The sequence below is a fragment of the Oppia nitens genome, unplaced genomic scaffold, assembly GCF_028296485.1.
Source record: "Oppia nitens isolate AA-2021 unplaced genomic scaffold, nextdenovo-longstitch-racon4-pilon3 scaffold13_pilon_pilon_pilon, whole genome shotgun sequence".
NCBI lineage: Eukaryota > Metazoa > Arthropoda > Arachnida > Sarcoptiformes > Oppiidae > Oppia > Oppia nitens.
In genome coordinates this window covers 1,945,499-2,052,229 of record NW_026533192.1, presented here as the reverse complement: position 1 = coordinate 2,052,229, position 106,731 = coordinate 1,945,499, and the positions used below count along the sequence as shown (strand labels likewise).

Genomic DNA, 106,731 nt, shown 5'->3' with positions numbered 1-106,731 from the left:
TGGCTGGCGATACAAACAGTGCATGCGTTCAGTCGGTTATACAGTATATACAGTACTTATATCTAATATAATATAAATACAGTGAGTCTTCATTGGTTGTGAAGATAACTCATGGATCGACATCTATATGACATTTGCTAAATCAATGAAATGGTTTTTTATGCTAAATCCTAGTTTATTATTAGGCAAATGTAAGATTTAAGGTAATCAGTGGTATCAACACTGCTTCAGGGCTTACAGTATATTCACATCAAATATACAGCAAAATCAAACAATTAATTTATACAAAAAATGTTGCTTTAGTTTAGTCCACCTGTTTCTAAAACATTGATACGACAAGCCCTTCAAATATATTTTATCAAATTATTATAAATTTACTTATATTATATTTCAATAATTATATTATTTTCTTAGTTACTATTTATTTTTTACAAATAATTTTGTAAACTAAATTATAAATTGCAAATATACGGCTATTATTAATATAATACTAATGTAAAACATCAATTATGACTATCATTTTAGAAATGTACATTACATTGATAAAAGAGATCTGTTATTTAAAGTCAAACATTTATTAGATTTTAAATTGCATAAAATATAAAGATTGAAAACGATATTCAAAATATTTGCCAAAATTATCACTCTTACTTGAGAGAGAGAGAGAGAGAGAGAGAGAGAGAGAGAGAGAGAGAGAGAGAGAGAGAGAGAGAGAGAGAGAGAGAGAGAGACTGTCCCTACTGGTGTATGACTAGTATGTGGGCTCTCAATGGCACAGATGGTCAATAGGTAACTACTGGTTGTGATACTCGTAGTATATTATTGTATACTATATTTTAAGATATTTATGTATAATTTACAGATAAACACAAAAAAAGTTAGACCAATATTGATGAGCACTGATTTTATCATTTTGACTAATAAGCAGAACTACTGCTGCTATAAATCTAAACCATTATAACCTATGGCTTATAACTTAACATAAACTTTTATAACTTATTGCACTTTATTTACAGAAATTTTATTTATTGATAATTTATAAGTATTAAAAAGTAATAGATTATAATTATTTAATATACTGTATTTAAGTAACTAAATATTTAAATATAATTATAAACTGTATTTTTACTATGTTATTATGATTAGTTTACTTATAATTTAAATGGTTTTTAAATGAAAAAAAATTATAATTTGAAAAGTAATCACATTTTTATGGGATACAAGTAGAGTCTACCGTTTCTCAGCATTGGATGGTCATCACTGAACAATAATTGTTATAAATATATATAAATATAATAATTATCAATTTTGTAAATTAATTCAATTTATTGTTTGTTAAACAGTAAAATATTAATTAAATATAAAAGCAAATTATAAGCAATTAATAACATGTAATTAAATTAAAAGCTAATTAAAAATAGTTAAATGTTTTAAAAAACTTATATAAAATATAATACAAATAGCGTATTTAAATATATTTTAAAATTGACTTAAAATATATAGATATAATATATTAACGTTATAAATCTATATTATAATATATAAAATATAAATATTTTTCATAGACAAAAGATAAACGAGGATATTAAAATTAATATTATTTTCATTTTAAAGTTTAATTGATTTATTGATGTTTTTGTTACTTATTTTTATTTTTTTTAATTAATATACAAATTGATAATAAATTCTTTAGTAAATTAATATCTTTAGATTAATAAATTTAATTTATTTAATTAGAAATATATATATTTATTAATTTATATTCGTCCTTCAATATCATGACCAGACTTTCAATATTTTATAATTCCTCTCTCTCTCTCTCTCTCTCTCTCTCTCTCTCTCTCTTTCTCTCTCTCTCTCATTTACACACATACACACGCATACATAACTTACATACTTTAAGATTATTATTATAATATAATTTTAAATAATATATATATATATATATATATATATATATATATATATATATACATTAAAATGCTTTATATCTAAGTTAAATAATAAGACCTGAAATCTTTTAATTATAAACTTGTTTGTAGGCATATATTGTGCTTAAAAAAATGTACTGTATATGTAAATATAGTATATTTATTAAGCTAACAATACAATGGCAACACCGAGTCTTAATTGGCATCATTTTTCATTGTGTTTGACAACAATAACAAAAATTTCTTTAATTTTTTAGCTTAAATGAAAATGAGTGAAAACAAACTAATGAATTCCCGTAAGGATTTATATACAAAAATATATTGTAATGAATAAACTAAAAATGAGTGTAAAGTTTTGATGGTTGGCTATTGTGGTTGAATTGTTTAAGTTAGACATAGTTTTCAGTGATATTCTGCGAAACGGCATTTCTTAGAGTAGTAACGATTTGTTGCTTAAAAATAATGTTTATCTTCATTGGTACTGACGGTACAGTTAAATATATTGCTGGCAAACAAAAGCAATTTTCTTATTACTTCACAAAATAGTTATATTCATATAATGAATGCACGTTTCACTTGTTATTTGATGGGACGGACCGATATGTGTATGTGTCGGATAGTTGATTGAGCTCATCCATACACATGATATTTATCGGTTTACATATAGTATGTATAGTTAGTAGGCCTTAAAATTGATAGTTAAAATTAGTATTTAACGTTGATTTGTTTAGAGTATGATTAAAGTATAACATGAGTTGAATGAGAAAAATTACTCCTCAAAGAGTGTACTGTATTTTAAAGGTACAGTAGGTTTTTTTTGGGTACCACCCATAACGTCAAATAGAGTAATGCCTGGTTGTCTACCACACCAGTGCCGGACCCAATGTGAGCCACCCGTGAATTAGTGCAACTCAGGAGGTCTTCAGAAAATTTGTGAAAAATAGATCACAAAATAAATTGTTTATACAATTTATTTTCTTTCATATATTTTGTCCTCCCAGTGCCGACACATACATGAGCTTATAACACAAGTGACCACTGGTCGCATCAATTGTCGTGTTTATCGTCATTTTCTATAAGTAATTGTTGACTATTGTAAGGTTTTAAAACAAAATTATAAAAATTTATATGTCTGGACCAAAACTATTTTGATAAAATAAGTAAAATTTTTATTTTCTATTTTTTTGCTGTCAAATAAAAATTATAAATGAAAAATAATTTTGAGTTTATTATGCTTCTAAAAAATATAGTCTGTAACTGACTGTTTTTCCTTTAAAAATACATATAATATACAGTTATTGTAAAATATAAGGTATTCATATCAAATAAATATAGTTTTAAAATATTATTAACTAAAAAAAAATATATTGATGTTTCCGCACTATACTTTGTTAACTATAAAGTAAAGTGAAGTTACAATATATTTTTTGACTAATTATCTGTTTATAAGGTATACAAACCACAGTCAATACATAACAGTATATACAAAGTCAGTATATTATATCTATATTATAAAAAAAGTCTATTCTTTATTTTATACTCTCACACATGTTTTGGTGAAAATATGATAAGCACTATACTATGCTATTAAATATGAATTTATTATATTTTGCTTTTAATTTTTTAGGGCAAAGTTTATGTCATGTTATTTAAACACGAAAGTCGGTCCAAACAATACTATGGACTCGAGGTATGTGTTTGAGTGAAACAAACTAGAAATTATAGTGCAGTCAATACATATTAGTTTTCAGTAGTTTTTTTAATAAAGCTTAGCAGTGGGTGAGCCGTCATATCTTGCCTGTCTGTATACCAGTGCCTTCGAGACTTTAGGATGGCTTATATAGCAATGATCTACGACTATCTAAATGATGGTCAGGTCAACAAATAGCCATAAGAGACGTTAAAGTTAGTGATTAACGTGATTATGATATATAACGTTATACCCAAAGTTTGCCATCAATTTTATAGAGACTGTATTATACTATTTATATAAAAACTGTGGATAAGACTTAAAAGAAACGGTATCTTAGAAATAGGACTGTACTGAGCAATGATACTGTAGTTAGTATCGGTTATGACCATCAAAATCAACATAAACATCAACAGCTATATAAACTGATAGAAAGAGCAAACCATTAATTTGCAGCTCAGATAACATATAAAAAGCTTCAAAGAATTAGATATCAATGTTAGAAATATTAACGGAAAGGGATAGAGAAGAGGGATAGTTAAACCAAAGCAACTAAATTAATACAACTTCTTAGATATATATATATAATATAAATAAGACAATCAAATAAAACTATTTATTATATGACTTGTAGTTTAATAAACAGACATACAAATAGACAAACAATAATCTGATAAAATATAAGTTTATGTAGTAATTAGACAATCAAAAACAAAACCAATTACATTATATTTTTGTGGCAATCTATGTATGCACTGCACGAACATTATATGTGTCTATATGTGTGCACCCAATGTGTTGGATGTGTTGGATGTGTCCGTCATTAATGAGTTGACTATCTCTAGAGTCTCGCAACCATTTCTTACATATGGATCGACTCTATTAGTGAGAGTCAATCAGATAAGCCATTGTGTGTCTCAATCAAGTAAATAGCAATTTATCCAAAATAACCAACTCTTGTGTTGTTATGTTTATCATTGCGATTAACAACAAAAACATATTATGACAAAACAAACCATCAAAACATAAATTTTATTTCAACTTTTTTCCTTCTCATGACATGAAAACAAACTTTTGTTTATTCAAGATTTTCTCTCTCTCTCTCTCTCTCTCTCTCTCTCTCTCTCTCGTAAATCATGTGGTTATAAATAAATTTAAAAAGAGACAAGTATTGGTCAGTTTGTAATTTTATATACACAGTGAATGTAAAAAATCAATATCTTTTTTAAGTGTTGACCACAACATGTGATGGGTCTATGATTGGCTTGTTTTAACACATTTTTCAAAATAAGACCTAAAGTTAAACCATATAACCAAAAACATCTCAAAAATATACTAAAGTTTGTATAAGTTTGTACTGTACTTGAAATGTTAAATACTTTGCTAGTATTGAGATTGAGATTCAATCAGTGTTTTGCCTTTAATGGCACTTAATGTCTGCAAATATTTAAGTATAACTGTCAAACAATGTAATCAATAAATTACTTTATCTTAACAACAAAAATATTAACACGTTTTTAATGTTGCAATATATACGGTAATAGTGTAACTGTTTATATATTATATGTATTGTTATATTTGCAACAAATCACAACAGGAATTACACTAACAATGTATATAACTTTCACAATATTATAGCAAAAATATAATCAGTTTTAAGTATTAATGCATTGCTTTTGCATTTATTTGTGAATTAATGCAATGATTACTTATAGTAGCACTTAATAATGCACTTATCTTCAAACAACCATTTGATTGATAACAGTCCTTATGGCAAAACAATTATCTATTGGGACTAAATTGTATTTATAAAATAAGTTTGACATAAAGTGATAAAATATATTTAAAGTTATTATACAGGTATAACTTGTTGTATGATTTAATTTATATGTTACTAATTAATTTTTTTTATAAATACCGGTATGATATATATATATATAATAATTAGGATGTTTTAACAGTCTTGTAATCAACATATACAATGTTAAATAAATCAATTATATCAATTGTTTTATATCATTTACCATAATATTCACATTTTAAATTAAACTAATTTTGTATATATTGTGTAAATTAAAGCATTAATATTGTACATAAATACTGTATACATATGTAAAAATGTACTCTATACAAAAATAAAATTAAAATAATATTAAAATATATTGTTTATTTGATTATTTATATGATAATAAAATTACACTATTGTATTTAATTTAAATAATACATTTTATTTTAATCAATATTATAATCTAAATTAAAACTATAAAGTACAGTAATTGTTATTATTTAGTTAATTAATGTATATTTATATATATAGTTCATTATATTGTATTTTAGTTTTATAATTAAAATGTTAGTTTAAATTTTGTGATAACGTTAAATTAAATGTAAAATTTACTAAAAATAAAAGTTTTTAATATAAATAAAAGACTATATATTTTTTATTTCTATTTATATTATAATATAAAACGTGTTAATATTTTTTTGTGGTTAATATATTTATATACAATATATATAACATAAGTTTGTTTTCTTTCAACTTTTAAAATGAGACTTTTGATTATGTGTTCATCTAATGAAAATAAATCGTTGACTCATTTTTTCTGATACTTTAAGAAACCTAGAATAATAAAATTGTTAAAAATTACTTTTTTTTATATAAAAAATGTTGCAAATAATAAAAGTTTTGTCTTAATGAAAATATAGCTTATTTTATAATATATTGTGTAACGAAGGTTTAATGTATATTAAAATAAAATAAAATAACACATTTGAGAAAAGAGAAAAATTAATAATAGTAAAAATCAATACAATAATAAGTATTTTTTATTTTATGATTTAGTGTGTAATAGTAGTACTACTCATACATTTATCTTAGATTTTAAGTATACTGTAGTGTGATTTATAAAAAATGTATTTATTCACTGTTGTAAAGCCAATAACATGAGACAACATGAAATGGTATATACTTTAATGTTTATACAGAATAATCTATGGTATATATTATATGTATAATAGTTTTTATTTAAAATATTATTTAAGAGCTTTATGGGATATGATATATTGACTTAATTTAAATTAATGAGAAAATATAGTAAATGGCATCATTTTCATTGGATATATACAGTACTTATTTTTATAACAAAAATACTTTAATATTATAGATAGTTTAAGAAATATAACTTTGTGTATATCATACAATATGAGCACCCGTAGTCTTAACACACACACATATATATATATATATATATATTTGCTATATATTTATAAAACTGTTATATCTATTTATTAGCGCTCCGGTAAATGTGGACAACTGCACAAAATCATGATTTACTGCCTTTTTTGTTTTGCAAAGACATCCCATTGAGTGTGAGGAGAGAGAGAGAGAGAGAGAGAGAGAGAGAGAGAGTATTAAATAAGGGAATTATTATTATTACTATTCAGTAATAGTATGAATGTGTTGTTTAAGACTATTTTTGGTATAAATATACTGTACTGTAAATGTAGTAATGCATATCTGAATAAATAAGAGAACAAAATAAAATAGAAAATACAAAAAAATCAGAAATAGACAATAATAAAAACTAAATGAGAGAAAACTTATCATAAATGTATCGGTTATCTCTCTCTCTCTCTCTCTCTCTCTCTCTCTCTCTCTCTCTCTCTCTCTATCGTCTCTGTCTCATAAATATAGTATTATATATATATATCACACAAAATGTGATAATAATATTGGAGAGAGATTTGAAAACGTCGGTAAAGTGCCGGAAGCCAAACGATCCGAAAGTCTTTTTTATTTATTTTACCGATCCATCTCTTAGATCCCTTTACTGGCATAACTGTCCCCCAAAGGCCATACTAGTACTACAAAACACAACACAACACACAAAAAATATTGTAAGAAAAATAAGAAAATAGCTTTTGTTTATATAATGGATGTGCTGTTTCTCCACTGGGCTTATGCTTTGTTAGCATCAAATCAGTTGCTTTTTGCAATGTATAGCCAACATAACCATTGGTCCGGATATATAAATCTAACTACTTGTCCCCAAAATTCCTATATTTTTTGTGTGCAATTACTGAATGTATAACTAAATTATAAATACTACTGAAATATATTTTATAATTTCAATACCAAAAGGTTTGAAGCCATACGTGTCCTTCTTTTTGACATTCATTTCACTTTTTTCTATCCATTCCCATACAAATACATAAATATATTGCAAACTTTAAAATAAAGCAATTAACGTCAGTTAAAAAAAAGTTATAAACATATCTCAGGTTAGTTTTATGGCCTAACCCTCCCTTTTCATGATATATATATAAACTAAAATTGAAAAGTATTACTTAAGATATAATTTCTCAAAGTTTATGTTTTATTTTTTTTATTAATTTTTAAATAACAAAATTAATTTTATATTTATTTATATAATATAGCATTTAGAATTTTTTTGTCATTTATTTTGGCTTACAAACAAATAAATTTTTGAATGTTTTAATAATGAAAAAATAGCATAGTTTATACATTAAAGAACATTTAAACAAAAAAGATATTTAATGTTTTTTAAAACAATTTTTCATTTTAGCTAAAATTCATGTCAGTTTGTTTGCTTGAAAAATAAGCTGCAATTATAATCATTAAGTTAAACGTTTATTTGTTGAAAACATAATTTGTTTGATAATTGGCTGCATTTTAACATTGAAAATATAGTTAACTTTTAAAAATCATATGAGTAACAAATAATTATTTTATTTTTTCTGAAAAATTTGTCCATACATTATAATATATTTTAATGTATGAATGATACATATTTTAATGGTTTATCATATATTTCCTGTTCATTTGTGAAATACAGAAATAGAGAGAGAAAAAGATAAAGATTTTTCAAAAAATAAAATATATTATTATATTGTTGTTATCACAATTACATTTAGATAAGTGACTCCACTATAAATTAGTTTTTATAATATATAGATTATAAATATCTGATAAAATCATTTCAAATGATACAATTGTCTCGTTTCCAATTGCTTATCATTTTTGAAAAACTTATACATTATCTCTATATAAATTAAAGTAATTTGTTATTTTTAAATAATATTTTAAAATTAATCAAATAAACTTATAATATATTAATATGACATTTGTTATTACAAATAGAAACTCAATTTTATTAAAAATTCAAAGATTATTTTTAAAAAATAATATAATTTAACAATTAATTATGATAAATACAAATAATAGTTAATTTATTATATGTATTATATATTTAATTATTTTTAAATTTATATTTAAACAAAATGTTTGCGAAAAAACCTTGCTAAAAAATAACACATAAGTTAGCATTAAAAATATTTATATGTTATTAAAAGTATTTAATGCTTAAGTTATGTTTATTTTGTGAACTAAGAAATTAAAGTTCATTAGAAATGACATTTAAATTAAGTTTTTAACTTAATATTAAATTATATCAATTATAAGTTTATAACTATTTTTTAAATTTGTTATATAAATAATTCTATGAAACCAATTAACAAAAAAAGTCTGTAATTATAATAATATAATACATAAATATTAAATAAATATTATAACAGTATTGAACACATCAGTGAGTAGTAGATAAAGGTGCTGATTGACCTTTGGACCCTTGACCTTTACATGTACATGGTACTGCGCATAAATGACGTCCATTAATTCAATGGGTCTCACACATAAAACGTTGCAATATTTTTTGCCCCCTATCGCGGGTACTCACATAAATTACGACCCAAAAATTTTCGCCCCCTATTTCGGGTACTTACATAAAAAACGTAAAATTTTTCGCCCCCCTTTTAAAATATCTAACGTACCACGTGACCATTTCGATAACCACGTGGTATAACCATCGCGCGATAATTGAATTAAATTTAATTAAATACAACTAAATTAAATTTAATTTAGTTGTATTTAATTTCGTTGAATTTAATTTTGTTGATTTTAATTTAGTTGTATTTAATTTCGTTGAATTTAATTTTGTTGATTTTAATTTAGTTGTATTTAATTTTGTTGAATTTAATTTTATTTAAATTCAGTTTATTAAATTTCAAATAATTTAATAAATAATTTAATATACAATTAGGATTTCATATAAATAAATAATGTAAACATTGGTTTATTTACATTTATACAATGGTTTGTTTACATGTAACCATTGGTTTGTTTACATGTAAACATTGGTTTGTTTACATCTATTCAATGGTTTGTTTACATCTAAACACTTGATTGTTTACATCTATTCAATGGTTTGTTTACATCTAAACACTTGTTTGTTTACATGCAAAAAATAAATAAATTTTACATTTTTTAAAAACTAATAAATTAAATAATCTAAATAAAATGTATAAAATAAATCATTCAATTCAGATAATGATTTAACACCAGTAAAATTAACTTTACCCGTACGGGAGATGTTTGCTTTTTTCTTGTCACCGTAGTTAATGATCAATAATGGAAACCTCTGAGGTTGATAATAGGCCCGAATACCAATAAATGATCCATAGTCCGCCAGATTTATTGATCGGTTAAGTGCAAAAGTAGCCACCATATTAGTTACCGTAACATTGTTTAGTTGGACATCAAAACCGAGCTTTTGAATCATACGCGCAAATCTTCTTATGGCTATTCTACCGTTATCAACTGAATTAGTCCCAATACATATTAATTTTCCCGATTGATATAACATAATTGTTGCCTTTGGTTTTCTTAAGCGCACAATTAAGCGAACAAATTTTTTATTATCATACACACAATTATTCAAACAATTTGTAATTTTTCGTAAATTCAATACTTTATTAAAATTAAACAAATTAGCAGTCATAGATACATTAGTAATTTGTAAATCATTATTTGTTAACATTTTTATTCATAAGAATATTAAGACTACTGCTAAGAGGTAAACTTGTTGGACGTTTGATGGGCATAGGGTGAATACCACATACGTCATTCCCAGTGTTTTCTGTAGACGCAATACCTGTGCTGGTTGAAACCGGAATTTCAGGCCAAGACCACACTTCATCGAAATAGCTTTTAGTTTTAATTCCAGGTGGCGTTGGAAGAAGCGATCGTGTATTTTGCTGATGATTGACAAATTTTGATGTTTTATCCGCGATGTCGTCAATTTGTTTAAGAATATTGTCTTTTTCGTTAAACAGTAGTTCCAGCTCTTTATATCGCAAATTCACCAAATTATTTTTGCTGTAGTTGCGGTGAAAAATTGATACACTATTGTTGTGATTGTCTGTAACAAATTGAAGTGAGCCAAAGGACACATTGACGGTACCAACTTTTTTCTCTTTAAACACAATTTCTCGTATAAGATTAAAAAAGTCGTCGGATTGAATTACCAGCAGATCATCAAACATTTTACCATCTTTTAGGTCGGTTATGATAATATAAAAAAGTGTTGAATTCAAATGTAAAACACATTTTACTGATACTACTCTTTTGAAATTATTAGTAGTACTAAGAGTTAGAAAAAAACCAGAAACTTCTGTGTGAGACATTTTCAATGGTAAAATAAAAGTTAACTACTGTATTTATATACAAAGTAAATAAATGTTGATGTAATTAAAACTTATTTTTATTGGTTATAAATACAATGATATATGCATTTATTATGTTAACTCAATAGTGATTGGTTCTGATTCCAAGTCCATTGACTCTTCAGGTACTATTTCCTGAATAGGTGTAATCGTTGACTCAATAGCTACAAATTTATTCCATATCCAAGGTTTTAATTTAATTATGTGTTTAATATCCATTCTAGTTAGTATCATTGCAGCTATTTTCAGTTGTTTTTGATAAAGTATTGTCAGTTTTAAATATGGGTCTCTAGTGATGTATAGCTCATTATTTTTCTCATTACGATAACCACTATTTCGTTGTTTTAGTTTTCCCACGAGCCATAAATATTGATCTAATTTTAGACAAACACTCAATAATGGTCTATAACTAGGGCTATGCTGAGTTATTTTAATTAATTGTATTACACTATTTTTATTTTTAACAGCAACTAATTTAATGACTTTAGCGTAGCCATCACAACCGGGAATTATTTTAGTGCTCATTATAGTACTATTATACTTGATGAGAGATATACTACATCAACATTAATTAGTCTTATATAGTAGTTAAAAATAAATAACAGTATATAAGTAGCATTATATATAAGACTGTAAAAGTAAAAGTCAAAAGCAATACAAATAACAATCAAAATGTCTACAAGTATTGTTGATACGCCTAAAAGAGTTTTTAACTATGAGCACGTTTACACTCATATTATTACAAATAAAAAATCTAATTTCAAAAAAGTTATTCGATTGAGTAAATCAGAAGACCAAATGCGTGTGGATATACGACTGGCTTTTGCTAATGAAGATGAGAAATTACAATATACGAAACGCGGTGTTAACTTAAATGTGGACGAGTTTCGTCATCTAATTGAAGATATTAAAGCAAAAGGGATTGATGGCAATATTGAAGACATTGGAGATATTGATAGGACTATTAAGTTCAAGAAAGATGATAAAGGTTTTTACAACATTATTGTTGTAAAATGCCTCTTAACATATGCTAGTGTTAGTTTGACGTCATATGAGATCAAAAATATAATTATACTTAATGATGAAATATTTAAAATGTATACTAATAATTAAATAAAGAGATTTAAATTTCATCAATGTTTATTTTATTGAGTTTCACTGTCATAAAAGCAAATGTGTTTTTCAAGTAAGTGTTTAGTTGCTTTAAAATGACTAAAGTGTATGGTCGCGATAGTTTTGATCGTTATGGTGACGACTTGTGTGGACTAATAATAAAACACTTACCTGCAAAAAGTAAAGTTACTTTACTTACTGTTAGTAAACAATGGCAACGAATGATATTTACAAATCAACAAACACTCAGAATTGCTGAGTTTGATGATGAATGGGATGTAGACCACAATAGTATAAGTCTTTGGTCAGATGGTTATCGAGAATCATTACAAAAAGTATCACAAGATTTTAAGCAAATCAAACTATTGGAATTTGATGTGTTTTATCGATTTAATGAGACGTTTTTTAATTCGTTTCGTCATTTGAAGCAAATTAATATTTATACGGCCGTTCAATGCTTAGCAATAGAGAATGTTCGGGGGATACTTCGTCAAAACTTTCCAGAACGGATAAAAGCTATACGTTATATGAACACAATTAATTTCAAGAATATGAATCAGTTTATTGAGTTTATTAATAAATTCGGTTCTAAAGCCATTGAATTACACGTAGGTGGATCAGTTGATAGAAATACTGTATGTAACCATTTGGCGACTCTACCTCAACTAAAAGTTCTCAGTGTGGATCAAAAGTTATGTCAAGGAAATTGGAAGTCAATTATAAATAATCAAAATATCACTAATTTAAGATTGAATTTTGTCGACTTTTACAACGCCATAGAACTGTACAATGTTATGCCTACTACACCAAATAAAATTCAGTTTACATTAAATTCATCACACAATATTGAGATGTATGACGATTATAAGATGGTTCGGTACTCATTGAAAATGCTTTTCATAAAAGGACACTTCTTGTCACCGTTTGATTTTGTCAACTCAGGATTCAAATGTCTTTATGTTAGAAAATTTAAATTATTTATTGCTCACAGAATGCTAGAGCCGTTTTGTATAAATATATTTAAGACAAAAATGATGGATATTTGTGAAACCGTTATACTCAACACAAGTATAAACATATATTTAAATGTTGACAAATATCTAAAGCCGCTAATAATGAAACCAAATATAACCACATACGTTTTAATGGAATACGGGTTTAATCAACGATTATTTGATTTATTGGTACTTAAAGCTGAGACTTACCCCGACAAAACAATTACTGTATCAATGTTTGGACCTCCATTGAATAAATACTGTAAAAATAATTTAATTATATATACTTATACTAAATTAATTAAAGACAATATTGTAATTACATAAATAAATTTATTGAATAAAAAAATTAATGTGATTGATAATAATTATTTAGCCATTTCCATAATAAATTGCATTTATTTGAAGCGCAGCGCAGGAGTTTTCGATCGGGAACAATTCTATTGTGAAAATGACACGGGAGACCACCATAAAATTGTTTAAGTTTTGAATAGTTGGGACATTTGTATTCATTGAGATTAATATACGGTATTTTCCATAAGTCCAATATAATTGCCAATTGTTGGTTTTTTATGGCCAAATATGGTTTATCGTGTGATTTAATTTTATGATACATCATATATATCACTTGATTAGGTTCGAGAGATGAGTTGTGAGTGATATCGGTGTTGTGGGCTCTCAATGAAAAGCCAAACAGATTGTTAGCCAAATATAAATTAGTTATACGGTCTTTAAGGTCCATATCAACAAAGCGAAGGTCTGTGTCACACAGTTCACACTGTTTAAGTGTATGTGATAACACACATACTTCCCGCGGATAAAACACGCCATCAACAGTGAAACCCTGTGCATCCATAACACCGCATATTTGATTAATTTTTTCCATTACTTACTAAAAAATTATGTCTTTCCGTACGAAAATTACTAAAGTTTAAGTAGTTTAGCAATTTTAGCAACTCTTCCAAGTCTTTTATATCATTTAATTGCTTGCCTTCTTCTATAAAGTATTTTTTAATTTCCTTTGAAAAATATGTTGACGGTTCAACCAAATATGGCGCGTGTAGATTTGCGTCACTCAAAACTATCAATAGTTTTTCGTCATATAGTTTCTCCATTTGTTTATAAACCACTCTATACTGACGTATATCTTTATACAAATGTGATAAGCTACAGCTGCCATCTGTATAACATATCTGCCAACTTATCATTAATATCACTACTGAAAGTAAATATTTTACAAAAGTTATCAAAGTTCGCGCCATTGAAATAATTTGATAGAAAAAATACACAATATTTTCCACATGTAGTTGAGTATACACTTTGAAAATTAATAGTGTTATAGAACCAACCACTACTACTGTTGTCTTTTATAAAGTTTATGATTTCTTTGTGTAGTGGGGGTAAGCCAAATGAATCAAAATAAACTACACTGTTATTATATTTATATATTGCAACCCAATGTTCTCCTGGTTGATTAGCTTTATCTGTATTTACAATTAATCCACTGTTATTAGGTATAGTATTAGGTAATTCATCTCTAGGATAGGTGCCATAATACTTGATACAGCTACGAAAATATTTATTTATTTCTAATGTATTCATGAAAAGTCTTTAACAGCAAATCGGTTTTTCTGTATTTCAATTAAACTATCGTATTCACAATATATTAAAGCAGTTATTTGTTCGGCTAAAGGGTAATTAAATTTTAATTCAATTCTAAGTCCACCTCTTTGTAATGGAGATACATAACCACTTTTTGCAACGCCATCTGATAGGTCAGGTATGAAATTAAATGCAAATATTGAAAAACCTTCGGCAAATTCATCTTTTGTAATGTCACAAGTAGTATGGCTCAGCTGATTACTAACTTCAAATAAACTAAAGTATTCTCTAATATATTTATCATTTTGAAAGTCAGGTGTATACGGTTTATGCGGGTACTGTTGACCATTTAAATAACAAGCAATATGCCGTAAACTATAGTGTTTAAAATAAAATGGATTAAGTGTTTGAGAGCCGTTATAAGCATCATTACTAACAAATGATATATACAGCTTCTAGGTAGAACACCACTCTCAACATTATTCAAACAATAATCAATACTATCCTTTGGTATAGTACATGTTTTTACTTCACGGCGGGTAATAAAATATAGTGCAGGTTTATCTTCTTCAAGCATTTTATTATGTGCTAGTACTACTTGTGAATGAACAATTGACCGATGAATATAAAGTCTAGTATCTATAATGTTAACTTTTGGAACAATAGATTTATCATACATTAAGTAGAAATCGGGAGAGTTTGGATGTATTTTTATATTAATAGTTACACCACCTATTAGTGATTTTAATTGTTGAGATAAATCCAAATGTAATTTTCCATACAATTCAATATGACGGCTAACTGCTAGTTTTTTACCTTTTGGTGATAACCGTTTTTGTCGCTCTAAGTTATTGAGTTTTTATTCTATTTTCTGTTAAAAATAATGCTTTGTTTACATTATTATTATTTTGTAGTAAATCTTGTTGTTTAGGGAGAGTTATAGTAAAACTTGTATACAGTGTTTTTATACATCATTTTATTGGTTTTATATTCAAAAGTGAAATTAGTGTTATCAATGTTGTATAAAAAATAGAGGCTTTGAAAATATTATTTATATCACTCATTATCACCAAAATAGCCAAAAATATAGCCCATATTTAAAATCTAACAACGCTTATGATGCGCTTATCAATGACTTAACATGAATTTAGTTTAATGTTAAATATTGAAGAAAAAAATATATAAAATGATATTAAGCTTTACTAAAGAATTGTTAATGTATTAGACGTTTGTTACTAATATCACTAGTTTTTTAAACTTAAAACTCTTATATAAAGTATAATATATTACATTAAATTTAAAACTAAACATTTAAATGAAAACATTAAAATTTTGTCATATATTTTCTAAAGTCTATATTTTTATTCATTATATTTAATATTATTATTGATTAAAATCTACTTTAAATACTCTCTAATGTTTATTTAGATACTTTACTATAATTGTATAATTATATAATTCAATAAAAATTAAAATAATATTTTAATGTGAAAAAGGTAAATTAATAATATAATATATTGTATTATTTCTAAATCTAATTTAGTAAGTTGTAAATTTAAAATGAATTTTATTTGTAAAATTTAATACAAATTAAAAGTTTGTTTTATAAAATCTATAATTGTTTTTTAAAATTTCAACTTTAAATTTGGTTAAATCATTAATAAAGAAAATATAAGTATCAAAATCAAAATGACATCTTTTATGAATATAGACAAAATAGTGCTTAAAATATAAAAAATTGTAATTTTGAAATTTTTACTTTTTATTAGTATAGAGCATTAAAATGTAAGATTTTCTAAACTAGCATTATATCATTTAATGAACATGGTCAAAATGACCAAAATTTTAATTTTTGTTATAATAAAATGATTAATTTTAAATATGTATGTTTAGCATAATATAAGTTATATCAAATAATATTTATCAGAAATGAATATTTTGTTAATAATATTGAAATGTTGAGAAAACTCTAGCAATTAGGATATTTTATTATTTATATTATTATTTATACTATTATAATGACAGTAATTGATGTCATTAAAATTTGTTTATGGCAATGCTATCTAACATTCTCAACTGGTTTTAATACTGTAACTAATAAAGTTTTTAAGTTTTATTACTACAGTATTTATATTATAAAATATTTAATACATATTAAAAATAATATAAATGCAAAATTAAATATATGGTAAAGTTTTTTTTTAATATATATTTTTAATTACGCTTTATATATATTTCTTTATTTTAATTAATTAAATATACTGCATTTGTAATAATTTAAATAATATAAAAATAATAAATTTTTGTTTATAGAAAACATAATAATTTTGATAATCGGCTTATTATAGTTTTAAAAATTATTAATAAATATGCTATAAGTTATTTAAAGGTAAAGTTTTATATATTTAATTTTTAATATACGGTAAATTTCATATAATGTTTTAAAACTATAATACCATTTAAATAATGAGACTATTATTTCAATTAATATTGTAAAAAATATTTATATAAAAATTGAATTATAATATATAGAGATGTGAACTATGTTTTCAAATATTACGGTTCATTTATTTGTCTGTTTTTTCAATCAAAAAATTTTAATCCGTAAAATAAGTATTTTTGATAATATGCAGTATGAAAACCGGTTTATTGTATAATATTTAGTATAAATTATTGTAAAAACACACTGTATGTGGAATTACTTAATTTAAGTTTAGGAAAAAATTAAAATTTAGTTTTTCAAATTTTTATGGTTTAATTTTTATTAGCATTGTATTATAAAGTTAGAATATAAGCACATGAAACAAACAAAAAAATGATAGTATATAAAATTATTTATATATTTATTTTTAATTACTGTTTATTTTTTTAAAATTGAGAGACAGATAAATTGATTAAGTGTGAGATAAGCGGCAAATAATTGCTTTAAATTAGAAAATAAATGATAAATAATTTACAAATCAATGGAAAACCAGTATATAATGAATCTAAAGTTATAATTAATTGTATATTAGAAAATATTTTTTTAAGATATCTTATAAATGTTGGTAAATATTAACTATTAAAACCAAATAATGTTAAGAAATAAAAACTGATGTCTTATCATAACATTGAAGGACTGACCCAAAGATGAGTCAATGTTTGCTTTTAGAAGATAAACAAAAAACAAACGGATTGTATATCTATAGGACTTATGATATGCTCTTCTTATTGATGATCACTAAAACATCATTACATTTATTATACCGTACAGTAGTATAGAGTATATTATAATAATAAAAAAAAAACAAATAAAACAGATTTATAATATAAAATCATTTAAATTACATATAAAAATGTCATTCACAATACACACATATTTATACACATTTAATGTGCCATTATTTTTATCTTATGTCTTATTTTTTTATAAGTTATTTATGTAAATGACAAAAATATTTTTAATAATTAAGATGAATGATTTAGATTATATTTTATATAAAAATAGAATTCAATCTATTAAACATAAAAATTAATAATTTATTAAAAAAACAAAATAAAATAATTAATTTTAATATTGATCTATAAGTTGTCTTAATCTCTATTTATCAATCATTTATTCACTAAATTACTTCAAAATCTAATTTTATTATATTTTAAAAAATGAATTGTTAATTGTATGCAAAAACATTTTAACATTATTTATAGAAAGTTTATTACTTATATAATAATAAAACATGGTTTAGAATATATACTATAAGATTAAAATTAAACATAAATTTACACATCGTATATACGTATAATAAATATTATATTTTATTATAATAATATATATTATAATAATATTTATTTAATAATAAAATAAACTTTTGAATGTTGAGATTACATAGCATTAAGTCGTGCAAACAAAAATAGCTAATGAATTGATTTTCAGACTTCAGTACTACAAAAATTAAGTGATTAACACATTCATTACTTTTCATGTAATATATATATAAATATTTATTATAAATCATAACAGTTTTTAATATAATAAAAATCAATAAAAAAATTCAAAAGTCACGAATTATTGTTATTATGTTTAATACGGTAATTGAAATTATTTCTATCAACTCTACATATATTAAATTCATTCAAATTGTGAACATAATTATAATCCATTTTCTCAAACCGTTTATTTTATGTGTTGTGTTTTATTTATAATTTAGTATATATTTAATAATTATAGAAAAAATGTAAATAAATTTTAATTAACAACATATGATTTCTTTAAGAAACTTATAGAAGTTATTATATATTTTTATATGCAATCGACAGAAAAATTAATAAATATTGTATTACTATTATTTATTAATATTTATAAATAAATAAATCTGATTTAATTATAAGTAATTTAAAGTTAGTTAATATGTGATAAACAATACTTTAGCAGTTGTAAGTTAAAACTTTATTATTATTATTGACATTTAAATATTATGCAATATTGTAAATCATTATTTCGATATTATACTAATTAATATTTTACTGGTTTTTAATATAAATGTGCTTAAAAACTAAGTTTTTAAAATTAAATGAAAAACATTTGGACATAACAACTATACATAACACTTTTAAAAATTGTTTTTTAAAAATTGTTTTTTAAAAATTGTGATAAAATAAATAAATAAAATTTATGAATGAGCGAATAAATAAATAAAAATAAGAAAGAAAGAGAGAGAGAGAGAGAGAGAGAAAGAGAGAGAGAGAGAGAGAGAGAGAGAGAGARAGAGAGAGAGAGAGAAAGAAAGAAAGAAAGAAAGAGAGAGAGAGAGAGAGAGAAAGAGAGAGAGAGAGAGAGATTATATATTTAAATTTATAATTTAAAATAAAAAACTATTGTACATATTTCATGTCTAATAAATCTTTATTAATACTATTCAAAATTATTTTTCATTTTTAATTCAATGACTTGTGAATTGAAAACGTTTCTTAATAAACACGACTACATGAGGACCAGCAGCTGTACCGCACATGTAGTTAACAAATATATAAATCAGTTTTTATGACAAGTTGTCAATGGGTTAATGTCTTCAAGAATTTTATATAATCGAAGATTTTCCAAAATTTAACTTAAAAGTGATTTTTTTAATGATATCTACAATTAAATTACAAAAATGTCTGAGTATTTCATTTTTTATTTGACAACTTAAACCACTCATTGACATTATTGCACTAAAAGTTATTGCTATATTTTTAATCATGATTTTAAAATATTTTTTAGTGATAAAAAATTTAAATTTTAGTAAGAATTTAGTTGATTTTGTTAGTGTTTAAATTATAATTTTTAACACTATTTACTAAACATTTCTTAGATAATATAGTAAATGGAGTTTTACTAATCAGTAAAAATTTTCATTAATAGATAAGTCAACTTCAAGTTAATTAATGGGCAAAAATGTTTTTAAATAACATTAAATATAATCATTTTAAATATATTTATTTTAAACTAATGTATAGTTTGTATATAATTTAATTGATTTTATTATCTACTTTATATAAGTTAGTAATGTATATTAATTTTTTATTAAACAAATAAATCTTAAGTATATTTATAAACAACATTTAGAATATTTTTAAGAAGAAAACAATGATTTTTATTGTTAAAACTCATAATAATTTAATTTTAGTGCTATAATACAATATACTGTATTAATATTATTAAAAAAAAATTAATTAATATTTTTCTTTCAGTTTCTTTAAGATTTAAATAATTTGTTTTTATTTTATTAGACTGATATGACTTTAATTTATACTAATGTATATAAAAAGAAAAAACATAAACATAAATCTTACAATAAATATATAAATATCAAATACATAACACATAAGAATTGTATGGTATAAAACAACTCCATATAAATATAATGTTATCAATATATAAATTTATACGGTATATAAAAACTTTATCAAATATATATATATACTGTATATAATTTTATTGAATATCTCTAGAGTGACTGTCAATATACCGCACACATAGCCATTATTATTGTGTACTGTTATTGCTATTACTGTTATGTCTGTGTAATAAAATTGTGTTTATTATTGGTTTGTAATTCATCATAAAAGTAATGATGAGAAAAGTGTTACTCAAAGCAATTTTCACTTATTGGACAATATCTTAGTTGTCTCCTAATGATTGTCGTAAAATCTATACACATAAAAAATAAACATATCTTTTCATCTATTTTATTGAAATTTGAAACCTATTATGAATGACTCTTCAAATAAATCGATGAAAAGGTAATATTTTATATTATAGATATTATATATATCGATACACTTTAAGACAAATATAAAAGTTATGAGACATATATATGTATATATAAATATTGATTATGACTTTCGTTTTTAATAAAATATTATAAACGAAAGTCATAATCAATAGACAAAAAGAGTACTGTATATAAAATTATATAATACATAGTTATGCATAGTCTGTATCTAATCTACTTTTTTCATCCCTTAAATGATAATCGATTTTAAAACACTTTTCTATGTATTATAAAAAATTATGCAAAGATTTTACGACTAAATTCTAAATCAAAATCAATATTATTTTATCTAATTTTTGTATTTTTTTAAAATATAATTTTGCAAAATATAATATATACTATTTTATATAAATATTTCATTGTTTATTTTATTTGCTAAACTATATATATATTAATTTTGCATCAAACTTACAAATAGATGTTTTTATTGTAAATTATATTAAATACATTTTATTACATAAATGACAATATATTGAATAAATATTTGTTTTCACTAATATTTATTTATAGTTTTTAAATATATTTTTATTTAAAATTCATACAATTGATTACAAAAAATTAATATACAAATACATCATAGTTTATCAATTTTACTATAATTTTGCTAATGATCTATTGTTATTATATTTTTAGTTTACAATAATATAAATTTATATATAAATATTAACACATATCTACAGTGACAGCAAACAAAATGGCAACGAGTTTGAAATTAATTTTAAGCTGTAATATATTATTTAAAAATATGAATTATATATCAAACAGTAATATATTTATCAAAAAACTGTTTTTTACATATATTGAGTATCATATAATGTCTGGTGTGTTGTTATCACCTTCAGTAGTGGGTGACCCTTCCACTACTTTTCCGCTCAACAATATTCATAATATATGATAATTTGAGATTTTAAAAAACTATATATTGTAAAAATTGTTAAATACATAATCAGTGATATGTATATTACTACAAAAGATAAAAAAAATATTTAAAAAATAATTTTTAATGCAAATAATATCGCTGGACATCAAGCCAGATCTGGTTAAAAAACAAGTTTACGTACTTAACGTTAAACATAGAGAACCCCTTTAATAAAACTACGCCATGAAATTTGTATGAAAGCTAATATAATAGATAAAAGTATGAAAAAGTGGTCACCAATGACGAGGCATGAATTTTCATGTAAAATATCTGCCGAATATAATGTATTTATTACCGAAAAAGATGATAACGTAATGATAACAATTGCTGTGGAAAACCGTCAAAACTAAGTGGAAGCGCTTTCCTCTATAAGACATACAGAATGCGCTATTTTTTATTTTTAAAAATTATTATCTTATATTTAAACATATGGGTGATCATATTAAACTCATTAGACATTTAAAATAAATTTAATTTAATTGTTATTTAAGATCAAACTCGTTACCATTTTGTTTGCTGTCACTGTATAAGTACTATAATATAAATATTGTCGGAAGGTTTACCCAATTTTAAATATAATTTATTTAATAACTAAAAATGATTAAAAAATTATAATATTTGGCAACCGTTTTATTGATCTTCGCCTAACAATTAGGTAAATGAGCAATGTCATTTTTGAAGACCTTATGTTTTTAATGTGGTAATCAAGGACAAATATATTGCCACTCGGTTGACATAACTTTAAATTTTTAATTATTAGTTTTACCAAAATTAGCTTTGGTACTCAATATTATTTGTCATTCAATTTTTAATAAAAATATTAAAAAATTGAAAACATCTAAACAATCATTTAGTCGATTACTTTATAATAGAATATTTTGTCATGGTGATTTATCATTGCAACATTTAAATAATCATTATAGTTAAAAAATTATGTTTAGTGAAATTTGAATGTCTTGCAAAAATGACAATAATTTGTAAATTACAGAAAAATTTTAATCAATTAATTATAAAATTTAAGGACAAATAATCGACTTTTTTAATTAAAAAATTTAATATTTATTATTATTAGTAATTGCAGTAATTTTGTATAGTTTAGTCGACAGTAATTATATTATATACTTATATTTTATGTTCATTTCATAATTGTATAATATTTAACTTATATTTATATATTTAATGTTATAATATCATATTTAGGTGTTTCACAAAACATTTAAACAAATTAATATATAATTATATAATATATTAAAAATAAAAAATATTGGTCTCTATTTATAAAAATGAATGCCATTGTGTTTTGAATAAAATATTTTTGGTGTTGTTATCCAAATATAAGACTCATATTAACTAAAATATTAATATAAAGTAATATCAAATAAATTTGAGGGGAGAGTGGCTTTCAGTTGCTTATGATTGGGAAGTACTGTACTTTATGTACTTTATAATACACAAAGAGAAATGTAAATAAATGACAACATTTTCATATAGACTATACAGAGACAGACACCGGAACCGTAGGGAAACGGTATGTCTCGGATCACAATCAATGGTTTGGCACATAATGTACAGTAAATTGTATACTTAGTATAAACTTTCCTCTATTGCAATCATTTTTAAGTTTATTTGATAAATAAATAATAAGCATTGAATTTTTAAAAATTAAGTTATATTTCTAGTATTACTAAAACATAATTATATAAGTATGGATTATAATTATAGTTATAAATATATATATATATATATATATTATAATAACACAATAATATCTTTGTATTCATAACCATATATGCCATATAAAAACATATAGACATTAAATTGTGATCTTGTATTGTATGATTGTTTGTTTATATAAAAATATTTTAGTTTTATATGAATTTATATGGAAACTTAAAAATTAATATAAGTATTAGTTTTTTTACTTTTTTAAAGATTTAATGCAAATAATTTAATTTTTACTTTAAAAGGAAGATAAAGTCAATTAAAGTTTCTTTATTTTTTTCAGTAAATAAATGCCTGAATACACATACATTACGAATGAGTAAATCAATGGATACAATGAAAGAGAAAAGTCATAAAAAGTTTGAATAGATTTTACTTTAATATCAACAAAAAGGAAATGATATAAAACACAAAAATTTTATATAAAATTTATATTTATAATATCTATTAATATATGCAAATCTAAACGTTTGGAATTTTTAGTATGCATTTGACTTGAAAAAAGTTTAACAAAAATACAATTTGAAAAAAATAAAAAATAGAAGGAAAAGCATTTACCAGAAAAATACTGTAAATAACATCTGATTTACATATTTGTTGTAAACCTTTTGAATGATTAGTAAAACATTTCAAATGCTGTTTCAACTATTCGTTTCAATAGTTAATGCAAAACATTATATTAACCGATGTTTGCCATCAAATAGTGTGAGTGTTTGTCAATAATATATACACACGAAATATATTGTCAGAAAAGGAGTATATTATTGTAGACAACTTTGAGAACCGAATATATATATAAGTTTTACTGAAAATCAATGCGTGAAAAAAGCAATTTGTTTTGCATTGAAATTGAAGAGAGAGAGAGAGAGAGAGAGAGAGAGAGAGAGAGAGAGAGAGAGAGAGAGAGATTTAGGTACCAAAACAATTGGCAGAGTTGTATGAATAGAGACCCCATAGGGATTGTAATGATGATATTGGATGTGAGATTACTATGCATACCAGTGCTACACAATGTGTAGTACACATACAAACAAATGTCTATAGATAAGCAAAAAATATTATATAATAAATGAGAGACACGTTTCCTCACATAACTATTATTTGCAACAAATTTTAAATAATTTTACAAAACTATTACATAAAACTAATTGTCTTTTAAGTTGAATATCAATTGCTTAAAGGTATGCCTCAAAGTTATGGCATCACATACTGAGAGATAGCCGCACATTGAGTTAATCCCGTGTTTAGGCGTGAAAATCGTAGTGAACCTTATATTACAAGTTTGACACTCTATGCCTTTACTTAAAGGCACACTATTTAGCCATTTATACCGCACAGGTAGGCAAGTGAAGCCCAGAAACATTTCTATTGAAATATTCATCACACTATAATTGCATTGTTATGGTATGACTAGTATTTGTGTAACACGTGCTGAGACTACGGTTTCCAATCGTTTTGAATAGAAATGGCATTTTTTGTGGCACCTCTTGTGTTACAAACTCTTCAAACTATATATGTCTTTGTATTTTATATCTTAAGTTTGCATTTCTTTTGCTGACAGATCTGCTGAACCATACATTCAACACAACATAACATATGCTGTCCTTTTTGTTGCCACGACTTAACGTTTTATTTTTTTTCTGAAACTAACTATAAATGTGTTTAAAAGCAATTCAAATAATTTTTGCTTTTTATGTACATTTGTGCTGATATGTAGCATAAATTTGAAGGAATGCTATCATCACTGTTATGGGTTAACCCCTAGTTTACACTTACAGAAAAAGAAAACAAAATACTTGTAAAATAAAATGAAAAAATATTTTTTCATAAAATATCAAAAAAATATCGAAAAAACAAACAAAATATATTGTCATAATGTGAACACATTTTGTTTTTTAATTGTGAGGTTTGTTCTCAAACACACCATTAATGTACAGACGATGAAAGTTAACTCAAAAATCAAATATTTAGTGAATATATTAGTTTAAAATTTATTTATTTTTTGTTGAGATTGATTTGCAAAATGCATCTCATTTTTGACATTTATTATCAGTGATTATTCAATAGTTTCTGTTATTGTAATTTCAATTACTTATATATTTTGATAGGAATTTCAAAAACCCTCACTTCAAGTATTATATATTGAATTTATGTAATAACTTTATATGAGAAATATATACAGTATATTATATTTAATATACTGTATATTAAACATCTATTAAGACATTACATGTGAGGTAAAGCATAGTAAATAAAGATAAGGATGTAATACTTTATTAAATAATGAATTTGATTTTATTGACAACTTATTTGATATGAAAAAAACTAATTTGAAGTTTGACACGAAATCTCTTAATTAGTTTTTACTTTAAATTCTTATTAAATTATTTGTTAATGAGATATACAGTCTTTAAATGTTGAATTCACATTCAGAGTCACATGAAATTAATATATATATATTATAATTATAATTTTTTAAGTTAAAAAACCTTATTTGACTTAAATCCTAATAGTCTAACAAAACTATTTTGTGATTATACAGTACAATACTACAGTATAGTAAAAATTTTCTAATGCATTATACTGTACTATAATACCAATACCATTAACTAAAAAAAGTGTTAAAAACCATTATGTTTTTATTATAATTTTATCACAAGTCTATTGTTTAGCAAACAAAATATTAATATCAAAATATTTGACACTTTTATAATGCAATGAATAAAAATATTAAGACAATAGTGTTGTCGACATCTGCTATATTATAAACCATAAAACGGATGACAAGGCAAAGCATAGGCCTCTGGGCGCTCACATATCATAAAGTCACTGATGATTTTACTCATTATATTTTCATTAAATATTATATATCAAAAAAACTTACTGTAATAATATAGTATCAACAAAAATTCCCATTTTATCGATGTCTCAAATCTTTTTTTATATAGAATTTATCATATAATATATGGTTATAAATAAAATCACATTAGATGTCGTTTTATCATTAATTATCATTAACTTTAAAATAATGATATTTTTTGGAGTCAAACAAACTAATTATTTGCTAACTTTTTGCTATGTCTTCATATTATATTACATATGTAACAAATACATTAATATATTAAATTTATAAATAAAAAATATTAAGAATTAAAAACATATAAATGTTGTCAATTGATACGATATATTGTAAGTACATTTTTTTGGTGTGTTTTTCATGAAACCTCAAATAAAAATCAATTTATTTATCATTTCATTTAAACTACTGTATTTATATTTGTATAAATGTACATATTTTAGATAATTATTTATAAAATATTTTTACGATACAATATTAACTTTTATAGACTAAAATATATTTCATTTTTTACATAACATCATACATGTCACACGAAATGTCATAAACTATAATATAAATATAAGATAGATATTAATAGAAGTTTTAAAATGTATTATTAATAAAATAGTTAAAATTATAATATAATAACTTCATTTATTTTATGCTAATAATGATATTATATTGTTAATTTAATTACTGTATACTGTATTGCACAATATTATTATGTCACACTAATATTAATAGTAATTTAAATAATATTATATATACAGTATATACTTCTAACTATAAGGTGTTTTCATACATCAACTCTATGAGTCTAACTTAATAAATTTTATTTTTATTTTTTGTAATTTTAATAAACTAAATAAAATGATTTGAAACTTAAACTTGTATCAAAATTTAAAAATATAATTTTGTTAATTGAAAAATTGAATTTAAACACTTTAAAAAATAACTTTTATATTTTACAAATTTTATTATTTAAGTAAAAATAAATTTTATATTTAAATTATATTATTTTTTACAAATTTTTCAGTAAAGTAATTAAATTACAACTAAAATTTAATGATAGATCAATATCTACAAGTTATAAAATGTATTTATCATTTAAATTAAATTTTGCCAGAAATACATATACTTTATTTTAAATATAATTTAATTTTTTACAAATACTTAACAAAAATTTTAATATATACTATATATATCAAAATAATTTTTCTGATTATAAAACTATCGATATATACTGTATATATTTATTAAAAACCAAAAAAAATAATTGTAAATAAGACTTTGACCTAAAATATGCTGTAATTTTTTTGTTACATTTGTTAGGAATGCAAAACAAAACAAAATATATATAAAGTCTAGTCTCAAGAGTCAATCAAAATCACTGTTAATGTCATATATTTTTTCTCATTGATGTGTTATCAGTCTGTCAGACACTGCAATCACTGATTTTTTTAGTGGAAAACACTCATCAATAATAAGTTTGCCTTTTATTCTGAATACTCTTTTTTATATTTTGGTACAAATGTATGAATAATATTCTATAATAAGTCAAATATTTTTTATAATACATTATATTCATTCAATCTTTTATTATTTTTGTAGTGTAATTCAAATGCAAAATCAATGAAATCAGTAATTCAAAAAACTAATGCATTACTAAAAACACTAAATAAAATATTATGCAATATTTTTTAATATATACAGTATATAATATATATATATACCTCATTTATTTAATGTTTATGTATAACATTAATAAAGTCTTAAATTAAGCAATAATACTATTTTTAAATGTTAATAATGTCTAATAAAAACTGATATCATATTCTGTAATACAGTAAATAAATCTAATAATAAATTGATGTAAACCATTAAAATAATATAGTATTTTTGTATTAAGATTAAAATCTCATTAAACAAACAAAATAAATTTTCTATATATTGTGTAATATTTTATATAACATTTGATTCAATATTTTTTGGATTTATATTATTTGGCTGATTTTATATACAATAAAACCATAAAAAATAGAAATAAATAAGTTATATATTTTTATAAACCCAAGAGAGTGCCATAAATCATAGATAATAATGACATTCAAATTTATATATTAAAGAAAGTGATATATAAGTCATATTCGCTAAAAATTGTATTACTATTGTATTAAAGTCATTGATATTTTATTTGTGAAAACTTATAGTTGAGTCAATAATGCAATTTTAATAGTTAAAATATTTTTTTATAAATATAAGTTTATAATGATTTTATTACAATATATATACAGTATATATTATAAGTGTTTATAAATAAATGAAATAATTGTATTAATGTTTGGTATTTTTCAATTTTATTATTAGAATATTAATAAATTAATATAAAAAAGACATTAATTAAATAATTATATATGAAAAATTATAATGTATTTAACAAGAATTTTTTAAAATTTTATAATAAATATATCCAATATTTATATTGTAATTTACGCAATTGATTATTTTTATTAAAAAGTTACTTTTATATTAATATTTAAAAATAAATAATCTTTTAGTTAGAAATATTTAATATAACTTATATATTTACTATGATTATATTGTAAGAAATTTATAAAAAAAATATAAATGTTAAGATAGTCAATTAACATTATAAATGTTGTGAATTACACTAGGGGTGGTTCACATATTACGTTTTCACTTGAGGGGAGGGGGATTGGCCAAAGCAAACTTTTGCGAAAAAGGAGGGGAGGGGTAGAGACTTTAAAAACGTTCGCATTTAGATATTTTATTTCTTAGTGGTGGGGAGTAAGCAGTTAGGGAAATGCAAACGTAATTTATTTAAATGACTACATGCGAACAATTGCGAACATAGGTCAGGGAGTGGGTCTAGATTTCTTAAAAAGTGCGAACGTAATATGTGAATCGCCCCTTATGTGATTACATTTTATATCTGTGTTTCGTTAATCCATCACAAATGATAAATATTTTAAATATAGTTAATAACTTGTTTTCATTCATTATTTTAACTAATTATTTGTTGGGAATAATTGAATATAATGTATGGCTTAATATTACTATTTAAATAATATATTCTTGAAAATAAAAAATACAAATATTACATATAAAGTATTTTTTATTATACTGTAATAGTATAGCGTATATATTTATTTATATATATCATATATTGTGTTCAGTATTTATGTGACAAATTTTATTTTAAGTCAAATGAATTTTATCTGAACGTCTTTTTCCTTATGAAATAAATTTTTAGATATCAATGAAATGAAAAACATTTTTAGTTTACCTAAAGCTAAGGTTAGATGTTTTTATTGATGTCATAAAAATAGGAAAAGAAATAGAGATAAAGAGAGAGAGAGAGAGAGAGAGAGAGAGAGAGAGAGAGAGAGAGAGAGATTTCACAGATCAACAGTGATTTCATAGAGAGACTACTTATTTCTAATAAATTGTCATTTCTTTGACCATAATTTATAGCAATTTTATGACACCTATTCATGAATATCTCTATCAATATAAATATCTATAGTTTGCCAAATAAACTAAATCCCTGAAAAAGTAAAGTCAACAATAAAATAGTTTTTTGGCAAACGATAGCCATCTAAATGCGAAACTAAGAAGTTTATGACTGAATATTTATATTATATTTATCAATCGTTTTGTAAACTAATGTGTTATGCTATGCACTACTGTATCAATTAAACTACTGTTTGTTTGAACAGATTTATTATGATATATTCAAACAATTTTATATATACTATATATTATAGTATATAGTATATAATACAACAATTGATTACTATATTATCTGCAAAAAATTTTATGCCGAGTGATGTAAAAATTTAATATAACTAAATTATTATATTCACAATATAACAATATTTTTTAAATAATATTAAAATACAGTATTTTAATATTTTTTAAATAATATTAAAATACAGTATTTTAATATTTTTCGGATTGTTATTTTTGTTTAATACATTTGTATTAAATAATGATTAATGTTAGGAAATTATATGTACAATAAATGTAAATTTTTATGACAATTACAAAAATGGGTTTATATCAAGTGTTTATTAAAATTAGTATAAAATCAATAAATAGGAAATTAGTAAATCTGTGTCATTAGATAACTTGTATTTGACTAATCATTAGCATTGCATCACTGCTTTTCATATCTAATAATTTTATTTTGAATATAATCAAAATTACATTGAAATTTCACATCACATATAATACAGTATTGACATTTTCATAAATTATATATATATATTCATATATTGTATTTATAAACATAGGATTTACGATTACAATAATTTGTTTGTTGCAAATACATTGCATAACACAAATTACTTGTAACTATTAATAGATTACTTGCAAATAAACTAGTTATTAGCATCAATTGAACTGAAAATCATTTAAATTTTAATAATTATTTTTTTATATAAACATAAATATAATTATAATTTTTATTTGTTAGAAATATGATACTACTATTATAGCTGTAAAAAATAAAGTTATCATTAAAAATGTTTTTTTATCAAATATATTATTAAATAAATATATAATTTATAATTAACATTAAATCAATTAAATGTAAAGATAATTTTATTTTATTTTATTATTTTTCTTAAAAGTCTTATAAATAAATATTCAATATAGTTAAATAAATATTGTATTATAAATAACTATATTGTATAACTAAAAATAATGAAATTAAAGTATTTATCATAAAATTATATAATGTTAAAATTGATTTATATAAATAAAAATAAAACAAAATGATATATCCTATTTAATATAATTGTTTCTATATGTTTTTATGTATCATAATTAACATTTATAACAAATTTTAATCCAAAAAAGTATAATATCTGCTAACATATACAATGCATTAATGTTTTAATATAAATTGATTGAATATTTCATTAGTATATACAGTAGAAGTAAAGTACTGTAATATATAATAATATCTCATCTAACGGTAATTACTTAATCATTTTTTATATCTAAACTGTACTAATAATAAATTAAAAATTATTTTATACTATATTAACAAAATTACTAAATATAAACAAAAATATAAATATTTTTATATTAATTGTTGGTATTAATTATATAAATAAATAAATACTATATTTAATCAAATCTATTATATTTTTATTTTTATTTAATAAAGATTATTTATTTAAAACATAAGATATCATAAAGTAAATAAAAATTATGTAATATAAATATTATTGCTTAAAATTGATGTTGGTCAATTAATCAGTTTATATTATAAGCATTTTAAATCTATTCTCAATGGATTAATTAACTATTTAGTGATATAATAAAAGTATCAGTAAAGTACTGCATAAGTAAAAATATATATTAAAAATTTCATTATTGTTAATTGGCTACCATATCATTTGACAAATATTACAATAAAAATATATACAAAATTACATTATTTGTAATAAATTGCATAAAATTATCAATAAATTAATATATTTATTAAAGAATTCATAATTTGATTAAATAAAAGCATAGCTTAGCATAAAATAATATTATTTGTGACATCTATTGGCAATGAGATACACAAAATCCTCAATTTATAACTATTAATAATTGAGAGTTAATTTAATAATAATAATATAGACTATTATAAAATAATATAATTTCATAAAATACTGTATTTTAAAATTAAACAATAATCTTTGATATCAAGTTAGAAATTTTTAGATAAATATTTAATAATATAATCATTAATAATCATAATTTCAAAGTTTAATGAAATCAATTTCTTGCAATGAGTTTTTAGTCTTCAATGTTTGATAAATGTATTTAATCTGATATCTACTTCTTTGGTCACTTGAAGTGATGATTATCTGAGATTTCAAAAGTCTTCTGCATATAAATAACAACCAATTAATGTTAGTTTTTGGACAAAATTGACTCCAATTTTTTCTAACAAAAAAATTATTATAATTAATATATAAAACTATAAAATGAAAATTATGATCATTTACTTAGTTAGAGTAACCATTGATTTATAAGTCCTGTCCTGAGCCGACAATTTAGTTGTTGGCGTGAATACCATAACATTTGTTAAGTCTTTACAATAAACTGTATTATCTATTGATAGACTGTTAGTAATTTTTATTCATATATTTATAAATTTAATAAAACCAATTGTAATCCTTGAAAAAGTTGTGTCAATTATAGTGGCTTTCAGTCCTCGACTCTCAACATAATAATGTTTGCAATTATGGATGAAATGAATTTTATCGCAATTAGTTTCACTAATTATTATATTTGAATCGTGAAGATCCCTGTGCTCAAAGTCAAACCTGGCCTCAGCCACAGCTAATCCTATGATGACTTGTCTTAAAACACTAAGCAATTGCTTTGCATTTATACTTTTATCCTATAAATTAAAAAATGTTTTAATATTTGTTACATTTATTTTTTTAAAAAAAATAGATGTATAACTTCTATGACTTTCCATAGAGACTGTCCTCCAAATGTCATTATGATTACAGCATATTCATGAGCTATTGATTTATTACAAGTATTTAAATTAATTAATTGTTTGCAATTATAAAAATTAATAGTTAATAACTAATTTTCATAATACATACGAAATGTATTCAAATTATGAAAATCGTTTTTGATTTGCATTAACTCAACGTTGGGATTATCGATACAAAAATATTGTGGTATTTGTCCGCAAACCAAATACTTTGATAAAACTCGAGGAAAACAATTGGTACTAAAGTCGACGGATGAAGAGTTTAAAGTCGATAGAGTTCTGTATATAATTCAACATATATTTAAAAATTAGTTATATATTTGAAATAAAAATATATCTAATTTTTATGATATTAATTACTGGCTTATCTGAAATTCATTAAAGATATCTTCAAATGTAGTTATAGATCCCGACTCTGAATTGTCGAGTTGTTGTATTAGTTGACCACTTAAGGCACGAATCACTTTTAAGACAACCATTTGATTATTACTTTTATCAAATGCCTTAAATATTTCAGAGTAAGAGCCGTAATCAAAACGTATGACATCACTAAATGAACTGTCAGTTTAAATTAAAGACAATTAATATTATATTATATATTAAATTATATATTTATATATTAATATTTTCAGATTTGTTGTTCAAACCTTTGTTTGAAAACTTCATCAAATGTCTGAATTGATTGTTGATTACAAAATTCAAGCAATAATTTACGATATTTATCCAATTGATTAGTTTTAATAAGTTTATTGATTACATTATACTTATTAATTAACTGTACTTTTTCAATATCTTCTGTTTGTTTCAAATTCTATATGCGATTAACATAACAATTATGTATTTAACAAAATTTCAATTTGTTTTATTTATACTTTACATTTTCATCTGTGTAATCATAATTGAGTAATTTATATAAATTTTGCAACCAACTAAACATTTTGATGAGTCTAATCAATTTATTTATACAGTAAATATAATTATAACCAATAAAGTAAAAAATTATTTAAAAAGTTTATTTGATTTAAATCTCGTGTAATTTATATTTATAAAAAACATTTTGTCGTCACAACTCATCAGATAGAGTACTCCAATCACTGTAATAATATTTACAGTAATTGTTAACAAATTATGCTTTTTTGTTATAATTTTATAAAATTAATTTAATATTAGCTATTATATAATTGTATACTTTACAAGTAAAATAAATTGTTTTTTAAATCTATTTTAATAAATAAATTTCAAAATTCTACAAATATAAAAAATGATAATATATTTTTGAATTTTAAAAAATCAATTATTTTTAAGTTTCTAAAAAAAATTTGATTTACTATAAACTATAAATGCATTCAAGTCATCATTTTATTAATTTTGTTCGTATTTTACAGAAAACAAAACAAAATAAATACTAATTTATGGATCAATAGTGAAAACAGACATTTGATATCTTTTGAGGCCTTTTGCTGTTTAAGTGGTCTTTGATCCCGATTTGGATGGAGTGGTGGCGCCAGTCTTTGATCCAGCCGTCGAAGTAGCGGTTGTCGAACCGGGAGGCGCAGGCGGTGCACCAGTTTTTGAACCGCTAGCTGCTGCACCGGTAGCTGAACCGGGAGTAGCTCCAGTTTTTGAACCACTAGCCGCTGCACCGGTAGCTGAACCAGGAGTGGCACCTGTCTTGGAACCCGATGCACTTCGTGGGAGAGCAGGTGAAGTCGCAGAACCTACGGGTGCCGCTTGTGAACCCACTTTTGAGCCAGTCTTAGAGCCAGCTGTGGCTGATCCCGGAGCTGCTTTAGAGCCGACAGCCGATCCGGCCTTTGAACCAGCACTGGAATTAGCCACTTGTGATCCGGTCGCAGATCCAGTTCCCGACGCGCCTTTGGTTGAGCTAGCATTGGGTTGCAATGCACTTCTCTGCGATTTCATCGATGATATGGTAGATCCGACATTCGAACCGCCCATTGAATTACCGGCTGATGACGATTGAGGCGATGTATTGCTGAACACTGAACCCGCACCGGTACCCGAAGTCGCCGACGCAGCCGACGCGGCCGACGTGGCCGACGGAGCGACCTTAGAGCCTGATTTCGACGGCGCCGCAGGCGGTCCTTCTTGAGGGGCAACCAATGGTTGTGCTGGTGGTTGCTCTCCCTGTTGAGAACCTGTCGGTTGCGCTGCAGCTTCTCCTTCGGCTGTCTGTCCCTCTTGAGGCTGTTCCTGAGGTGCTTCTTCTTGTCCTTTACCACAACAACCGCCCATAACTATTGATTATTGTTTTTAGTCTTAAATTAATCACAATATAACTGTTCACTCAATGGATGGACCAAACAATTATGGTTTGTTCTCAAATATTTAACAGTATTAACGGTTCAACTACTTAACGATTTTCACTATTGATTTATATATTTTCAAAATTTAAATTATGTCTTTAATTGATGTCAATTAATTTACTTCAACAATCAATTAATTAATTAAGTGTTTTAAATTAAACATTAAGTTGCAATCGCCAACAATACTTACTCTACATTATTGCAATTATTGCAAATATAACAGTATTTCAAAGCATGAATATTAATAGAAAGTTAAGTTTTATTAATAAAGATATTAAAATATTTGGTGAATATTTGAAAAATATTTGTTCAATTATTATTCAACCAAATAACCTAAGATAAGATCATTTTATTTTTACCCAATTTTGTAAAATTTATATCACTTATATAACACGATAAACTAAAAATACTATTATAAAAAATTAGAAATTATGAAAATAAAATATTTATATTAAAAAACATTATTATAAGTTATTAAAAGTATAATAATGTATAAATCAGTTTAAATATCTGAACTTCTATTTTAAACTAAAATATAGATTTGTTAAAAAAGTTAATATAAAATACTTAAATATTTTGAATATTGCTGTTCGAGACTAATTCAATATTTTACTAACGAATTATATTCAAAATTCAATTCAATTGAAAGTTTCTTATAAAATGACAAAACTAGTCTTAATACTAGTCTTAATACAATTGACAATTAATATGTCATTATTAGCACCTGTATGTTGTGGACTAATTACAACTTTTCAATCAAATGTGACAATAATAGGATTCAATAAAGAGAATATATTATCAGACAATTCATCGATTAAAATGACTATTAAATCACAAAATGTATTTTCTGAGCCATCAATTGATAAAATCAATAAAACATATATTAACTATTGTTATGTTAATTGTCGGACAAACATATCTCATGAATACAATTGTTATCAATGTTTTGACGCAAATAATAATCAATCAATTGATAGTTTTAATGCCTCGATATTCTGTTGCTTTCATTACAAACACATTGACTGCACATATAATTGTATCAATGATTTAGTCGATTGTGTCGATAATATCAACGTTAATAATAATAATAATAAAAGTTATAATTTTAATATATGCAATCAATTAGCAAATGAACAGAAACATGACGTTGAGAGTGTCAATCAATACAATTGTTCCCAATTTTATGATATTTGTCTTAAACAAAATATTTTAATAGATAAAAATCCTGAAATTTCAATAACTCAAAAGTCAACCGATAAAGTGTCGACATTAGCTTTGATTATAATAATATTGTCATCAATAGTTTGCTTATCATTTGGTTTAACTATATTTTTACGCATTTTAAATAACGAAAGAAATTATTTCATTCAATCGCAAAACATTGCAAAAGAAAACATTTGATATTTATTTATAAATTATTTTAATTCTTAGATTTTATTTTCTAAACCATTGTGCAAATGCCCAATAAATAACACAATAAACTTTTTAAATGTTATAAATAAAACATTATTTTAATAATTATTGTTTATTATTGTAATAAATAATAATTGAATTTAATCTTTTTATACACAATTGCAACAATATTTATAAACTATGGCTTAAATAGGATGGGATGGACCGGGTATTTGCCTATAGAAAAGTATGTAAGAGCCGGGTATGTCGTCCCAATGCATCTCAAATTTCTTATGTATTTCTTCGTCATCATATGTATACCACTGGTCATCAACTTTACAATAGCAAACATAATGACCTTTTAGACAGGTGTGTCCCTTATGGGTGATCAATGCAAAGATGCTATAATCGAGTCCATCGATTGTAATTTGGGTTTCAATTGTCACTAATCTCGAGATTTTTTTGCCGTCGTTCAAGAATCTCTTGAGTTGTATTACCAATATTTTTGGTGTCCGTCTAAAAGCCAACAGTTTTGTTGAACTACGTCTTGCAGCACATGTATCGCAAGTGGGCATCGAATCGCCAGTCAATTGTTCGTCTGTGAAATAATAGCGAAGACACTCAACAATAGTGATCTGATGGTCGACTTCTGGTATGGATATCGAGAGATCCCAAAATGTTTCGTAACAACAACTTTCATGTTTACAATAATCACACCTAACTGTTGACTTGAACTGTCCTACAAATAAGTCGACCAAATATGAGTTGTCCACATATTTGTTATAGTAATCCCAGGCCTTATTACTATTGATTTGTTTGTCTGTTTGTGTCTTAGGTTTTGCCTGAACTGTATTAATCTCGTCGTGTAATCCATTGATGAGATATCTAAGAAACTCCTGAGCGTCGTGTTGTTCCTTATCTTGAAATTCAGAATTAAATTCAGCAAAAGTTTGCCAAAAATTTGTTGGATCAACACTTGTCTCATCAGTCATACTGTCCAACTCATGGAACAATTTCTTGAAACTTAAATGTAACGGTTTATTACAATTTATTTGAGATATATGTTGTCTCAGCTCAGGTATGGCATGTAAAGCCTGAATCGAACTATTCATATAACAAGTATTTCCTAAATTATCCAATCCTTTGATAATTGCTTTTTTGTCTAATGTTTGGTAATTCATGTGTTTTGAATCCATATCTTTAGTCAATAAACAAAATTTATTAACTAATCTTTTATAACAACGGTTTAATTTGAATGAAAGACAATAAAATGTTTTAGTAATACAACTGAAAAATTTAGTTAAACAGACAAACATAATAATAATGTCGACAATTAAATATAGTTTTGCTAAAAAAATTATATATAATTTACATAAAAATATATTATTTGAATTATTTTTTACTTTAGGTCTTACATTGTTGTCTCGTTATAACTAATTTATATATTTTTTATGTTTATGCTTAGCTTAAAGTAGTTTAGGTCGTGCTGGACAACAATCTACATAAGCAACTAATACGGGATCTATAACTAAAAAACACCATTTAATTGATATTTTCATTGTTTGCTTCAAACAATTATATCTGTTGACTATAATAATTATTAATTCAAATTAATCTAATGACAGATAATTTATGAAATGCAATGACAAGTCGTACCATAAATCGTGTGAATTCAATGGCAGAGGAAGTGTTACAATCTTATAATAGATTAAAACAATTGAACGACAAATTGGCATTTAATGATCAATCAACTGATCTGAAGAGTTATTACAATGAAAAACTGATTAATCAAAGGGATGTTTGCCAAAGACGACTGCAATGGACTTTAGATGACTTGTTTGATGGCATACGAGTGCTTCATAATTATGGTATTACCGGTGATGAACACCATCTCATTATTGAAAGTCATTATTTGATGGCTAAAGAAGTAAATAAATACGTATTGAATTCATTATCGGAAAATAAATTACTGGAAATAAATGGATTAAATGCCAATTTAAACAATGAATGTCATAATAATTGCAATAAATTAGTGACAAAAAGTCAAACTATAAATGATTTATTAAGAGATAATATAAGAAAAATAGAGCAAAATTCAGAAAATATGCGACAAATTATACAAATTTCAAGAATAGTCTTCAATTTGGTTCTCAAAACATTTGGTTTAAAAGATATTATATTGTTTTCTAACTTTTTTGATTTTTAAATAAATAGTTCATTTCTATTAATTTAATAAACATTTATATTTATAAAATTTTAGTTAATTTATAAATTAAATTTATTTGTTATTGGAATAAGTTTTATCGTTATAACTATACGTAATTTAATTAAAAATATAATATATAAAATACAAAACATTATAATATTACTTATAGTTAATTAGTATCACACGAGACAAATATAAAAATTGAGATGAATTTAAAAATAATCATAAAATGAAATAAAAAAAAATGTAAAATAGTGTATAAAATATTGTCCCGAAAAATAACTTCTTGTGGCAAAAATCAAAAACCAAATACAATATAAAAAGATGATAAAAGAGTGTCGTATATGTCTGGAAAAAAGTCAAGAATCAGATTTGATAAGTCCTTGTAATTGCAAAGGAACTGTAGGTTCGGTTCACTTCAAGTGTTTGTCCCAATGGATTCATATTAACAAACAAAACAGTTGTAATGTTTGCAATCAGACATATCACAGCATTGTTATCATTGTCTCAAACTTATCAATATTTCACTTTATACTTAAAGCACCGGGAGTTCAACGGGAATTAATAACAGGTTCATTTTTATTAATTGTATCAATTATCACAATGATTGCCGTATTTGTGATAAGCAAATATGGACCGGTATTTAATGGGATACTATTGACTCAACTCTGGCAAAGAAATCATTACCGAGTGGTTCCGCGAACCATACAAAACATTATTAACACATATTTATTAACAATTGTGTTGTTTATTGTAATTGCATTGAATGTCTACATCTATGTATTGATGCCAATGACAGTCTTGTTTGTAACCATCAGTCACTGGTTAGACATTTGGCACAATTATATCGATTGGAAAGAAAAACACAAAACAATTATATGTGTCTCAAGAACTGCCATCAAATCATAATAAGCTTTTTATATCATTCAATAAAATTATTGTACAAATACTATGCTTTTCATTAATTATTAGTCCAATATTTACACTAAATTATTTTCAAAATACAGTATTTCGTGAATAATTTGATTTTGACATTAAATTGAAATATTTCATGTTATTTATCAGTCATATATTAGTGATTCACAACATATGAATTTGTTTCAATGTTTTGAAGTTATAATTTTTAAAAAATATTTAAAATTTATAACTATTCCTCGCTATTAATTTTGTCGATCATTATATTCATAAAGTTTGTCTTAAACATCACATCATTAATACATTTCTCTGAAAATTCTTTGCAGTTTTCTGAAGAATATTTATCTATTATATTATTATTATTATTATTATTAATGATTTTATAGCCAATTATTGACAAATGTCTTAATTTAGTTAATTTTTTAAGATATTTAATACCATTATCAGTGATTTCATTGTTGATAACTGATGGATAAATTGAATACTGATAATTAAATGTTTCAATTAATGGACACAGATTTGACAAATTTTCTAATGAATTATCACTTATTTGAACTTTAATTAGTGACAAATATCTTAAATTAGTCAGTGATCTAATAATATGAATAAAAATTAGATCAAAATTATTGTGTAAAAGTGGTGTCAAATTATGTATTGATAAATGTTGTAAATTCTTAAGCTTTGATATAACTGTTAAATCATTTGGTATAAACTCTTGTGGATAATAAAATGCATTAATAGATAATTGATTTAAGTGCTTGAATTTGTTGACAATTAATTTAATAATATCATATGATATGTAGGTCCCGATCTTTAAATGTAATAAATTAATAGCATTACTAGAGACCAATGATTTAATGCCTGTTTCTCTAATATAACGGCACTCAGAAATGTCTAAATTATTGATACTTTCATTAAGACATTTAAGACTTATTTCTCCCGTAATTCTATCGTTATTTGATATATTTAAAGTCTTAACATTAAGACAACCACTGAGAAGCACTTTCAATGACTTGTCATCAAAACTTTGATTAATTAGACAAATATCTGTCAACTGTTGGGTATATTTACCACTTGTAAGCACTTCAAGTTGCGATGTTGTCATACATATATCACATCTAAAGCTCATAAGTCGATGACATTTATTTAAAATAAGTTTTATTATATCGTCATTAATAATATGACAGTCATTACAATTAATTGATCTCAAATTAGTACATCTATCGATGTATTTATGCAAACATTGCAACATTTTATTGCCATCAATACCATCATAACAGTCATTAATTGTAATAATCAATTGTTGTGTCAATACCTGACAAATCAAGTGATGCCATGATTTGCAAACTAATTCACATTTAAGTTTGTCGTAAAGTGATAGTTGTTTCAAAATTTCTTTCAAACAATAATCGTTTAAATCGTTTATATTCATTGAATTTGTTAATAATTATCTTAAACTTGATAAATAAATATTTAATACAAATAAATTTTTAATAATTATACTTCATTGCTAATAACACATAAATTTAATCATTATTAACATTGTTATTTTTATTAACACTTTTTCATATATATATTTTCATATTTATGCTAATTATTATCTATTAAAATAAAAAACAGTAATATAATTAGTTATATTTCAATAAAATATAACGGTATTCCTGAAAAAGCGACATTAGTTATATAACTGAACAATTAGGTTATTTGCACTAATTTAACACAAATTTTTTAAATAAAATATGATTAAAAATGTATTAAATTTTCACATTAAATGAATCAGTTTAAAAATAGTTATAAATTGTACAACATTTATAATACAGTACTTTAAATATAATACAATAAAAACAATAATATAAAATAAACTTATAGTCATTTAGACAATTGATTTTAATAAATATATTTAATATATTATTAAATTTCAATCTTTTATAGTTGATTTTTATCATTTAATGTACAAATTGAATAAAAATAAACACAATCATCAAGTTATTTAATGTAATAACAAAACAGCACAATTTTGTTTTTACACTTAACTAAACAATTTATTACTGTATTTATGATAATAAAGTCTTAAATAATTGTCGGAACTATTATTATGATACGCTCTGAATATATATTGTATTTATATATTAAATATTTGTCAAAAATCAAGTTTTCCTTCAGATTCAGTGATATCTAATAATAAACAAATAGTTTGAGTATTAATGGGTCAATAAATTTACAACAAAATTAAATTATTAAAATTTTGTTATGAATGTTGAATATATAATACTATGAATAACACTTTTAAAAAATTATATGAATTTTACTTCATTTGATGTCTTTTTGTTATTTATGACATTGATTTCAAATTTACTTTTGAATAAACTTATTGTTAATATAAGTGACTAAACTTGAAAGTCATTACTGTTTAGTTGTTCAATGATTTTAATTAATATAAAACTTTTATTAGTTTATATATTTAGTATTTTATATTTGTTATTCATTATACAGTATACCATTATTATAAATTATAATGCATAAATTATTTTAGCTTTTTATTGAATCATTGTAATACAGTATTTTTTATAAAGAGATATATAATTTTATTATTGTGTTCAATATTTAAATATTTTATAAAGAAATTAAACGATATAATTAAAAAAATATTCAAATAATTTATATTATAATATTATATAATTTATAAATTTTTGTGTCACAGTAATTACTTTTACTTTAATTATAAAAATTTACAAGTAGTAAAATAAAATCAATAATTAAAATTAAATAAAGTTTATAATGGCATATAAATTTAGACAAAACTAAATCAAACAAATTTTTTAAATACAATTATTTATGCTAAAATCTAATCATTAATTTTGATATTCAATTCATTATCAAATATTAAAATAAAAATATCTTTAATAATTTATTAACAAAATTATATTACTAATAACTTACTAGTAGTAAGTAATTCATTATTAAATTGTAAAACTAAAATATTTCCTTCAAATTATTTTTTAAAAATTTGTTTTAAATTTTATAATATAAGTAATCAGATATAAAATCATTGGAAAACCACTTTTTCAATAAATATAACCAAATTAAATGAGTGATTCAAAAGTGATGTAAAAAATCAAAATATGACCTCAATTTGATTGCTTTAAGACTAATGTTAAATAATTGAATTTATTAACAATCATATGATAGTATTTATAAATAATAAGAAATATATAAAACTTATTAAACAAATTCAAATAAATGATTTATTCAATTTATTTTATTGTATATAATTTAAATATTGTATATTAAAATTTATCTTTTATCGTCTACTATATTATTTTATTAACCTAAATGGTCTAATACAGTACAATCAAAAATACATTATTTTATTGATATTTAATTATAGCAGTATATAAGTACTGTAGTTAGCATCCAACTTAATTAACATTTATTTTAAATATAATATTATTGTCATTTATAACTTATTTTTATAGTAAACAACTTTTTTAAAGGTTAAATATTTATTAGAAAAAATTATGAAAAGTTATTTAATATATTTAAACAAAAAAAACTGTTTTATTTGTTTTTCAATAAACTTATTATCATTTAATTTATTGTTTTTTATATCTTTATAAACGTTTGATTAAATTGAATATTAATTTAATAACAATTATTTGTCGTAATTGTTGTTACAATCAAATAGAGTTGAAAAGCATGTGTTTGTATGAGACATGTGTTGACTAATCATAAGACATATGATTATCGTTTGAATTATTTGACAAAAATTATAATCAAATTATTGTTATCATCAGTAAAGACATCGATGACTACAATGAATAACAAATTGGATCTTTCGTTGGATGAGATCATTGCCAGAGAGGGCATCACCGCTACAAAAGGCAATCACAAGAAAGGACTCAAAGAGATGACGACAAACAATAAATTTGATAAAATTGAGATCAATATTACCAACGATGACAACAATGTATTGAAACGTAAGAGTCATTTTGCAGATAATTTGATGGCCAAGAAAGCGGTGGCCAATGATAACAGATCGGCCAAAAACATTCACTTTAACAGTTCATGCGGTCAGATCTTCATTGAAAATCTCGAGTTCGGTGTCGTTGACGGAGACATTCATCAACTTTTTGATGCTTTCGGTTCACTCAAGAGAGCGGCTCTTAATTATGACCGAAATGGTCGGTCAGCCGGCACTGCATTTGTTGTGTTTGAACGCAAAGCCGATGCCATTACTGCTGTCAATAGTCTTAATAATGTGACACTCGATGGTCTGTTATTTGTAATATTAATTATAACGAAATTGATTTGATTTTATTGATATTAAATGATAGGTCGTGTCTTACGATTGACATTAGTTGATGGCAACAGTTCTTCATTTGATCACAAGTCAGGTCCGCGTCAATCAAACTTTAATGCGAGACTTAAATCACAATCAAATGGATCGACTGTTGGCACCAAAGCTGGTGATGTTTGGTCTAATATAGCTATGAATGAAACTGTTAAAAGTGGTCACAAAAAAGTGATTCCCACTACTGATGACTTGGACGCAGATCTCGCCGAATATTTGGCCCAAAGAAATGCTACCAAAGAGTGATATTATAGTATTATTTATCTAACATATAATTTGTCTGTTTTTTAAATCAATATTATTTTTATACTTAAATATCATTTATAAGTTGTTTTTTTTTGTTGACAAAAGAAATTGTTATTTTTCTTAATTCAAACGTATAATGTTTTAATCATTTGAATTATAATAATTACATTTTTGCATACATTATGTGTTAAATAATTACATTATATTTTTGCAATACATATACTAAATACTTTTGACATTACGTTACCATTAATTACAAATCATTACTGATGTTTAAAACATTTAATATTTTTACATTTACTCATTAATGAACAAATATTATATAAATATAATGTTAATTAATAATTTATAAATAAATATATTATATTAGAAATATTGATAAAATTATAACTTAATTTCAATGAAATTTATAAAAACGGATAACTGTTTTAATACAATAATTATTTAGACCTCTATTGTAGTGAAATGTCTGTAATATCTGACAGCAGTTTGTGGTAAATAGCGGTCAATAATGACTCAAAAGTTGATTAGTTATTGATTAGACATTTGTGTTATTAATTGAAACAAACGATTGATTGATATATTAATGACAAACACAATGATATCTGAAGACGTATTAAATGATATATTGTTTCATTTGAATGATATGAACAACAATTACTTAAACCAAATCAATAACAACTTTCTGTCGATCCGTAAGTTTTGTTGCACTTCAGGTGTCGTCCAAAACTTGATGTCTATTTGCGAGACCTTTCAAGTGGACAATGATGTCAAATACATTGCCATTGAAATGATGGACAAACTGATCGTCAATCTAGTGATCGACACAAAGAAAGTTTTTTTTGAGACAACACATGCATTGGCTGATCATCCAAATGCTCAACAGTTAGACTGGAACTCCATTGAAGACAAACTCAAGAAACAGATGCATTTGCGAGCCGTCACGTGTGTAGCCATTGCTGTCAAAGGATATAATGGAAGCAAACAAATGATAACAACAACTAAATTACGACAATTTCTTCACAAATGTGGTTACAATTATTCGCTGCAAAACATTAATCGATCGGAACTACGAGTCCTACGACTACTTGACTTTAAACTGATCCACAATTCGCTGTACACTTATGTTCAAACACTTCTGGATGTACTGAACCACAATATCGTTAACTTTAGCCAACATTTGTCAACATTTCATGAGATTGTCAAACATTTTGTTGATTTATATTACATAACCCGTAATATAATTACAAGAAATGCTTACAAAATTATAGGTAAAAGATTAACATTAGATATGTCTCAAAATAATGAAGAGTTAGAGATCGAGAAGATCTTTGCTAACAAAATGCTGATCGCGTCGGCAATTATAGCATCGGTTCCAATCGTTACCGATGTATCACTCTATGAACAAGTGGTCATTGAATTGGCCGACATTTGCCGTATTGACGCCAATCTTATTCTCGATACAAGTCAAGCAATTCTTGTGGTTATTAGTGAAGTCTAATATTATAATTGATTCATAATTATGTATTTATTTCAATATTGAGTTAAATTTTAATTACAATATTAAAAATATAAACATTAATTAACATATTATTTGTAAATATCATATTTTATAATTGAAATTTTATTTATAATATATTTATTATAATAATGATTCAAATTGACTTTTTGTATTAATAATGATTATTCAAATGTTTTGTAATTATTTGAGATCTATTTAAAAGTTGAGAGCTAATGATATTCACAAAAAAAATTTTTTTTAATATATTAATATATCATATAATTATTTTTATGATATGATATATTTAAAGAGTATTATTAATGTATTGATTATGTAAAGTATGATTAAGAATAATAATTAAACGATTAAACAAAGAAATTAATTTCTTTTTGATTTGTCATTTAAATTCTTCAAATTATTCAATTGACTCTTGAGATGCAAAATCTCTGTTACAGTCAACTGTGAATTGAAGTCTGGATGAGGTTTTTTCATCAGATCTGTTATCAACTTTCTGTAAGTCTCGTCGGTGACAATGCTTTTGTTTTCCATCTGTTTGGCCGAAGATTTCAATTGTTTTGTTGAATCCTTGGTATTCTTCATGTTCTGTTGGGCCAACATTTTAGCCACTCTATCATATCTTCGTCTTTCATGATCTTCACTCTTTGGTTTGACATTTATGTTCACCGCTGGACTTAATTGTCTCTTTAGTCTAGTGATAGTCTTAACGGATGTTTTCAACTCTTTAGCCGATTCAGACATTTTCGACAATTTTTCCATTGAATACAGTATATGACTGAATATATCAAACAATATATCAATTTTTAAAGTTTGATTTTATCAATTACAATATCCAATGATATTTTGCACTATTAAACAACAAAATAAATAAAAAGATATTGTGTATAAATTATATAATATTGAAAACATTAAAATGATTTTATACCACAAAAAAAACTTATTTTGAATATTATTTAAATATATAGTACATATAATTAATATAAAAGAGATTTAGAGTTACTAATTGTTTGTTACTAATATAACATGTGATTGATTGCACTTTAGTTCAATTTTTTAGGCAATCAAATGATTGCATTAACAATAAAATAGATTTCAATAGAAATTTAAAAACTTGTGATATTTGAAAACTATTGATAGATATTTAAAAAATTACTAATAATACAGAACTTATTTATACAATAATTATGTGTTTTAATTCTGTGCTAATTGAAAATTTAATTTTTTTTAATAATTATATTTAACATCTCTTGACTGTTATTAGAAGTTAATTATAATATTAAATTTATTTTATTTTAAACTTCTGTCATCTAAGTAAAGTATCTGTTAAATATGAATAATTGACATTTCATATATTTAAAACTAAATTTAGTAATTTAAATCTTTTATTATTATAATTATATTAAACGCTAATATAATAAAAAAAATAATTGCAAATTTGTTATATTTATAATACTCTAATAAAACCGATATGAAATAATTATAAAAACACTTTATATGCTTTAAGTTTTACAGTCTTTTTTATTGTTAATTTTTATATTTTATAATTTTTATAATATTCTAATTTATCTGATTTTAAGTTATAATATTTTATAAATACTGTAATATAAAATTATCTTTTAACTATTGAAAAATTTATTAGATATAATAAAAAATAAGATTGGCCATTTATTTCTAGGGTCTCTGGAATCCAGTATAAGTTAGGTGTGCTAACCTACACCTCCCTGAGCTTTCACATACCTAAGCATTCACACACCTGTCTGATCTCAGAAGTTTAATATATTCGACTTGAAAATCAAAAGTCGAAATTTTCATATTACATAACTTATAAATATATAATTATATTTAGAGTTTTACTGACAATTAAAACTATTTTGTTTTTAAAAAAAATAAAATATGATATCAGATATCAGTAAACTTAAAAATTGCCACAAAAAAGATCATAAATAACAATTTATTAAAGATTACGATTAAGATAATTACTTTAATTATACTATAGGCTCGTTATTAATTAGTCTTATGACAAACTAATGTGTTATTTGATTACAGCCATAAAGATAAATATTACGTTAATTTAATTGTTATATAAGTTCAATTAAGTATATATAATATCTATAATTATTTTCTACAATTATGATTAACAAAATGCATTAAATGTAGAAAAATCATTGTGTATTTATATAATTAATTAGTTTCAATATTTAAAAAATATTTTAATAAAATGTACCAATTTATTAGAATAATAATATAATGTATAAATATTTTTATATATTTGCAATTAATTGATTGTTATTTTTTATTTCCTATTATTTATATAAAAATATTTATACATTATTTTCTAATTGCTTTATTAAAAATGATTTGTAAATATTTGATTATTTATTCATAATTTTTATGAGTAATCATAAAAATCTTTCCAAAATGCTATAAAAGTCAATAAAATTTTTTTATCTAAAATGAAATGACTGACGTTTATGTCTATAAACCAAAACTATATTTACTGCACAATTAATTTTACAAATTTAACGACTCTATTGTCAAAAATTAAATAAATAATAAAGATTAACTTACATATCGTTATAAATAAGAAACACACATTATACAGTATATGTTAAATATCACTATTATCATCTTATATTATAATTTTTAAAATAATAATTTGTTTTAGTTATATATTTAATTATTGTATATCTAATATTTAGTTTAAACCTTTTAGAGTTAGTTATTAATTTATGAAGTTATATAATATTTGTTAAATTGTTTAAAATAATCACAAACTGTATGATTCAGACATAATGTGAATGTTTATTATATTTATACAAAATCAATTAAAATACAGTAAATGGTTTAAAGTACTATTAATATCAAATTACATTCATAGTATAAATTAATATACTTTACATTTAGCCTCAATTTCAATCTGTTTATGCAATAAATACTTATAATGTAAACAAATTTCTATAGTATCGTTAAAATATATACCGGTATATAAATAGTCTAATTGCATATAAATATTTAAAAAGATACAATACTAATGACAGATTAAAATTGAATTGATAAAACTAATAAACTAGTACATTTATATATAAATTTATGTATAATGTCCTGTTTGTAAGATAATTAATCAAAATATCAATTTTATTTAGGTTTAATAGATTATATTAAATATCCATTTTTATAATATTTAAATTTTCGTTGCTTCTATACATTAAAAATTATTAATATATTTATTAAAATAAAGATTTACATTATTATAGTTTAAAATTTAATCTATGAAATTAATTTTAATTTAACAAATTATAACTATTTAAATAACAAATGCAGTTAATTAGTTATTTTTAGCAATTTACTGCTAAAGTAATAATTTGTATACACATTTATTTTATATTAAAAAAATAAATTATAATAATCAAACTTCAGTATACATTATTATATTTTTATTTTATAAATTTAATTAATAAAAATGCAATTATTCACAAATAATATGAAATATTATAATAAGTCAATTATTTTTAAGGCCAATCTGTAGTAAAGGTAGCAAAAAATGTATGAATGAATTTTATAATGAATGAAACATCAATACAATTCGTAAATGTGTATATATTTAACAGTTCCGTTAGATCTAACCTAATGGTGATGATCTACTTTAATCCGGTACAAACCAATTTATTTTAACAATAAATGGCAATAAATTAAGTGCTAATTATTAATTAGAAACGTAAAAATTGTTGTTTGTTTTCAAGGAAATGATATTCACTACGAGACTTACGTTTTTTTGTGAAGATTTTCTTGTGTATTATATTTTGTTATTTTGCTGATAACATTAAATTCAATTCATTCATAAAATATAATGAAAAAATCAAACTCATTGTTATCTGAAATTGAAAAGTAGTTCACTATATTGTAGTTGAGAAATACATATATCGTAAATAATAGTAAATGATTTGCGATAATAAATGAATTGTAAAACAATTAAAAAAACTATAAATTGAATGAAAAACATCCGATTCTTTATAGTTATTCTTTGAAAAGAGTCACTGAAAAGTTGTTAATTAAAAAATAACTAAAATATATAAAAATTTGTGTTGAAATTAGTTATTTAAACAAAATTTTCAAATTAGTTTACTTATACGTGGTATGCATACCGATTGGTCCTATTGGGGAGTGATAGATGACCATGGAGAGTTTGACACACAAATTGCTTACCACTGCGCTTATCTATTTTCTCTTCCTGCAGCTGGTATAGCATATTAACAATTAAGACAATTGTCTATTATTACAATTAATTAATAACTATAATCTTATAGGCGATCCGATTCGGTATCTTCGGGCCAACGATTCTCGATTTGGGTCATCACTTGAATGTCACTCAATCACAAATGTCTTTAGTTTTCTCTATGACCAGCGCTGGTGTCTGTGTCGGTGCCATAACAAGTATGTCTTGATCTTTATTTTATATTAAGTATTATATTTTTAGTTATATTTACTCATTAAACATATAATTATTGGGAATTGCTATTAAATTGAATGTCATTATAATGACAGTACAGTACAAGTATATTATAGTATATATATTATAGCGTATTAAAGGTAAAAGCATCACAAATTCATTTTTAATATTAATATAATTTATATATTATTCAATCTAACAATATATGTCAACTTAAGAATTAATCGATATAACAATATTTGACATTTCAATTAAATGTTTGCTAAGTTTTATTTTGCTTATAATCAAAATGTTAATTATTATTAAATAATTTACTTATATATGCATCAAAAAATATTAAAAGGTGTATAATATAAAACTGTATATATTTGCTGATAATTTGGTATAATTTTCTATAGGCCGCACTCATTGGTCTATTAAATAATATGAAAAAACTATAGAATATGATTGTAAGTAAAAGTTTAGGTTTTAAAGCTATATAAAGAAAAGTCATAACAAAAATCATATAATAAGAGAGACTTATAAGTGGGACGTTATGTCGGCGGCGGTCAACGGGTCCAGTGCTTAACAACTGAGTGTCGCCGAAGTCCAGTCAAACAAACAAACAAGAATTCAATGAAAAATATTATGGGGTATACATAAGGGAAGTGTGCATTTAGATCATACATATACTCTCATATTTATCATTAATTTCATTTACAAGATTAGCGCTACTTTTCACTCATATGTCATTACATTATAATATTTTTAGGGATAATACATGATATAATAAATTTATGATATAATAAAAATGAATTATATTTAATTTATTTAAACAATTGTCAATAAACAGGTGGATTTGTATTCAAATGGATACCTAAGCAACTGGCGATGGCTACCATTCTTGTGGTGCTTGGAATTATCGTATCATTTGTCACGTCTATCAAAGATTATTACCTCTTTATAGTCCTTCACTTCATTATTGGTGTCACATCCGGTGCTGCTATTAATGGTTGTGAAGCCTGGGTTTTAGAGATATGGACCGATGCCTGTGCACCATATATGCAAGCGCTTCAATTCTTTAGAGGACTGGGCTATATATTGGGTCCAATTATTGCCGAACCATTTCTAGCTCCAGAAGCCAACAATATACTAACAACTCCAACATCAATGACTGATGAAGCAATCATTTTGAGTTCAAATAATTCAGAAAAATTTTCATTTAAAGATAAAACTGTAGAAAATGAAGAAAATAAGTCATATATTTACATACCTTATATGATTAACGGCTTAATGTTGGTATTTGCATCTGTTTTGATAATATTTCAATACTTATATACCTTAAGACAGAGAAGGTCTACTAATATAGCAATGGCTTCATCTCAAGACAATATTATCTCAAAAAGCAAGAGTTTTGACGACAAGTTGTCACGAATTGAGAGCATTGAAAAATATGAAGAGAATAGTCATAATGAATCCAATGAATCCAAAAGACATGAACCAAAGTCATACAAATATACAATAATAATATTGTGTTCCTTATTCTACCTGTTCTTCTTCGAAGAAGTAGTGGTCACTTATTTGGCCTCTTTCTCGGCCAACATTGACCTCCACTTAACCAAATCTGCCGGTGCTTTCCTTACCTCAATATTCAACTTATCTAATGTTATCGGCAAAGCTGTTAGCATTGTATTGGCACTAAAGCTCAGACACTTTACAATGTTATACATGAATTTGACAGTAATTGTCATTTCACTCATAGTTTTGGCAATTTTTTCCAACACATCTCTCACTATGTTTTGGTTTGGTGTTTGCCTTTTAGGTGATTATATATAAATTATAAATTATAAATATAATTTAAAATTAAAATAAATTATAATTTAAACATATTTTTTAAATAAATGATAGGTATTGGCTTATCCAGTATCATAGCATCACTCTATGCTCTGATGGAAAACGCTATAACTATGAATTCAATGGTATTATCTTATTATTTGTAATATTGATTAATATAAAATAATTATAATTAAATGAAATGTGGACAGGTATGTGGTATACTGAATATGTCCGGGACATTGGGCAGTGTGTTTGTTCCGCTGGCAATTGCCAACTATATCCAGTCCTATCCGTTATCATTGATTTTTGCATCACTTTTATGTGCCGTTTGTTGTGTAATAATAATGATTGTCATTAATTTGGTTATTGTCTTTCATAAGAGACAACTTAAACAAAGTCAAACCAATTTGGTTATTGAAGACCAATCTGTTGTCCAAAAGTTTTAATTTAATTGCAATTTTATTTTAATATTTATTTTAATTATTAATTTTATAAATGCTGTATTATCTTATTTTATCGCAAATAATTAGTCAATATTTAATTAGTATTTTTATAATCTAATAGCTATTTAATAAATTCATTTTTATTGTCATTTTAATATTTATTACAACTTAAACTATCAATATTATATTTTAAAAAATTTTAACATTATTAAATTATATAAAGATATATATAATTTACTTGATTAATTCAATTGTTTAACATTTATATTGTTATTTATTTTATACATTTTTAAAAATCGCGCCATAGTTTTAAGTTTATTCACAAATATTGTGATATTTTGTAATAATAATTAATGTTTGATTTTTTAAAAAAATAAATTATAAAAATATTCATTTATATTATTAAATAAATCATTATTTATTATAATTAAAAAAATATTATTTTAGTAATACTATAAAAATATATTTTAGTAAATTAATAATAAAAATTATTAACATCTTTTTATTAAAAATTAATAAATAAAGTAATTTAATATAACTAGTCATACGTATAGCATCCATGAAATTTTTGGTTTAGTTTTCACTTATAGTAGCATATATTGATGGCCTCATGAAGTATGTAATTCTTGTATAATTTCATCCAATGAAGTATCGAATCATTTGAATTGATATTTTCAATGAACTAATGGCTGTATTTTGAGCGCCAATTGAGAGACTAATAGAGTGAGTGATTCAATGATTACTACAAACAATACAATACTATCACTGATTTAAGTCATTAATAAAATATATCTCATCTGCGGTCACATCGATGGCTAAGACAAAGACAAATAAACGAAAGCGAGAAGTAATGGATAATAATAAAGAAGAAGATAACAAACCAGAAAGTAAGTAAACATTTGGTTAAATATTTTAAACCAATCCATCGGTGATATCTATTTGTGGTTATATTTAGGACCGAAGTGTATATTCTGTGGTTATGTCACAAAAAACAAATACTTTTTGGGCAAACTTATGACCAGAGGAGACATATCGGCCCACTATTACTGTATCTTATTTAGTCCAGGACTTCAACAAAATGGTCGAATCGATGAGGGTTTCAAAGGATTTCTCGAAGAAGACATACAGAAAGAGGTCCGCAGAGGTCGACAACTATTTTGTACTTATTGTCACAAAAGAGGTGCTGTTATCGGCTGTTATCGAAACGATTGTCGAGTCGTCTTTCACTTGCCGTGCGGTCTGATTCACGACTCTTACCATTCATTTCACGATCCGAAGAAAAATTTTCCCTCTTATTGTATAAAACATCGATCCATTCAACGAACAGATCCTAAAAAGGAATCTACAGATGATTTGTGTGCCAATTGTCGCGAACAAGTAGTTTGTAAGCCGACACCGAAAACTTTATGGACGCCCTGTTGTGGACATTGGTTGCACAGAGAGTGTGTTATTAAACAGGCCTACCATCAGGGAAAACATCACTTCAAATGTCCCAATTGTAACAATAGGGATGAGTTTATCATTGAAATGAAAGACTTTGGTATACATGTGCCTTCACGTGACGCGAGTTGGGAGGACGGCAACAATTTTGCCGATCTTTATGATCGTAGCCACAAGTGCTCAGCAGAGATGTGTTTCTCGAAGAAAGGCAGAGAATATAATGGTGACAATCATTGGGAACTGTTTGCATGTGACGGATGCGGTAGTCAAGCTATTCACGGAAAATGTGGAAATTTAAAGTCAGATGAGTGGTTATGTGCCGTATGTTTGCCAATATTTCATAAGGACAACGATACTAATGCTTCAAAGAAATTGAGAGTTCAAAATGATAATTAATTATTGTCTATAAGTTAATACTCAAAATAATTAACATTTTATTAATTGTTTCAATCAATTTGCTTTTTGTCTTACATTTAAATCTATATTTTAAGTCTATTTTTGATAAATATTTATTTCCATACATTTTAAATGTGATTATTAATAATATTCCGGTTATTAATTGACAAACTATTTGTATATAATTTATTATTACCGGTAAATTAATATTTAAGATTTTTAGTATTCCTAATTCTCAAACAACTATTGATTATTATATCAGTTTTTATTGCAAACTTTAATTTAATTACTCGTTTAAATTATTCCCTATAATAGTTTGATTAACGTATACTAAAAGTAAAATTCTGCATTTAAAATATTAATAGGATATTATTAGATAATACGAGTAAAATGTATTTATTATTTAGTAAATACAAATATATTAACTATACAATAGTATAATATGAATACTTTAGATATGATATCCGGGAAAATGAGTAAAATTTTAAAGTTTACTATTAATCACTTTGTCTTCCTTTGAAAAGTTTTTTATATATAAATATAAATATTTGTTTGTCAATCGTGTCATTTCATTGTTTCATATTATATGTATTTAAAAGTTTTAATAATTTTGCAAATATACCAAAAATCTCGGTGAAAATGCACTCCCAATCTAACAAAAAGTTATCATTAATTAAATGTTTGTTTATTTTATTTAATGGTATTTGGTTTTTGCTGGGATTAGCACTGGTAGTGATGGGAACTATACTTAAAGTTAATTATAAATTAATTATTGGCGACGGTATGGAAATGGTTATAAAGGAGTTACCAAACTCTATGGTAATAATATTTATGTCAGTGGGCGCTGTCATTGTTATGGTCTTCATGATAGCCAACTGTGCCGCTATTGTTAATGACTACCGATTGTTATATTTTTTTGGTGTTATTAATGTACTCTTAATATTAGTCCAACTGATTGCCATCACATTAGCCGCCCGTTTCTCAAATGAATTGGCAGATATCGGTGACAAACGTATCACATATGCTATAAAACACTACAAAGTTATGGACACATATCAAGAGGTTAACCAAATGTCAGACATCGATCACTTACAATATGTATTAAGATGTTGTGGGTCTCATAAACCTGAGGACTGGCAGCTTAATGAACGCTTCAATCAAACTCCAATCAAATATCCTTTTTCCTGTTGTCACGACTTAAAGCCTACGCTATCGGACTGTAATTCCCGTAGAGTTAGCCAAACACCGGGATGTGTTGAGGCCATCACTAATAGATATAGTTATCGAGTATTAAGTTTAATAGTAATATCCATACTCTCTATAATTATACAAATCATACTCATTGTAATTGCTTATAGATTAGGAAAAGGTTTCTATAATTACGAAACTATTTAACAAATCTATTATTAAAAATATCATTTTATCAGATTATTGAATATTACTCATTGTATTTATATTTTGTAACTATTTATTTGTTTTTGCCTAATCATTATAAACATAATTATTTTATAAAATGTTATAATACAATAAATTGATGAGATAATTGTCAAGCAATTATCAATCAAAAATTAAATAAATAAATTAAAAATATTGTATAATGATTTGTTATGTAATATATATTTATTTAATAAATTGATATAATTAAGCCATTGTTTAATACAAATAATGGCTAATAAAAACAAACGAATTTATTTATCGGCCACAGATATGACAGCCGAGGATCAGATTTCAATGAAATATATGGATTACGATGAAGACCATCAACTTAAACATAATACTACTGAAAATAATTACAATAACGAAGAAAATAGTGAGAAGAATAACGAAGTCAATGGTTCAGTTGGGACTGTATTATCGGAACAGTTGTCTTCAATTAATATGAATGATATAAAAAAAGACTTCAGTTATTATCATATGATTCGCCGTATATTATATCCATTTGCATTGACGGGTGCGCCAATATTTTATTGTCTTAAAGATCCCGATAAGACAATCAAATTTTTGAGCCGATATGGACTTACAAATGTATGTCATTTACTGTATTATAATAAATACTAAATTATTGTAATGAAACCTAAATTAGTTTTTTTTATCATTAAAAAGATCTATTCATTTTGTATGGTATTTTTTGTTCACTCAATTTGTATCTACTGTCTGGTGAGGGTTGGCTTTCATATCTTTCAATTGGGAACTATTAACGATCAGCTTTGGGATGAGATTCTTGCATTTATCTATAGTTTGTCAGGTGTTTTGGCATTGGATCTCATTTGGATATACAGAATAACACTAAGAAAACTGATTAATTCATTGGATAAGACACCAGAATTGGATCAAACAATTCTTCTGAATTACAAATATTTTAAACTCAAATATCGCATAAAATTAATAATTTTGACGATATTTGTCTTATTGCTGATGTTATTGTCTTTCACATACATTGCTATAGTCATAGTAGTGGCCATTAATACTCATTCATCAACCGTATGGACGGACAAAGTATTTACATTTATGGCTATATATTCATTATATGTGGTATTGTTTGTGATGGTCTTGTATGTAGCCCTGTGTTGGATAATGAAGTTTAAGTTTCAACACTTGAACTTCTATATCGAAACATTGATTAAGAGAAAATGTAAACCAGAATTAAGTCATTTAGAAATCATCAAAATATGGTAAATCTGATATTATTATTATTATCATTAACTTTATTATATTTATTAAAAATAATAACTTAATGATAATATGTTTGAACAGGTATAGAGACAATATGAGTGATGTGAGCAAAATTGATGAGATTTTTAATATATTTATTTTCGGCTATTTTGTGCTCTTATTCTTTGGTATTGTCGTCGAAATAGAGGAAGTGTTGAGACATTTTAAAGAAGATAATCTTAAGAATGGATTGTTTGCCTGTGCTTTCGTGGCTATTATGATGTTCTCATTGTTTTATACAATCAAACAAACAGCTGATGTCAATGAAAACTCGATGAATACTAAGAATCTTCTCTATAAATATGTGTTATCCACTAAACCTGAAGATAGAACTGCTATATATTATGAAGAAGTAATACTTATAATCAATTAATACTAATAATTAATATTATTTAAACTAATAGTATATAAATTTATATATTTTATATATATTGTATAGTTTCAACTAATGGTGCCGGGACTATTATCAAAATATGCCAACTTTTCATTGTTAGGTTTAATATATTTGGATTACGATTTTATGGCCAAAGCTGTTGTATTTCTATATACTTACGCCATATTATTTAAACAATTTGCATCGGAAACAACTAATGCAAAAATATCTAATTTAACTAATTTCTAAAATTAAATAATAAATTTTACAAAATTCACAATAATATAATATGACAATAAATTTATTAGTTATACAATAATTTAAAAATAATAAAATTTTTATTTATGAGAATTAAAAGATATGTAGTATTTATTTTAGTCTTTAGATAGCTCTGTAAAGAATTATTAATAGCTTAGAAACATAACTTTATTTTTTAAAACTTATAATTATTATAAAACATGGTATTATGGATTAACATTCAAATATTTTTTTTAATTATACAATTAATAAATATATAGTATACTTACTGTAATCTAAATTAAAATTTGTCTAATATTTTAATTATATAACTAAATTGATTATAGAAAAATTACATAATAAATTATGTTCATTGTTAATTAAAAAATATTTACAAATTAAAATAATTTATATATTGTAAAAATTTTTAGTTTTTGATAAATAATCTACTATAATAATTCTAAAATAAGTATTGTTTATTATAAATAATTTAAATTATTAAAGTTTAGTAAATATATTAATAAATGGGGGCAAAAGTGAATATGATTTTGTTTTTTTAGTGTTATTTTTGTTAATATTAACAATTTTTCCGTCACGATATACGAGCCCCCCGTCGGGCACTTTTATTTTATTACATTTATCACCTCCCCATTCAAACCCTTGACACGCCAGGTCCAGTACCTCACTTGCATAACCTTAATTGTATTTACAATTTATTATTTGTTGCATAAATTTTTAAGTAAAGCAATTTTTGATACCTTTAATCATTTTAATGCCAATATATTCTACAGCTTTTGGGTCATCCGTACACTTGTTTTTAATGGGTTGTATTGAGCAGTGTTGGTATCGGCCAAAAGCACAACAAGCCATTGGTATCCTATCATCAGCTGGTGCTTTGGCGATGGCATTCAATCCCAATACTAACTGATCCATACAGTCGTGCAAATCAGAGATTGTCGTCGCAATACAATTCTTATGCGATAAATAATCTGATGAAATGAATGAAAAATATAAATACAATTAATATATATTTTTACAAAAAAATGTCACAAATTATATCATTGAATACCTTTAACACCCTCTGGTTTACATCTACTGTGAATCACTTGTGAGGCGCCTGTATTTGAGATTTTATACAATTAAAATATTTATTTAAAAAACTCAAATGATAAGACCTTGGAGTAAAATTCCTATGATTTGTCGGGGAAAGGGAGCCAAACATTTTCGGGCGTAGTTTTTAACACACGTTTCGGCTTCAAATTCTTCTCTAGATTTTATAATTATAACAATTATTTTTGTGAAAACAATGTCATCCAAAAAATCAGTTAACTCACTGACAGTGCGGAACCATTTCGGCCTCATTTACGGGTAAATATACGGACCGTTTGCCGAACACAAAGACTGTGGCACCGCATCTGTCCATTACTTTTATATCACATTTTGTCTTATTTTTTGGCGCACAAACACTTAAATTAACTATAAGTTTATAAATATATTTAAAAATATTTAACTAATTTAATTTAACTCTAAATAAACAATTGATTAAATTGATTAATTGTTAATTTTCTTACCTAAAGTTATTAAAAATATATTTATTAAAATAATTTTTTGATACATTATTGAGAAAAGTGTTTAACAAAAATAAAATGTTAAAAACTTTTAATAAACTTTATATGACTGCTATTATTAACAAATAAAAAACAATTTATCGATTGGTGTCTCTCCTGTAAGTGTGAGAGTCTATCATCCAAACGATGACAAGTGTTGGTAATAAAAGAGAAGACAGGTTTGCAGGTCTTATAACATTCAAAGTACAGTATGCTATGAATAATGCAATATTTGGGACATTTCCCTATCTATCGGTGCGATTGCTTCTCAATCTCTTTGCTCTCACTCGACGGTCATTCGCCTGACTGTTCCCTTAAAGAACAGCACTGTATTGACCCAAATATGATCTTTAAAATTAATATATTATTATTTATTATTTTAAATTACAATTTCTTAGATCTCATTACCGCTTTGTTAGTTAAAAATTTATAAATTTCACTATATTTTGTAAATTTTTGTAAAAAATATTAACTTTTAACTATTACTATAACTTGATTTTGTTTGTTTGTTTGTTTAATGTTTAACTTCATTTTAAAATACAATTATAAAAAAGAAAAACATGTCATATCTGAATGCATTTTCATTATTAAAAGTTTAGTTAATTGTTTTTAATATTTACTTCAAAGGTTTGATCGACACATAACATATTATATTTTTAAAATAAATATATTACACAGTAATATAAATTAAATTTAAGTAAAAAATATATTTATAAATTAAAATGTTACAAATAATTATATAATATGTAAATAGTAATTATGTTTTTGTAATTAATTAATTTTCTAATCTTAACTTTGTTATGCAAAATTAAAAATTACATATATTTAAAATTTTAATTAAAAAATTATTAATGTTGTTAACTATTTTTATTGATATATCTACATTTATATATATTTATATAAAATAGTTTAACAATCTTTTCCAACTATTAAATATAAAAACACTATTATTTTAAATATTAAATGATGTGATTTTCATGGTCATGCAAAAAATAATCTTTATATTTTACAAATATATACAAATGCATTTAAAAATATATATTGAAATCTTAATAAAAATAGATAAAATTATAATAGAGGTCACCTAAGTTAGTGATACAAAATAATTTATTTTCATACTATCTATACAGTGTATAGTATACACCCTTAGGCTTGACTTTGAAAAAATAGAAATTTTATTGTCAATTATTATATTATATAATATTGGATTTACTAATTTAAAATGATTTTTGTACAATATAAACACAAAAAATCAATTTTAACATATATCCAAAAATATCTAAAAGTAATTATTTGATATTTTATTATATAGTTGTTAGATAATCTGTAAACAATTGATTTAGTCATTAATAATCACCAAATACTAAACTAATATTTGGTTTATTAAGTTTTAGTAAACAATTATATAACATTGTTACAAAATTATTTTATAAAATCTATTTTTATTTCGTAATATTATTTATTGAGATATAAGTTTAATTAAAAATTTATAATTAAAATACTAATCATTTAATTAATCATTTGACTAGACTTTGTAAAAGTTTTGGTAATTTCATTAAATTTTTGTCTTTTTGTATTCTTTGCGATGCTTTCATCATTTTATGGTTGAAACTCTCATTAGTCAGTGTTGTCTCAATTGCATCCAGAAGTTGTTGTTCAGTACAGTTGTATGGATCCATTTGTATGGCAAACCCTTTTTCCTCAACTCTCTGTGCGTTATCGAACTGATCAAAGAATAAGGGCATCACTAGAAAAGGTTTACCGAAATAGAAAGTCTCGGTCAGAGTATTATTGCCGCCGTGAGTGATGACCATATCAACAGTGGCTAACACTTTGATTTGTGGCAAATACTTTTGGCCCCACATATTGTCGGCTAACTCGTACTGATCGCCATTTTGTCCCATCGACACAATAAACTGATGCCGCGATTTGGCCAAAATAGAGATCAATCGCTTCATTAGTTGAACGTCTCCGCTACCCATTGAACCCATTGACAAATATATCAATTTTCCCGATTTGTTTTCTAACTTTTCCGGTATTTCAAACACTTCCTCATTACCCGATCTTTTAAAGTAATCAAATCGATGAAAATTTTCAGCCAATGGTCTAATATCTGTATAATCAAGTTCTTCAGGAAATATATAAATGTTAAGATATGGTGAAGGAGTTATCAGTTTGTATTGTTGTAGACTTGGTATGCCTTTTGATGTAATCCATTGGTTGTATTGATTCCATTCATCACTAATGGATTCATTTATTTCTTTCTTTAATTTATTCCATTCATTTGGATCACCATTTGTTGGCAATCCTATTGAATATATTAAACAATAAATATATTATTAGTATTATTATTATAGTTATGTATATTCATTAATACTCATGTATTACCCAAAGCTGTCGGCGGAAGTTTATGATCATCGATGGCGTATTGAAAGGACAATGGATTGCAAGTCATTACCAAAACCCACGGTATGTCCGAACACATAAGTGATGGGATAAGACTTATTTGATCGGCAATAATAACATCGGGTTTAATACGAGTGACGATGTCCTCTAAAAATGGTTCATTTTCTTGAACTTCTTGAAACAGATGAGAAACTATATCTTTGTTAACACACTTGAGTTTCTCCAGACGTGACTTATTGCCAAACAATGATTGAAAGTCTTCAACATTTTGTTTAGCGGATCCCTCGCCGTCATTGTTCACATTTGTTCCAATAATTTCTTCTTCAAAATTATGAATTGCAAGTTTGCCTTTCCATTCACTTCTTACAGCAAATACAATCCGATGTCCGAAATGTTGTAATACTTGAGCGATACCTATGGAGGCATTTACTGGTCCGACCAAATTGATCGGTGCAAACAAAACTGTCAGGTTTTTACTCATTTTTATAATTTAATACCAATAATACAAATTTATAAGTTTATAATAATTAAAAATATAATTGTTTTTTTAATATTAGTAACAATTTATTTATATTTAAAAAAATATTAATTGACAATTAATTTGATATTTATAATAATTGAAAAACAAAACTTAAGTTCAGTTTTTTAATTTTATAAATATTGGATATAAGAATTTTAATAAATTAAGTGTTTGTAAATCAAATAAATAAAGATATTTATATAATTTTATCAATAAATTACTGAAATTATAGATATCTGTCAAAATTAAAAATTAATTACTTATCAATAATTTATTTATTTGATAAGTTTTTATGTCCATAAATACTTGTATTTAATAAATTGATTATTTTTACATTTTAAACATCAAATAATTTTTTGTATATTTTTATGTTTGAAGTATATAAAACAATAAATTTAAATTTTTGTTATTATACCAATAACATAATGCTATTTAATTTAATATTAATTACTGTATATAAATCTTCTGTAAATACAGTGTAAAACACAAACAACTTACAAATTGAATGCATTTATTAGTCATAATATTAAAGATACCGTATATTAATGTAGAATATATTAAGTATAAATTATTAAAAAATATAAATTATAAATTTAAGTTACAGATAAAGTAGTGTTAACAAAAATTTTTTTAATAACTTACTAGTGATTAACATGAATTATAATAAATTGAAAGTATTAATTAATTAATAATTTAAAACCATTAAATTATTTTATACAATTAATGAATATATAAATGTATTGTAAAATTTCATAAAATATATAAATTATTAAATATGTGAACCAAATTTTATTTATTTATTGTAGGTTATATACAGTAAAATAATATAATTAAAATATAATAAAATAAAATCAGGTGATTTATGTTAAATTATAAATTAAATTTTTTAATTAGATATAAATGAAATAGATTACAAATAAAATTTTTATTTTAGTTACAATTTTACTGTTTTATAAATAACAAATATTTTACTAGAATTTCTAAAATTTATATTTAAAATTGTTTAATTAGATTGTTATCTTTTTTATTATACCAAATAAATAATTTATAGTATTATCTAACAATATTGTAGTTTACTATCGATATTACATTATTTATTACAGTATTTTATAACATTTGTGTCGATAAATATCAGTGACATTAAACACTTTTATTTAAGTGATCCTTCAGTTATATAACAATTGTATGAAAACATACGTAGTTTTGCAGACAAACGCACTTTTATTGTTTAATTCTTATATAAAAAGGTTATATAAAAAACTTTAGTATAAATAGTTAATAAATAGTATAAGTATTTTCGAGAAAAGTTGTTTTCATTAAATTTTGTAAAACAAACTTATAATATACCGGTATATAAATATCAACATATTATCAATAAAAACAAATATATCAATAATTTGAAGATTTTATATCAATTTCATATATGGCTTAATTCAATAATCATGTGTTTCTCAATGATTACAATAAATTTATAAAAAAAAGTTATAATTATAAGAATAAAAAGATAAATTAATGCCAATAAACAATTAAATAGGTTTTCCCGCTTACAGTCAACTACAGTATCATTTGATTGATAGAAAGGTAAGTCACTATATCGACACTCAATTATTTTAATCTCATATACTCTATGTTTAATGTACTATATATTTAATATAAAAACAGGTATATCATCACACAGTTACTCAAACTCGTATTGAACTTTTGACTACATGTCCATTGGATATATAATAAACAATTTAATTGCAATGAATTTTATGAATATTTGTTTGACATTTGTATTGTTGACTTCGATGTTATTGTCAGCGGAAGCACTTCCAAGACATATAAGCATAAGAAATAGCATTTCTGACAATAGCTTCACTGATGTTGTATTACAACATAGGAGTCAAGCGATTAGGGATTACTTGGAAAGGATGGATAAGGAGAGTGCTATTGCTGGCAGACCCCGGTATATAACAATATAATTAATTCATATTTTATCAATATAAATTTCATAATTTTTATTTTTAATTTATAGATTTGGTAGAAGCATATATACAAAAAAATTACATAATATATGATACTTATATATATATATTTGAGATCAACAAAACGTGATTTATCTTAAATGTTGTTTTTTGATCATTTAAATAATATTTAAGTTGACTTCTATTGACTTCAACCTACACCTGAAGGCCATCCCTTTCAATATACTATCAATGGTTGTGTAATAAGCAAACTCTGGTCTTTTGTTGGTTAAACTGTTGACAATTCGTTGTGTTTATTGTTATTATTATTATTTATTTATTTTAATTTAATTGCAACATAATTATAAGCAAATGCATACTCAAACCAAACAAATTTTGTTTGATTTGTAAAAAAATAATATGAATATGAAACAAAAGATAACCAAAATTGTCAATTATTGTCACTAAACACTCAATCAATGATATTATGATGTATTAATTTTCTCACATTTTATCTTATTATTAGTAATAATTTTAATGAAAGAAAAGCCCTAAAATCCCTTTCATTTAAATTCTGCATTTCATTTAAAATCTTATCTTTAGTGATATGACATAATATGTTTAAGTTTAATGTATTTTATTAAAAATATTTTTATATAATGAATAGTATTGCATTGTTATAACATTTACAGGATATAAATTGTAATTTATTACTTTATAATTTTATATAATAAAAAACAAAACATGTATAAAAAATTACTTGATAATAAATGTTTGTAAATAAAGCAATACACTGTACTAATTTTGATAATAAAATATTTATAGTAATTATTTAATTATATTAATTATTTATTTATTCTGTTATTTAAAATGTTTTAACCAAAATTGCATCTTAAAAATCAATTAAAGATAAATTACAATTAATAATTATTATTAGAGAAAAAATGAAAAAACATATTCTGTTTTTTTAATAAATTACAGCAATAGCTATAAAATTATTTAGAATTTTTCATTTTTAAATTCAGTAATATATTATAATATATTATATTTAAATCATTTAAAACTAAAGTAAAAACATGTTGATAATTTTATATATCATTATATATATATATCATAATATTTAAAGTAATTACAGTTTTTTATTAAGTAATTATATTTAATTATTTTGTAAACGTTTGCAATAAACGTGAGTCATTAAAAATTAATAGACAATTACAATACAGTAAATCAATACAATAATCACTTAATGTAATGTACAGTATATCATATTATATAATTTTTTTAATACCTAAAATTTCTCTCTCTCTCTCTCTCTCTCTCTCTCTCTCTCTCTCTCTCTCTCTCTCTCTCTCTACAAACAATACAATTATCTAATTTCTAATTTAAACAACCTTTTGTTAAAAAAATTAACTTTTAGATGTCTTTAATTAAAGAAATTATTAATAAATATCATTTTATCTAAATTATTATTTATCCAATGTTAACCATAAAGATTTACTCATTATTAGTATATTTTGATATCTATTTTTCACAAATTATTTTATAACTAAAAATTAACTTAATGCACCAATATCTATGTACTTATAAATTAATTAAGATTAATTCAATAAATACTCGAAAGTTATTTATAAATATATAAAATTAATTATAATTTATATATGAAAAATATTATTAGCAGTAATATAATAGTAAACAATTATAATTTTTAAAAATCGATAATTAAAAAATATTTTAAATATATTTTAAAACATAATAATCAATATTTTATAATTATCTATTTAAAAATAACTAATAGTAACTCAATAATAATACTATTTTAAAATGTCTTATTTTTGTTGGTTAAACTGTGGTTAGGATAGTGTGAAACTCATAAAAGCTTTTAAATTACTAAAGAAAGTATTTTGTGATTTATTTCACATAACATAGACATACAAGTGCTGACTGATAGGTAGGCGCACACAAACAGTTAAAAGAAAGGCTGACTTTTGTGGGTCAATACGTTATATAGATATTGTTAAATATTAACTTTAAATATTAAATGAATGAATTTTTGTTATTATTATTATATAAATAATATTACTCTTATTTTATACAACTATTGATTTTACTAAAGTTGATTTTTACAAACTATATTAAGAGTCTTTAAAATTTTCAATGAAATATTATTTATTTTTTTTAAATAAGTAAAAAATACTAAATCTATATTTTCAAAAAAATCAATTATAAGTGTTTTGTTTATTAATATTTTCATCATTTATTTCGAAACATTTGTCCTAATAATAATCAATAAAAGTTTTTAAAATGCTATGAAATCTCAATAATTTATAAATTAATAATATATTTTTATCATCACTTAATAATATCATAATTGTAAAATTTATATTTATTTTTGTTTAACGATTTATAAAAAAATGTTTATAAATGTCAATACACTAAGTTCAGTGTTTAATATGATAAATTTGTTATTGTTAGTGATATTAATAATTATATGTCAATTATGTCAAACATTTCCATCGGGAGCTCCGGTAGATGTTTGTGATTCACTAACCCCTCGACATGTGGGCACTCGGGCTTTAAACTCAAACGAATCGCCTTATTATTTGGTACAGTCGTCCAACAATTATGGGGACAACAATATTGACGGTCGAGTTAAAGGCATTAAAGGTTACTATTTTTGAAATACTCTGAACTTATTATAAACTCAATTAATTTATAACTTATGAAAGTATGCTTTAAGCAAAAGTCACGTTTATATCATTATATAAATGCTTTAAGTTATAACACATTATAACTAAATTAGTTGCATTTATCTTTATTTTAGATTTAACTTAAATATATTATATAAGATCAGCTATTGTCTATCAGTTTTGACTAATATAATAGTTATATATATAGTGATTATATTTGATACATATTGAACCAGGATTTATTAGTATCTCTGTCATCATTTATATTCAAGTACTTAATATTATTGTACTTATTATATACTTTTTTCGTTAAAATACTGTTTTATTAAAGTTTTTTATATGTCATGTCATTACATAACTTTTCTTATTTTTTATTATTTGCATTCAGTGATGATTAATCCATTATATTATTGATTAAAAATTTGTTTAAATTGTTATAATAAATATTCTTTAATATAGTTTAGTATTTTTATATTTTATGATTATTTATTGATTCTGTATATTATTAGATGTTTATTTTAAGATTTCGTTATAATATATTTTATTCAAATAAATACTTCATTAAAATCACAAAATTAATATAATATTATTAATAGTTTAATGAAATGTTTATTAAGTTTGTTTCGAAATAATTTTATCCGGAAATAATAATATTTAGGAAAAACATGTATAAATCTATTTTATGGTTTGTTAGATATGTCTCAACTTTAAGTAAATGTCAAAAATACATTATTTTATAAAAAAATAATAATATTTGTTTTAAAAACTAAATAAACTTATTATTTAATTATAATATAAAATACTTATTAAATTTTATTATTGTTATAATTATAATCTGATTTGCATAGAGATTACATTGACACATATTATATGTTAGTGAAAGTAAAAACCTTTTTAATAACAAACCCTTCAATATAGTGACCCTTCAAATGACAACAATTAAAAAATGATTTATTTTTAATGTTTGTGTCTTATAAACAATTATGTATATTTATGCCAAAATATATTATTATTAATGATAAAATTTATAACCTTATAATTATTAAATGATTTAATTAATAGACTAAAACACCCCTAATAATATAATATAAAATAATAATAATAATAATTGAATGAATCAGAACTTTATGACATTTTTTGATAAATCTTTTTAAGTATTATTAATGTTTATTTTGTAATGCATTTACATTTTAAATGATATGATTGAAAATACAGTTGAATTGGGCGGTGAACTGTTCAAAGGGTTCATCATTAAAGCCATCGATCCCTTAACGGGTAAACCCATCGGTAATTGGGTTAGATTTAAAGGTATAACTTTGTATTATATTTGTAAAGATATTAATTTATGTTAATATCATGTTATTAGGAACTGATATATTACCCTGTTCTGCCATTACACATACCAATCCTAAATCCAAACGACAGGCATCTCTAATATGGGTGCCATACCCGGGAACCAGAGGTTATGTTCAATTTGAGTAAGTTATCAAACAATGGCAACAAATTAATTGGTTAATTGCAGTTTAATTTTGACATTTTATAATCTTTAAATAATTTTTAGGGCAACAATTGTGCGATCTTTCGATGAATACTATACGGGATTGGTATCAGTATTACCTCATCAGCAAACTATACGTGAAAAAAATACACAACAACTGTCTAAAAGTTAACTTTTAACATCTTTTTTTTTAAACTATAAAATTTAACATTAGTTGACATTTAAATAAGTAAATAATTACTCTTAATTAGGGTTTGTAATGATTCCCTCCCTCGTCTTATTATTCAAAAGTTTCCTATTTTGCCTGTTCCCTGGGAACTCCTAGGAAATCTATTTCTTTGTGTTACCACATATTGAACCCTAAACAACACATTTTATTATAATGTTTGAAAAACAAATGTTATATTAAACTCCATTTGATAAATAATATGACTAAATTTATCAATTTGAAATTTATTTTTAAATATTTCAGTTAAATTTTATTCAAAATATTAAAGTTTTGGTACTATTTATTGTAATAATATAAATTATATTTTCCCATCTAACGTATTAGGGAAGGAAAATAAAATATGTTTCATATTTTCCGATAAAATTGGAGGGATTTTATTAGAGAACTTCACTCCCTTAGGACTCATTACAAACCATACTCTTTATATATTATCTAAATTAAAAATTTAATTTAATTTTGATGATCAAAATTTTTTTTATATGTGCAAAGAATTTAATTTATTAATTATTAATTAATTTTTGATTAATATTTTTACAAATGTTAATAAAATGATATACACGTTAATAATAATCCTATAAATTGTGCTATAATTATAAAATAGTAGATAAATTTAAATCTTACATAAATTATTTGAAAATTTGTATTTATATAAAGATATTGTATAATAATGTTGTTGTGAAATATTTAAAAATAATAAATTTTAATTAATGTTATTTAACAAATATTTTAATTTGTACAATATGTAAATTATCGCTCTAATTTTACTATTAACATAATTTTTAAAACTCAAATATTTTAATTATAACAATAATACATTAATAACAATAATTTAATTGAAATCATTCAGCGAAACCAAAATTATTAAGTAATTACTTTTTCAAAAAATAATAGTTATGTGTAATCTTACTGTAGTTTTATTAGTTTTATTGTTTTCATAATAGTTGCGGAAATTGTACATTTTAGACAAATTAATATTTATTTTTTTATAAAATTTGTTTAATTACTTAGAAAAATAAGTCAATCATTTTTATTTAATTATTTGTTTACAAAAAAATTTAATTAATATTATTATTTTAATTAATGGATTAATATTTTTGAAAAAAGTTGATAAAAGTCCTTCAGACAATTAAATTTGTTTATATATTTTATTGATTAAAACAAAATTAAATAAATAAAAAATATTATAAACATAAATTATTCAATAAAATAATTTGATAAAAATGATTAAAGTTTACATATGTTTATAGTGTTTATTTAATTTATAAATATGTTACACTTTTTTTATTTAGAAAGATTAAAGTTTTCTAATTTAAAAAATATTATTTGGAAAATTTTTGTAATTTTTTTATTTTAGTAACGTTTGAAAATTTATATAGCACCAAGTTAGTTTTAATCATTATGTTAAATTAAAATTTGAATTACAAAACAAAATCATTAAAAAACAAACACAGCATATATTAAACAAACAATTTTTATTTTATTATTATAATTTATAAAATATAAAATCATGCATTGTTATTATGAATATAGTTTATATCTATAAATTTATAATAGTTTATCGCTTGATTTAATGTTTTAAATTGTAAATAATTCATCAATTAACAGACCTTGATAACATTTTAGAGATTGTATTTTGTATGACAAGTTTTAATCAAATAAATATCTGCCATAAATATTTAATGTTAAATTAATTTATGATTTGGTTTTTAACTCAATTTGTTTAGACTTCCTCATCAAATAATACAGTAAACTATAATATCAATAAATTTGTATTTATGAAATAAAAGTAAAATATAAAAAAGTATAGTAACAATTTGATAATCATCATTTTAATAATTTTATTGAGATAAAGTTTCTTAACTTTTTTTTAATTATAATAACAAAGTTTTAAGACATGAATTTTGAAGATATTTTAGAAGAAGTGGGAGATTTTGGTTATTATCAAAAAAGAGTTGTATTGTTATACCTGATAGCGGCCGCTATTTTATTACCACTCTATTGTATGACAACTCTTTTTATGGTACGTTAACTTAGGGTTTAGCTATTAATATGATATTTAAAAATTAATTAATAATTATAATTAATAGGTATCAACACCTAAACACTTGTGCAAAGTGTGGCAATTTATTAATTTAACAATTGATGAACAAATATCATTAGTTAGTCCGTTAGTAGTGGACAGTTATGGAGTTAAAAAGCATGACTCGTGTAATATGTATGATATTGATTACGACTATTTGGCAAATGTGGCCAATATTTCAATATATAAACAACACATGAATTTAACTGAACTACCGATCAAATCGTGTACTAATGGCTGGGTATACGACACCACCAATTATGACGCCACTGCCGCTACTGCCGTATGTATTAAATATTATATGATTATTAACTTAATATTTACTATTTTATTTAATTTTTCATATTTTTACAATTAATGTAAAGGAATATAATCAGAAAATATAAAAAATGATTTATTTTACTAAATAATTGTTTAAAAAAATATTTTTAAATTTAAAATTGTTAATTATTTAATTAAATAAATCAATAGTTAGATCTAGTATGTGATAGAAGTCAATATGTCAATTTGGCACTAAGTATTGGAAGTATCGGTACAATAATTGGAACTCCATTTTTTGGATGGCTGTCCGATAAGTTACTCTAATATTTTTAATATTAATTGTTAACAAAAAAATGAAAGTTTTTTTTGTAATTAATAGAATAGGAAGAAGAAAGACCTTTCAGGTGACTGTTTTTGTTTGCATTATATCAACAATGAGTCCAACTATTCTTAGAGATACCACAAGTTTTCTTATATTTCGTGCTATTAATGGACTATTATTGCCATCATTTTATCAATTGCCATTTATTATACGTAAGTTAATTGATAATATTATAATATATTAAAATTTAATGTATAAAATTGAAACAGTTATTGAATCGGTGGGTCCGCGCGCTCGCACTATCATGAATTCAGTTGCATGTTTAGCATGGGTTGGAGGTCAATGTCTATTAGCACTGATAGCTTATCTGACCCGAGATTGGGTGCTATTGAATATGATTTCTTCGGCAACTATTATCATATTTTTTCTTTACTGGAAGTAATAAAACTTAGACAATATTTTTAATCAATAGATATAAAACTAATGCCTTTATATATAAATACAGAATACTACCGGAGTCTCCGCGATGGCTAATAGTTAATAATAAATACGAAGAGGCAGAGAAACAATTACTGGAAATGGCAAAACTTAATGGCAAACCACAACCACAACAATTAATATCAAAATTGAAAAGTGTCAGCAAATCTTTGACTTCAGATGAGAGCGAAAAGGTAGACAACGCTATAATGGTATTCATGAGGAATCCGGGTCTCAGAAGAAACATATTTATATTGACGAGTAATTGGGTTTGTTGTGCGGCAGTCTATTACGGAATTCAACTTAATTTATATAATTTTTCCGGCAATGAGTTTCTTAATTTTTTCCTGTTGTCTGTCGTTGAGTTCCCGGCCTATCTGGTCGGTTGGTTCGCAATTGAAACCCGATTAGGCCGTCGCTGGACTTTCTCAATGTTTTTATTTCTATGCGGTATATCATTGTGTGTGCCATCGCTGTTTCCGCCCGAGTATTCAACATTTACCACAATTATGGCAATGATTGGTAAATTTTGTAGTACCTTATGTTTTATGGTAGTTTACCAACAGGGGGCTGAAATGTACCCCACGGCCATTAGGAATCAGGGACTGGGCGTAGGCTCCATGATCTCATCATTGGCCACATTTATTATACCACACGTCATATATCTGGTAACTTTTATAGCTAAATCATATTTTCAAACAATATGCTGTATATTATCTTTAATTATTTAATATTCATATTTTATTATACTGTGTAATTCATAGGCACCGATTTGGGTATCATTATTCATAATGGGATTACTTTCAATTATATTCAGTGTAATCAGTACTTTATTACCCGAGACATTGAATGTCAATTTACCGCAAACTATACAAGAAGGCAATATATTTGRCAAAAATCAAAAATATTTCTCTCTCGCAAAGTATTAACATATATTCAGTTTTGAAACTATTTTGTTGAGTAAATACAGTATTATATAATTAAATTGACAATAAGATAAAAATATTTATATAAATTTATGTCAATTAAAATGATAAATTATAGAAATAGTTTTATGATATTTAAAATAAATTTAATTATATGATAATTATTCAACAAAAAAGCATTTTTATCAATAGATATTTAATACCTGTATATAAAATATTGAATAATCAATTTTATTAATATTTTTATTGTATTAAACTATTAATAGCACCAAAACAATCACAAGAATTGAGACCAACACCGATGGCAAAGAAATGAGAAATCTTTCATTTGTTAACTCAAATAACAATTAATAATTGCATTAATTTACAAACAATTGTGTAAATTAAGTAATTAAATTTAAAATAAATAATTAGTCAAATTAGATAATTACTCATTTTGTAATTTCAATTTTGTATAAAATAATAATATTCAAAGTTAACAATTTCGACAATAAAATTATAATATTATATATATATATATATATATATATATATCGTTAGACAATTATTTAGATTAGATAAGCATAACCTTTAAAAATATGATTCATCATAATATAGCTATAGCTGTATAAATGCTGTAATATAATGTTTAAAATTATGATAAAATTAAATATATTGGGATATTTCCCAATTTTTTGCTTTATATTAAAATAGCCTTCAAAATTATTTAACAATTATTATAAAATGTAACCCATTTATATAATCTTTATAATTTTATATACACTTTAATTTTTTATTAAATATTTCTAATTATTATGATATGCAATAAAATGAAAATCAATTATTTGATAATTTTTTAATTTTATTGTCAAATTTAGCGCAAAATTTGTAAAAAACGCGACAAAAATCAATGATAAATGTTTGCGTGCGTTAACAGTAATACTTGTTTAGCAGGTTTTCAATTGTATATTAATAACAAGTTTGTGAGTCATTAACCATTGATTTCAATGTTTTATGTGAAAGTAGTTAATATAATAAACATTTAAATTGATATTACATTTACTTTTTATATAACAAGTGTCGACACAACTATACAAACATATAGGAGTGTCACTCAATATATCATAATATAATATACATAAAAGTGACGGATATTTACAATATTTTTATACAAAAGTTGACATAACTTTGCCATCACTTCTCAAAATCATTTCTTGTATCCATTTTCTGTAATTCTTGTTATCTTCTCGTTAGACAACATGTCATTTGTGTTGGTGACGGCCGAAGATGTGTTATACGGACCAACTTGTATATCGACAGAGGACTCAGCACTTCATCAACAGATTTCCGATATCTCTGATTCAACCAAATATCTGACCATTTCGTCTAAACGCCGCCACAAATCAAAGGAAAGTGCTGTAAGTATGACTCATATCTGCAAAACTTAAGAAAACTTATTTTTTGAATGATATTAATTAGTTATGTGTTATTTAAAAGGAGAAATACAAGAGTGACAAAAGTGATAAAATTAAAGCAAAATATGAATCAAAACTGAAGGAAATGAAAGACAAGAATCCGGAAAAAACAGATAAATTGAGAGAAAAAATGGAGAAAATAGTTGAGAGAGAAAAACAAAGGATTGAAGTGATCGATGACAAGAAAGTCAAGTTTGATCCAAACGCCAAAGCAATGGTCATCAAAGTGGACGACGCGCCAGTTCGGGTCCTTAACAAACTGGCCGCTCTCGGCTATCAAATCACACCGAGTGCTGGTGGAGGTAGCGCTGGCTCACGAGCTGGTCAAGTGTGGACACTGTTCCGACCCGGATATGTGCCGCAGTTTTATCCCGATCTTAATAATCTCAATATTAAATGTGATTATTAAGGGATTCAATTGATTATCAAATAACAAAACTTAAATGATATGATAATTAAAATATCAAATGGGGTTTCAATGAAACTTTAAAATTTTAATTGCTTTTTATAAAATTAGCTTTATTGTATTGAATTATTTTGATTTTTAATTATAAATTACCGGTACATTTAAATACTGATTAAACACAAAAATACATTATAAAAAATAAAGTATATCAAATACTATAATTATTTATATATAGTATTAAATATTAATAAAATATAGTGTAAAGATTATGTAAATTATATTTTTTTGATTTTATGTATAATAAATCATTGAAATAATTAATATTAAATTAATTGAAAAATGACATAAACTTTATATTATAGTCAATTGATGTATAATAGTATAAAACTTTTGATCACTCAAACAACGGTCCCTCAAATCTATGAAAACATTGTGAACGTGACTTCACAACAGTCATCATAAAAGTCAAGACTAGAGCTTAAAAACTATTGACTTTAACTGAGAGTCTCAGACAATGTTTAAAAACCAAACCGTTTAAGAGTTAACCGATAGTCTTATAAATGTTTAAAATTCAACATTTATTGCTATTATTTTTAATATTAAATTTATTATTTATAAAAAGATTTAAACTATTGATTTAATTAAATATTTATATTATATTTTCAAAGCTATGGGTTTAACTGTTTGGGGTTTTTAAATATACAATCAGTTCGATCACATAATACAGTCTCAATAAAACCATTTTCATTGATTATATCTATTATTATAAGTTTTAAATGAATAGTGATTTAAATATAAGCACAAAATCATTTACAAACAAACAAAAAATTAATACATTTTATTATACGATTGCTTTTATACTATTTATTATATGATGAAACAATCATATAATAAAATGTACTAATTTTTTGTTTGTTTGTAAATGATTTTGTGCTTATATTAAATTATTAGACAATACATTGAAAAATATTTTTAGAAACCAAAACTCTTTCAATTTTCAATATGAATCATATATAATATGATATACTGTATAATCATATAGTAATATCAATAGTTTAATATAAAATATAGTTATTTAAATTATTTACAAAATTAAATTATTAGTTCAAAAAGTTAGAGGAAATAACATAACATTATATAATTTTTTTTTATAAAAGTTATTAAAACTAAATGTAAGTATCATATATCATATCAGTTATTCGTTATTTATTAAAAAATAATGTTTTTTAATTTAAAAATATTTTTACCATGGTTGTAATCATTTAATTAAATCATTTAATTAATTAAAGGCAATATTAGGTTAATGTGTAAAAAAGTTAATGTATTATTTAAGTACAATACAGTAAAATATTATTGATTGTAAAATTATTATTAAAAGATATAAAAATTACATTCAATTAGAAAATATAAAAATGCTTTAATTGAAAAAATTGACAATTATTTAGAAAAATACATTTAAATGTATAAAATATGAAACTATTTATATAATAATAACAGTCAATAACCTGATATTCAATAGACAGGCGTATCATAGCTTATGTACACAAAGTTTAAACAGTTGTCAATTCCCTCCAAAATATACAACAATTTGATGTTTGAATCGACTATCACTTGATGTCTATGTTATGCCAGTTATTGAGTCAATTGTTATACACATTACTATTGCATTGCTATTAATATATTAATTGATTTAACAATTGATTGTAAATAATCGCAATTATAATACATTTTAGTAAGTATTTTGAATTAATTAAATAATTTTAGTATAAAAATGAATGAATTAATGAATCAATCGATTGATTGTTTACACGAAAAACCTGTGGAAGACTTGAATGCCTTTTACTTTGAATGCATTACTTGATTGTAATAATCAATAGTTTTTTCTCAATAAGTATTCATTTTAATGATTATTTCATTTGACTAACAAATATCAAAAATATTATCAAAAATAATATCAAAAATAATATCAAATAAATTAAAAAGTTTTGTCAATCAATTGACAATAAATGAGTGAAATAATTGAATTATCATTTAAAGGTGTTATTGTTTTATACAAATTATTATATCATATATTAAATATAATTTATTTATTAATACAACTCTTGTATTTGTCTGTTAGTGAGCGCCAGATCTAAAGTGATGTCCAATTGGACATCGAGTTTAGTGGACAGTGAATCACCCGATGTTGTCGACCAACAAATGAAGAGTACTCATAAATCAAGTCATAATCGACTGAACCGGCGGTCGATATGTGATTCACCGATAAAAGACAACAATTCATTGAAAGTGCTGTCAAATAACAATTCAAGACATTTAACAAAAACAGATGATTCACACGAATTAACCAAAATTAAAAACAAATCAATTGTTGACCAAAATATAAATCATTCATTGCATGAACCAAATGAAGAGACAAAGTCAGAAATTTTAAGAAAATTACGAAAACATCGATTTTCGGCTAATTATTATAGTAATAACGGCGCTCCCGAAGTGTCCTCAAAAGTGATATCAAATGATAATAATGATAGTAAATCTGCCAATAAAGTGATTGACAAACAGATAACCAATGAAATGATAGAAATTAAGGACAATCTCAGTGCCAATACAAGAGTTGACCAAATTATAGCAAATGAAGAACAAAGTGATGACATTGAGTGTTGTTTTGTAAATAATTGTAACCAAAAAGTATCGACTTTTCACTTATTTGACAACAAATTCTGTTCTTCGAGATGTGCTGTCTATCAGTGGACACTTGACTTTCACAAGACTTTCGGTCAAACAAATATAGGTTAAGACATAATCTTATAACTAATATATTAAAACATATCAATAATTTAATAATAATATTGATAATTAATATCAAAAACAGTGCACCAATTATTAGGTTTCATAAATTCACAAAAATATTTTTTAATTACGTTATCGTATATGAAATTATTTTATTCATTTTAATGTATTTTATGATAATTTAATTTTTACATTTTTAAAATGAAATTTTGAAACTATAGTTGCCTTATATGGCGTGCAATTTCTTAAATAATTACCGGTTATATCTTTTATGGTATAAATTAATTACCTATAATATCAATGGCTAAATAATTTCAATCACATGTTGATTTAAAAATTTTGTAATAAATAGTTTAATAAATAAGATAGATAAATTTAATAATAAAAATCCATTCAATTATTTTATAATGTTTTCAATGTATAAAAATTTCGATAATTAAAAAGTAAAATAAATATAATTTTTAAGTCGATATTTACCGGAATTAATATTTATTATTACAAATGTTTAATAAATTTATACAATAATTTATTTTTAATACATTACATATCATATTTTCATTTACAATGACTGTACGGTCCCTACAGTTTCACATCAATTTGAATGTGACTCTAGTTTTGTCAACACATTTGACTATTTATACAAAACAATTGTCGCAAACATTTCGTTAGTAATAATAATAATAATAATAATAATAATGATATGATTTAGTTAATTGAATCCTTAATTTAATCTTAAGTTTGATTAATGATTGCATGCATTGCATGGCTTAACCATTGGTTTCGTTGATTTGCTTTAAATTTATGTTAATTATACAGTAGTTATATATATATCATATATATTATAGTTATATTACAGACAATGAATGATACTAAAGGTTTGTCACCGCAACTGATCCAATGATTTTGTGATAAATGTTTTGACTATTTGTTGATATTAACAATAGATAAGACTTTGTAATTGTTTTTTAAATATTAATATTAATAATGTTATATACAGTTAGCGCCCGAAATAAAGTATTACAGATGTGGAGCTCCGGCTATATTGAACACGACGTGACCACCAATCAGACCATACAACAAGTGATGACCACCAACACTGATCTCTGTGATGACCAATCATTGAATGCATACATTTTGTCGGAAACTACTGATATGATTGTGACAGACAAAGAGGTTACAAATGAAACACAACTGTCTGACCAAAAGACCACAGACATCAACATTACTAATGATAATCCAAGTAATGATAATCAAATAACTACAGAAGTAACAACTAATGTCATTGAAAGCAATCAGCAAATAAAGACAATAAGTGAGAAACATGAGACCAAAGAGCGAAAAATTAAGAGACATAAACCCAATAAAGTGGTAATCGTTAAGAAGTTAGGCCAACAAAAGTCTTTTCTTGATTTTATTGATCAGAAGTTTAATCCATTCAAAGAAGGCGTTGCTTTAATACAGGACAGACCGTGTAATCAATTTGTTCACGACTTTCCCGATCAACAGATTACGTGTTGTATGGATTGTATCGACAAAAAACGTGTGACACAGACGTGTCGTTTCTATCAATACAGAACTTTAATCAAAGAGAACGGACAGATGAAAGTATATGGTTTTGCTGAAGAGTCAAATGCATCAATTGGTGACTGCAGAGTATGGCTTCCAGAAGAAAATGTCAAGAAAATAATTATCGATAAAAATCACGCCAAATATCTATTGGGTTTTGTGAGTCAACAGTTTTGTCGGATTTATAACGACGAAAAAGATCTGAGACGAGACTTTGAAGCGATTACTTGGAAGAAACCCGTGAAAGGTATTAGAGAGTTGTGTGATATCTGTGAGACAACTATTTTCAACACACACTATGTCTGTCCCAACTGTGGTCTCGCTGTTTGTGTTGATTGCTATGTTTACCGAAGTCAGCAGTCGATGACAAATGAGAAGAAGTCACGACTAAATCACGACGAGTTTGGATGGCTTTTATGTCATAAGGATAAACATAAGGAAAAGCATGACATCAAAGATCTTCATTTGGCGCTATTCATCACTAAAGCTGTATTTGATTTCATCGATAACTTATCGCATGAGATACGTAACGAACATAAGATAAAAGGCATTTGTGAGTGTAGACAACTCGATGACAATCTTAATATGGATATTAAACATATCTATAGTGATGTCAATCTCAAGAGTCAATATTCAAATGTACCGCAACAATGGTTTTTTGACGAGAAATTATTAGTTTTAACAGATCCCAAATGTAAACAAAATATTGATTTATTTCAAGTTTTTTGGCTTAAGGGTTATGTAAGTATTATTACTACCGGTAATTATTTTTATAATATTACAGCTAATTATTTTTATTGTTATTTTTTGATAGCCTGTTATGATGCAAGGCGTCCATACATTACTGAAACAAGATTTATGGTCACCCGAATCATTTAACAAAAATTATGGTAAACAACAGAGTCGTTTAGTTAATTGCCTAAACGGTCACATAATGCCTAAGACATCGATTAGTGTTTTTTGGGACGGTTTTGAAGATGTGACCAAACGATTGCTCGATCAAAATACTGGTCAAGAAATGATACTTAAGCTGAAAGACTGGCCGCCGGACGCAGAGTTTCGCGATAAGCTTCCCATTTGGTACGATAATCTCATGGAAGCGTTGCCAATGAATGAATACACCCGATATGATGGTCCCCGAAATTTGGCTTCACGTTTGCCCAATTTCTTTGTTCGACCCGATTTAGGACCAAAGATGTACTGTGCGTATGGATCGGTAATGCATACCGACAAGGGATCAACAAACTTACACTTAGACATGAGTGATGCCGTCAATGTTATGGTTTATGTTGGAATCGCTCATAAAAATGGCGTACTTCTTGAAAGTCATATTAATGCTCAAAATGATGCGTTAGTTAAAGGCGGGTGCGATCAACAAATGATGGATAGAATGTTGACAAATGATCTCAAAGTGGGTGCCATTTGGCATATATGGCGTGCAGAAGATGCCAACAAAATCAGAGAATTCATTAGAAAAGTTGCAAAAGAGAGGAATATGAAGAGTAATGAAATAACTACGGATCCAATTCATGATCAAAGTTGGTATTTGGATGAAACACTTCGCACAAGACTTGAACAAGAATATGGAGTTAGAGGTATGGCTATTGCCCAGTGTTTAGGTGATGGTATCTTAGTGCCGGCGGGAGCACCACATCAGGTCCAAAACATACACTCGTGTATCAAAGTCGCCGGTGAGTTCGTGTCCCCCGAAAATGTTGGACATTGTGTGTCACTAACTCAAGAATTTCGTAAGCTATCCAAACGCCACAACAACCACGAAGACAAACTGCAGATTAAAAATATTATATATCACACAATCAAAGATTGTCTCTCAGTTTTAGTGTCATCTTCTTCGATATCCAGAACTATTTCATTGTTCAAACCAACCGCACAACCGATACTTAATATACAATTGTCTCCCAATAAGTTAAAGAAAATAAAAATACCTAAAAAGGTATCCAAAAGTGAAATAATTTCGAAATCGGTGTCTGAACCACCCGTCCTATTAGATGCTAACAATGATGACATAAATGGACAAACATCTCAACCAATGGACACAAATGCAAATTTGCCGCCACTTTTGATTCCGTTCAACGAAATTGAAAATAATAGCTCTATTGCTGATGATTTAGGCGATTCAAACATAGATACCATTTAACAAATAGTGTTTTTAAAAGTTATTTTAATTTGTAAATAATGTTGTGTTCATTTTTTGCTATATATACGATTGAAATTTATTATTTAAAGATAAATATTACCATAAATTATTGTATTGCAATTACCGGTAATTAGACTATTTTAAAATTTATAATCTTATTATTTAATTGAAATTCATTTATATTCCAAACAAATCTTCAAATAATAAACAATACGGTAGTAAACAATTAAACATAGGATTTAAAAATTTTTAAGTATATAAATTTATATTAATTGATATGTTTATAAAAATACAATCAAATTTTTTGTTATTGTATTATGTTTAAATTATTGTAATAGTTAATTTTAATATTTTTTTTTTAAATTTTAAACATTWTACTAATAAATATTGTTTTTCTAATTTAATAAATAATTTTAATATTTACTAAATATTATTATAAAAAGTAATTGATAAATTATAATTTAGTATATTTTACTTAAAATCCTATATATACTTAATATAGTAATATTTAAAAAATAATATAAAAATTTTTGATTATAAATAGAAAGTAGAATTATGTTTTAATATTGAATAAATTAGATTTTAAAAATTTATTAAAAATATGCTATAATTATTAATAAATATGTTATAATTATTAATAAATATGTTATAATTATTAATAAATATTCTCTAAATTATATATTTTATTTAAATTATCACACATTAAATAAAATCAATCGAGAATATAATAGATAACAGTGAATGAAATGATAGATAAAATGTAACAAAAAGGAAATATAAATCTTGATATGACATCAATAGTACAGTTAGTTTTAAACGACTGTTTTTTATTGATATTATTGGTGTCAAGACTTTGTGTCCACGATATGGCCAAAGCGTATTCAATCAAAGTGGCGAAGACATAGACGATACACATTATGGTCCAAACCTCGAGTGCATAAATATATGACACATTGAGCTCAGCCTGAATTTGTTGTGCTATTAATGCTAAAAGTGATGTCACTATTAACGATATACGAGCCGGTGTTATGTGCGGCGGTATCCAGAAGCCAATGAATGACATAATAACTATTAGAAATGATGGCACAAAACGTTTAATAAGATAATTGCCAACATTTCGGTTCATTTGTATCATTGCATACAGACATGAATGGATACCTTTAATTAACAAAACAAATGAAAATATTTTATTTTTAAGTATATTATCTGTAAATCATATTATTTATTATAATAATTGATATCTGAATACCTAAATTCTGATAATCTTTAAGACAGCTATTTATAGAGTGAAATTTAATGAAGAACTCCGGCTGATCCACATTGGATGTCATCCGGAAGGAGTGCCAATTCAAACGCACGGTATTTATATTTTGCGATACTTAAGACAAATCATTATTACATTAATATTATTATTTTGTATGACATTTGGTAATAAAACATATATATATATATAATAGCATACAAGTGGTAACATTAATAAAACACTTTTGTTTATCGAAAGGATATTTTTCAAACTTCATATCACAGCTAAATTTGACCCGAAGTCTGGCCGCCATAAACACGTCGTATGTATTATTAATAATAAAGTAAACACTCGGAGATATGACATCATTAGCCATTCCTCCGTTGATAGCGTTTCTGAAATATGTGTCGGGAATCCACAAACGGCTTTTCCATTCATAATCCAGAATAAGTTTATCTGAATCGGGAACCGGTTGTAGTCTATAGTCTTTCCAATAAAGATGATAAAACATATCGACATCAAACTCCTGTTAAATATTAATAAGAATATGTTAGCTATATATTAATTAATACTAAATTAGCATAAATAACCATTTTTGAGTCGGCATCGGGAGTTATAGTTAACACAATTATTGAGACATTAACCTCAACTGCACTGCCATTAACTTTTGGCGCACTGTTACGGTTGTAATCCTTGGGCAACAATTCAGACCCATAGTATCCACTCAATGTATAAATGAATTTATTTTTTAAATATACAATTAATAACAAAATAACAAAATTTAAATAAATATTTATAAAAAATTTAGACATTATTAAAAAATTGAAAGTTACAAACAAAAATGAATTTTAAATGATTTACTAATATTTTACTATAAACTTATATAATATATAGATATCAGTATAGCTTAATGTAATAAAATTGATGTATTTGTTTTACAGAATATTATTTAATTTTTTGTTACCAAATAAGTTTATTTTATTTATTATTTCAATATATTAAATTTTCAAGTTCAATGCCATATAACTTAACAAAAATATTACATGATATTAAACTTTACTTAGAGTGCAATTTAGAGCTATCATGAATTATCATTAAACTAAATAAATATTACAAACATTTTTATATTAGTTGCTTATTAACAGTTTAACATTACGGTACAATATAACATAAATACTATTAATAAATTATATTAATAAATATAAATAAATATAACAACTATTAATAAATGATTAAAATCTAAATCCAAATATTTCCAATGATTACTTATTTTTTAATTCTATAAAAATCAACATAAAAACAATTATTAAATATAATTAAAGCTTTCTAACTCAATGATCAAAACTATTTTTGTTTGTTTATTTAAAAAATATTTTATTTATTGTAACTAATCAATAGATATTCGGATTTAATTTTTTTTTGGAATTTAAATAATAAGTTATTTAGAATTTATTTAATTATACTATATTATTTTTTATAATATTTAATCAAGTATTTAGATAATACAATGCAAATCTATTTTATAAAAAATAAATATTACATTTTTTATTATAGTGATTGTCTATAAAAAATCATATTAAAAATATTGCATTTATAAATACTTATAAATAAAACAGTTATTTAAAAATATATCGTACAATATTATACATATCACTAAATCTGAAAACATTTCTTAATTGCTATTTATGTTTCATAACAAAATTATAAAAAAAAATTAACCAAAAAACAAATTAAAAAATATTATTTAACTTTTTTTGTTAAAAATATAAATTTTATATTAAATATAAATATAATAACATATAAAGAAAAAAATTAAGTAAAATTACAGTAGTTTTCTACATTTTACTGGTGGGTCCCATAGATAAGGACATAGAGTCATCGGTAGCTTTAAGTGCAGCCGCCTTTTTGTCGGGAGAGGTAGAGACTGTAGATATACCTGCATTGAGCACAGGTTTGGTTGACTCCACACCAGTCGCGGCTGTCGTCGACTTGGCTTTTGATCTGGTTTTGACTTTTTCGGCAAATAATTGAATATTTTGTCTAATTTTTGAACTTTCTTTGGACTTTTCATTACTTTTGTTTGGCATAACCTTAGACTTTAGATTGTCTTTTACTGAAATCTTATTAACCTTTGAAGTAACGGCCTTATCATCCTTTTCTTTAGTTGATACCAATTGCTATTTAATTAAAATTAAAATATTAGTGTAAATTATATATATATAATATTTCTATAAAAATATAACAAAACTGTACCGGAGGTGTCTTTTTGTCAGAGAAGCCGACGTGAGACAGTTGGCTTTGAGTTGCACCTAATTTCTGTAAAGTTTGTTTGTCAGCTCCGACCTCAACCAATTGTGATGGTGTGGCACCCAATTTGGCCATTTGTGAGTACGTCGCCCCCGAAGTTTTCAGTACCGAAGGTGTTATTTCTGCCGCCTTCAAGTCAGATGGTGTGGCGCCCACTGCTATCAACTCAGACGGCGTCACATTTAACGACTCACTCCGGCGTTTGCGACAACAAAGAAAACATATGACACAAATGCAACACAAGAGTAACAGCAGACCAATGATTAGACACAATATATATAGTATTAAATTATACCAATTGTTCTTAAATGGACCCCTAAAATACCAGACTCTGGCACTGGTAGGTAAAACTGTTGAAACTATTGATGAATTAGTAGAAGTGGCAGATATTTCTTCACATATTATGGCAGTTATTATAATCACTAAACATTTCATTATAATAAAAGACAATTAATTACTAGTTTTAAAATTATTATTTTATTATCATATAAACTATTATTGAATTTATATTAAGAAGTAATAAACTTCGACCGTTAATAAAATATATACAAAATATTCAATTATTTTCATATATTTTTAATGTTTCAGTCAAGAGATAAATTTGTCAATTATTTCTAATATTTGTATAACTCGTCAATCATTTATAATAATATAATTAAAATTTATTATTATTATTAATCACGAGTGAATAAATCATTTTGAATAATTTAAATTCGCTAATTACTATACTAACAATTAGATACAAACTAATTAAAATGTAATTTACAATCATAACAGTAAATAGATATGTCATTTAAAGCTATGGCTAAATACAATCATTATTTGGTAGATAAAAAAGCCATTGAAAGTGCATCCAAATTGGATATCAAATTTATTAGTCATGTTGGACAGGGAGGTTATGCTGATGTATATTACGGCACATTTAACTCAGAGAAAGTGGCCATTAAAGTGACACATAAAGACAAGTGCAATAAAAATACATTAAAACAGGAGCTCGAAGTAGTCCAACATTTAACACCTATTGAACACCAAAATGTCATTAAATTTTTGAAAGTTATCGATAATCCGGATGACATACCAAATGAGGTTTGGCTCATAATGGGTTGGTTTGAAAGCAATGATATGAATCAATTGTTGATTACTCGTAAACAGCCATTCAATGAACAGATAGCCCAACATTACTTCAAGCAAATGGTTGAAGGTTTGCAATGGTTGCACCGCAATAATGTAGTGCACCGGGATATCAAACCGGCCAATTTACTTATTGGTATCAGTGCTGAGAACATGAATGTCATTAAGTATATAGATTTTGGTTTTGCTAAAATAGTTAACAACAATACAGATAATAGCAGTCCCGATAAAGCCATGTGTACTTCACATAAAGGTTATTATAAACATTTTATCTTTATATTTATAACAATATGGATCATCAATAGGTTCACAAATATATATGGCACCGGAGATACTGTCCTCAAAGTTTATTTATTACGATGCCTTTAAAACAGATATTTATAGTTTAGGTATAGTTTTATATGAGATGCTCTTCAATGAGTTACCGTTCCTTACATCTGACTTTGGCGTCGATCGCGAAGACAGAAATGACTTAATGATAGCACTTAAAGAAAGTCTTACCATTAGATATCCCGAAAATATTGATGTCTCTGAAAGCGCTAAAAATTTGATTGAAAACATTTGTTGTGATTCAGATAAACGACTGACCACTGAACTCATACTTCAATCAAAATGGATTAAACCGACTAATAATCATTAATACTATAAATAAATTGTATTTTTTAAAAAAAATTAACAATTATTATAAAAATATGTACAAATTGAAAATACAATTTAAATTTTCACATTTAATCAGTTGTTTAGTCAAAAACTAGAATTTCATCTCATAATAAATACAGTACTTAAACTCACTTATGTTAATCATATTAAATATATATTTAATTTATAATATTTAATATTAGTTATATCAACAAAAGAAATATATGTTTTCCAAGTTATGAAATTTACAGATTGTATAATACTCTTTAAATACAATTTTTTAACAAAATAAATTTCTAAACCATTATTTTTATATACAATTTATTTAAATTTTAAAGTTAACTTAAGGAGAATTATAAATTAAGATTCAAAATCTATTGTTAGCATTGAAAGTAATCCTGTTTTTGCATTGATAACAATTGGCGGCCAATTGAGATAATATGGTTTCTAATCTTAAGATTTCATTATTCTTCCACTCGACCAACAGTTCCATCAGATATCCATCACTCAATGTCGCCAATCGTTTCAATTCACTGATAGTTTTGGTCATATAATAGTCGAGATTATTGTTAAGAAAAGAATTCAATTTTGCAAACATAGTCTCAACGCTATACTGTTTGGCAAATTCGTAGATCTCTTCAATGGTCTCAAAGTTGATCATTTGGATCAACATTTTCTCCAGTGTTTCCATCAATGACTTTATATGATATATGTCGGCACATATGTATAGATCCATTACTTGATGACAATTGCAATCGTTTTCAAGTATAATTCGGTTGCAATAAATATATTTGAGAAGTGCTTTAAATGTGTTGTATTTTATGTCTTTGATGTCAATCACTGATTCAGTAGATTCTGTGAATTCAACTGAAAACATGGCGTTAAACACATCGCTTCTCAATCTAAGTAACCATTTGTTAGCAGCGATTGTCTTGTTTTCAATTTTGAAAGTGATATCACATTCATTAGGATTATCCAAGAATTTCAATTCGTGGCAATCTTTGTAATTATTTGTCATATTTTTATAATAAGTATAGAATTAAATTAACACTATATATACTGTATATAATATGACAAWTTAGCCACATATATAGAAATATACTAAATAACCACAATTTATATTACAACTAATATTATAGTTTGATTTTAGTGCTAATAATTAAACTAAWATAAATCATAATTTAAACTCAGTAACAAAATATTCACGTTATCATAAATTTAAAAACTGTATATTAATTGCTATAAATGTATTTTTAAGTTTAATTATATTATATTACAATAAAGTATTTTTCATAATAATTATGAACTATAATTATTATAAACTCATAGAGCAATATATCTGATATTTTTAAATAAAAGTTTATAACTTAGCGTAATATAAGTTTATACTATTAGTTTTGAACAAATTTTATATAAATCTCATTTATAGTAAAACTTTTATCAAAAATTCAAAATATTATCAAATATTACCGAAAACTCAATTCCAATTAAAAGTTTTTGTTAAAGTGTTTAAAAGTTTAAAATCTCTTATTTGTTGAATATTAATCAAGTTTTTTGTAGAACTGTAGTAATAATAAAATTATTAAAGAAAAAAATAACAAATAATATAAATCAAATGAATTTAATATATTAAATATTTAACACAACATAAAATTAGAGATTAAATTAAATTAAATCATTGAAAACTACTGTTCATTGATTTTGATATTTGTCTAAATGTTGTGAATAGTCGAGTATTAGTGATATACGATAACACAACAAATAAGACAATAAGTGCGGTATGAATGATAAATGCCATCAGAAGTATCCAATTATCAGACATATTGTAAAACATTAGACCAATTGTTGCAAATGAAGTACCGATACCAATGAAGAAGCAAATACTGAGAAATATAGTACACAAATGGTTACTCCATTTGGATCCAAATGACCAAAAATAGTAGACTTTTAGAGTATATCTATAAAAGACTGCAACCAATAGATGTATAATCGGCACAATTACTATAGGAAATAATGGCAATTGAAATGATAAGACAGTTATCGACCAAAACTTGRCTTCAAAATGAATACAAAGTGCTATCAATAGGAATAACAGATTGGATGTCATGTAATAAAGTATTAAGTGTTCGTTGATTTCAATCTCTTTAAATGGTTGACAGTCTTCGTCATCGCGTTTCCAATGAGTTGTTTTTAGCTGAAATTTTTCACTGTCTGTTGTTGTGGTATTAGTTTGAGAAATGGATTGAATATTACGGTTGACATCTGTATAATAGGTGACACGTTTGTAGTCAATATCGATAATCTTGATGTCATAGATAAAGATATCGCCATTTATTGCCGTATGATTTATTACAATATAACCAAAATTATTAATCGGATCTTTTCGATGGATAAGTACATTGAGTTCAAATTGTTTACAAGACTTAAGACGCCGAAGCACTGGAAATAACACCAGTCTGACAGAAAAAGTGGTTAAATAAGTGTCACACAAATCGCCATTTTTATTGGGTTTGTCGTCAAGAGTCCGGAGTGTTAGCACTTCTTTTCTTATATCAAAGTTGTGTTTATTTGATGGATTGATCCGCAGTTTTACTAAATATCTGTACTGAGCCTCATGTGAACGACACTTATCGTAAGATTTGACAAACTCTTCTTTTAAGAGATTCATAATGATTGCAATCATGGCATTGATGGCTAATCCAAACATCACTAATGCCACTATTAGAGGCCAATTCGCCACTGTTTCAGTATTACTTAAAAACATTCAAATTACTAATTGATAACAAAATCAAATATTTATCAAATATACTAATCTTAATTCAAATCTACTTTAGTTTAACAATATTTTATATTTTTTCCCCTAAGAGACAACAATAATAAATTTACATAATTAGCTCGCGTTTACGCTAACTATAATATCAATCTTACGGTTATTATTATTATTTGGTATTAATTACATAATATAATAGATTAATATTATTGTACATTAATGTTTCAAATGTAAGAAAAATTTTAACAATAATTTATTATATATAAATAAATTAAAAAATAGTAGACCGCAATATAATTATATTACAAAAGCATAGTCACTTTTATTTTATAAAATATTTAAATTTAAACTTTAAGATAATTGATAAAGAAATCTATTATTTTAAATATTTAGTATATTTTTGCCATTAAACAAATTTAAATATGTTTTTATAGATTTTGAGATATTACACATCTCTGTTTTTTGTTAATATTTATTATATTATTTGTTTAATCTGTAAAAATTGTTGTTTTTTAAATGAGTAAACAATACATAAAAAATTAACAATAGCTATCAATGTATAGTATTTATATGCTTTATATATAATCACTTTTAATGATTACAAATATAATTTATTGTAATTAAATATAATTATTTTATTAACATTTATCTGATTTAGATCCAAATAAATCATGATTACAGACAATTTGCTTTTAAAAACACTGAAAAAAATCTATCGATTTATAATTATTTTTTTGATAAATTGATAGAAAATACAATAAAAATCTCATGGAATGAACTCAAACCAGTATTATATACTATAATAGCAAATAAATTAATTGACAATTAATTGGATTTTATTTGTGATTAAAGTAAAAATGGTATTATACAGTAGTATACAATGTATAAGTATATAATATACATTATCTATTGTTATGACTACTACTGTATAATAAAAAAAAAGTTTAATTCATTTCTGTTATTTTTATATTATTATATTATAAGTTAGTATTAATTTAGTATATTTACATATACAGTATGTATAAAGTATATAATTTTTAGTTTATATGATTATACACGAATATTATATTTTATTTTAAGTAATGTATTGAATATGATTACATTAAAACAAGTATTTTACTTTATGTCTCTTAACTTAAAACTTAAATTTAAAACTATATTTCTCCCAAAGTAGGATCTGAGTCTCAAAATTATATAAAAAAAATTAATTGTAATAATATCTCAATAATTTTGTGAAAATGCTGTTCTATATTAAACTTGAGATTAAAATTTTAAATATGTTTTTTTACATTTTTATAAATTATAATAACATATATTCAATAAATTTTATTATGACTAAAAAATCAACATATTAATTATAAGTTATATTATCTATTTTGTAATATTGAGGGTAATATCATAAATTAATAAAGTTTACAATATTATTATACTGCATATTTATGGCAAAACATTTTATAATTTATTTTTATTTGAGTTTTACTTTATTAATGATWAATTGTGTAAAAGTAATAATAATTAATTTTCTTTAAGTCAACAATTAGTAAAATATAGTCTGTTTATGATAAGAATATAACATTTCAATTAAAAACTTATATTTTTGTTTTACTTATACTTGATTTTGTGTCCACTAGTCATGACCTGAAAGATCTTTTTCCGACTTTTTATCAAAATTATAAATATTTATTTTGCAATTTTTATTAATTACATTACTTATTAGTAATATATAAATAGTTAGGTCTGTAAAAGTCATAACCTTTTTAATTCAATACAGTTTAAGTATATGAGTATTAAGATAATAGTATAGTTTGACATTAAAAACCTAATTTGTTTTATTGTATTAATTCAATTAAACAATTGCTTTCCATTTAAAGACAAACAAACAAATAAAAATAAAAGTATTATTAAATTAGTTTGATATCAAATAATGCATTATTTGATAACATAAAAAACAAAAGTGAAATGAGATCTCATTTTATATTAAGTGAAAAATACTAAAAATGCAAAAAACAAATCAATTGCGAAATTCATTTTCATTGTAAGTTATAATTTATAACATTTTAAAGCATATATTAGAAACCAAATATTTATTTTATTTTATTACAATTAAAAATTACATTAATATTTCAAAAATGTCTACAATCAACAATGTATAATATATTAATAGTTACATTTCTACAAATAAATATAAAATTATATTGACAATATAATATCAATAATTATTGTAAATTAACAATTTTTAATAATATATTAACAATTAAAACTCAAAAATTACAAAGTGTTGGCACTATAAATAACAAACACAAAATACTTGAGTCTTGAGAGTAAATAATTAAAACAATACTAAATAAAAAACATTTAATTATAATGCAAACTCATTGAAAACAACTACAGTAAATGAAATTTTATTAATGATATATTATATATTTGTTAAACTTTGATCGCAATAATTAGCTATTTTAGGCATCATTTCATATATAATAATTTGATTGATTTCCAGTAGTTGTACTATAATTGATATCCAAATATTTCTATATTTTTAAATAATAAATAGCTAAACAAAATTTGCATAAAAGTTTCCTTTGATTATAGCAAATCATTAGAAAATGATTTATCACTAAAAAACAATTTAGATATTAATAAATTAGTTACTAATGTTTCCATTTAATTATTGATAAAATAAATATATTTTTGTAATCATTTTTGAAATTCTAATAATAAAATTTTAACTTAAATACTGTAATAAAAATTATATCTTATAATTTTTATTAATCAAGTTTTATATTAGATAATAATAGTTCAAAACAATTATTGATATTTTTTAATTACCGGCAAATTAATTATAGAAATAATACTATTATTAAGTTTTGACTGCAAAATAACTTATACTAAGTTTAAAAATAATATATCATATTATAATTGTTTTATAATTTAAAATTAATAAAACTTTCGACGATTTATTGAATATTTTGAGTAAATTAATTACAAAAAATTGAGTCAAAAAATGCATATAATATAACATTAAATATATCACAAAAAATACCGGTAATTAAAATACTCAAATAAATGACTTTATGAGTAAATTAATATTATATTATAAACTCCAAAACTTGACTAAAAACAATAAAACAAAATGTTTTAAATGATACTTAAAATTACAATATTATCGATATTATGATTCATTATACTTAATATTATATATTAATATCATTTAATACAAAATAAATAAAAATATTTTAAACACTAAATAATAATAACAAATAAAAGAAATCAAAGTTTCAATCGTTAATCATTTGTTTATCACTAAACTCTTGTAGTTTTTGTGCCAATTGGTCACCAAATGATTGTCGATATTTTGGTGAAATATTATCGAGCAATGCGTACGGCGTCTCGTAATAAACAGTCCGGTCATCGGCTGTCAGGTCATTGGTGTCCAACTGATGGCCACAAATGCGAAAGCCGGCCGAACTCATCTCAATAGTTAATATTGTCTCCTCTTTAGTCTCCAAATTGAGATAAACACCGTTTTCATCGCACGGAAGCTCTGAACTGATGGTCAGTTGTTTGACAAAAGAGTGGATGTCCTGAATGACGGCCAATGCCTCGTATTTCCACCCGTTTTGGCCGTCATTACCGCTAGAGTTGAGTAGTCTTTCATCGCTTATCGGCGATTTAGACATCACTGGTGTCGGCAATCAAATGATATTCAATGAAATGTGGATTAAATGGTCAGTCAATGACAACTAAACTCAAAGATAATTGTTTTGACAATTATTAGTGAAAACAATTGAAACAAATGTTTTGATGATTACATTGACTGCTATATTGACAATACATTCAATGTTTACCTAACATTCAATTCAATGCAATTCAACACTAATTTTGACGTCAAATAATGTTTACTACTATTGGCTAATAATAATCAAAATACAGTTTTTGTATACATTTTGTTACTTAATTTTCATTCATTTTTATTGATAATTATCTACAGATAATCACAGTATTATATAAAATCAATACTATCCATAAATAACGTCACAATTGTTAACATTGTTCATAACAAGTGAATAATGACATAATATATGACGTAATATATGAATGAAGTAATTATTGAAATCAATTGTCAATACATTTGATATCCTTTTCCGTTGCGTTTGTTTAGTCAGCGCTGCGATTGTCCACACATTCAGTCATTGATTTGATTGTCTCTGAAATTAAAGGTAATTATCACTTAAATTGTCATCAATTGTCAGTCAATACTATTGATTAATAATTATTTTTAGTATAAATGAAAGCAATTGATTGGATCTAATGTTTTAATTTTCTTGATTTTCAGAGCTCACGAAATGCAGATCTTCGTGAAGACATTGACGGGAAAGACGATCACCTTAGAGGTGGAACCGTCCGATACTATTGAGAATGTGAAGGCAAAGATTCAGGACAAGGAAGGCATTCCTCCCGATCAACAAAGACTTATCTTTGCCGGCAAACAACTAGAAGACGGTCGCACTCTCTCTGATTACAACATTCAGAAGGGTTTGTATCACTTATTTAGACCAAACAGTGAACAGAATCAGTGATTAATTAATGTTTGTTTTGTTATCTTTTAGAGTCGACCCTTCATTTAGTGCTCCGTTTGAGAGGTGGTGTAATTGAGCCCAGTCTTCGTATTTTGGCTCAGAAATACAATTGCGATAAAATGATTTGCAGAAAGTAAGTCAATTAAAAGCAATGAATGAATGAATGAATTGATTGATTGATTGATTTGTCAATTTAATAGGTGTTACGCCCGATTGCACCCGAAGGCAACCAATTGTCGCAAACGTAAGTGCGGACACTCTAACAATATCAGACCCAAGAAGAAGCTGAAGTAAACATTCAGAGTTTACTTTCTGATGACAACTCGAGACCAAAATATTTGTCTATTTTGTGATCTTATATTTGTTTCGGGTATTTATGTGATCAGATAATGATGTTTAATATTCGAAATGTTTATGTATTTCAATAAATAAATGATTTCTGAATTTAATGAATTTTGTTTAATCAAACTTAACTTTCCGGTAATGTAAACAATTGTGCTTTAGTTTCAATACTAATTATGATATATATAGTGGAAAATAATGGATGCATTAGTTAAAGTTTAGCGATTATAATATTTAGTGTAAATAATAGAAATTTATATAAAAACAATAATTTATTCATTTGGTTGTACTTTGAATTTGTTTTGTTATAGGTTTTCGATAAATATTTAATTAGATATTCACTTGTTTTTAGACAATTTTGTGCCAAAAGTTTGTTTCAGGATTTTTGATACTCTATTATTGATAGACGACTAACAATGAATTGCTGTTACTGTTGTTTACTAACTAAACTATCGGTAATATTATATAATAAGTTATTACATAACGACAGTGTCTTTGCTTTTGTAAGTTAAGGGATATGTTATACCGTTATACGACGAAAATTAGAGATTTATTTTTAATTTTATAAATAAAAAATTATTGTTTTGGTTTATAAAAATAGATTATAATAACATAAATGAAATTTATATTTAATAATTATATAAAATTTAGTATAATAATTTTTTTTATAAATATAATGAATTTTTTTAACTAACCGTAGTTTTATTTAAGTTTTTCAATAATTATATAATTTAATGAATATATGAATATATAAATTTAAAATGAAATTGAAATGAAAACATATTACGGTAATACTGTACTGTAGTTTATTTTATTTGTTTATTAATTTTCTTATAATTTAGTACTTATTATAAATGGTTGTGTTTTTGTGTTAATTAGCTTTAGTATAGTTAAGTATTATAAAATAAAAATATTTTTAGATTGTTTTAATATATAATTATTAATGATTACTGTAGTCATTACAAATCAAAAACAAGATTTTCACTTACAGTATATTGAATCCAATCAATTGTTGAAATCCATATCAAAACTCGTACTTTTTATAAATATTTTTATTTCTTAAAATTACACTCAAAAATAAAATAAAATTTTATATTAACTAGAATTGAATTTAAGTGCTTTAAAGTATATTTCCTATAATTGACAATTGCTTTTCATTTGTTAGAACATATACTGTATATAATATATTATACGTTATATAAATTTAGTTCAATTTCATTGATTATTTTTAAAAAGTTATATTAATATAAATAACGATCAATAATAAAATGATTCAGTAATACTTCAAATTTAAATCATTAATTTTTCAAGTTTTTTTAATGAGAAAATCTATAAAAAGATTAAGTTGCATTACTTTAAATGATACAACAAATACACAACAATAGATAATAAATATTATATTACAAAATATAATATTAGATTATACAGTAAATGAACCGATAGTTATCATTTTTTAAAAAGAAATGTTTTAAGGGATTTAATATTATTGTATTTTAAAATAAAACTATTATTTTTGTATTATACTGTATATTTACCGGTAATAAGTTATATATTTATCCTATTTTTATAAAAAGTGGAATTAAGGTCTGAAATACAGTATATTGTGTCATATCAATGATGTGATCAATGAAGTACATAATAGTATTAATAATTTGTAATATATTTTATAGTATTATATGTTAGGGAATAATGTTATATATATTATATGTCAATATAGTTATACTAAAATATATAAATTACAGTAAATGCAGTATTTTAATGAACATTATAATACGGAAAATGATTTATTTAATTTTAAATTACAAAGACATTGAATAATAACTAATAAAAAGACAATTGTAATACAATTCTATTAAAAAGCAAAATATTTCTCAAGAATATTCTTAAAGTATTCATTGTATTGATTATATCAAACTTAAACAATACATAAGTTTTGCTTTTATACAGTAACTTAAGATTAAAATTTTAACCATAAGTTTGAACTTTTTTTTATTAATGCAGATATATATTATACTTAACTTAAGTACAGTATTAAAATACATTAAGAAATTTATCTAAATTTTTAAAATGAATTGAATTTATACACAGCATTAGCCATTGATAACTAAATACTCTACTATATATATCACTATATTATGGAAATTTTTAAAACTATTATCCCACGAAACAAACTAATATAAATCATTTTACTTTTAAACAGTTAATTATGTTTATAAATTATATTTATAGGATTTTCTTAATTTTAAAAATTATCAGTAAACTATTGATTTTAAATATAATTATATAAATAATTAACAAAAAATCATAACCAAAAAAATAATTAAAAAGAAATAACAAGAAATAATTAAAATATTGTAATTATCTTTTTTTTAAAAATAAATACTTTATGATAACATTAAATTTAATAAATATATATTATATTAATTTTTAAATATCATGATATACTGTTTATATTATAATATTAATTTTTTATTAAGAAAATAATAAAAGTTTTATTTAACATCTTTTATTTAATCCAAACTCTTAAAGTTAAACTAATGTTAGCTTAAATAAATCAATGATTACTGATAATAAAAAAAACAAAATGAGTTATTTGTGACTTAAAATAAAAAAAAATATATACAATACTGTAATTTTATATCATATGTCTACATATTATGTTAACATTATAGCATAAAATCAAAAAATATTATATAAGAAGTTGAAATTGTATATAATTTATGTTTCGTTTCAATTGAATGAGTAAACATCAAAATATCTATTCATTAAATATATTGTTTTGAATTTGATTTTCTTTATATAAAAGGGGTTTTCATTAATCTCCGGCACGCGGTTTTTGCTATAATTCTTAAACGGAGTGAGATATATTAATTTTGTAAAGAGTGTATTAAAAAGTGATTTATGCGTGATAATATAAAATTAAAAATTTTTAATTTTGATCATGTGATCATATTTATTCTTGGATGTTTGCAAACCACTATGTCAGAATCTAACCTATAAATGTTAGAGTAAATTTTCAATAGCATATTTGTAAAGCTTAAATTGAAAATTTATGGGAAGAAAAAATTTTTGAAATTTGTTGAAAAATAAATTTTTTATGGCTTTTCAAACATGGGGAAAAACACATTATAAGAAAAAGTAACAAATAATATGACGTTATTTATGGACAGTAGACACTTATTATGTTACGTTTATGGCTTGATGAGATGCCAGTGCAAAAAAATTACGTCCAGTATAAACTGTTAATCCCTACCGACAAACGTAAACAAATTAAAATTAAGCGAACTATTGGATAAGGGACCAGATATACGCTTTTAAGTGCTGGTAATCATAATGGATTTATAAAGAATGCTAATCATATTTATATTAATAGAAAAATTAATAGTGAACTATTTGAACACTGGATTAAATATAATGTGTTACCTAATGTGCCCCCAAATAGCGTTATTTGTTACGATAACGCAAGCATACATTCCCGGCAAGTGACACACACTAGAATCCCAGTACAGAATACGCCGAAACAAACAATTATTAATTACTTAAATAATAATAATATTTCATTTAATTCAAATCAAACTAAACGTGAATTATTAAAATTAATTAAATTACATAATACTAGTCCACAATTTGTAGTCGATAACATGATTAAAGAGGCCGGACATACCCCCCTTCGACTGCCCCCTTATAGTTGTGACCTAAATCCAATCGAATTAATATTTGCAAGAATTAAATATATTATTTCTAAATATAATTTTAATAATAATGTACAAGAATTTCATAAATTATTATTTAAATCACTTGATAAAGTTGGCAAAAGTGTGTGGGGTAAATGTGTCCGGCATGTGATTAAACATGAGGCCAATGAAAGGATAAGACTTGATTTAATTAATAATTTAAATGATAATAATGTGATATCTAATACTTCCACTGACCATAATTATTGTTAATTAATTTTAAATAAAGTTAAACTTAGTTAAAAATTTGTAATGTATAACTATGTTTTATATTACCTAAAGTTTTGACTTTTTTAAGTATGGCGTCCAATATGTATCTAATTTTTGTATGTATAATAGATAAAGATTTTAATACTATAACTTATTCTAAAAACAAAATTTTTTTATGTCTAATATTTTTTTAGATAATCAAATTTAATTAAAAATTATATTATCGAATTACAATGTTGTGTTTTTTATTTTAATTTGATTATCTAAAAAAAAATTTGACATAAAATTTTTTTTTATTAGATTAAGTTATAGTATTAAAATCTTTATCTAATAAGTGTCTACTGTCCATAAATAACGTCATATTATTTGTTACTTTTTCTTATAATGTGTTTTTCCACATGTTTGAAAAGCCATAAAAAATTTATTTTTCGACAAATTTCAAAAATTTTTTCTTCCCATAAATTTTCAATTTAAGCTTTACAAATATGCTATTGAAAATTTATTCTAACATTTATAGGTTAGATTCTGACATAGTGGTTTGCAAACATCCAAGAATAAATATGATCACATGATCAAAATTAAAAATTTTTAATTATATTATCACGCATAAATCACTTTTTAATACACTATTTACAAAATTAATATATCTCACTCCGTTTAAGAATTATAGCAAAAACCGCGTGCCGGAGATTAATGAAAATTCCTTTTATATACTACTATTAGTCGATAGATATAACATTATTCTAGTGTATAGTTAGTAATTTTAAAGCAATAATAAAATTGGTGTATATTTATAGAAAGTCATTGCCAAATGTATGTTATTTTTTCATTCAATTGATACAACTTTTTATTTTTTTCTGTTTCTGCATTTTCCTTTTATATTAAAATCATATAAAATTTTGGTATTTTCAATATAATTATGATATTAAAATTATTAACATGATATTTAATGTTATATACAATTATTATATTAAATAAGTTAAGCTATATTTAGATATTAGCGCTATTATTAATGATTAAAAATTGATAGATTTAAGAAATAATAATTATAATTAATAAATAGAAGTTTTTTTGTCACCTTTTGTGAAAATATTATTTTATATTTAATATAATACTAGAATAAACTGTTTATTATAAGATTCGTTGTTGTGATCTATAGCTTCTTGTATTATACAATCCCTTTCCCCTAAACTTATAGTGTCTTGTATTGTCTCCTGTTTTCAAATATGATTCATATTTCGTTAATTATGTAATTTTCAATATATTATAGTAAATATACAATACTAATGCATTGATAATGTTGTACTAATGTTATATTATACTAGTATACTTTACAGTATCTATTATATAATTTATATATCATAAATACATAAAATGAATTTAATAATTAATTAAATTAAATTTTATAGAATAATATATAAATCAGTTGAGAAGACTAGATAGCATTGCCAAAACACACTTCTAGAATGTATAGCTGTTGTGTTTAAACTGTTTAAATCTAATTAAATTACATTATTATATTAATCTCATTCTCACTGTCATTCACTTAACAACTTTCAAACTTAATTACTCATCAAAATGTAAGTTAATATAAACAAAACAAATAAAAACCTTAATTTTATTGACAAATATTTGTCGATCAGTTTGATGTTTTCATTAACAGATAGGAGTTAATCAACTCTTAAGACATCCTATTCTAGTGTTTTATCTTTTATTGGATTCTGAAGTCAACATTAGATATTGCAAAAAACGGATAGACATAACACATTCAGATAACAAATGAAGTTTTTTTTGATAAATTAAATGAAAGTTAAAGTTGAAGCTTAACTTTTGAATTGTAAAAACAAATAAAACATTAATCAAACATTTAAATGATTCTAGTTTTTAATTGTCTAATTTTGAAATAACATAAATAAATAAAAATAGAGTATTAAAGTATTATATAATGAATTATTTATAATAAATTCCATGAATTTATTGTAAAGTAATTTTAAAGTACGGTATTTATAGTTTGAACAAAAATACTAATTTTGTTTTTAATGAAATTCACAAATAAATTAGAAATATATGAAATATGTTTAATATTAAAACTCTGTAACACATGTAAATTTGTATTTATAAAATCTAACATTTGTAAATTGTTTAACAATTCAAATATAAAGCATTTATAGTATCTATAATACAATACTTTAATACTATATTCATTATTAAGTTAAATATTTTAATTAATTTTTATTAGAATTTATTCAATTTTTTAAATTTAAGAATTAATAATATTAATTATAACAACAATTAGTACAGTATAATTGTCAAATAATTTTTTAAAATAATTTTATTAATTAATTATTAGTTTATTATTATTAATTTCTTAATTAATAGTTTATTTAAAGAAATTTTCTCGGTAATAGATTTCCATAAAAATTTACTTAATTATTATTATATTTACTATTCAATTTGAAACTATAAATTGTGATAAATCAATTACTGATAAAACTAAATTAAATAATTATATTTTAGTCACATATCTAAGAGAAGTATAATATAGTATTTATAGTAATTTCAGGCATTTGATGATAAAAAGCTATTTACGTTTATTATATAAGTGTCTATTAAACAAAATGTTTGTCACAAAATTGTTAAACAGTGGTAACAGTTTAGTTACAACATAAATGTAAAATACATACAATATAAGACATGTATAACACATATCAATAGATTTGATTATATCATAGAATAAAAATTTAGGTTTTTTTATTAACTTTAGTTTTATTATATAAATGTGTAAATTTAATATACGTTAATATACTGTATTTGTTAATAATAAAATAATTAGAAAATTATAATATCATATATTAATTATTATAGTTCATTAAATTGTCGATATTTTGAACAATATCTCTGAAAAGCAGCCATTCGTCAGCCTTTATGACCAAACCATTGGTGTATTGACTGCAGTCCTCCTCTGAGATATGTCTTTCATCACTTCCTTCCGATTCATTAACTCTGAATAGTTTGAGTTGTGGTTCACCGCAAACTACAATCACTTTTGCCTTCAGATGTGTCCCCAAATTGAAACTTTTATGACTGTGTTTGTCATCATCAGTGCCACAATCATTATACTCTTCATTCAACTCTTTGTTTTTACTTTTCTTTGATTTTTTATTTCTTTTGTCTTTTCGTTCACTTTTTTCAATTACCTTATCTTCACTATTATCGTACAATTCTTCTGATTTTTGTTTCAAATCTTCCATTTCTTTTGATCGATTCCTTTGATTTTTTAGTCTTCATTTTCTTTGATTTCCTGTCGTCCGTTAACTTAGTATCACTGGATTTGTTCCCATTATCTTCTGGTTTGACATTACAATCGACTAACTCTTTGTCATTCTTTTCCTTTTGCTTTCTCTTAATTTTAGACATTTTTGTCCAATAATTTTGCTTAATATTTCAATTTTTGTCAATACTATAAAAAATATATTTTATATTAGTTATACAATATATAAAAAAATAATATAATATATATTTTATACATTGAATTAATGTCTTTTCATAAGTCTTTAGTGAAAACTATAATACTATTAGCAATTGAAGTGGTTTTCTGATCGATTGAGGCATTAATATCAAAGACAACACTTTTATTAAAAGTGCTTTTATTTGACTTTAAGACAAACTATTATATAGCACTGGTATTGACTGTATGACTGTTTTTTATAGATTTCAATCAAATCATTTTTGTAAGTGACTTATGATTTCATAAAATTTAATTTATTATTATATACTTATATCACAAATCTTTAAAAATTAAGTTTATAAGTTTCTCAAATATTACTGTATAAATTTAATGAATCAATTTTCCAACATTAGTAATGATACTGTATTATCATTACTATTATAAGTTATTTAAGTTTTTACAAATAATGTTTAGAAAATTCCACAATTTTTATACGTTATATAAATCCATGTCTAAATATAATTTATGAGTTTTATTTTAATTATCTTTGAGTGATATACTTAATAATGTATAATTAATTCTATTTTATATTAAATCAAATCATTATATTATATTTTCATTAATTAAAAAATAATAATTTAATTAATTAATTCAGACAGTCATAAGTTAATTAAAATAACATTATATACAAATAATTTATTTAATGTACAATATTATAATTGTACACAAAAATATATTATGAAATTTTAAATTGAAATCAATGATAAGATATACAATAATATGATTATTAATAATAACTAATTATTAATGTTTAGAAGTAAAGTACTGTAATTCACACTTATGTTTGACTAATTTGCTAAATGATATATAGATCACTTTAAAAAATAATTTTAATTATAAGGAATATTTTTATTGGATTATGATGATTAAAAATTATTTTTATAATATTTTATTGATTATAACTATTTTTGACAAATTATAAATGCAGATAAATAAGTTTTTGTTAAAGCGTGAATTTATTATACTGTATTTAATGTAATTTTAAAATGTCTTTAAAAAATTAAAAGTAATGATATTTATTTATTTTATTTATTATATATTTAACTTCAAAAATTTAATACAATTCTCAGCAAAGTTACATAATATTGTTGATACATTGTATTGATATACATAAGCGACTAGTAATCCCAACATTAGGCAGTTATCAGTAAGTGTTGTCTATTTTTTGTTATCCATATCTCGCGGTACCCTCTGATGAGTCCTTTCGCGACAATAGAGGACGAAATATGGCTATAAAGGTATAAATTGTGCCGCAATTTGTGGCCAACTGTCGTAAATGATTGCCGGTTAGGCCAACAAACAAATAGAAGAAATTGTAATCATTATTAAAAAATTTTAATACAATAAATAATTAATATTTTACTAAAATTGATGTTATTTGATATTCATAATCAATATAAGTACACAATTTAATAAATAAAAAATATTTATAAATATTTAATAGTCTATTATAATGTTCTCTAATAATGAAAATCTAAATTTAGTCAAATAAATGTTATTTTTTTAATCATAATATTATAATATAATCTAATATGATATTTATGCAATGATTTTTTGTTGCTAATACAGTATTATTCTTTATTGATATACAGTATTATTAAATTATATTTTTATATATATACAATAAATAGCTTTATTACAAATGTATCAAATAATATAATATTAGGATTAGGTATTGAATATCAAATATAAAAATAATAAAATATAATTTTTTTATTAAACTTGGAAATATATGATATATCACATTATTATTCGTATTATAATGAAAATATATATTTTTATTATAAAAAATATTGAATACAGGTATAATATATTAAATTTATTTTATTTTATAACTGATAATATAATAACATTATTATACAATTTTAAACCCACTTTGTTTGTGTAATATAAAGTAGTATAACAGTAGTATGAATAGTGAAATTAAACAATTATTGTATATTAACTAAAATATACAATTGATGTTTCATATAAAATATGCACTCATAGTCTTCAATAAATTTTTATTCCCTTTTGATTTTTGAAAAATTAACAAAAATACAGTTTATTAAAATCGATGTATTTTTAAATGTAAATCTCTAGAGTAACTTAATGTAACTTAGAGTTCGGGCAAATTCCAACGTGAGGGAAGTTCCCTAATAAAATCCCTACATTTTTTCCGGAAAATATTTTATTTTCCCTTACTCCATAGTTAGAAAAAATATAATTACAATAAATAGATAAATAGTACAAAAACTTAAATATTATATTAAAATATTTAAAAATTACTTTAAATTCAATAACTTTTATCATACTATTAATAAAATCACTCAAAATACAATTTAATATAATATTTTTTAAAACATTATAATAAAATGAGTGTTTTAGGGTTCAATATGTGGTAGCTTTAGGAATCCCGAGGAACAGAGAAAATAGAGAAATTTTTGGAGAATAAAACCGGGGAAGGAATTTGATCGAACCCTAAATGTACTAAATTATCAAATACTGTAAATTTAAAAAGGATTTAAGATTTTCAATGCTATGACATTTAACTAACGTTACTAATAATTTATATTATTAATAATTTGTAAAACTTCATTTTAAATTATTATTAACAATTTATTTCATTTGATTATCAATTGAAGACATTAATTAGATTAATATTATTACATATTTATTTAGTAAACATTAAAATAGTAATTCATTTAATTGATTTAAATTAACACTAACACTAAGATAACTATTAAATATAATTTGATTTATTATAAATGCTTTTTGAGATTAATCAGTAAATATGTTAATTGATATAACTGTTAGATACATAATTAAGTAAAATCAACACAAAAATATCTTGAATTTAGTCAGTAATAGACTAATACTTATTTATTTAGTAAATAAATCATAGTTTAATTAGATGTAAAACCAAAGTGTTTTTATTATTTTATAAAACATTTATAATACAATCTTTTTAACAAATTTTGTAAAAAAATTTCAAACAAATAGGTTTGTGTCACGAACTGCTCATTAAGTGATTTGCGTCAAAACAATTGATTTTTTAATTATGATGAATAAATAAAATATAAATAAATTATGTTATTCACTGAGCAATTTTGTCAAAAGTTAGTCTGGTTATTTAACCATGATGATTTACACATAAGTTAAACTAATTATACAATTCCTATGTAACTACATTTTGTACTATTAATATATAATATATTCAAGATTTTAAAAGTAATTTTTGATTACAATGTATGTTCAAAATAAGTTGCTTATTTAATTAATTATTAGCAATGTTAAATTGAGATACAATTTTATACTTAATTGAGATATTTGTAATTAGTTTTTTAAAATAAAATATGAATTACTAATTTTATTAAATAAATTTGATTTAAATGTAATTAATTATTATTAAAATATATGTATTTATTTGCTAATTATTTTTAGATCTATTATTTTTATATTTATAATAAAATAATATTAAATATAAAAATGATTTACGAGATTTTTGATTATTTTTATAATAACTTTCACTAATAAAAATAAAAATTTTGAAATACGATATAATATTAATATTTAAGCCTAAGATTCTAAGGCAAATGAAATATACAAATAAATATTTAGTTATTAATGAATTAATTAAAACAAAAATGTAATAATCATTTACAATTAATTTTTTAAAATTAACTATACTCATGAATTAAATATAATTAATATGTATTGTCAATAAAATACATTATAAAAATATGATAAAAATGTGTATTATATATTTGATTAGTGTTTTTGGCATTATTTTACATTTGTTTATAATTTGGAACCAAACATCTGCTTATTTTTAATTAATTATATTATATTTGATTATTGATTTTTGCTATAGATATTAGTGTTATTTTTAAAAATATTTCTAAAAAGTTAATTTTTAAAGTTTAGTCTTAAAGTTTATAAAATATAGAATAAAGCATTTTAATATCTTTTTTATAAATAAAGGTATTTATTTCTTATAAAGTATATTATGCTTATATAATTTTAATATAAATGTTTATCAATGCAAATGTAATTTTTAGTAAAAAGCACATTATTTCTGATTAAAATATTTTTAAATCATTTAAAAACTTCTAAAGTTTTGATGTAGTGGTTGTGAGAAACGCCTCTTTTATGAAAAAGAGTTACTTATTTTGATTAAATCGCTGTATTTTAATTGAATTGTTATTAATTGTTGGTTAAACTGGTCTACACTGGAAATTAGCTAAGAGCTGGTTAAGAGACAACTCTAATATAAAATTAATTAATTAAATTTTAAAGTTAAAAATTTTAACAAAATTCTTTTAAAAACAGAATTTTTAGTTTTTGTCATTAGTTTTCATACATTAATAGTTGACTGAAGGAAAAAATCGATGTATATGTATATGAATGAGAAATATGTGGCAGTGTTTGTCAGTGTTGTCAAAATGATATGTAAAATATTAAATTAATAATTTATTATTATTTGATTAACTTTTTTAAGTATTTTAATTTTTTAAATCTATAATTTTTATAATGCTAATATTTATATTTAAAAAATTAACAATTTTTAAATCTAAATTTTGTACTATTATTTAAAGTAGTATTCAAAGCATAAAAATATTCTATGTATTAAATTTTTTTTATATATTATTTAATATTCTATAGTATCATTTAAGCTTAAAATTTTCTTTTAAAGTAAGTTTTAATATCAAGATTTTAATTATATAGTATTTAAAAAATATTTAAATGATAGTTGAGAAACAAAATAATAATATTATAAATTCTGTATTTAAATAAAAAAATGGATAGAAGTATAAGTTATTATTAGTGTTGGCAAAAAAGAGAAATTTATAAAATAATAGAGAAATTTCTAGAAAGTTTCTAAAAGAAATTTCTATCTGGGATCCCCATGTTGATTTTTTTTC

At 23.6% G+C, this 106,731-nt stretch overlaps 26 protein-coding genes across 28 annotated transcripts; 14 read left to right on the top strand and 12 right to left on the bottom strand.

The window, feature by feature from the left end:
- Nucleotides 1-5,004: 5,004 nt before the first annotated feature.
- LOC128960578 (TATA-box-binding protein-like 1) lies at nt 5,005-10,343 on the bottom strand. The gene is made up of 2 exons (XM_054306700.1): nt 10,058-10,343; nt 5,005-5,078 (listed from the first exon to the last, which is right to left on the bottom strand). The coding sequence occupies exons 1-2, from the start codon at nt 10,341-10,343 to the stop codon at nt 5,005-5,007; spliced, it is 360 nt and encodes a 119-aa protein (XP_054162675.1).
- Nucleotides 10,344-14,908: 4,565 nt separating this feature from the next.
- LOC128960568 (serine/threonine-protein kinase haspin homolog) lies at nt 14,909-34,114 on the bottom strand. The gene is made up of 9 exons (XM_054306688.1): nt 34,095-34,114; nt 33,578-33,775; nt 33,327-33,496; nt 33,178-33,239; nt 32,875-33,112; nt 32,715-32,820; nt 32,546-32,652; nt 15,350-15,644; nt 14,909-15,287 (listed from the first exon to the last, which is right to left on the bottom strand). Exons 1-9 carry the CDS (start codon nt 34,112-34,114, stop codon nt 14,909-14,911), a joined length of 1,575 nt encoding a protein of 524 aa, XP_054162663.1.
- Nucleotides 34,115-34,681: 567 nt separating this feature from the next.
- Nucleotides 34,682-35,473, bottom strand: LOC128960557 (uncharacterized protein DDB_G0282077-like). Its single transcript, XM_054306677.1, has one exon. It carries the CDS (start codon nt 35,471-35,473, stop codon nt 34,682-34,684), a length of 792 nt encoding a protein of 263 aa, XP_054162652.1.
- Nucleotides 35,474-37,142: 1,669 nt separating this feature from the next.
- LOC128958531 (ubiquitin carboxyl-terminal hydrolase 2-like) lies at nt 37,143-38,218 on the bottom strand. Its single transcript, XM_054304411.1, has one exon. The coding sequence runs from the start codon at nt 38,130-38,132 to the stop codon at nt 37,143-37,145; it is 990 nt and encodes a 329-aa protein (XP_054160386.1). The 5' UTR covers nt 38,133-38,218.
- A 1,195-nt stretch (nt 38,219-39,413) lies between these two features.
- Nucleotides 39,414-40,051, top strand: LOC128960548 (uncharacterized). The gene is made up of 2 exons (XM_054306665.1): nt 39,414-39,605; nt 39,684-40,051. Exons 1-2 carry the CDS (start codon nt 39,467-39,469, stop codon nt 40,049-40,051), a joined length of 507 nt encoding a protein of 168 aa, XP_054162640.1. The 5' UTR covers nt 39,414-39,466.
- A 3,679-nt stretch (nt 40,052-43,730) lies between these two features.
- LOC128960538 (THO complex subunit 4-B-like) lies at nt 43,731-44,654 on the top strand. The gene is made up of 2 exons (XM_054306653.1): nt 43,731-44,328; nt 44,392-44,654. The coding sequence occupies exons 1-2, from the start codon at nt 43,764-43,766 to the stop codon at nt 44,652-44,654; spliced, it is 828 nt and encodes a 275-aa protein (XP_054162628.1). The 5' UTR covers nt 43,731-43,763.
- A 473-nt stretch (nt 44,655-45,127) lies between these two features.
- Nucleotides 45,128-46,155, top strand: LOC128960528 (uncharacterized). Its single transcript, XM_054306641.1, has 2 exons — nt 45,128-45,836; nt 45,906-46,155. Exons 1-2 carry the CDS (start codon nt 45,241-45,243, stop codon nt 46,153-46,155), a joined length of 846 nt encoding a protein of 281 aa, XP_054162616.1. The 5' UTR covers nt 45,128-45,240.
- Nucleotides 46,156-46,533: 378 nt separating this feature from the next.
- LOC128960522 (uncharacterized) lies at nt 46,534-46,962 on the bottom strand. Its single transcript, XM_054306628.1, has one exon. The coding sequence runs from the start codon at nt 46,930-46,932 to the stop codon at nt 46,534-46,536; it is 399 nt and encodes a 132-aa protein (XP_054162603.1). The 5' UTR covers nt 46,933-46,962.
- Nucleotides 46,963-50,189: 3,227 nt separating this feature from the next.
- LOC128960512 (sodium-dependent glucose transporter 1A-like) lies at nt 50,190-52,881 on the top strand. The gene is made up of 5 exons (XM_054306616.1): nt 50,190-50,410; nt 50,478-50,604; nt 51,453-52,421; nt 52,508-52,578; nt 52,645-52,881. The coding sequence occupies exons 1-5, from the start codon at nt 50,342-50,344 to the stop codon at nt 52,879-52,881; spliced, it is 1,473 nt and encodes a 490-aa protein (XP_054162591.1). The 5' UTR covers nt 50,190-50,341.
- Nucleotides 52,882-53,542: 661 nt separating this feature from the next.
- On the top strand, nt 53,543-54,714 carry LOC128960502 (G2/M phase-specific E3 ubiquitin-protein ligase-like). The gene is made up of 2 exons (XM_054306605.1): nt 53,543-53,765; nt 53,834-54,714. Exons 1-2 carry the CDS (start codon nt 53,690-53,692, stop codon nt 54,712-54,714), a joined length of 957 nt encoding a protein of 318 aa, XP_054162580.1. The 5' UTR covers nt 53,543-53,689.
- Nucleotides 54,715-55,348: 634 nt separating this feature from the next.
- On the top strand, nt 55,349-56,109 carry LOC128960494 (tetraspanin-19-like). The gene has a single exon (XM_054306593.1). The coding sequence runs from the start codon at nt 55,354-55,356 to the stop codon at nt 56,107-56,109; it is 756 nt and encodes a 251-aa protein (XP_054162568.1). The 5' UTR covers nt 55,349-55,353.
- A 245-nt stretch (nt 56,110-56,354) lies between these two features.
- Nucleotides 56,355-58,207, top strand: LOC128960485 (uncharacterized). Its single transcript, XM_054306581.1, has 5 exons — nt 56,355-56,739; nt 56,818-57,386; nt 57,469-57,778; nt 57,866-58,018; nt 58,178-58,207. The coding sequence occupies exons 1-5, from the start codon at nt 56,380-56,382 to the stop codon at nt 58,205-58,207; spliced, it is 1,422 nt and encodes a 473-aa protein (XP_054162556.1). The 5' UTR covers nt 56,355-56,379.
- Nucleotides 58,208-58,771: 564 nt separating this feature from the next.
- On the bottom strand, nt 58,772-59,459 carry LOC128960474 (uncharacterized). The gene is made up of 4 exons (XM_054306569.1): nt 59,371-59,459; nt 59,212-59,303; nt 59,106-59,153; nt 58,772-59,025 (listed from the first exon to the last, which is right to left on the bottom strand). Exons 1-4 carry the CDS (start codon nt 59,457-59,459, stop codon nt 58,772-58,774), a joined length of 483 nt encoding a protein of 160 aa, XP_054162544.1.
- Nucleotides 59,460-61,160: 1,701 nt separating this feature from the next.
- Nucleotides 61,161-62,530, bottom strand: LOC128960464 (NDP-glycosyltransferase YjiC-like). Its single transcript, XM_054306557.1, has 2 exons — nt 62,032-62,530; nt 61,161-61,951 (listed from the first exon to the last, which is right to left on the bottom strand). The coding sequence occupies exons 1-2, from the start codon at nt 62,528-62,530 to the stop codon at nt 61,161-61,163; spliced, it is 1,290 nt and encodes a 429-aa protein (XP_054162532.1).
- Nucleotides 62,531-64,359: 1,829 nt separating this feature from the next.
- LOC128960453 (putative ferric-chelate reductase 1 homolog) lies at nt 64,360-68,872 on the top strand. Its single transcript, XM_054306546.1, has 6 exons — nt 64,360-64,517; nt 64,587-64,591; nt 66,988-67,179; nt 68,418-68,510; nt 68,569-68,680; nt 68,764-68,872. The coding sequence occupies exons 1-6, from the start codon at nt 64,360-64,362 to the stop codon at nt 68,870-68,872; spliced, it is 669 nt and encodes a 222-aa protein (XP_054162521.1).
- Nucleotides 68,873-70,823: 1,951 nt separating this feature from the next.
- LOC128960446 (carcinine transporter-like) lies at nt 70,824-73,346 on the top strand. The gene is made up of 8 exons (XM_054306534.1): nt 70,824-70,949; nt 71,017-71,292; nt 71,481-71,584; nt 71,650-71,804; nt 71,862-72,030; nt 72,098-72,737; nt 72,834-72,991; nt 73,262-73,346. The coding sequence occupies exons 1-8, from the start codon at nt 70,824-70,826 to the stop codon at nt 73,344-73,346; spliced, it is 1,713 nt and encodes a 570-aa protein (XP_054162509.1).
- A 673-nt stretch (nt 73,347-74,019) lies between these two features.
- Nucleotides 74,020-75,102, top strand: LOC128958458 (uncharacterized). Its single transcript, XM_054304319.1, has 2 exons — nt 74,020-74,392; nt 74,472-75,102. Exons 1-2 carry the CDS (start codon nt 74,234-74,236, stop codon nt 74,856-74,858), a joined length of 546 nt encoding a protein of 181 aa, XP_054160294.1. The 5' UTR covers nt 74,020-74,233; the 3' UTR covers nt 74,859-75,102.
- A 1,368-nt stretch (nt 75,103-76,470) lies between these two features.
- On the top strand, nt 76,471-77,708 carry LOC128958817 (uncharacterized). 3 transcript variants are annotated; one of them, XM_054304772.1, is made up of 2 exons: nt 76,471-76,587; nt 76,975-77,708. In XM_054304772.1, coding segments are annotated over exons 1-2 (675 nt in total). In that variant the 5' UTR covers nt 76,471-76,586; the 3' UTR covers nt 77,649-77,708. The 3 variants fall into 3 exon arrangements, with proteins under 3 accessions (XP_054160747.1, XP_054160741.1, XP_054160732.1); XM_054304766.1 differs by lacking the exon at nt 76,471-76,587 and adding an exon at nt 76,662-76,718; XM_054304757.1 differs by lacking the exon at nt 76,471-76,587 and adding an exon at nt 76,828-76,892.
- Nucleotides 77,709-78,467: 759 nt separating this feature from the next.
- Nucleotides 78,468-81,428, top strand: LOC128958268 (lysine-specific demethylase 3A-like). The gene is made up of 3 exons (XM_054304088.1): nt 78,468-78,517; nt 78,640-79,949; nt 80,023-81,428. Exons 1-3 carry the CDS (start codon nt 78,502-78,504, stop codon nt 81,364-81,366), a joined length of 2,670 nt encoding a protein of 889 aa, XP_054160063.1. The 5' UTR covers nt 78,468-78,501; the 3' UTR covers nt 81,367-81,428.
- A 650-nt stretch (nt 81,429-82,078) lies between these two features.
- LOC128960437 (glycine receptor subunit alpha-2-like) lies at nt 82,079-83,286 on the bottom strand. Its single transcript, XM_054306523.1, has 4 exons — nt 83,200-83,286; nt 82,829-83,135; nt 82,616-82,744; nt 82,079-82,524 (listed from the first exon to the last, which is right to left on the bottom strand). Exons 1-4 carry the CDS (start codon nt 83,200-83,202, stop codon nt 82,079-82,081), a joined length of 885 nt encoding a protein of 294 aa, XP_054162498.1. The 5' UTR covers nt 83,203-83,286.
- Nucleotides 83,287-84,444: 1,158 nt separating this feature from the next.
- Nucleotides 84,445-85,351, bottom strand: LOC128960431 (uncharacterized). The gene is made up of 2 exons (XM_054306509.1): nt 84,863-85,351; nt 84,445-84,786 (listed from the first exon to the last, which is right to left on the bottom strand). Exons 1-2 carry the CDS (start codon nt 85,349-85,351, stop codon nt 84,445-84,447), a joined length of 831 nt encoding a protein of 276 aa, XP_054162484.1.
- Nucleotides 85,352-85,674: 323 nt separating this feature from the next.
- Nucleotides 85,675-86,687, top strand: LOC128960422 (serine/threonine-protein kinase atg1-like). The gene is made up of 2 exons (XM_054306498.1): nt 85,675-86,300; nt 86,353-86,687. Exons 1-2 carry the CDS (start codon nt 85,703-85,705, stop codon nt 86,685-86,687), a joined length of 933 nt encoding a protein of 310 aa, XP_054162473.1. The 5' UTR covers nt 85,675-85,702.
- Nucleotides 86,688-87,053: 366 nt separating this feature from the next.
- On the bottom strand, nt 87,054-87,704 carry LOC128960412 (uncharacterized). The gene has a single exon (XM_054306487.1). The coding sequence runs from the start codon at nt 87,702-87,704 to the stop codon at nt 87,054-87,056; it is 651 nt and encodes a 216-aa protein (XP_054162462.1).
- Nucleotides 87,705-92,731: 5,027 nt separating this feature from the next.
- LOC128960402 (GSK3B-interacting protein-like) lies at nt 92,732-93,344 on the bottom strand. Its single transcript, XM_054306477.1, has one exon. It carries the CDS (start codon nt 93,131-93,133, stop codon nt 92,732-92,734), a length of 402 nt encoding a protein of 133 aa, XP_054162452.1. The 5' UTR covers nt 93,134-93,344.
- Nucleotides 93,345-93,565: 221 nt separating this feature from the next.
- On the top strand, nt 93,566-94,499 carry LOC128958970 (ubiquitin-60S ribosomal protein L40). The gene is made up of 4 exons (XM_054304943.1): nt 93,566-93,673; nt 93,790-93,989; nt 94,064-94,166; nt 94,234-94,499. The coding sequence occupies exons 2-4, from the start codon at nt 93,800-93,802 to the stop codon at nt 94,325-94,327; spliced, it is 387 nt and encodes a 128-aa protein (XP_054160918.1). The 5' UTR covers nt 93,566-93,673; nt 93,790-93,799; the 3' UTR covers nt 94,328-94,499.
- Nucleotides 94,500-101,171: 6,672 nt separating this feature from the next.
- On the bottom strand, nt 101,172-102,013 carry LOC128960392 (uncharacterized). The gene is made up of 2 exons (XM_054306467.1): nt 101,847-102,013; nt 101,172-101,779 (listed from the first exon to the last, which is right to left on the bottom strand). The coding sequence occupies exon 2, from the start codon at nt 101,568-101,570 to the stop codon at nt 101,172-101,174; it is 399 nt and encodes a 132-aa protein (XP_054162442.1). The 5' UTR covers nt 101,571-101,779; nt 101,847-102,013.
- Nucleotides 102,014-106,731: the final 4,718 nt, after the last annotated feature.

Bases quoted from the DNA above. Each gene is read 5' to 3' on its own strand.
- LOC128960578 (XM_054306700.1), bottom strand. From the start codon at position 10,343: ATGTTATATCAATCGGGAAAATTAATATGTATTGGGACTAATTCAGTT. The intron at 5,079-10,057 runs GTAAAGTTAATT...ATTGTTTGACAG, and splicing joins AGCAAACATCTCCCGTACGG to TTATACTTAAATATTTGCAG.
- LOC128960568 (XM_054306688.1), bottom strand. From the start codon at position 34,114: ATGATTACACAGATGAAAAT. The intron at 33,240-33,326 runs GTATGTATTATG...ATAAATCAATAG, and splicing joins TCATAATTTGAATACATTTC to CTCATGAATATGCTGTAATC. The intron at 15,288-15,349 runs GTTAGTAATGAT...TAAACACTATAG, and splicing joins AGAAGCTGTATATATCATTT to TTTACGGCATATTGCTTGTT.
- LOC128960557 (XM_054306677.1), bottom strand. From the start codon at position 35,473: ATGGGCGGTTGTTGTGGTAAAGGACAAGAAGAAGCACCTCAGGAACAG.
- LOC128958531 (XM_054304411.1), bottom strand. From the start codon at position 38,132: ATGGATTCAAAACACATGAATTACCAAACATTAGACAAAAAAGCAATT.
- LOC128960548 (XM_054306665.1), top strand. From the start codon at position 39,467: ATGATAAAAGAGTGTCGTATATGTCTGGAAAAAAGTCAAGAATCAGAT. The intron at 39,606-39,683 runs GTAATGTTTGCA...TTATACTTAAAG, and splicing joins TATTAACAAACAAAACAGTT to CACCGGGAGTTCAACGGGAA.
- LOC128960538 (XM_054306653.1), top strand. From the start codon at position 43,764: ATGAGACATGTGTTGACTAATCATAAGACATATGATTATCGTTTGAAT. The intron at 44,329-44,391 runs GTCTGTTATTTG...ATTAAATGATAG, and splicing joins TAATAATGTGACACTCGATG to GTCGTGTCTTACGATTGACA.
- LOC128960528 (XM_054306641.1), top strand. From the start codon at position 45,241: ATGACAAACACAATGATATCTGAAGACGTATTAAATGATATATTGTTT. The intron at 45,837-45,905 runs GTCAACATTTCA...TATAATTACAAG, and splicing joins GTTAACTTTAGCCAACATTT to AAATGCTTACAAAATTATAG.
- LOC128960522 (XM_054306628.1), bottom strand. From the start codon at position 46,932: ATGGAAAAATTGTCGAAAATGTCTGAATCGGCTAAAGAGTTGAAAACA.
- LOC128960512 (XM_054306616.1), top strand. From the start codon at position 50,342: ATGACCATGGAGAGTTTGACACACAAATTGCTTACCACTGCGCTTATC. The intron at 50,605-51,452 runs GTATGTCTTGAT...GTCAATAAACAG, and splicing joins CTGTGTCGGTGCCATAACAA to GTGGATTTGTATTCAAATGG. The intron at 52,579-52,644 runs GTATTATCTTAT...AAATGTGGACAG, and splicing joins CTATAACTATGAATTCAATG to GTATGTGGTATACTGAATAT.
- LOC128960502 (XM_054306605.1), top strand. From the start codon at position 53,690: ATGGCTAAGACAAAGACAAATAAACGAAAGCGAGAAGTAATGGATAAT. The intron at 53,766-53,833 runs GTAAGTAAACAT...GGTTATATTTAG, and splicing joins AGAAGATAACAAACCAGAAA to GACCGAAGTGTATATTCTGT.
- LOC128960494 (XM_054306593.1), top strand. From the start codon at position 55,354: ATGCACTCCCAATCTAACAAAAAGTTATCATTAATTAAATGTTTGTTT.
- LOC128960485 (XM_054306581.1), top strand. From the start codon at position 56,380: ATGGCTAATAAAAACAAACGAATTTATTTATCGGCCACAGATATGACA. The intron at 56,740-56,817 runs GTATGTCATTTA...ATCATTAAAAAG, and splicing joins GCCGATATGGACTTACAAAT to ATCTATTCATTTTGTATGGT. The intron at 58,019-58,177 runs GCAAAAATATCT...TATTTATTTTAG, and splicing joins TTGCATCGGAAACAACTAAT to TCTTTAGATAGCTCTGTAAA.
- LOC128960474 (XM_054306569.1), bottom strand. From the start codon at position 59,459: ATGGACAGATGCGGTGCCACAGTCTTTGTGTTCGGCAAACGGTCCGTA. The intron at 59,304-59,370 runs GTGAGTTAACTG...TATAAAATCTAG, and splicing joins GAAATGGTTCCGCACTGTCA to AGAAGAATTTGAAGCCGAAA. The intron at 59,154-59,211 runs GTCTTATCATTT...TCTCAAATACAG, and splicing joins CATAGGAATTTTACTCCAAG to GCGCCTCACAAGTGATTCAC.
- LOC128960464 (XM_054306557.1), bottom strand. From the start codon at position 62,530: ATGAGTAAAAACCTGACAGTTTTGTTTGCACCGATCAATTTGGTCGGA. The intron at 61,952-62,031 runs GTAATACATGAG...TATATTCAATAG, and splicing joins ACTTCCGCCGACAGCTTTGG to GATTGCCAACAAATGGTGAT.
- LOC128960453 (XM_054306546.1), top strand. From the start codon at position 64,360: ATGTTATTGTCAGCGGAAGCACTTCCAAGACATATAAGCATAAGAAAT. The intron at 67,180-68,417 runs GTTACTATTTTT...TTGAAAATACAG, and splicing joins TCGAGTTAAAGGCATTAAAG to TTGAATTGGGCGGTGAACTG. The intron at 68,681-68,763 runs GTAAGTTATCAA...AATAATTTTTAG, and splicing joins AGAGGTTATGTTCAATTTGA to GGCAACAATTGTGCGATCTT.
- LOC128958458 (XM_054304319.1), top strand. From the start codon at position 74,234: ATGTCATTTGTGTTGGTGACGGCCGAAGATGTGTTATACGGACCAACT. The intron at 74,393-74,471 runs GTAAGTATGACT...GTTATTTAAAAG, and splicing joins ACAAATCAAAGGAAAGTGCT to GAGAAATACAAGAGTGACAA.
- LOC128958817 (XM_054304766.1), top strand. From the start codon at position 76,688: ATGCCTTTTACTTTGAATGCATTACTTGATT. The intron at 76,719-76,974 runs GTAATAATCAAT...TTTGTCTGTTAG, and splicing joins TTTGAATGCATTACTTGATT to TGAGCGCCAGATCTAAAGTG.
- LOC128958268 (XM_054304088.1), top strand. The intron at 79,950-80,022 runs GTAAGTATTATT...ATTTTTTGATAG, and splicing joins TTTTTTGGCTTAAGGGTTAT to CCTGTTATGATGCAAGGCGT.
- LOC128960437 (XM_054306523.1), bottom strand. The intron at 82,745-82,828 runs GTATGCTATTAT...ATTTGTCTTAAG, and splicing joins TTTTATTAATGTTACCACTT to TATCGCAAAATATAAATACC. The intron at 82,525-82,615 runs GTATTCAGATAT...TGTTAATTAAAG, and splicing joins TAAAGATTATCAGAATTTAG to GTATCCATTCATGTCTGTAT.
- LOC128960431 (XM_054306509.1), bottom strand. From the start codon at position 85,351: ATGAAATGTTTAGTGATTATAATAACTGCCATAATATGTGAAGAAATA. The intron at 84,787-84,862 runs GTACAGTTTTGT...TTAATTAAATAG, and splicing joins CTGACAAAAAGACACCTCCG to CAATTGGTATCAACTAAAGA.
- LOC128960422 (XM_054306498.1), top strand. From the start codon at position 85,703: ATGTCATTTAAAGCTATGGCTAAATACAATCATTATTTGGTAGATAAA. The intron at 86,301-86,352 runs GTTATTATAAAC...GATCATCAATAG, and splicing joins CATGTGTACTTCACATAAAG to GTTCACAAATATATATGGCA.
- LOC128960412 (XM_054306487.1), bottom strand. From the start codon at position 87,704: ATGACAAATAATTACAAAGATTGCCACGAATTGAAATTCTTGGATAAT.
- LOC128960402 (XM_054306477.1), bottom strand. From the start codon at position 93,133: ATGTCTAAATCGCCGATAAGCGATGAAAGACTACTCAACTCTAGCGGT.
- LOC128958970 (XM_054304943.1), top strand. From the start codon at position 93,800: ATGCAGATCTTCGTGAAGACATTGACGGGAAAGACGATCACCTTAGAG. The intron at 93,990-94,063 runs GTTTGTATCACT...GTTATCTTTTAG, and splicing joins TGATTACAACATTCAGAAGG to AGTCGACCCTTCATTTAGTG. The intron at 94,167-94,233 runs GTAAGTCAATTA...TCAATTTAATAG, and splicing joins GATAAAATGATTTGCAGAAA to GTGTTACGCCCGATTGCACC.
- LOC128960392 (XM_054306467.1), bottom strand. From the start codon at position 101,570: ATGGAAGATTTGAAACAAAAATCAGAAGAATTGTACGATAATAGTGAA.